General features: G+C 38.1%; 1 protein-coding gene across 1 annotated transcript; it reads left to right on the top strand.

Moving 5' to 3' along the window:
• The first annotated feature begins 77442 nt into the window (after nucleotides 1-77442).
• On the top strand, nucleotides 77443-137289 carry LOC145673414 (putative phosphatidate phosphatase). The gene is made up of 3 exons (XM_081743100.1): nucleotides 77443-77716; nucleotides 127491-127642; nucleotides 136961-137289. The coding sequence occupies exons 1-3, from the start codon at nucleotides 77653-77655 to the stop codon at nucleotides 137267-137269; spliced, it is 525 nt and encodes a 174-aa protein (XP_081599226.1). The 5' UTR covers nucleotides 77443-77652; the 3' UTR covers nucleotides 137270-137289.
• The last annotated feature ends 6890 nt before the right edge of the window (nucleotides 137290-144179 follow it).

Genomic DNA, 144179 nt, shown 5'->3' with positions numbered 1-144179 from the left:
TCAGGAGAATATGGTGGATTAGGAAAGGTTTAATACTGCAGACTTTCATGGAGAGTCTACACCATCCTTTGAGTAATAAATTGGTGTGTATTGAAGTAGAATATGAGAATACATTGTCTGCTGACTATTGCCGGATGCTTTGTACAAGTTTATGATGCCTTTCATGGGATTTAGCACTTTAAGGATCCTCAGTGATGCTTTCGCCTCAACAGAGAAGGACATGATGGACCAGCTCCACCATAGACAACCATACCAGCAACAACATTGTCTGTGGCTTGACGGATGGTTTTCGAAATCATCCTCAGCGGTTCATCACAATCCAGCCACGTGCTGATATTTTCGATTGTCGTGGCAGATTAATTTTTCATCAGAAGTGACATCCTGAATCAGGAAACCTTTGCAGTTATTCCGTACACTCAAAAAACTGCACAAGTACAAACGACAATTCCTGTTGATCAGTGTCAACTCACGTTCACCCATGAGTTTAACTTTTTTTACCTTATTGACACGGGTGTCGATTATGGAAGACTGAGAGTGCCTTGACCCTTAAAATGTTCATAAGCTCCCAGGATCTGAATATCTTTGCTTGTATATTTGACAACGAAACATATCGCAACACTTCCCACAGTTATATTACTAACCGAACAACTTCAGTTAATGCCTGATTCGTCTGCATATGCGCATTTTTCAGAGAGTTTGCTTCCCCGGTACTGCTTCTGAGAAGCTAACAGAACATACTTTTGGTCGATGACCGTGGGGCTCGTTTTTCAGGTTTATATCACTAACACGAAAATTCACAAACGAATGATGTATGGAATGTTCATTCACCATACCCGGCCCAATGATTTTCGCAGCTAGATGTGCAAAATGTTTCATTCTCAACAGGTTTTCCAACGCTAGAAGAACAAATTTAAAAGTGAGGAATCCAAAGTTTTCTCGGTCGGCACCCAGAAACACACGAGATACAGAGGAAAGAAGGATCTAGAATCATGTGAAGATAGCAATGCAAAAGACACACTGACACAGAAAGAACTTCCAAATGATTAAAGTAATCAAAATGACATTTACACAACAGTATAGTAAGCAAACATTGTACCCACAAACAATAACATCATATGTAATGCAGTGTTGGCGACTGAGCACAAAATGAAGTTTTGTTAAATGGTACGGAACACAAGTTATAACATCTAGCAAATCTAATTATGAGTAGAACGATATCTGTCAATTCGTGATGTACAGTGTTATTAACGTTTGAGGATAGGCCTATATGAATCTAGAAGAGTACATACAATACACTATTCGAACTTATTAAAACCAAAATATGAGACCACAAACAAGAATATAATCACTGAAGTACGAAAATAAGTGACGAAGCACAATGTCGAACAGGCAAAACCAAGTGGAAAATCAGGATAGTATCAAACAACACACAAAACTGAAATGATATATGCGCTTGGATTGACAATTGAGTAGTAGGCTCACACTTTTGATGCATGTAATATTGTATCATCTCACACGTTATTGGTTTTGTCTAAATTAGTGTACCGTGCCATTTAACAAAACTACGTTTTGTGCTCAGTTGGCAAGACTGCATTGCATATGATGTTATTGAGCATGTCTGTGGGAACAGTGTTTGCTTAATATACTCTTGTGTAAATGTCATTTTGATTACTTTAATCATTTTGAAGTTCTTTCTGTATCAGTGTATCTTTTGCACTGCTATCTTCACATGATTCTAGATCCCTTTTTCCGATGCATCTCCTGTGTTTCTGGGTGTCGGCCTGTAAAACTTTGGATTTCTCACTTTTCTTCACTCCTCTATCGATGATTGCGCATTGTTTGATTAGGCAACGCTACTATCAATATAAGATGTTCCCTTGTCAGTGTACTTTATTCTATAGTGTATATTGCCAATCTCAAAGTTTTATTGATAATATAACTTCTGTCTATATATATATATATATAAATTTTCTACAAGTAAATAAGAAGAGGACTTACGAAAGCGATGGTTGCTTTTTGAAAATAAATTAGTAAATAAACCATGTTCATTTTGGTATCCTTTATAAACAACGATGTTTGTTTTACAAAACAAGAGCAATAAATACGGTTTTGTATAGACACAACGTCTTTTATTTGGAAAATTCTTAAAAATCAGTGGTGTGTTCAGACTTTTGACAAAGACTGTGTACGTCTATATGAGAGGAAAAGAGTCCATCCATTTCAACGATTTTATTTTATTTATTCAGAGAGCACCAAATGTGAGGACTCTTTTAAGTTAAAGGTATGAAATTCCGTATATAGCAATTAAAAATAGACATGGGAACACGTATTTCAGCGTTTGTGCAGAATTAAGTTTCTATTGGAGAGAGGGGACATTTCTATAAAATTTAATTTCCCTTTCTTTACACAGACAGTGCCAAACATGAGAATCTGCGGAGGGATGAATTACGATATTTAGAACCTTTAAGGATAAGGGAATACTATGCCATGTTTCAAAAAGAATGATATTGAACAGTAATATAATACGGAACATGAGACATGCCGGTAAGGAAATGAGTGTTATTTGAATGGGCGTGCCCTAGAGTTTCAGAAAATCGCTGTTAAATGTCAGTCAATGCGTCTTCTCAATTTGCAGTCAGTCAGAAATACCTGTAAGATGGCGACGCTTAACAGAATGCGTTTTGTGTGCTGGAGTTTGCAGACTGAGGACTGAGTCAGTGCTTTCGATCCAGCGTGCTTTTCGTCAGCATTTTGGCATTGATCAGCCTACATTCATAAGCATTCATCGTTGGTATCGCCAATTTAAAGAGACAGGATGCTTGTGCAAAGGTAAGAGTCCAGGTCGGCCTTGCACTTCCGATAAAATGGTGGAAACAGCTATCGTCTAGATGTTCGTGCTGTTGGTGGTGGGTACATAGAGCATTTGTAATAGCATAGTTAAAACTTGAATATTTTCTGAATGTTTTCCAATTTATCATATTTTTGTAGTAGCCCTATGTTTTTATCAATACATATGGACTTTTTAAAATCAGGTTATTCTTTTTGTAACACCCTGTATTTCAGAGTTTTCGCAGAATTAAACTCCTAAGAAGATGGGAAAAGGAAAACATTTTTATATTGTTCAATTTCCTTTCTTTATTAAGAAAGTAAAGGATTCTGTATATAAGGATTTGCTTAAGTTAAACGTGTGAAATTTTGTTATATACACTTAATTAAAAGTAAGGGACTCCTGTTTCTATAATATAAATATTTCCATATATTTTATTTAGAAAGTACTGACTATGAGAATTTAAGTTGAAAGTATGAAATTCCGTATACAGACTCTCAATTGAAAATAATAGGATAAATGATACACCGCTTTCGAAAATTCAGCTCCTGAGGAAGAAAGGGGGTCGTTTCTATAATATCAATATTTGCTTAAGCTAGATATGTGAAATTTCGTATATAGACTCTTAAAGTTGTTTAACTTTTTGTGTGTAAAATGTAGAAAATTCTGTAATGTACGAGGGTTGTTCCGATTGTTCGTTGACTAAAATTCGTTATTCACACTCCGAGTCAATAGGATGATTCTATGGAATTTCTTTCCAAAATAGAACTCTTCATACTCTATACACCGATTCCAGTGATGCACTAGGTTATCAAGCTCATGCTGCAGGCCATTTTTTTTTTTTTTTTTTTTTTTTTTTTTTGATCGGTGTCAGGTAGTGGATGTAACAGCTTTCACTTCTTTGTATGTGCTAAACTTCTTTCCGTGTAAATCCTTTTAAAATGTTTGAAAAGCGCAGATTTCAGAATGCGAAGTCTGGGCTGTATGGATGATGATCTAGCTACTCCACCCCAAATTATCTAAATCTTCCATAGCAGTTCAGATCTCCTTGTGAATTGCTCGTTTTAATTGAATTTGCAAAAAGTTAGCATAATAATCTCCATTTACAATTAGGTTGCCTGGCTGGAATCCAACGTTGCAGTACTATTCCTCAGGTATCTAAAATCAAAATCAACATTAACTTTCCTAGAGAAACCAGACACCCGATTTTTTTGGGGGGGGGAGTGCGGGAAGACGGTGAATCGCTGTGTTTCCATATACTAGACCACTACTTTGATTCGGGATATGATCTAGGATTCGTCAGTGGTGGTTATTCTATTCAATAATTGAGGATACTGTTCCACTCGTTGAAAAAATGTCTGACATCATTGAACGTGACGGAACTTCAGTTCTCTCAAAGGACGTGGTACTCAGCTTCCATAAACATGAGACATCTTCAGGTGTTTCACAACAACTCCGTAACATCTTACTATACCAACATTCAGTTTAGCTCCAATTTACGAACCGATAAACGTCTGTCTTTTTTCAACAATGTCACTGTTTTTACAATGTTCTCATCGTTCACTGACTTCGGACTCATACTGCTTCTTCAACCTATGCTTGTTTGATCATCTCTCATTTCTTGGCCACATCTGAGTAGCTTAGCCCAAAGTTCAATAGCGATTCTTTGTCTGGTAATAATGCTCATTCTCATCCGCCATAGTAATACATACTGCAGTTCATGGCCGGATCCAGGATTTTCTGAGGGGTGGTGCACCAATAACTACCAATCACACTAAATCTCTTCAAAGTGACATGTGACAATATTCTTTACACCTGACAACTGTGGTACATAGAGCGGGAAGGGGGGGGGAGTGTTTTAAAGAGGGTCACAAGTGATACGCAGGAAAAAATGTTCGCTTCTACTGGCTTCTGTTTTCTCCCTAATTGACAAGTGTTACATTGTTTCGCTTAGTGAATCATTTTCCTTCAACCTTCAGAAAATCGAATTAAACTATAACTTTTACAAAGCTCTGCTTTCTTTTAAGCCCCAATCGAAACATGATGGCAGAAAGTTTCGGAAAGTCTTTCTATTTCCATTGCTAACTTCTCATTTTAGATAGTGTATATTTACAACGAAGGGGGGAGTGCACGTGCACCGGTGCATCCCCCTAAATCCGGCCCTGCTGCAGTTCGACTTTTATAATGAGCAAACAAACGACAACTGCGGGCTAAGAGAACCTATCTTCACTGCGACGAGCACGGACTCGCTTACACAGAATTGGCACAGTATTGCTATTGCCAGTCTACGAACTTCTGGAACACTTCTCGTGCATAAAGTTTCAAATGAATATTTAAAATTACATTGAATGCTATTTAAAGTTCATGTGCTGCTAAGTTCTTAACTGAATGCTAAGTACTGACGTCATTTTAAAGAAACCCATTTGCAAAAGATTTTAATAACCAGTTTGCCTGCATTGGAGAACATTACGTAAGTTGCCTGTTATATGCACGTACGCGCTATTGCTTTCCTTCCGGCGTTACATGTCAAGGTTGGAGGAATACAGATAATGGAATGGTCTTCGAGTGGGCGAACAGCTCTTGCAGTGAAAGGATCTTTCACCCCCGCAAAGGCGTTTGCAGCTTGAAAATCACATCACAAACTCGTTTATTTATTGGCGAATAACGAAGTCACTTCTCCATCTTAAAATACATAAACCGCAGATAATTGATCCTGTTATTTTATTAGCGGTGCCAAGATTTAATCATTAAATGAGTACTTACGTATGTAACTCCTCTAGATAATATCTTTATTTTGAAATTCTGATCTCAAAAGTAATAAACCATGATACTTCTCTTTGATCGATTTTAAATTTTATTTTCCCCGTAGCCTTTTGTAAAAGCATGGAACGTTATCCATCATATTCAAATAATTTCCACTCCAATAAACGATTTATTTTAAACAAATATCGTTCATTCGAATTAATTGTTGCAACAGTAATTCGAATAATCAAAGCGAGTGGAAGTAGGTTCTATTGTTCGAAATGAAATGCATTTGTGCGGTGTAGGAGTGTTCGATGCAGTGGCGTATTTATGATTTTGTTTCGGGGGGAAGTGCTCTTTGCTAACTTCACTCCTGGAAATGTGAAAATTTTGTAAGATATTTCATTTCGAGGGCTTAAGCAGGAAAGCTCCCTTAAATACGCCACTGGTTCAATGTATTCGATATCTAGATATTGTAGATAACCATATATGAATTAATATCAGTCAATTTGCAAATATTACATTGTTGTATTGATATTCTATGTTGTGATATCGTTATGTCCAGGGGTAAAAGTGAAGGGGAACGTCATTCCCCACTTCCAAAAATATCTATGGCGTCCCTCCACTTCCTAAAAATACAATAGGCAAAAATAGGCACGCGGGACGGGGTGACGTCACACGTCCCTCTACCTTTTCAGATTAAGTTTTACTCCTGGTTATATCGATATTGACATCGATGTTCATATTGAAATTTCGTAGCAAGACGCAACGCAACTGACACCCCTACTAGGAGGAAAGAATGTACACTCATGTCCAAAATGATTGTCGCATATTTATAACTGTCTTCTTGTAAGAATATAATTTGATAATAATTTTACGGGGTACTTTTAATACCGATACTAGGTGTATAATCGGGAAATGTATATGTGTGGTAAATTTCATAGGAAAATAATTACAAACACGAAAATTAGAATGAGTAAAACAAAATTTTGCTAAATGGAGAAGACTTTTTCCTTTTTGTTTTATTGTTCTTATTTTCTGCTCTTTTGACGTGAAATTTGCCACATAGCTACATGTCTTTGCCGATTATACATATACTAACATTATAAGAAATACCGGACGAATTCTTTATCAAATTATATTGCTACAACAACATATTTATAGACATGCGACAATAATTTTGGACACGAAAAGAATATTCTGTCTGCAAGAGAGAGATACAGAGATTGAGCTTTCTTACTTTGTATAGCACAGTGTAGCAGCAACGTTAGAAGTTAATTAAATCTTACGGTCTGTTGCTCATTGCACTTTTAAGAAGTCACGTGCAAGTTTACTGATTTCACATTCTGTCACCAATATCAAATTCATGTTGCTCAGGCGACGAGAATTCCTTAAGGTTTGTTCTCGTTGGGTTGTTGCATCGATAGCTCAATCCAAGGTTGCTGACCGATAGTGTGAAAAGGTTTGAGTTCGATTCTATCCTCTTTTACCATGGGACTTTTTTGTAGGATTTCCTAGGATATTATTCTAATATTTAACAACCGTTTCTTATATATATATATATATAATATATATGAGAGAGAGAGAGGGAGGAGATAGATGGATAGTTAGAAAAATATCTCTACGTACACAGCATCCTAAAACAAAGTGGTGTGACGAAATTAGGTAACACTGCGAATATGTTGGAAACTAATTATCCAAGATAGATGTTTGTCGAAAAGTATTGGAAAGACCTTAATCTAGCAATAGATCAACAATTGTTGATAATGGTATGTATGCGTTTCAAATACAGGGTGTTTCAAAATAACACAGACAACGTTTGGGAGGTGATTTCTGACACCAAGATAAGACAAAAAGTATAGACCAAACTGGTGCACAAATGCTTCCTTTCGGAGTTACAGGCTATGGAAAACATGAATAAATGAACTTTAATGGTTCATAGCTCCAAAATTAGCTCCGTAGTCGGGTTAAGACTTCACTTAGGAACTGATATGTATCCTATCCAAACATCCATGTTTCAGAATCCTGTGGCACTTCCGCAACAATTTTTATAGAGGTAGTTGGTGAGTACTTCAAATTATATTCCCGTAGCCAAACTCTCTTTATAAAAATTGTCGCGTGAGTAACTTAGGATTCTGAAACGTTGATTTTTGGATAGCGCATATGTTCGTTCCTAAGTAAAGTCTTAACCCGCCTTCGGTAACTCCCATAGTTTTGGAGCTATAAACCTTGCAATTTCATTTTTTTTTCATGTTTTCGGTAGCCTCTAACTCTGAAAGGAAGCATTTGTGCACACAGGATGCTCTATACTTTTTGTCATATCTTGGTGTCAAGAGCCATCTCCCAAACGTTGTCGATGTTTTTTTTAAACACCCTGTACAAATACCACTTACTACTACACTCATGTGATCCCAGTTCTCATTTTTGATATCTAACCATTTGAGGTTAAGAAATAATCGCTTATACCTTATTTTGAGAGATCATTGTACTTAATCTTGTAGTTGTAAGAATTTCTAAGAACAAAGCTAAATAGACTAAAACTTGCTTGTTCCTGGGTATAACTGAGTAAAATTTACTGTTATGTGTGGGCATAAGAAACGGTTTAGTGAACTCGAAACATTTTAACAACCGGTTCTAGCGAACCGGCTGAATAGCACCACTGGGATTACCAGATAGAACTGAAGGAAAGCTGGTAGACCGGCGGCAATTGTGTACTATCGTTATGTCTGACTCGGGTTGCCAATTCTTACGTTTCTCCCATAAGCTTTACCTTTTTGTTGCACGTTTTGAGTGATACGTTTTTATTTTCCCTGCAAAATAATTTCTTCGGTATTTTTTAATAAATAAAAGAAACCATGGTCCTGGACATTGTAAAAATGTTCTATACGAGTTTGTTAATGTGATTTTTCTTAATTAGAGAAAGTGCTTCCTGACCAGATGTGCATCCCGAAATTTTTGTTGAGAAGGGCCCAGGCTTTTGGGGGGCTAAGGATCCAATACTACAAGCCACTACGTCTATGTAGAATTGAACGGGTATCATTCTGCATTCGAAAAAAAAAAAAAAAAAAACGATAAGTAATTGTAAAATATTTTCACGTATATTTTCAGGAAAAAATATTAGAACTACATTGTGTTTATAAGGGAATAAGTACAGATGAAGTGTAAGATCGAATTTTCATCAGACGTTTCCCTGTTAACCATGCCGGTCCCGGCGTTCCCCACAGAGAACATAAAATATGGCGAAATTATTATTTCTTTACAATTTTAAAATCAGACTGGCAACATTGAAAACTGTTTACAGGGGATGATCATAGATGGAATGAGTTAGGAAGTTTTTTTTTTTTTTTTTTACGGGATCCGAACCCGGTAGACTCCCCCGTGTTTACGCCTCTGTTACTGACACATTGTCAAGAACGCAACCCAATGATATAACTTAGTATTAAGAGGGAAAATAAAATAGCTTACACTTTTACTTCCTATCTAGCCGGCACCTCAATTTCATGCTCAATTTTTGAAATTTCTATCGACTAACCAATAAGATATTATATTTTTATAATCGTTCACGAAAATAGTTTTGTGAGTTTAGGAATTTTCTAATATTTACGTAAGTAAATGTGCTGCCACCTAGTTTTTCCTATGTGCATTATATTTGTCTCCATCACCAACTATATCAAGCACTCGTAACCACTGGTACAAATCTCGGGGGGAGGAGGGGGACGTGTCACCTCCAATCTTGGAACTGGGGGAACTGTACCCAAAATAATCCGATTTGGAATGTTTTTTTTTTGGGGGGGGGGGGAGATATGTGTTGATTTGTGGCCGATTGTCAGAAAGGAAAGTGAGATGAAATTGATGCCCCTTCCTGTATAATATACAACAGGTTCACCTCAGAAATCAGATTCATCTACCGTAATATGAGTCTCATCCCACTAATAGACTTCCTCAAGAGAATAAGCCTTAAATCTTCCCAATGATGAAGACAACTCTGCTTCCCTGATCCTCCACAGCATTGTTTTTCAACTTCATAAATATTTTGAACATTGCTTTAAATAATAAAAAAATTAAAAAAATAGAGATTATGAGAATGGTCTTACCCGTCCTTCCCCCCTCCCCAATGTTGAAGACAGATTTGCGTTGCTGTTCGTAACCACTTACAATAATGTATTCTACACTTAATTATCCTTCATAAGCAGGGGATGAAAGTGCGGGGGAACGCTGGGGGAAGCCGCCCCCTCACCTCCAAAAAATATGTAAGGCATCCCTCCAGTTTCTAAAAAAAAAAAATACAATGGGCAAAGATAGGCAGGGGGACGGCGTGACGTCATGCCGCTATCTACCGTCCTTCTACCTTTTCAGACCCACTTTTACCCCTGCTCATAAGAATCAGTTCGTTTAATAAGATTTTTTTTTTTTTTTTTTTTTTTTTTTTTTGTAAAAGTACCGGTTGCCAACTTAAAGAACAAGATCCAAGAGTGTGTTGCTAAAAAGATTCTGCATCAGGTCAGATGATGGATTCAACGATTACATTCTAACACTTCACTCCAAAGTGCTAGGGAGTTGAAGTGACAATAAGGTTGTTTCACAATTTAATACACTTGAGCAATTGTGTTGAATCAACATAATCATTTTTTATTGTGTAGCTAACATATTGCAAAATAGAACATAATGATTTCACAATAAATATAGATCTTTTATTTCTTCTACCATATCAGTATCTTATAAAGAATTGGAATGTCTTATTCAAATTTCATTTAAAATGAAACGTATTCTATCGAATATGACGAGAGTATTATTTTGTAGATTATTATTCTTGGTAAACTACATTGTTTACTTTTATCTTTACAGAGTATTTGCAGATAGGTCAAATCAATTTGAAGTACTTAACTTATCCTATTGTAAATACCATTTTAAAATAAATGAAGATAAATGTAAATGTCATAATCGTGAAATTACAAGCTAATGAATCATTCTTGGGTTTGCTAACGCCTTTTAATAGTAAGATTAAGTAAATTTGTCCCGAAAGAAAATTAATTTCCTTTTCCGATAAGCTGCTTACATGAAGATTACAACGTCTTACGTAAAATGATGTTTTAAAATGTAATCCAAAAATGAAAGTAACTCTCTTTTTATTCTAATCGTTGAACTTTAATTTAAGAGCTTAATAGTTTATCCGTTCATACAAACATTGGAAGTTAGATAAGCATAAGCATTGATAAGCATAACTACTCATGCATCCATCAATAGAAGGAACCAAATCAATTTTTCTCTAAAATATTTATGTTTCTTAATGTCTATCCCAGTGCCGTGCCGTGTAAAATCAGCGCCCGGGGCAACAGGCCCCCGTACGTATGAGTGAGGTCGACAGACCAGCCGCGAAGAGCCACCATAGTTGACGTAAAGCGGAAGATTTTTCAAAAATAAACCCTGCTTTTCCTTCATTTTGAGCACCTTTTATTACTTTTTTCCTTCCATTTTATATATGTGCACATACATTTTCCTAATACAAGTAACACTTTTCCTCTCTTTTTTCTTTCCTTCTTTTCTTTTTCCTCCCAAATTTTGCGCCCCTTACTTCGGCGCTTGGGGCCGTTGCCCCGCTCGCCCTCCCTAAGGCACGGTAACTGAGCTATCCAGATTAAGAATTTGATTGTTTCCAAATTCCCAGTATATGTAATTTTTCAGTACAAGTGTTTTCTGTATATTGCAGTATATTATTATTATTACAAGTAGTATGGGTATCATTGAAATGTCAGCTAAATTAAAGGAGACAGTAATGATGAGAAATGAATGAGATGGTGGAGTGAAGAAAGTAGGAGGAAACGGGAGAACCCCGAGGAAACCCGCGCACACGGTGTTTTTCCACCATAAAGTTCACTTGGCGCGAGCTGGGATCGAACCAGGTCCCCCATGCACCAGAGATGAACGCTCGACCACTGAGCCACTGCGGCCCATGGATATCACTGTTAGAAGAAATTAAACAATAATACAATCTGCTACGTAACATACTTTACTTAATATGGTATATTTCAAATATACACGGTGATTATAAATTCAATTACCTATTTTAAATTTAGATTATCCTAGAAACTAGCATCGGCTCTAGATGGTGTATAATACTGTTTACTAATGTGAGGTTTACCATTTATGATTTCAGAAGTCGATCCAGTGAAAATCGCAAAATGGCTGGTGTATACAGCGTAGAAGATAGAGCTAAGATTGCCGCCAGGTATAGATTGGCCACCGGGGACCGACTGAATGGCCTGCACGGACCCCCGATCTAAACTAGTCGCCATTTATGTTTACATACAACTAGCACCGGTGGTGATGGGTGACTGAAACTGTGCAGTTGTCAATTCCATGTATTAAAATAATCGGCCACTCGTCATTCCTTTATGACAGACGAAACTCCAGAAATATCGACCTTGTAGAGGTGGCTTTGTAAGCTTAATTTCTGCTCCCCCTGGTATATATCACCTTACATTTATGTCGCGTATTCATTAACTTCTCTAAAATAGTGTAGGTTTACTACATAATATGTCTATACTATTATACAAAAAGAGTAGGAACTACTCATTCATCATCGCCCAGGTCACGCTACTATAGGTTTAAAAGTCACATTTAGTTTGGACACAATTTTGTCACGAAAAAAGAAGTTAAAAATTATTTATGAAAACTCGTATCCTAAAGAGGGTAAAGAGAGACTGACTTTTCTTTTTCTTCTTTCTTTCTTTCTTTCTTCTTTTTCTTTTTGGTCAAAAATGAAGTATCTGACGAGTCCTTGAAGTTTGAAAATTAAAATCGGCATATAAATTTCCCATAAAAAATAACTAAACACATGTTTCAGAGCTTTTTTTTTTTTTTTCCTTTTTCAAAATTCTGGAGCTAAAGAAGAATACGTTGGTAATATTTACAGTATCATTTCTATTTATATTTACCACTAGTTATTCAGAAAAAATGTCAAATGTAAGGGTTCGCTTAAGTTGGAGGTAAGAAAAAAATGGTATTTAAACTCTTAATCACAAATAATGGGATACATATTTCAGCATTTTCGGAAGTCCTGTTCCTAAGAGGGAACAAGAGCCAAGTTATATAATATTTCAATTTTTTACTTTTCATCCAGAGAATGCAAATGTTGATGTGAAATTCGACTTTTAAATTTTTAACTACTACTACTATTACTACTACTACTACTACTACTACTACTACTACTACTACTAATAATAATAATAATAATAATAATAATAATAATAATAATAATAATAATAATAATAATAATAATAATAATAATAATAATAATAACAATAATAATAATAATAATAATAATAATAATAATAATAATAATAATAATATAAAAAGTGTTCCAGAGTTCTCAAAAATTCCATTTTTAAGGAAGAAAAGGGAAAACAGCTTTTCTAATATTAAAATTTGTATTATTTATTCAGAAAAGTCCAAATGTAAGGATTCACTTAAGTTTAAAGTGTTTTTATAGCGTTTTCGCAAACCACGTTCAATGGGGACGGAAGGAAATTTATATATTCTTTCCTCGTCATTCAAACTGACATTGTCTACTTTATCATCAGGGGAAAGTGACTGAATCGTTAACAATAAACTTTAGAATACGGTTATTAATACTCTTGGGACTTGTATTCTTTCATGTTACTTTCACTGAAATGTGTATCTTAAGAGGAAGAGTTGAATTAAATAATTGCGTCAAAAATATAATGCCACATGCCTTCCGTGTTAGGGAGATAAAACTGGGTATATACACTCTTTATTAAAACTAAGTGGTTATGTGGGAGACCCGGGTTCGATTCCCGGAGGGAGCTCATGTGGTTCGGATTCTATGTTAATCAGTAGGTCCACGTCTCATATAGTCTCGCTGCTGAAAGGGACGCTTAACAAAAATAAACTCAACTCAAATAAGTGCTCACGTCGTCACGTGTGCCAGTCTTTAAGAAAATTCCGCTTCGAACGGGGAAGAGTGTGGCAATTTCTATATTTTCGATGTTGTCTAATCATCACGGACTGTAGCCTACTATTTGTAACGGAACATAGTACGAGCCTCAAGCCATTTTTTTGTCATTACTTTCATGACAACGATTAATGTAACGGGGGAGAAGTTCAGAATGTCAGCTAGAAATATATTAGCATTAGGAATTAGATATCTGGGCTTTCGGCATCTATGACTATGTTAACTAGGGATGGCCAATTCCGGAATTTTTACTTTCCGGAATCCGGAAAGTAAAATCGGAAAATTCCGGAATTCGGAAAAATTCCGGATTTCGGAAAAAATCCGGAATTCGGAAAAATTCCGGATTTCGGAAAAAATCCGGAATTCGGAAAAATTCCGGATTTCGGAAAAATTCCGGAATTCGGAAAAATTCCGGATTTCGGAAAAATTCCGGAATTCGGAAAAATTCCGGATTTCGGAAAAATTCCGGAATTTAGAAAAATTCCGGAATTCGGAAAAATTCCGGAATTTAGAAAAAATCCGGAATTCGGAAAAATTCCGGAATTCGGAAAAATTCCGGAATTCGGAAAAAATCCGGATTTCGGAAAATTCCGGAATTCGGAAAAATTCCGGAATTCGGAAAAATTCCGGATTTCGGAAAAATTCCGGATTTCGGAAAAAATCCGGAATTCGGAAAAATTCCGGAATTCGGAAAAATTCCGGAATTCGGAAAAATTCCGGAATTCGGAAAAAATCCGGATTTCGGAAAAAATCTGGATTTCGGAAAAATTCCGGAATTCGGAAAAATTATTTTTTCTTTTTGTAATCCTAAGAATTTTGTTCAAACGCAAACGAACAAATTTCCTTTTTGTAATCCTAAGAATGTATGATGCAAGTTAAGCTGAAACTTACATCCTAAAGTATACACTACTCAATCTTCCCATGGTTAATGAGATGTAGTCCAAAAGTACGATGTACTCCTAATATTTAATATTTGTTTTACTGTGATATTGTCCAGAGGTAAGACATATATCACACTGAGATAAACAACTTGACATAATGAAGATGTTATCATACGTAGTTTTCCAGAAAATCGTGAGAAACTAATTTTTGTGAAGTTAAAATATGCGTCGCTTGTTGCCAGTGGGATGCAATTGATAACTTTTATGCTGGAATAGTCTTATTATTATTATTATTATTATTATTATTATTATTATTATTATTATTATTATTATTATTATTATTATTATTAATCGTTTATGTACTGTAAAAGAAAAATGTGAACCGTTAAGTAGTAGATTTTATCTGTTGTTTTTTGATATCTTCTAACAGTAATAACAAACTGCTTGTAAATACGCAATGATTATCAAGGACAATGGCATATTAATGTAAGGACTACTCTGCAGACTAGCAATAAACAATAACAGATAAACAATAGTTGCAAAAAAAAAAAAAGTAACTAACTTGAGCACGTCAGAATGTTCGCGAGAATATAGGGACGCATTGAGACTAGCAAAGAGCGTGCTATTATCATTACTCAAAGGGCCGTACGATGGAGGCATTAATGTTAATGGCACTAATGAGCACTTACTTGCTCTAACGGTTAACCTCATTTTTGAGATGATTCTTAGAAGTGGGCGTGTTGGCATGCAGTTAGAAGACCTATATCCATTATTTAAAAAGCACACGTTATCTGTGAAGTACTAACGATTTGCGTCACTATCGAACACTAACGTAGCACTAGCGACGTTTAAAGTCGAAATGGAGTCTGACATAAGTGGCTTGTCAACTTCACGGACATTATATTTTCCTTGAATGAGAGAATTTTGCGCCCAGGAAATTTGCGCCCTACCACAAAAATAGGAAAAAATGCGCTCGCAATATATTTGCACTGGGATGTTTGCGCCCTACCCCAAAAAGAGGGGAAAATGCGCCGGCTACATATTTGCACTGGGATGTTAGCGCCCTACAATTCAACTTATTTTTGTATTGTGTAAAGTAACTTCCACTCACACTTGAACTAGGCTTGCCTATCATCGTCTCAGTGAGTTACTCCATCCGTTATAATATTCCGAACAAATGAAAAAAGTACAATTTTAGTTCACTAAAGGGCAATCCATACAAATACAATTTTTCATTATACTACAAAATTTACAAAAAAGTATAAATGACTGATATATAATTATTAATATAATCAAAGAGTATAATTTAATCTACAAAAGGCTGTTTGGCTCTACCCAGATATCTCTGTTCACAATCCTTGCGAGTTGTTTGGCTTTTCAGGACACAAAATATAGAAAAGAAAATGTAAAGTGAATGTAAAATCAGTTCAGTAATATTATCAAGAAAACTATGTACAGTGTGTTTACTTGCTGGAATTCAAACACACAATTGCGTTCAGTCGTTCTTTCAGAAAAAAATTTTCCGGGGGGAACACTTAGTATTCCGGAGGGGGGTCACTGCTGGTACTATTCTATTTATTATTATATTATAGACGTATTATTTTGGTCTCCTCCGAGGGAGCACTCTGAGAGCTCTGGGGAGGCCAGTGTTCCCCCAAAATCATCTCTGGAAGAAGCAGTGATTGCGTTGATCCGTTGTGTTCTTTTGGCTTATATTGAAGTTTATTCTCCCCTTATATAGCCACAATGAAAATAAATCACAAATAGCATGGTTGTGGGGGGAGGATTGTTTATGCTGTAATGTCAGCCCCTCCGAGCAAATGCGTAAGCTCCAATAGGTTCTTTTATTTCGCAGGGCTCAACTTTCCGGTGGAGGTACATTGCAGGTGCAATTTTCCCTGTTCTTGAGGTAGGGCGCAAATTTCCCAGACGCAAAATTCTCGACACCGTTCGAATGACCTCGGAAAACTATATCTTTTTCAATACTTTTTTATATTCTTTTACTCGAGATTTCTTCATAGCTTCTTATTAAAATACTTACTAATATATCCTCATTTTATTGTCCTAACCAATCAATATGGGTATGTTGTCAGTAAAATATTTAGATTGATCGAGCCTCTGGTGTGTAACCACAGTATTTCATATCATCCCCCCATTAGAAATCTTGGCTAAACGAACCAATATATGTTGCCAATAAAATAGTTTAGAATGATTGAGCCCCTGGTAAATAACCACAGTATTTCGTGACAGACCCCCTCCCCTTCCTATTACCATATTCTAGCTACATGCCTGACTCAGCTAATTCTCTACATTCTTTACCAAGCACACATTTTCTAAAGCGGAAAATGCTCTCTAAATACCTAAGCTCATTATTTTCAGCAGATGCACAAATTGGGTAACATTCTATCTACATGAATGTTATATATATGTCGATTACTGGAAACCGCTTCTCGCTATCTATTACCATATTTACTATATAATGATTAACGTTAAAACCGGAAATGGTTGATTTGTACCGCTTCCGGTTTGAATATTACATTCATCAGGGAACTCGATTCTTAACTATTGACTCTGTACATCATGGCCAAAATTGATTGGTAATCCATCAGATAGTTCTTGAGACTGTTTGCTTCACTGACGGACAGAATGAATATATGGCTATAGAGTTTTGATAAACTAAATTCGTTAATGAGTGATGATGGAACAAATATAAGAAAGGTAGGCCTTCCACCGGGAAAATTTTCGAACACAAAATTAGCCATCGAAAACCCACATGTCCTGGGTTAGAATGCCATAGATGAAAACTCTACCACTGAGTCATCAATCACCCGCTTATTAGTTTTATTAATTATTATATTAATATAAATTAATGAATGCCTGCTTATGTTAATTATTGAACAATTACATTGCACACTTCGTAAAGTAAAAAATTATAAATTTGTATTTACTGTACATACAGTGAGCGCAGAAAGTGTTCGTACACCTATGCTATTGAAACGAGAATGTTTGCGAAAAAGAAACAGAAAATTTAAGAAGTGTAATAACACACACAATATGAATAATGAAAACTAAGCTTTATGAATATATCAATAAAGAACCACAAAGACAAGTTTAATGGTCAGAAAGTAAATAAATTCCGTAGAAAGTGTATAGAGTAGACGCAAAAAAGTGATCGTACACCTGACGTACGAATACGAAACAAAGATACCACAACTGGGGTTCACTAGTATTCACCTGAGTATACACCTTTGTATAGCATGACGAGTAACAGAATGAGTTTAGTTGTGAATAGAAGTGAAAAAACTGCACGGTGGGCTGTCAAAGTGGGAAGCAACCGAACAGAAACAAATGAGGAGACAAGAAAAGTAATTATTAAATTGCATAAGAAGGGTAAGTCTTTGAGAAAGATAGCAAACCTTGCAGACAGGCCTCGTTCAACAGTACAAACAATAATTGCGATGTATAATGTTTCTATCACTGTGCGAAAAAAAAAAAAAAAAAAAAAAACTGGAAGACCAAGAGTGTTGAGTGAACAAGATAAACGTTACATTATTAGGGAAAGAAAAAAGGTTCCAAAAAATAGTGCTGTGCAATTGGCAACGGATCTGGAAACACGCGGTGTTAAAGTATCAGCCAGTACAGTGCGGAATATTTGCAAGGTATCATGGTCGGATAGCCAGGAAAATGTTCTGGGTGAACAAGACGAATCGTATAAAGAGACTAAAGTTTGAAAAAGAGTATAAAGATAAGGGATCAGGCTTCTTTCTGGAATAGGGTCATATTTTCGGACGAAAGTAAATTTAACTTTATCGAGTCCAATGGGAGGCGTATTGTATGGCGCAAGGTGAATACAGAGATGAATCCTCAAAATCTCGTCCCTAAAGTAAGACACGGAGGAGGGTCCGTGCTCGTCTGGGCTTGTATGAGTGCTTCAGGAGTGGGTCGTCTCCACCTTATCGATGGAGTGATGATCCACAAAGTGTATATTAACATATTAAAGGAAAATTTCCATACTAGTGCGCAGAAGATGGTTCTTGAAAACAATTTATTGTTCAGCAAGACAACGACTCCAAACATACAGCGGAAAATACTCGATTGTGGCTACTCTATAATACCTTGAAACAGCTTCGCACACCTCCCCAATCCCCAGATATGAACCCCATAGAATATCTATGGTCTGTTCTGGAGACAACAATCAGAAGGCACAGCTTCTCTACTCAGGGCCGGCGCTAGCAATTTTGACGCCTTGGGCGGTGCTTTCACATGCCGCCCCTTTAATCCGCAAACCTTATTTTGACAGATAACGTTCAAGTGTCATTTAAAAACATGTATAAAATGGAAAAGTAAACAAAAAAAAAAAAAAAAAAGAACTACCTTTCTGGAATGTTCACGTAATATTTAAACGACTCTATACTGACACAATATTCAGTATGCTCGATTTCGCTGTATATCTGTAATATAGAGCAGCGCATACAGAAAATAAAATTTTAAAAATATACTTTAATCATGACTAAGAATTTTAATTTTTAGGCTTATTTTATATCAAAAGGCGTTTTCAACAGAGTATGGAGCAAGAAGATAATACAGTAAATCAGATATTATGGTAAATGTAAGTGATTAGCTTAAGCCTTATAATGTACTAAAACACAATAGACATACATAAATTTAACATACCTTAATTGAAAGAAACTTTTCTTGCTTTGATATGAGCAAATTTCTTTATCACATCACGTAGTCCAATGTTTTAGCCAATTTGTGTTCTATTGATATCGTCGCTAGACCACTCAAGCGTGTTTCAGACATAGAAGAGTGTAGATAGTTTCTAATAAACTTAAATTTCCAAAAACTTCTTTCTCCACTTGCCACTGTTACAGGCAAGATTAACAAAATTCTACGTGCAATACTAACATTGGGAGCAAAGTCATGTTCCTAATATTTTTTTTTTTTTTTTTTTTTTTTGAACTTTCACAGGCTTAATTATAGTGGATAACACTTTCAGTTTGTCTTTCAAATCACTGGGGTTAATATCTTTCAATTCTTCGTGTGTTAAAATGGTAAGTTTAGTACACTTTTCAGACAAAAAAATCAGGTGGTAGGCTATATCTTTACGATTATTTATATCGCAAAGAAAATTGAAATACTCGCTGTGATGTTTAAGTTGCTCAAATCTTTCTCTTAAAAGCTAACACAATCACTTCTAGAACTTTGTAATAAAAATCGATCTTGTATCTTGTTTGTGGCTGTTTTCAGTAGCTTCATCCTCTGCCTCGTACTGAAACAGTCTCTTCTTTCGACTTCGAGCTTGCACTGTATTACGTATCAGTGGATCACCCGTATCTAATGCTGATGCCAAGTCCATCGTATCAACTAAGTAAGATTTAAACTTTGCATAATTTCTGCTCCTCTCAAAGTACCCAGATATATTTTCAAGAAATCCTACTGCATCCAACACATGAGAATCAATGCTTTAAAGTCATATCAGACAACGAGTGAGTAAAGGAAAGAAAAGTAACTCAGCTGGTTTGCTATACACAGAGCATCGTGGACGACCATTCTATCGGTTCTATTGTCATTACTTATTTGAAGTAAGGCATCATAAACTTCCTATATTTGATAACTGAGTCAGAGCATCAATTCGGCTCTCCCACCTTGTGGTGGATTATGATTTTAAAGTGAGACTACTAATATGTTCCTTTAGTATGGCCTAACGTTGAACTGACGCAGAAAAAAAGTCATAAACTTTTTTTTAGCTATACAAAAAATGAGACATTTCTCAAGAAATAATACGCTGTACGATTTACTATATTCGGAATGAACAATTTGTAAACTGGTCAAAAACTCGCTATTAGAACCTAAATGTCTCTAGATGCTACCAGGGGCGGATCCAGGGGGGCGATCGGGCGATCGCCCCCCCCCCAGAAGAGGAAACTTTTTTATTTTATATATAAATAAAATATATAGTTTATTTTTTGACGCTCTTAAAAGTAGCTCTAAGTAGCAGTATTACAACCCACCGCCCCCCCAGAAGTCCGTCCTGGATCCGCCCCTGGATGCTACAGGCTAGAACGGCCTGTCTCAAGTGGGAGTGTACCTTTTGCATACTTGGAGCGGAGCGTTAGAACATTATTGAATAGAAAAAAATATAAAAAGACACCGTGATAATCTTATGCACTCTAGCTCAAAATCCTATCTACACTGCTGCAAGGGAAATATTGAACGAGATACCTGTGTAGTAGTTTGATAATTGAAAACGAGGAGGAATGCTCTGAATTTCCTGAGAGAGTATTTTCTTGAATGTGAGTAAAGTAAGTTCAATTACATTCTCAGGTTAACAACAATCTTATTTTTCCATGTGAGCCTATTACGAAGCATTATATTTTGATAGTATTCTTTTCTTTTTCAAATTTTGCCGCCCATTAGACTTGCCGCTCTGGGCGGTGGCACGGCTCGACCCTCTCTCGCGCCGGCCCTGTCTCTACTAAAGAAGGCCTAAGAAAAGCTATTCAAGAAGAATGGGACATAATCAGTCCCGAAGCTACAGAACTACGAACTACTACAGGTGAAATCAATGCCACGAAGACTACAATCATTAACGCACAGGGTAATCCCACAAAATATCAAATAAGGTAATATACTTTATAAGCACTAATTCAAGCATAAGTGTACGGTGACATTTTGCGTTTACAAAAAAGGAATTCTCTCTTTTCTTCTGAACAAAACAGTGATTGTGTTTGTTTGGCCTTTCTCTTGTATATAGAAATAAAATGTATGAATGTGTAGTCTTAATTCTGGTTATATATATATTTTCCACCTCCCGTTCTCATGCTAGCTGTTTTCAATATAAAGTATGCACGGTGTACGAACACTTTCTGCGCTCACTGTAGGTATGTTGACAATAAGCGAATGTTATTAGAATATTTGTTGAGATTTCTTTTCCTCCACTGCCTTTCGCCTGGTTAAAAAGTAGTTTGCAGTGCTTTGGAGCAGCTGCAGGTGGGAACGCGATAATGTTTGAGACATACCGGCGACTTTTTTGTGTGTGAAAATAAGACCTTCTTTATAAAACAGTAAATAACTGCAGTAGCAATTGTCTACGTAAGTGATAAAGACATATCCAACTACAAGAAACTAATACAGTATATATATTCATTATTGTGTTTTTCTTTTAACAGCTACTAGCTAGGGATGGCCAATTCCAGAATTTTTACTTTCCGGAATCCGGAAAGTAAAATCGGAAAAATTCCGGATTTCGGAAAAATTCCGATTTTTTCTAAATTCCGGATTTTTTCCGAAATCCGGAATTTTTCCGAATTCCGGAATTTTTCCGAAATCCGGAATTTTTCCGAATTCCGGAATTTTTCTGGATTCCGGAATTTTTCCGAATTCCGGATTTTTTCCGAAATCCGGAATTTTTCTGAATTCCGGAATTTTTCCGAATTCCGGATTTTTTCCGAATTCCGGAATTTTTCCGAATTCCGGATTTTTTCCGAATTCCGGAATTTTTCCGAAATCCGGAATTTTTCCGAAATCCGGAATTTTTCCGAATTCCGGAATTTTTCCGAATTCCGGAATTTTTCCGAATTCCGGAAAGTAAATTTTCCGATTCCGGAAAACAAAATTTCCGGAATCCGGATTCCGGAAAATTTTGGCCATCCCTAATGTTAACCCGTTACGTATGAGTGATGACGTCCCTCGGTGAGCAGACTATCCGAGGAAAGAGAAGGAAGGATTGGGACAAGAAGGAAGCGGTCTAGGACTTGTATGTTAAGTACCATCCCAGCATTTGTCTGGTGTGAATGAAGAAAACCTGTCAGGATGGCTGGCCTGAAAAAGTTTTTACGCATTTTCAACCGAGTGTCCCCACCGGGAATCCAACCCAGAACCGCTCGCACAAAGCCGGGAGTGTTAGCGACTAAAGCTAAAAGTAGAATCTCATGAGTCTCTCCAATTAGGGAAATATAATTCGATGTCTAAATCCCTTAATAAATATATGTTCATACGCAGTGGCGTATTTACGATTTTGTTTCGGGAGGGGCTTTGCTAACTTTCGGGGGGGCTTTGCCTGGAAATGTGAAAATTCTGCAAGATATTTCATTTACTTTACTATACTAAGTGAGATTTCGGGGGGGGGGGGGCTTAAACCCGGAAGCCACCCCCCTAAATACGCCACTGTTCATACGTTTCCAAAGTATTTTCTGAAATTCCGCCTCTAAAAGAGTCAATTTCTAAGATATTTAAATTTCTCATTTTGTATTCATAAATTGGTAAAAGTGATGAAACTTTTGACCCACTTAAAATACATTTTTGAACAGAGCCCTTCGGTCGGACTGTATTTTTATCAATTACTTAACGGAGGAAGGGGTTTGAATTTTGAGTTCTTCGAATAATGGCTGCACGGTCTAGAATGCGTTTTGAACGTAGCACTTGAGTCAAGCTGATTTTTTTTATTTTACTGTGGTTTAAAATACGCATCGTAAGGAGAAGGGGGTTCAAATACACCTTTCAAATATTTACCATAAACCTGTGCTTTCCATGCGGAAAGCGGGTATATTAGCAATATCTATTAGTGATAAAAGCTTGCTATTAACAATTGCCATTGTACACATATAGCCTCGCTGTTGAAAAGAACGGTAAACTCTAATTGCCATTATTAATATGTATTACGTCTTAAAGGATAAAGTAAAGTATAAGGAGTGGCTTATCGTGGTTTGATTCATCAAGGACTCTTCATTATGACACCAGTAAGACGACGATTGAAAGTAAGGATAAATGAGATATGGCTCAAATGATCATTAACTCTGACTCTTCATTTTCTGTTTAACTAATATATTATCCAAAGATAAGATCAGTTGAAACATCACATCGAGCTTAACAAAATGTCATGCTTAAGTGTTTAAGAGGAAGTTCTGATGCGTAGTTTTCGAGAAAATCGCTAAAAGCGAATTTTTGTGGGACTAAAAAGTAAGTCGTTAGTCGCCAAAAATAACTTATAGTTCTGCTGGAACAGATTGTTTCTAGCTATGTTTAGGTGCACTGTTAATAAACATAAAAGAACTATGTATAATATCAGATCATGGCTTCTAGCAGTAATAACCGACACTCCTCGCAGTGACACAATACTCCTAACAATGATACAAACACTCCTAGCCGTGACGCAAGTGCTCCTAACAGTGATACAAACACTCCTAGCCGTGACACAAATACTTCTAACAGTGATACAAACACTCCTAGCCGTGATACACATACTGCTAACAGTGATACAAACACTCCTAGCCGTGATACACATACTCCTAACAGTAATACAAACACTCCTAGCCGTGATACACATACTCCTAACAATGATACAAACACTCCTAGCCGTGACACACATACTCCTAAGAGTGATACAAACACTCCTAGCTGTGACACAAATACTCCTAAACAGTGATACAAACACTCCTAGCCGTGATACACATACTCCTAACAGTGATACAAACACTCCTAGCCGTGATACACATACTCCTAACAGTGATACAAACACTCCTAGCCGTGACACAAATACTCCTAACAGTGATACAAACACTCCTAGCCGTGACACAAATACTCCTAACAGTGATACAAACACTCCTAGCCGTGATACACATACTCCTAACAATGATGCAAACACTCCTAGCCGTGACACAAATACTCCTAACAGTGATACAAACACTCCTAGCCGTGATACACATACTCCTAACAGTGATACAAACACTCCTAGCCGTGACACACATACTCCTAACAGTGATACAAACACTCCTAGCCGTGACACACATACTGCTAACAGTGATACAAACACTCCTAGCCGTGATACACATACTCCTAACAATAATACAAACACTCCTAGCCGTGATACACATACAGTAGAGCGTCGATTATCCGAACGTCGGTCAACCGAACGACCGCTTAACCGAACTGTGTACTCGCTCGCACCTGTTACTCTCCCACCCTACCGTCCATCATTCCCCTCACTCCCAAACCAAGTTTCCCACAGTAGTCGCCGCACTGAGCCACCGCTGGCGGAACATTGCTTTTAATAGGGCCTTCATAAGGCGCTGCTGACCGGCCAAGCCGCCAGTCGCTGTGTTTCAACAATCAACACACTTCTTTTTATGAATAAATTTATTGTACAGTACTTCTTTTTGGCAAATAAACATGTACAGTTCGATTATCCGAACAAACCAGTTTTCCGAACAACCATGTCCCCTAATTACTTCGGATAATCGACGCTCTACTGTACTCCTAACAATGATACAAACACTCCTAGCCGTGACACAAATATTCCTAACAGTGATACAAACACTCCTAGCCGTGATACACATACTCCTAACAGTGATACAAACACTCCTAGCTGTGACACAAATACTCCTAGCCGTGATACACATACTCCTAACAGTGATACAACACTCCTAGCCGTGATACACATATTCCTAACAATGGTACAAACACTCCTAGCCGTGGCACAAATACTCCTAACAGTGATACAAACACTCCTAGCCGTGATACACATACTCCTAACAATGATACAAACACTCCCAGCCGTGACACAAATACTCCTAACAGTGATACAAACACTCCTAGCCGTGATACACATACTCCTAACAGTGATACAAACACTCCTAGCCGTGACACAAACACTCCTAACAGTGATACAAACACTCGTAGCCGTGACACACATACTCCTAACAGTGATACAAACACTCCTAGCCGTGATACACATACTCCTAACAGTGATACAAACACTCCTAGCCGTGACACAAATACTCCTAACAGTGATACAAACACTCCTAGCCGTGACACAAATACTCCTAACAGTGATACAAACACTCCTAGCCGTGACACAAATACTCCTAACAATGATGCAAACACTCCTAGCCGTGACACAAATACTCCTAACAGTGATACAAACACTCCTAGCCGTGATACACATACTCCTAACAGTGATACAAACACTCCTAGCCGTGACACACATACTCCTAAGAGTGATACAAACACTCCTAGCCGTGACACACATACTGCTAACAGTGATACAAACACTCCTAGCCGTGATACACATACTCCTAACAATAATACAAACACTCCTAGCCGTGATACACATACAGTAGAGCGTCGATTATCCGAACGTCGGTCAACCGAACGACCGCTTAACCGAACTGTGTACTCGCTCGCACCTGTTACTCTCCCACCCTACCGTCCATCATTCCCCTCACTCCCAAACCAAGTTTCCCACAGTAGTCGCCGCACTGAGCCACCGCTGGCGGAACATTGCTTTTAATAGGGCCTTCATAAGGCGCTGCTGACCGGCCAAGCCGCCAGTCGCTGTGTTTCAACAATCAACACACTTCTTTTTATGAATAAATTTATTGTACAGTACTTCTTTTTGGCAAATAAACATGTACAGTTCGATTATCCGAACAAACCAGTTTTCCGAACAACCATGTCCCCTAATTACTTCGGATAATCGACGCTCTACTGTACTCCTAACAATGATACAAACACTCCTAGCCGTGACACAAATATTCCTAACAGTGATACAAACACTTCTAGCCCTGATACACATACTCCTAACAGTGATACAAACACTCCTAGCTGTGACACAAATACTCCTAGCCGTGATACACATACTCCTAACAGTGATACAACACTCCTAGCCGTGATACACATATTCCTAACAATGATACAAACACTCCCAGCCGTGACACAAATACTCCTAACAGTGATACAAACACTCCTAGCCGTGATACACATACTCCTAACAGTGATACAAACACTCCTAGCCGTGATACACATACTCCTAACAGTGATACAAACACTCCTAGCCGTGACACAAACACACCTAACAGTGATACAAACACTCCCAGCCGTGACACAAATACTCCTAACAGTGATACAAACACTCCTAGCCGTGATACACATACTCCTAACAGTGATACAAACACTCCTAGCCGTGACACAAACACTCCTAACAGTGATACAAACACTCGTAGCCGTGACACACATACTCCTAACAAAGATACAAACACTCCTAGCCGTGACACACATACTCTTAACAATGATACAAAAATTCCTATACGTGACACACACACTACTAACAATGATACATTTTTGCATTTTTTGTTGGTTCAGTTTAGGTTAGATTATATTACATTAGGTTAGGTTAACTTTGTATTGGCTCCCAGTTCCAAAACTATCTCAAATCCATAATAGGCACCATTTCGATTAGTTCAAAAGTACATAATGTAAAATGCAATATATGATACATATATTAAAAATATGTCAATATAAATGCCTATATAGTGTGCTTAAAGCAATAAATCATTTGAACAATTTCAGAATAACAAAACTGAAAAAATAAATATATACTATGGAACACATAAACTTTAAATGACATTAACAAGGAAGAATAACATATCTCCTGGGAGGTAGTATCTGTAAGGAAAGCTTCTGTAGCGGACCACACATGGAATAGACGCTATTTATGTTTTAATTAATCGATCACAAAAATTACTGCTGATCTGTGTAGAAGTAAGAAATTAGATACTTTGCAGTGTGTTTTTTCTGCAATTACAGCACTTGAATTTCTGAGTTGTACTACAGTATTACATTTTTTTAAAATTCTGAATCGCGAGATGATATGTCAATGATGATGAAAATGAGATGAAATCTTTAAGTTTTACGTTCCACGATTAGGCTAAAGAAGACGGTGATGATAAGAAATGAATGAAATGGTGAAATGAAGAAAGTGGGAGGAAACAGGAGAACCCCGAGAAAACCCATAAGCACGGTGTTTGTCCACAGCAAAGTCCATACGTAGCGAGCTGGGATCGAACCAGGGACCGCAAGTACCGGAGCTGAACGCTATACCACTGAGCTACTGCAACCCCTTAAGTTACCCACCCAACACAAGTACATACTGATCATGTGTAAAGAATGTTCCTCGAGGTACATTGGAATGTACATGATAGGTACGTGAATAGAGCAATCATGTGAAATACACATGTAAGGAATAAGGTTACTTCCGCCCAAAAGTACGTGCATGACACATACCGAGGAATGTATCTATTATGTGTATATCACGTACCGTGTATGTACTTGACACATTTACTTGGCATTGGCATGTGCCAGGAATGTACTAGGCATGTCAGTAATGTTCCTTAGGGCAGTGCTATGCAACTGGGGGTGCGAGTACTTAAATACTAAAACCTTAACGCTCCATTTTTACGTTCGAATTTAGAAGCTTGTACTTTTCAAAAAAGCCAAGCAACTAACTCTGAAAATATATGCCCTCCTCCGGCATCTATGTGGCAATTTAACTATCTATTAAAATACTACAGTAACATTTACGAGCGACCGAGCTCTAACCTATAATCTTAGCATTCAAACCTTTGATTTACGGTTATTTGTGATTTCACGTTTATAACAAAGACAAATATTTTTAAAAGAGTGTAGTTTAAATAAATTACTGAAATAAATATTTTTCACAAAGTTTATCCTTTTAAATTATTGTTCAAAGGCCTTTGCCTTTAGTAAGCCTTCTCCGAAATACATGCAAACGAATTGTGCTGCCATCTTTGGAGCTCTTTTAAAATACACATATATGTTTCTCGACAATGAGATCTCAGAAACTACAGGCTCTAGAAAGATGACGTTTTCACTGATCGATTGCAAATGTCATGTAGATTGTCCAGTTCTAATTGAATATTTAAAAAACATGGGCACTATTTCTTTAGTACATTTTTACGGGTACATTGGAAGTGTTGAAATTTCAAAAAAATAAAATAAAACATCACATCCTAATCATTACACATTCCAACACCACACTGTTGTATATAGCGGTTGTATATGTCTCCGGCATTTGTTTCATAACCAAATAATAATGGAAAAGGAAGGATAACCATTTCTCCAGTCTAAGATGAACTTTTTTGGGGAGTGTTTTTCCCAATAAGCACCATATATAGAACTGACAATATATTAATTTTGTATGTAATGTATTTGCTTATTACATATTGCATGCAAGAAGAAAGAAAACACTGGTCGTACATGAATTAGAAACTCCAACCGGAAGTAGGCTCAAATCTTGCAAACGGTGTGAGATATTCAGAAAAATAATCGAAAAATCCCCCTTTATGATACCCCTTGGCTATTTTTAAATCAATACGTCTTTAACTTGTGTCTGTAAAGAGACATGTACAGATGTTGTAAGGAATGATAAGGCGATATATGCTCATATGCGAATAATGCGCTGTGTAGAGAGCGCAGGTTCAGCTAGTTCCTTGCAAAAATTCTTCAATCGAAGATTTATAATCGCCACTGATTTTCAATTTTGTCGATATTATCTTCAAATTCCACAGAAGGTGAAAGAAGAAGCTAAATCAGTAAAAGATGTTTCACCGGTTTCAAGCTTATTGCCACTGAAAAGCGACATTTCCTGAAGGATGTCTATATTATCAGGCTGAATTTCTTTAAGGAGTTAGTTTATACTTAAACTTACGTCTTCCCGAAAATTTTATTTAACGTCTAGTTGTAACGTACAGGTTTTGAACTAATTCTCTGCTGTGTAACGTCACAATATAACCATCAATGCTAATTTTATGAGGACAATTCTGCCAGTGGGGTTTAGAATGTTACAACCTAGAGAACGCATCAAACGTCAGAAAATTGCAAAATGACACACACAATATATTACAATGTGGCTAAACTCAGAAAGTGGCTATAGAAGTGAAAAGCATATGGCTAAAATGCCACTATTGGCTCTTTGGAAATTATGTGACTAACGACGTTCTCAAAATGGCCAGATCTCGTCACAAAGTGGCTAAATTGGCAACCCTAGTCGCAATACGAAGCAACTTACGCACAACCATGCCATGGTACATGGGGTATGTGCCATTCACATTCCTCACATTCCAGTGAAGCATGTAAAAGTACCTTTCAAGTGTCAGAAATTCCTCGAAAGGCACGTACCTAGCGACACGTGCTATGCATATGAAATGTACATTTTTCAAGTACCAGGTACGTAAACGGTACATATGGAACTTAAATGGCACGTTCCTAGAATGTACCTGGTTGGGTGGGTAATGATGATGCGGGCCTCTAACAAGCAAGTGTATTTTTTTTGGATAATCACAAAATGGAGTTTAAAACTCCTAATTATTTGGTACGTTATTTTAAAAAGGTAAATTCTCTATTTATGGAGCCATCGCACAGTAAGTACTCGATATTCAACAACATTAATACGTTTTAAAGAAAATTCCATGGATGAAGCATATAAAATTCCATAGATTTCATGGAGCTGAACAAAATGATAAGGATGACTACAACTCCTCATGCGTACTTTTTGGGAAATCGATAAAAACAACTTTCTTTTTTTCGTAAAATAAAAATGTATACTATACGATAATCACGTCACCTATTAAGATTAACCTAACCCTAAAATCAGGAGCGCAGCCATGCGAGGGATGCTACGGGTCCAGAGGAAAGTGTTTATACTTACATTTATTTCTTGTCTCTTGTATTTTTACTTTATTTGTGTTTTGTATTTTTTTTTAAATCTTTTCTCGTTTTGTCTTTGCAGTTTGCTTATTTTACTTTCTTGCCAGCTTATTACAGAATAATGGTAGGGCTATTGTATTAAAAATATTAGGTTAATAAGGCAATTGTAGGATTCTAATCCTCTATGCCTTTTACAAATACATAAACAAATAAACATCGTAACTCGACATACATTTATACAATTTCTTGATGATACTATAAGCCTGCCTGTTTGGCAGAGAAATGGTTGATGTACACTCAAGACATGATGTTACACATACTCTGTTTTCTTTCTTTCCTTTCGGGGGGCACGCTGGCTGAGTCGTATAGCGCTTACTTCTGGTGCGTGGGCCTCTGGTTCGATCCTCGGCCAGGTAAGTTTGTGAAAATGAAATCTTTGGGTCTTATGCAGAGTCGTTTTGACGTCTGATTAAGGCAATACTACGAGATTGACTAACAGATGGTTATCAAAAGTGTATTCAGAGTCTCTGATGAGGACGTAATAATCGACGGAGTTCATAACATGTGACTAATTAATCTAGAGCAGAGGGTATCACTTAGCCACGGTTTAGCTTGCGCGACACATTTCGGATTTCGTATGTCATGTATTTCCAATTTTACAGATTACGCATGCGCACATCTCTTTTCCGTGGTTGCCACATTTATTTTTCTCACCGATGCATTGGGGTTCTATAAGTTAATCATACCCAAATCATCGTTTTAGTTCTACTCAAAGTAGACTCTGAATACCAAAAAGTGCACCTTCCTTAGTACAGATTTAGTATTCTTACTAACTAATATGTGACTAACCCTCGATTAATGAATTCTCTCTGAATACCTTCATTTAAGTTTTAAGTCCCATGGTTATGGCGGTTAGGCTAAAGGAGACGGTGATGATGAGAGATAAATGAAATGGTGGAAGGAAGAAAGTGGAAGGAAACGGGAGAACCCCGAGAAAACCCACGAGCACGGTGGTTGTCCACCACAAAGTCCACACGGCGCGAGCTGGGATCGAACCAGAGACCCCAAGCACCGGAGGTGAATGCTCTACCACTGAGCCACTGCGCCACCCCGGATAAGTTTGTGGTAAAGAAGATCGTTTCCGTCGATTTCCTCGGGGTACTCCGATTTCCTTCCACATTCTCATTCCACCATTTTTTCTATCATCATTTGCTTGCCTTAATCATACGCCTTCCTTAATCTAAAGTTCATAATCGTGGGACGTTTAATTGAAAGAAAGGTTTCATTTCTTACAAAACAACCTAGATTTATCATTTTTTCTGAGGACATCTGTAGCATTACTTAAAAATTACTTTCGTTTTTTGGGGAATAGTACAATAACTCCACTTTAATACAGTATGTACTGGAGCCCCTTCTCTAACTTTGGACCCCTCCAAACAAAAAAATAAAGAAAAAAAAGAAAGAAATTTCTGGGTGCGCGCCTGCCTGAAATACACACTAATCAAGCATTTCATATGAAACTAGCAAGAGGACAGCATAGTACGGTTGTTCATGAAATGTAGCCCGAACTTATGATCTACTCTTAAAGTTCAATTTTTGTTAACTATGATAGATATACAGTATATCAGCTGATAGATCACATTGAGATGAACATAATGACGCGATTGGAAGTAAATACACATGCGTAGTTTTCGAGAAAATCGACAGAAACGAATTTTTATGGCGTTAGAAAGTATGTCACCAGTTTGCCATACTGTTCAATGCCAATCAGATACAGTTGATAGTTGTTTATTGTGCTAGAATATTTTTTTATTATTATTAATTTATATACTGGATGAGAAAAAATATAAACCGTTTAGTAACAGATTGTAGGCCTATCTAATGTTCTTTAATTTTTCCTACCAGTGAGGCCCATACTACTTGTTATCAGGGGTAAAAGTGCAACTCAAAAGGTAAGGGGACGCATGACGTCACGCCGTCTCCCATGCCTATCATTGCCCATTGTAATTTCGTAGGAAGTGGGGGACGCCCTATATATTTTCTGGAAGTGGGGAACTGCGTTTTCCGCGTTCCCCCTCACTCTTACATCTGCTTGTAATAGACGAATAATAATAATAATAATAATAATAATAATAATAATAATAATAATAATAATAATAATAATAATAATAATAATAATAATATAGAAATAATTAATAGTAGCCTGTCCCATAGCTAATCCATTTAAGCTACAGATCTTTAAAAATTTGTAAGAAATTATATTGAGCAAGTTGATTTTATTATCTACGACTTACAAATCTCTCATCCATTAACTAATGCACCTTGTTTGAGATAAATTGCTGAACGTACGTATGTATCATGTTTTCTTGTGCCATGATATCTCCTGTACGTTATCTGCTAAAAATCCTATGCTTAGCTAATCACTCACGTCATCAATCACCCCTCGCGGGTTTCTCCCACTCACTGTCAAATAGCTACGGAATGAAATGGCACGTGACGTTGTGTATGTTGATAAACTACTACCCAATTGCATTACACCTTTCCCTAGTTTACAATGAACTCAGCGTGCAGCGTTGCCAATTGCATGAATAGTTTGCTTGAAATGCCATATTTTAGATGAACAATACTGACTCGAGCTTAATATTTTTCTTCTCTTCAACCATCTTTGTCATGTTCTTTTTATTATTATTATTATTTCTAAATCGTATTTACGGATATCAGACCTGATGATTCGTCTACAAAAACAAAGTCTGTCTCCTAATAGTCCTGTATTCTTTGTTGTACGAGTACAATTTAGTCGGACACCCTGTGGCTTAAGAAACTCAAAAGTTCATCTCTGTTGGAAGAAAGTAGGTAATTTTAGCAGTAGGCAACGACAATCAATGTTTATTCACCGGTATATACACAATGGTGATGACAGAATTCAGTGATGTATTCAGAATGCGGTATCGTAAAGGGAGTGTTCAAGTTCATAAGTACAATCATATCCAAAATTATTGTTGCATGTCTATGTTGTTGTAGGAATATAATTTGATAACGAATTCGCCTGGTATTTCTTATAATGTTAGTGTGTGTATAATCGGCAATGACATGTATGTGGCAAATTTCATGTCAAAAGAGCAGTAAATAAAAACAATAAAACGAAAATAAAACTTTCTTGTCCATTTAGTAAGATTTTGTTTTACTCATTCTAATTTTCGTATTTGTAATTCTTTTCCTATGAAATTTACCACAAATATGCATTTCCCGATTATACACATAGTATCATTACTCTGCAAAATCATTATCAAATTATATTCTTGCAAGAATACAGTTATAGATATGCGACAATCATTTTGGACATGAGTGTACATATAATTTCAGATGTTTGTATACATATATTATTATGGTAAATGTTTGTTTTTGAAGCGGGTTTTCTCAAGGGGGTTAAACCCACCCAACCAGGTACATTCTAGGAACGTGCCATTTAAGTTCCATATGTACCGTTTACGTACCTGGTACTTGAAAAATGTACATTTCATATGCATAGCACGTGTCGCTAGGTACGTGCCTTTCGAGGAATTTCTGACACTTGAAAAGTACTTTTACATGCTTCACTGGAATGTGAGGAATGTGAATGGCACATACCCCATGTACCATGGCATGGTTGTGCGTAAGTTGCTTCGTATTGCGACTAGGGTTGCCAATTTAGCCACTTTGTGACGAGATCTGGCCATTTAGTCACATAATTTCCAAAGAGCCAATAGTGGCTTTTTAGCCATATGCTTTTCACTTCTATAGCCACTTTCTGAGTTTAGCCACATTGTAATATATTGTGTGTGTCATTTTGCAATTTTCTGACGTTTGATGCGTTCTCTAGGTTGTAACATTCTAAACCCCGCTGGCAGAATTGTCCTCATAAAATTAGCATTGATGGTTATATTGTGACGTTACACAGCAGAGAATTAGTTCAAAACCTGTACGTTAAAACTAGACGTTAAATAAAATTTTCGGGAAGACGTAAGTTTAAGTATAAACTAACTCCTTAAAGAAATTCAGCCTGATAATATAGACATCCTTCAGGAAATGGTTATCCTTCCTTTTCCATTATTATTTGGCTATGAAACAAATGCCGGAGACATATACAACCGCTATATACAACAGTGTGGTGTTGGAATGTGTAATGATTAGGATGTGATGTTTTATTTTATGTTTTTGAACGTTCAACACTTCCAATGTACCCGTAAAAATGTACTAAAGAAATAGTGCCCATGTTTTTTAAATATTCAATTAGAACTGGACAATCTACATGACATTTGCAATCGATCAGTGAAAACGTCATCTTTCTAGAGCCTGTAGTTTCTGAGATCTCATTGTCGAGAAACATATATGTGTATTTTAAAAGAGCTCCAAAGATGGCAGCACAATTCATTTGCATGTATTTCGGAGAAGGCTTACTAAAGGCAAAGGCCTTTGAACAATAATTTAAAAGGATAAACTTTGTGAAAAATATTTCTTTCAGTAATTTATTTACACTACACTCTTTTAAAAATATTTGTCTTTGTTATAAACGTGAAATCACAAATAACCGTAAATCAAAGGTTTGAATGCTAAGATTATAGGTTAGAGCTCGGTCGCTCGTAAATGTTACTGTAGTATTTTAATAGATAGTTAAATTGCCACACAGATGCCGGAGGAGGGCATATATTTTCAGAGTTCGTTGCTTGGCTTTTTTTAAAAGTACAAGCTTCTAAATTCGAACGTACAAATGAAGCGTTAAGGTTTTAGTATTTAAGTACTCGTACCCCCAGTTGCATAGCACTGCCCTAAGGAACATTACTGACATGCCTAGTACATTCCTGGCACATGCCAATGCCAAGTAAATGTGTCAAGCACATACACGGTACGTGATGTACACATAATAGATACATTCCTCGGTATGTGTCATGCACGTACTTTTGGGCGGAAGTAACCTTATTCCTTACATGTGTATTTCACATGATTGCTCTATTCACGTACCTATCATGTACATTCCAATGTACCTCGAGGAACATTCTTTACACATGATCAGTATGTACTTGTGTTGGGTGGGAAACAGGTAAAACCTCCCCTTGCGTACGCCAGTGGTAGAACTAACAAGTAAACTGTTCCGTGGGTAAGATTACTTTGCATTATGTTTGATCTTGGTGGTGTCCTATTCCCATCTTATACACGCACATTTTAATTTAACATCGCTACAATTTTCAGATTGTGGAGTCGGAATTTGTACTCTGATCGACTAATCCAGCTTATTTGGAAGCGAGCTGTTGTGATGGGGAAGGGCCTGTTCTGTAGGAAATAATTTTGCGCCATGGTTTGTTCAGGTGTCAACTGCAAGAATTTGTCCTGGTCTAATTTGGAGCCCACATAAATAATAGTTTCCATCCTTATTAACCTTGGTGTTTTACAAAGATGAAAATAAAATCGATTAAACAATGTAATCCAATCCAGTATTTAGAATCACTTGGAGACAATTTTCACTAACGTGTTGAGCTGCTTTCAATTTGTTTCTCCATATTACCATTATTCTCTAGAATAGTCTCCTAAGTAGAATGACAAATAAACACATCGGGCGGTATTCAGAGAGAATAAGTTAATCGTGGGTTTGTCTCGGACTAGTTAATGGCATACTAGATCTTTACTAAGGAAGGTGCACTTTTTTGGAATTCATAGGCATTTGGAAGGCCTAATATAATGTGACCGAGTTGACACAGATAAAGCGCCAGTGTTCTTTACTCCCGATAACTCTGATACATAGAACGGAAGAGGATTTAGTATTTTATAGACAGTCGCAAGTGATATGCAGAAAAATAATGTTCTCTTTCCCTGTCTTCTGTTTTCTTGCCTGCTTGACAAACGTATTGTTTCGCTTGGTGAATATTTTTCCTTCAACCTTCAAAAATCGACTTAAACTATTACTTTTGCAAAGCTCTGCTTTCTCTTAAGCCTCAAACGGAAATATAATGGCAGAAAGTTTCGGTAACTGTTGCTAGCTTCTCATTTTAGATAGTGTATAGATAGTGAATAGTTAGATAGTGTTGCTAGCTTCTCATTTTAGATTAAAACGAAAGGGGGGTGCACGTACACCGGTGCACCCCCTAAATCCGGCCCTGTGTATAGATAGATACGAGGAGCACTACGAAAGTTTTGAGATACGCATTGTTGTGGCACAGTATTTGACTTTCAACAATTACGTTCGGTAGTGGTATCCAGAGCGAAGAAGCGAAGCAACTTTCAACTCGCCTCGCTTATCGGCGTGGCCGTATCGCCTTCACTTGTTAATTGATGTGAGCAGTATTCGGTAGGGATGGCCAGAACCGGTTCTTGGTGGAACCGGTTTTCGGGTCTGAACGGATCCGGTTCTAGAAGATCCGGTTCCGGAACCGGTTTTTCGGATCCAGATCTGGAACCGATTTTTCGGATCCAGGTCTAGAACCGGTTCTTCGGATCCAGGTCTGGAACCGGTTCTAAAAACAGAACCGGTTCCTCGCGGAACCGGTTCCGCTGGAACCGAAACTTTGTTACCATCCCTACCTAAACGCGAGCTGCTGGCAAGCTGTGAACAGTATGCTAGATGAAATAGTGGAAGCGACAGGCAGGCCCCCAGGCGGCGGCAGCTTGTCTCATTTGGCTAAATAAACTGGGTAACTGGCAGACTCATTGGCTAAACAGGCAAACTGGCCAACTCATTTGGCTAAACACCCACTGGTGAACCAAATTCTTTTTCTGGGGGCACAAGCGGGTCTGGGCGGGGAAGGCACAAGCGCATGGTCCTCTTTGCATTATTTTTGAAGGTGAACTTTGTGCCTCCTTTACGGGTCTTTGGAGGCTTTCGGATCTAGGTCTGGAACCGGTCCCTAAGATCCGGTTCTGGAACCGGGTTTTCAGATCCAGATCTGGAACCGGTTCTGAAAACCGGATCTCCGAGAACCGGTTCCGCCGGAACCGGAACTTTCTGGCTATCCCTAGTATTCGGCTGTCTAGAATGGAGCTCGAAAGGGAACATTTTCGGGCAATGATCCTTTACGAGTTCAAAAGTGGTTTGAACGAGACACAAAGCCTTGACCGTTTGCAGGGGGCATTTGGGGACCTTGCTCCTTCCCGTGCTACAATTTTTCGGTAGTTTGGTGAATTCAGAAGAGGCCAGACATCGCTTAAAGATGAAGAAAGAGCTGGATGTCCGGCAACAGCTGTGTCACATGAAAACATTGCCGCTGTGGAACAAATGATTCGAGAAAATCCTCGAACAACTTTCAAGGACATTGAATCTACAGTGAACATTGGATCGTCAGCAGTAACAAAAATTGTTCACGATCATCTTCGGCTCAGGAAGGTTTCATCTCGTTGGGTGCTTCACACTTTGACTGAACAGCAGAAGCGCATGCGTGTGGAATGGTGTGAAGAAACGTTTGCAAGATTTGATGGAGGCAATTCTCGACACGTTTCTGCCATTGTTACTGTTGATGAGACTTGGATCTATTAATTTGTCCCTGAAAATAAACGCCAGTCTACAGTTTGGATCTTTCCAGACGAAAATTTACCCACGAAAGTGAAGCGACTGAGAAGTGTGTGGAAGAAGATGGTCGCAACATTCTTCTCCAAATCTGGCCATGTTGCAACTGTTCCACTTGAAGAACAAAGGACTGTTACTGCTCAGTGGTACACCACTGTTTGCCTAACAAAAGTGTTCCAGAAGCTTCGGGAACGGCGTCCAAGAACTGGATTGCGTTGGATCCTGCTTCATCATGACAACGCGTCCGCACACACGGCCAACATCACAATTCAGTTTTTAGAATCTACGGAGGTTAAACTTATGACTCATCCGCCGTATAGCCCTGACCTGGCTCCGTGTGATTTTTTTTCTGTTCCCCGGGATCAAAAATCGCATTCGTGGAAAGAGATTTTGCAGCCCTGAAGAAGCTGTAGTGGCTTACGAGAATGAACTTTCAACACTTGAAGAAAAAGACTGGTAACATTGCTTCCAAAAGTGGTTTTCGTGGATGCAAAAGTGTGTACAGTGTAATGGTGAATACTTTGAGAAAATGTATGTTGTAGCGTCCGCAAATATCATTCAATATCTGCCCCCCCCCTCCATTTTTTCTTTCCTTTGCATTTCATTGCAACAGAATTCGCGTCTCATTCACTTCTTTTAAACTCCGAATTCTGTTGGGAAGTTTCGCTGTTATTTTCCTAGCTTGAAGCCAGACATCCTGTCTGCCTTCAAGTCTCGCATTTGAGTTCCCCCTTTCTGACCTGTAGGTCAAGAGCAGTTAAGATAAACATTCTCCCCTTTTTGGTTCTATACAGAAGCCTGGTTCTTTATCTATATTGATGTAGTCTTTTAACAAGTTAGATTATTATTATTATTAGTGGTAGAATACTGTTAAGAAAACCCATATAGTTTTGTGTATCTTTTAAATGTCATTTTCTGTTTCTAAAAGAAGATTCTTTTTCGTTCTTCGAAACATTAAATATATATGTATGTCTTTGGTTGAAAACAAATAGATAAACTGTCGAAGGGCCTTGAGTTCATTATGTATAAAACCTTTCAAGTTTATTACTTGAAACATTTTATGTTTAGTATATGTTTTATAGTTTAAGATACTGTTTGTACAATTCTCTGTAAATTTAAATGTAAAATCATTCTTCCAGAGAAGGGGCTCACACACATAAACCCAAGGACTACACATCACACGCACACGCATGCGCACACACAAAATCTTATCTTTTGCCTGGCTCCGCCCAAGGCACCTTGTTCTAGCCAATCTAGATGTTAATGGCATGGCTTGTTCCAATAGCTAGTATCTCCGCCCCTCAGAGTGGAACTCTTCCGAGCTCCTATGCACCCGAAACCGTGTGCAAAACCAATAATCTTTCTTTTCAGGATACTGGTCCCCCTCGGGCTCCGCCCTAGGTACTTTTTAGATCTCCACGCATGCTCAACCTCTGACCTTACGGTCTTGGTGCAACGTTTGCACACGTTACTATTTTGCACACAGACCGTAAATTGGTGCCGGTTGCACCCCCGATCGAGGCCCTTAAAAACGCGTGTTTTGGGCTCTCTCATCGGACAACGTCCCTCTCCTGAACCCCTCAGAGACGTGCGGCCTACGAGGAGTACGCAATTCGTTAGGTACGTCTCAGTTCAGGAACTTATCACGAAGAAGTCTCTAGTTGTCCAACCCTCTGCCTTCCAACCTCTCTGCCTCCACGGAGGCCTGCCTACTCACTCTCTTGGTTACCTACCTCACTCTCTTGGTTTACCCAGTACTTGGCAATCTGTTTCTGAAAGCTCGATGGCTCAGCCAGGGTTCTCCTATAATTGCTGGTCGGCTTAGGAAACTGACGGTCAAAGTACTACCCTACCTAATCCTCACGGTAACTTGGCAATCTGTTTCTGAAAGCAAGACGGTTCAGCCAGGGTTCTCCCATAATTGCTGGTCTGCTTAGGAAACTGACGGCTAAAGTTACCTCCTTCCGAACTTGGCAATCTACTTCCGCAAGTTTCGCTTCAGCCCGGACTCGCTCCAGAAACTGCTGACAAGCTTAGGAAGTTGACGGCTAAAGTTCTGTCGCACCCCTATTTGATGTGTGTTTTGACAGACTCTAAGTTTATTGCTTAGCTGGCTAAACATACGGGTAATCAAATAGTTACACCCTGTTTGATGTCTGTTCGCAGACCGGTAGATCAAACGGTAAATCCTTACACCTTCCTTGTTTGATGTCTGTTCGCAGACCGGTAGATCAAACGGTAACCTTAATTCCTTCTGGTAACCAACTTTGTTTGATGTCTGCTTAGCAGACCGGTAGATCAAACGGTAACCTTTACACCTACCCTGTTTGATGTCTGTTCGCAGACCGGTAGATCAAACGGTAACCTGTTCCTAACCTCTGGTAGCCTACCCTATTTGATGTCTGTTCTGCAGACCATTAGATCAAATAGTATACCTCTTACCTACCTACCCACTAGGACTGATTCGTGCCCTCCCAGTCTAGTGCAGTTTTGTTTTATTTGTGAATCCGTGAAGTTATTTAGTGAGTTTATTTTTTGAGTGAGAACTATCTTTGGAACACCGCCACGTAAGTTAAACTCTTTTATAAATATACACAGTACTTACACTATCGCCCCGGCTCTGGTTCTTGTAATTTGCTTAGAGCCAATAAACTGCAGGCTTACTGCAAGGAACATATTTGTCGAGTTTTGTTTCAAGAGATATCCCAAAGGATTGTTTGGTTATCAAACCTTAATCAGGATAACGATTCCATTGTTTCCACTAGAAGTTAAGTCTTGGCCCAGGCCAACGCTACCGTGTAATACTAAGATTCTTCAGACTGTTTTGTTAGCTGAGTTCCTGTTTCCAGTATAACTTTGCCGCTCGAGTTATAGTTGGTGTTTTGCAGAAACTTTGGTTGACTAATTAGAAGTATTTTGGTAAATTACAAAACTCTCTTGTGTGGGTGCCGGTCTACGCAAACGCATACCGCCGGCCCGCCACAATGTGTTAAAATGATTTTAAGTATGTAAGTTATTTCACATCTCAAAACTTTCGTAGTGACCTTCGTAGATAGATAGATTGATATATACCATGGTACATGACACTCCAGCTTGCTTGGTCAACGCATACCATTGAAATACGAAAAGAAGACGATAAGTACATTTTCCAATTCGAGACAACACGAGAAATTTCTCGAGTATCGAAACATTGTTCTAGTGTTACACGATTCGTAGTAAAAAAAAAGAAAGAAAAAGAAAAAGAAAAAAGAAAGAAAAAGAAAACTATAAATTGATGAAGTGATTTTGTACGAACATAATGAACAGCATTTTTCAACGTTTAGAGATACACCGCATCATAAATACAATATATTCCAATAATAAATATGATTTAATTGTTGTTATATCACTTCCTTTTTTTTAAGGGTAACGCCCTATTTTTTTTGCTAGCCGTAGCTAGCACCCACCCAAAGGGTTACGCCCTTTATTTGGGAAGCGGAGTTTATAGGAACTGCAGGTGTAGGTTAATTGTCGTGAGGCAAAAGAGATTTTATTAACTTTATTAAATTCAAGTTCTTTCAATTGAAAGGACATTATGGCCGTTAACCATAATCATAAGGACAGGAAAACATGAATAAGTGTGAGCAATTCAACAGGAGAGCGTGAGAGCAGAACAGTGTGGAGAAATGGAACAATGAGGTGCACTTGACATCACGACACAACACAGAGTGTTAGAGAGACGAATGAATGTTATCTTCTGTCCAGGGGCTACTCTGGACGTAATGGAGACGAGTGGAGCCCTGTTAGTGCGGTGAAATCATTGTGCAACATAAGATGGAATGATATATGGTGGGGGGATTGCAATGAGGAAGTCTTCAAGAAGTTGAAAGTCGGGACTACTTGGTGGGAGAACGTGGTGGTACAGAGTAAACAGCAGAGAGAGTGGAGAATGTCGGAGAATGGTTTTAGGTTTGCGAAGAGTGGCTTCGTGGTGCATAGCATCAAAAAGCAATGGATGGTGATTCTGGAATCGCTTCGTTACGTACCGGAGTCGGAGGTCTTCTAGGTGATATAGGAGGTGTGGGAAAGGTGTTCTCTCATATAAGTCGCGTGTAGGGCTTGGCAATTTAATTCTAAAGGCAAGGCGTAGGGCATGGCGCTCAAGAATTTGTAACCTGCGGTAATATGACTCTGGAGCTGATAGCCAGGCTGTAAAGCCATAAGTCAAAACAGGGCGTAAAAAAGCCTTGTAGGTGTTTAGAAGTATGTTAGGTTTCAGGCCCCAGGTAGTCCCAGTTAGGCGTCGCAGTAAGTTCAGACGGTTGGTCGCTTTAAGAGCAATACTCTTGAGATGAGCAGACCATTTCAGATGAGAGTCGAAGATAATGCCCAGATATGTGACTGTGGGACTAACAGAAAGTGGGGTACCTGCAATCTCAATACTGAGATTGGAAGGATTGCGATGAACCCGACTGCGTTTACCTGGTGGTAGGAAGATAATGGCTTGGGTTTTATTGGTGTTAAGTTTGAGGCGCCATGTATCACACCATTGAATGAAAGCATCAACGGCGGATTGAAGGAGGCGATTGATGTTTTGAATAGTATTTGCCGTTGCCAGAAAAGCCGTATCATCCGCATATTGAAATAGACTGACGTTCGTAGGAAGAGCAGGAAAGTCAGCAACATACAGTAGATAAAGAAGCGGGGACAGAGCCGAGCCTTGAGGAACACCAGAATGGATAAACACCGGGTGTGAGAGAGCAGTATTGATGGAAACATATGTCAGGCGACCGGAGAGAAAATGGTAGATGAACCGAATGTAACATATTGGAAGGCGGAAAGAAAAGAGTTTGTATAGAAGACCTAAGTGCCAGACTTTATCGAACGCCTTTTCTAAATCGAAAAGGACAAGACAGGAAGGCTTAGATTGGTTAAATTGAGCAGTAATGTACGTGGTCAGGCGGAGAAGTTGATCGTTAATACTGAAGTTTGGACGGAATCCAGCCTGATGAAGAGGAATAAGGTTGTGAGCGGTGAGATGGATGTGCAAGCGTGAGACAAGAATTCGTTCTAGTATCTTGCTGAAAACAAGGGTGAGTTGTATTGGGCGGTAGGAAGACACAGAGGGAGCTGGTTTGTTCGGTTTTAGGAACATTAATGTTTTTGATGTTTTCCAATCGGTAGGGATAAATCCAGTACGGAGAATGAATGTGAAAATAAGAGACAGAAGATAATGGAGAATGTACGGCCCTTCTTTGATATGACGGTAGGTAATAGTATCTAGCCCTGGAGCAGTGTTACGCTTACGAGCTATAATGGTGGTAATTTCTGCGACAGTGATAGGAGCTGTTAAAGGTGAATCGTCGGGTAGATGTTGTTCGGTATGAGGTTGGAGTGATGGTGTGTTGAGATTCAGCCGAGCTGTAGGATGACGACGAGCTGTAAGGGCAGGTTCAAGAGGCGTGAATACCCCTTGCAGCTGGTCAGCAAAAGCATTGGCTTTTTCCTCGTCAGTGTGTAAGGGCGTATCATTAAGGAGGAGCGGATAAGAAGTACGAGAGGTTTGACCAGTGAGCTGGTGAAATCGTTTCCAGTACTTAGTTGGGTGGGCTGTATCGGAGAGATTATTACAAGTTTTGATCCAGTTTCTGGTCTTATAGGCAAGAATATAGTTATGGACTGCTCTTGAGTATTGGCGATGTTGCCGAAGCGATTCCAGATTACCTGTGTGAGTAAAATCTCGATAGAACTGGCGGGAACGGCGTATTAAAGGTAAATACTGAGGCGGTAGCTTAGGTCTGTAGGAAGTTACTGTAGTCTGGGGTATGGATTGAGCGGATGCCTGATGTATACTGTCGGTGATGGTATGTAAGGCATCGTAGAGTTCTGCCTCTGTAGTAGGGGCTGATACAGACGTGAGTTTATTAGAAAGGCACTCCTTGTACTTAGGCCAATTAGCACGGTCAAAACGAGCTACTGAACGGGGAGGAGCAGTTGGAGGTGGTTGAATAGGTCTCTGTTGTTGAAGAGTGAGTTTTATAGGGACATGATCACTCCCCAGCGGATCAAGGACAGTCAAGGTAAGCTTGCAAAGAAGGTTGGGTGAAGTTACGACAATATCAGGAGTTGTGTTGGATGCCGGTCTTGTCGGTTTAGGGATATGATGAAAGAAACCCTTCGTGCGGGTCTGAAGATAGTTGCGAAAAGTAAGTTTTTGGTGATCTGTGCGACTGTGGTAGTTAATATCGGCCATGATAATGTAGCTGCGAAAGTTGTCTGATATATACTGAAAAAAACTGAGAGGAATAGGTTGGCCGGGTCGTATATAGATGGTGGCTACCGTGATGCAGCAATGTTTGAAATATAAGGTGGAAATAATATGTTCAGGCAGCGTTAGGTCTCCGGTAGCATGTAGCCGATGAGAGATAGTTGATGGAAAGCCAATTGCGACACCGCCACTAGCACGGCGGGCTGGAACGGCATTGTCGTGGCGGACAAGATGATAAGATGGAATTTTACAGGATATTTTCGGTGAGAGGAATGTCTCATTAAGTAGAAAGCAATGTATGTGTTCCTCAAGGAGCAGCTGTTCAAACAAAGGCCTGTTTTTCTGGAGAGAACGAATGTTCAGAAATAAACAGTGAACTGCCATAATGAAGAGTAAGGAAATTAGACGGAGCAGAAAGTTATACTGCAGATTCATATACAGTAGAATGGAAGTGTGCGAAGTTGTTGGAGTATGTGCCCGTAAAATTGACATGCAGGATGGTTTTTGCGGCTAGTTGCACTTGTTGAAGAATATGTTGACGAAGGAAGGGATGTATGTTCTGCAATGTGACAGTAAGAAATGCCAAAAACTTGTCAATGGTAATCGGTTGATTTGCAGAAGTAGGGGGTGGTGTAGCAGAATCGGCGTTATGGATGCGTATAGGAACAATAAGCTCTGGTTTAAGTATCTCGGCAGCAGGTTTGGCCTTACATTTATAACTGTAGGTAGGATGCTGATCTGGGCAAGCTGAGCATTGCGGTGGATTAGTAAGGTTGGTGCACGACTTAGTCGAATGTGGGCCGGCACAGTACCCACATTTGAAAGGGTTCCTGCAGTCGATGGTATGATGCGAGTTATAGGATTGGCATCGCTCACAACGCATTGGAAGTGGAGGTGGTGAGCGGGATGGTTCTACTCGATGCCGTTTTAAGTATATAAAAGCACCGTTACTAAGGAGATCATCCACGGTCTCTTGGTTATTTGTTAGAACACGGACCATGTAGGTTGGTCCGGATATGTTCTTAATGCGAATGCATTTAATGATAGAATGACCCTCCATGTTGAGTTCCTCAGCGATCTCAGCATCAGTGTATTGTGGATCAACTCCTCGGATAACTACAGAGAGAGCCGGAGGCTTGCGAGGAGGTGGAGGCTGCTTCGCTTGTTGAGAGGTAAGCTTTTGAAGGTTTGCCGATTTGCCAAATATCTCAAAAGAGTAAGTATTGCGAAGTGTGGTTGCCATGTTTGGATCTGTGGATCGGATGATAATACCATTCTTGGTGGGTATGAGCTGCTTGACATCCGACCGTGGCACGTACTTAAGTAAACGTAAATAGATCTGTTTCAAATCATGGTATTTGGCGTCGTAGTTTGTTAGGAGAAAAGAATGAACGATAGGTTTAGCTGATGATGTATTGGCAGTGATCTCGGTATCCATATTGCTAGATGCTGAGGAAGACTCACTCAAAGTATGATGGCGTTTCGTTGGAGGTGTCATTTGTAATGCAGCAGCAAAACTAGCTTTTGCAGATTGACCCGTTGGACCGCTCGGTTCTGACTCTTGGCGGGCTTTGCGCTTATCAAGCTTTGCCGCCGTCAGAGAGGGGCCCTGTACAACAACAGAAGGTAATCCAGAATGACCGGGGCCTTGTCCAGATGCCATAGCAGGGGTCGTCTAGGTTACAGGTTTGAAGACCACCCGTTTGAATAGTGGTCTAGGTGGGCCAAAGATGCTATCAACCTGCGTAGATATCTGATGAGTTGGGCTAGATTAGTCTCTCAACCGATACACACAGAGATCAAGATTCAGTGACCAGGATAGAGGATAGGAAATTGCAAAACTCGTCACTATGCTCTAGTGGCGCTTCAGAGCAGAGCAAAGCTAAGCTCTGGGAAAGTATGTCGTCACTTCCTTTTTTTTTTGTGGTACGGGAATAGGGTAACATTGAAAGTTTTATTCATCTTATTGCTTTATCTTTATAAAATAAGTTCCTACTCCCAGCCAGTAGAGGGTTACGCCCTCTCTTTGGCATAGGTTACGATACGTATTGGTGTTGCTAATACAAGTACAATAGATGGTCTAAGTGCAATTTGGTTACACGGGGAGTTAATCTTTATTTTATTCAGGTTCTATTTTATTTGATCATGGTAAAAAAGAAAAGTAGAAGAAGTAAATGAAAAGAGGAACATGAAGTGCACTGTCTCAACACAACACAGATGTGATAGTGTACCAGATGAATGCTATGTTCTGTCCAAGTTTGGACGTGATGAAGACCAACGGTGCCCTGGTAAGACATAAGGTTGTTATTGTGCAGAGGATGAAGGGGCTATGTAATGAGGAACGACGGATGATGAAAAAGCTGCAACTGCGTCTAAATCCGGATGATCTGGAGGTAGGGTATAGCGGTAAAGTGCAAAGAGTAGCGACAAAGGTGTATCCTGTAATTTGCGAGGTGGATTGAACGGGATGTCTGCTTGCATTGTGGTGAGGAGTAACGGATGCCGGGACTCGAATCGGTTAATAATATACTTCGTCCGTAAAGCTTCAAGATGGAACAGAAGATGTGGAAAAGGCATAATGTCGTAAAGATCTTGAGTAGGACTAGGAAGTTTTATTCTGTAGGCTATTCGTATGGCATGTCGTTCTAGTATCTTCAGTTTTTCATAATGACGCTGGAGTGCGGCTATCCATGCAGTGAATCCGTAGGTCAGGACTGGTCGTAAGAAAACTTTGTAGGTATTAAGAATGGTATTTGCTCGTGGTCCCCAAGTAGTACCCGTGAGGCGTTTGAGGAGGTTAATCCTGTTATATGCTTTCTGTATTACATTCTGAAGGTGAGGGCGCCAAGTGAGGTGGTGGTCAAAAATAATTCCCAGATACGTTACATGTTTAGCTGGATGAACCCGCATGTTATCTACTTGGATATTCAGTAGTGAAGGATTTCGATGTACCCGTGATCTGCGTTTTGGCGGGAGAAAGACTATTGCTTGTGTTTTATCTGGGTTGAGTTTCAGACGCCACTTCGTACACCAGGTGAGAAAAGTTTGAATTGCTGCATTAATTTCAGTACTTATACGGTGAATAGTCCGGCCTAATGTAAGAAATGCAGTATCGTCTGCATACTGAAAGATGTGTGTGTTTGGCGGCAATGGTGGCATATCTGCTACATAGAGAAGATACAGCAAAGGTGATAAGGCAGACCCTTGTGGTACTCCAGAAAGAATAAATATCGGGTGCGAGAGAGTGTCATTAAGAGCAACATAAGCAATACGGTTGTGCAGAAAATTATAGATAAACCTGATATATGATATGGGAAGTGTCAGACGGATAAGTTTATATATGAGAGCTGCATGCCATACCTTATCGAATGCCTTTTCCAGGTCGAAGAGCACTAGACAAGATGGAAATTGTGTATTAAACTGATTGGTAATAATATTAGACAGACGAAGTAACTGATCATTGATACTAAAACCGGGGCGGAAACCGCCTGATGCAGAGGGATTATATTACGTTCTGTTAGATAAGAATGAAGGCGTCGAACAAGGATTCTTTCAAGAATTTTGCAATACACAGAAGTAAGTTGAATGGGCCGGTAAGAAGAGACAGTATTTGGTGGTTTGTGTGGTTTTAGGAACATCAGTGTTTTGGAAGTCTTCCACTCACAAGGAACAAAGCCTGTCCGCAGGATGAATGTATAAATGAGAGAAAGAAGGTAAAGCAGGTGATAAGGCGCTTCTTTAATATGGCGATAAGTAATCCCATCGAAACCAGGTGCAGTATTTTTCTTGTTCTGGACAGTTCGAGTTATATCCGTTACTGTAATTGGTTTTGTAAGAGCAGTCTTGTGCGGGAAAGTGTGAGAGATGTCAGGTTGAAGACAAAAGGTGTCAAAATTAAGTTTCTCAACCGGATGAAGACGCTGAGAGTATGCAGGTGGTAACGGGGTAAAGATTCCCTGGAGATACGTTGCAAAAGCGTCGGCTTTATCCTTGTCACCTTGTAGTGGGGAATCTTTATCTATTAACGGATATGAAGTACGAGTGGATTGTCCTGTGAGCTGACGGAAGCGCTTCCAGTATTGTGTTGGATGAGCTGTTTCGGCTAAGGAATTACAGGCTTTTATCCAGTTGCGTAATTTATAAGCTTTAAGGTAATTGGAGACGGTGCGTTGAAGTTGACGATGATGACGAAGAGCTTCTTCGTTTCTGGTACGGATATATTCTTTGTAAAGGGCTCTGGAACGTCGTATGAGAGGTAAGTATTGCGGAGGTAACGGAGGACGGCTTGGAGAAGTAAGCTTGGTAGTAGGGATGTGTTTATTCCCGGCATTTTGAAGTGCTGTGTTGATAGTATCTAGTGTAGTATAAAGTGCTTCTTCGGTTTCTGGACTAGGAGTTTCCGCCAACGCAGTAGCTATATCAGTTCTATAAGCTTCCCAGTTTGCTTTATCGAAACGCAGGATACGTCGAGCAGTATGACTGGATAGGGTTTGAGAAGATTTTAAACATGTGATTGTTAACTTGATTGGTAAATGATCGCTACCCAGATTCCCCAGAACTGTAACATTACAGCGATTATGAAGGGAGGCAGAGGTAATCACAATGTCTGGGGTGGTTTGTGAGATGGGTCGTGTGTGCGCTGGAAGTTGATGAATGATGCCTGTCGTGTTTGTTTCAATGAAGTTAATGAACTGTTGTTTCTCTCGCTCTGGCCGACTATGAATGTTAATATCTGCCATAATGATATAGTTACGGAAGTTATTGGAGATATAATGAAAGAAGTTAAGTGGGATAGGGTGACCTGGACGTATATAGATGGTTGCAAGAGTGACATACAGTTGGCGAAAATACGTCGTGACTATAAGGTATTCCGGAAGTCGAAATGTGAGGAAATGTTGTCGGATGGCAAGAGTAACAGGATAGCCAATAGCTACGCCGCCATTTGCGCGTTGTGCTGGAACAGTGTTATCGTGACGTAGAAGTTGATACTGTGGTATCTTACAGCTTTGCTTGGATGTAAGATACGTTTCATTCAATAGGAATGCGTTAGCTTTTTCTTCAAGAAGAAGATGCTCGAACAAAAGCTTGTGCGTTAGTAGCGATCGGATATTAAGAAATATAAACACAAGTTCCATGATCACTTTATGCTTAGACTGCTGTTTCGAGGGGGGCAGCGTGGAAATAAACAGATTGTCCGGTGTATGTAGCATTGAAGTTAATATGAAAAACATTTCTGGCAGCATATTGAATTTGTTGAAGAACATGTGGCCTATCAAAGGGATGTATGTTTTGAAGGGCGATGGTTATGAAGGAGAGTAGCTGAGCTACAGTTACAGTTTGTTGCGTTTGTGTAGGAGGCATTTGAGTTTGCTGTGTTGTATGAAGCCGAACTGGAACAACTAGACTTGGTTTTGTGGTGTCAGGTGCTGGGCGTGATTTACATTTAAAGCTGTATGTCGGATGACTCTCAGGACAGGCAGAGCAAACAGGTGGCGTTTTTAGATTTGTACACTGATTAGTAGCATGGGGACCAGAGCAATAACCACATTTCGAAGCTCTCTTACAATTAGCTGTAGTATGGTCGTTATATGTTTGACACCTCTCACATCGAATCGGTAAGGGTTGTGCAGTTGGAGAAGGTTCTACACGGTGGCGTTTCTTAAAGATGTATGCGCCGTTGGAAAGTAGTGTGTCAATCGCATCTTGCGAATTCGTTAGGACTCTCACCATGTAAGTTGGGCCTTGGTTATTGCGAATACGCATGCACTTATGGATGTCAATGCCTTCGAGCTTCAGTTCTTCCTCTATTTCGCCGTCTTGGATGATAGGGTCGACGCCACGGATAACTACAGATAAGAAAGGTGCTTTCCTGGGCGGCGGAGGTTGTTTAGCAGTTGGTGGTTGCAGCTTTTCAAGCTTGGCTTGCTTGCCGAAAATCTCGTAAGAGAACTTATTGCGAATGATGGTTGCAAATCGAGGATCAGTAGATCGAATAATAATGCCATTCCGAGTTTTGATAATTTCCGATACAGCTTCCCTTCGAAGATATTTAGTGATCTGCTGGAGCAGAAGTTTTGGATTTTCGAATTTAGTATCATAGTTGGTGAGTTTGAATGGATACCACTTCGGTTTCAGAGTAGACTCAAGGGTTGGGAAGTCCTGATCGATATCGCTATGGTTGTCATCGGTGTCTCGATTTGTGTGATGGCGTTTTGATGGAGGTGTACCTGGTTGCACAAAAGTATCGCACACAAGTGGTGATCGAGAACGCGAGCGTACCGAACACGATTCGGTGTTGCAGGAAGAATTTGATGCAGTAGAATTTCTTCTGCGAGCTTTGCGTTTCTCACTAGCGGGTGGATCGAGAACCTGAGCAGGTAACCCTGGGTGGTGTCCCGTGGCCATCATAGGAAGGACCTATTTCTTTGCAGTGAAAGAGTAAGTAGAAAATATATTCTTTAGCCGGTAGAGATGCCAAGGTCGTCAACTGATTTTCGGTAGCTCTACCTCCGAAGAGGAGAGAATAAAATAAATCGAAAAGCCAAAGAAATAGCAAGGTCGTCAACTTATGATCAATTACGCCTGTTTACCTCCGTGGAGGCTTATAATCAATTCGACGGTTGTTTCCTAAACCCCAAAGAGGCAAGTAATCCAACCGTATAAACGAAGATCGCGAATAAAATCAACAATTGGGGATGGAAATACTAAAGGACTTGCTTATTTTTCTCCGCCAGCTACGGATACCCTATTTTTTTACCTGGTTAGAGATTCCAGGTGGCCAGTTCGTCACTTCCTTCGTGGACCTCTCTCCTAATCCATAAAGATTCTTACAACTTCTAGACGAAATTAAGAAGAAAACAATTTTGTGTATAAATTTACAAAATAAGGCACAAAAAATTCGAAGCGAGGCGAGAAAAGCTTATTTCTCGTCGCGTGGACGACACTATCTATCATGAAGATAGTTTTGTGAGCGTCTGAATTTTCTGACATGTATATAAATGGAAGTGCTGCCATCTGTTGTCCCTTTGCTCGTTATGTCCTTGCTAGTCGCAGATGATATTTTGTTTCTCGTAACCACTTATAAATAATTTGTCTCACTTTATTATGCCTCAAAAGAGTCAACTCCGTTTAATAAGGAAGATTACAGTGGAGTCCTGCTATTCCGAACTAATTTGGGACCGAACCCTGTTCGGATTATGTGATTATTCGGATTAGCCGGAATAATAGTAAAATCGCGGTTTGAAGCGGGTAAACGGGTCTATTGTGTTGTAATACATAGCGTATAGTATTTCAAATCATGTTTTCTGAGTATATTTTCACTCATACTAAACTTATAAGTTTCAATATTGTACAGTACATACTGTATTCTATTTAAAACTTTGTGTAATTGTTTGTAATGAGTAGTAAGTTCTAAATACTGGTTTTAAAGAATAAAGAAACTGTATTTAACTAAAGTTTACTTTGTTTTCTACGAAAACATGCAGCGATTTTCATCCTTTTAGTCATTAATTTCCTAAAACTGTGTATTTTTGCCACAAAAAATAAATAAATAAATAAATAAATAAATAAAATAAAATTTTCCTCTCGGACCAGTTCGGTTGAGTTGAATTGATTTTGAGTTTACGTCCCGTTCAGCAGCGAGGTTATATGAGACGTGGACCTACTGATTAACGTGGAATCCGAACCGCGTGCAGTGGTGGTGCAAGGAGTTTCAAAATGAACGGGAAAATGTCCACGATAATGAACGATAGATCCGATCTCGTTCCTTGCTGACATCAGACCATTACGCGTGTTGTTGAATGGTGAAAGCGTATCGATATGTTTTATCTGAAGGATAATCCGAGAGTGTCCAGACTTTGCCTCCAATGATTGACATCTTTTAATCTATTGAAGAATTTGGTGGCAGGACAGAAGTTCACGAGCGACACCGAAGCGCAGAGTTCACAGTTGATTCCATGATCAGACGGGCGCCTTGTACGCAGCGGGCTTGGAGAATTTCGTGATACAGTGGGGCAAGTTCCTTATGTGGTGGTTTTCTTGAAGAATACACAGAGATGCGTCGAATATTATGCATATAGTACATTTCTTTTATGGTTTGTAATCTGGAATAAATCAGTAGGCGCAAAGACATTTCGATTTTTAATAGTAGACTATTTATAGCAAATGCAAATCATAACCATTGTATATTCTGTATATCGCTTACGACTTTGGAACTCAGAGGAAGCAAATGAACATTAAATACTGGCGGAAATACGTCATATTCATTATCAATCAACTTTTACTATACAAGTCACGCCATCATTTACCGGGATCGTGATCGGGATGTAGACAAGCGATCAGGAAAATCCGTTTGAATTGTAGTTTTCAGTGTGTGAATTAACGGGGAAGATGCGAGGGAAATTCCCTTCTGTTAGCCTAATCTCTCTTCTGATTATCATTTGAAGAATATGTTCTTTCCCTCTGCTATCCTGGTTTTACTTGCTGAAATATCGTAATCTTCCTTTTTTTTTTTTCTTTCTTTCTTGCAATATTTTTCCTCGTATGATTAAAACAGATTTCTTAACCTTCAAGATAGTTACACTAGTTCATAAAATGTATTCGTGGTGTGCTTTTTGTTTTAATTCTTGGACAGTTTTAGAAAGCAGTGAATATTTTATGAACGAATTTTGACATTGAACAAGAATCTTTAAAATATAGTGACATTGAACTCACATACAAGATTCTACCTTATTTGATCTTCTTATGTTACTTTTATGAAACCTAAAACTAGGTCGCTTCATTCAATACTGGCAATCGAAGGAACGGGAAGGGGGGATTCCTTCATACAATCAGCAATGTTGTCTCTATTTTGTTCTACATTCAATGAGTTACCACTTTCGTCAACTCGAAATAAACATTGCTAACTAAACCACTTCCGCTCCGTTCCGTTCCGGTGGACAACATAGTGTCTGTGGGTTTTCTCGGGGTGGTCCCATTTCCTCCCACTTTCTCATTCCACTTATTCTTCCATCGTCATTCATTTGCTTTAATCATCATTTCCCTTATCCTAAAGGACACAATTGTAGGACGTTAAAGATTTCATGTCTATCACTTCCAGGTTAAATAGGGGTTAATGGAGGAGATTAAGCCTATTGTTTGGATGTTGAATCAATTAAAAAAAAAAAACTTCTGGCCAGGGCCGGATTTAGGGAGGTGCAAAGGTGCACGTGCAACCCCCCCCCCTTCGTTGTAAATATACACTATCTAAAACGAGAAGCTTGCAGTGAAAATACCAACACTTTCTGAATTTTTCTGCCATTATTTTTCCGTTTAGGGCTTAAAAGAATGCAGAGCTTTGCAAAAGCAATAGCTTAAGTCGATTTTCAAATGGCTGAAGGGAAAGGATGCATCAAGCAAAATAATATAGCATTTGTCAAGTACGTTGGAAAACCAAAGCCAGGAGGAGAGAAGAACAGTTTTTTTTTTTTTCCTGCATAACCTTGCGACCCTCTTTACAGCGGCGTAGCGAGCATTACAAGATTGTGGGGGAGAGGGGGGAAGGAACTTCAAATTGCCAAGTATTGATAAAAAAAAAAAAAAAAAAAGCCAAGTGTTTCGAAACTCGTAGTCTCATTTTTACCAACCCTGTGGAAAACTTTACAACAACCTTCGTGCCACTCCATGCTCCATCTGAGATACTAATGCGAATACCCTCCGGTTTCGAGTCCAATTTCACACCTCAACTCAGGATCATTATCATCACCCAAAATGCATAACTATTAATTTGACAACTCATGGCTGGTTTAGGTAATCTCCGCCAGCCAATCCTCACGAGAAGTGCGCAGAGCTTTTTTCTTCTGTTTTCCAGTCTCCTCCCACTTCGATTTCATAATTTCGCACTCTGATGAAAAGAATTAAATACCGGCAAAAAAATACTAATATACAGGATGTTTCAAAACAACACCAACAACGTTTGGGAGGTGATTCCTGACACCAAGATAAGACGAAAAGTATAGACAAACCTAAGTGTACAAATGTTTTCTTTCGGAGTTATAGGCTGTCGAAAACATGAAAAAATGAACTTTAAAGATCCATTGCTCTAATACTATGAGATCTACCGTAGTCGGGTCAAGACTTCACTTAGGAACTAATATGTGCGCTATTCAAAAATAAGTGTTTCACAATCCTAACGTACTCACGCAACAATTTTTATAGAGGTAGTTTGGCTATGGGCATATAATTTGAAGTACTCACGAACTACCTCTATAAAAATTGTTGCGGAAGTGCCACAGGATTCTGAAACATGGATATTTAGATAGGGCACATATTAATTCCTAAACGAAGTCTTGACCCGACTACGGAAGGTCCCATAGTTTTGGAACTACAGACCTTTAAAGTTCATTTTTTCATGTATTCGGCAGCCTATAACTCCGAAAGGAAGTATTTGTGCACCCAAGTTGGTCTATACGCTACATACGTGACATACAATGGTTACGTAATGCTTTGATTTGTAAATACTATAAAGAAAACAAGAATTGTCATTTTTGTTTAACTTTCCGAAAGAAGCAACTAGGGGATTAAAAATAAGGTAGAAAAAGCTACACATTTGTATGAAAATGAAGTGAAACACACACCGGCCTACGCTTTTATCCAGCAGACGTATTGTTTCCCCCCTCCCCCCCAAAAAATGTGACTTTTGGAATCATGTACTTAGGTTCACAGCGGAAGCGATAAGATGACTTGACTCATCCATTGTAGCTTGCTCCATCAAACAACCCCTCCAGAAAACTACTGTGCCCCCAGTGCTATAACGTGGAAAATCAGTGCCCGGGGCGAGAGTGTACGACGGCGCCCCCGTACATATGAATGAGATGACCAGACGAGCTGCGAAGCGCCACCATGATCTAAATTTTCAAAAATAAACTCTGCTTTTCCTTGATTTTGAGCACTTTTTATTACTTTTTTCCTTCCATTTTATATATTTTCCTAACATGAGTAACATTATAGAAAAACTTCCTAACGCAGAAAGAGTATTTAAGTACATATTAGTAATATTCCAAAGTAATGTCTTCTTTCTTTCTTTTTATTCCATTCTCTTTTCTTCTTTCCTCCTCAATTTTGCGCCCCCTTTACTTCTTCTTCCCGCCCCGCTCGCCCTCCCCTTACGCAAAACACTGGTAATACCATTCCCAAAACACACTTTTGTTCAGTTCTCCCTACTCGAAAAGCCCTGTAAATAGAAAGTCTTACTGCAAAACAGAACTGAAATAAGTAGGAATGGGCACGAGTCGAGCTAAAACTCGACTCGACTCGAGTCGAGTCAAAGCTAATTTTCTCGAGTCCAGTTACTGTTTTGAGGTCAAGTTTCGTGTCGAGTCGAGTTAGATAAATGACTCGCTCGTTCAGCTCGCTTTGAAATCATGGCCTGACTAGACTGGAAAACGAAAACTATGAGAAACGTAAGCAGTAATGTGGAATACTTTTAGTGTTGCTCACGACAGGGATGCATCTCGTCTCGTAATTCTAGTGCATCTTGTGGGGTACTTTTATTGTATCTCGTGTTGTCTTAATAACTAGACAATACATTTTTATAACGAGACAGCCTGAAATGTTGTGAGGACCAATATAAGTATGTAGTTCTTACCATGAAGGCTGAGGCACGGTCGAATTTTTTTAGCCCAAGCAGAAGCCCAACCCAGGTAGTGATGTCAACTGGCTCGAGCCGGCTTGATTGGGATAAGCTATCGGCTCGGTCGAGCAAGCCACCGACTCGGCTCAATTGAACCGATGGCTCGAGAATGCTCCGTTGGGATGAGCCCTGACTCGGCTCATATGAGCCATCGGCTCGAGCCAGTTTTGTTGAAATTAGTCTATCGGCTTGGTTCGACTTAGCTCAACTGAGTCGATGGCTCGAACCGGCTCAGTTTGGTGAGCAATCAGCTCAGTTCGGTTCGGCTCGGATGAGCCTCGGTTCGAGCCAGCTAAGTTGGGTGAGCTGTTGCCTCGGGTCACTTCTCGGTTCGGCTCGATAGTGAATGAGCTGTGAGACGAACTGCTCGAGCCGTTGACAAGACGTAAATACGGGCCGAGCAGTTTTGAACATGTTTGACCGGCGCCCTATTATTTTTAACAATTTTTGGCTTGAGCACGAATATTTGCTCCTCCGAAAGTCAAACCCAGAACCTCATGACCGATGTCCTTGCCTCCTAAAGACTTCTCGATGACCGAGATCGACAGTCAACTAATTTTCAGTAGTAGTAAAATTAATTTCTAAGTATTATTTCTGACACCTTTAATATGCTGAAACTACTATATCACTTGAAAGCAACACAGACAGATTTTCTGAAACTGACCTACGTCGTTAGCTCCAGGCAAGGGCGTTCATCAGGGAGGACAAGGTGGGGCGCTTGCTTCCCCTAGAGGAAATTGTACTTCAGAATATCGAAATTCCAATAGAATTTTTACATCAGTTACAGCAAAATTTGAAACTATTTTGAAACATCGCTTATACTTGCTCCCCCTTGGAAACCACAAGATGGGCACCCTTGTCTACAGGTTTCGCGGAGATGTTTACGTAGAATCAACGAAATCTTTACAATCTATGAAGAGAGAAAGAAAACAGACTTTGCTGTCATCTACTGTCATTGCGCATTCCACCCGTTTCTTTATCTCCGGGGACAACCGGAAGTTAACGCACGTGACCAGCAGGGGGCAGAGAATGAAATAAACCTGCCTGGTTAGCCTTCTAACTGCTGTTCTGCGCTGTTGCAAATAGTAGCTAATATCTTAAACAGCATTTAAATGGAAAAAATAATTTGTAATTAGCGCGCTCTAATATTACGCTAGCAAGAAAAAGTAAAAGTGAACATGCAATATTGATACTAACAAACATTTGGACGAATTTTGAAATCTATAAAATAAATAGTTTTCATGATATTTTGGAAAGAAATATGCCATGTTATTATATAGGGAAATCCCATTGCATTTCGAGTGTTGGACACAGCCTTAAGATGATAATAATAATAATAATAATAATAATAATAATAATAATAATAATAATAATAATAATAATAATAATAATATGTTGTTGTTGTTGTTGTTGTTGTTGTATCATTGATAATTATATTGTCTATGTAGGATACTTGAAGAAAGTACTTGCAACTAAAATACACAGAAGGTTTAGCTCGAATTGGCTCGTTTTCTATTGATTCGACTCGAAACCCGATCCGAATTCGAGTCGAGTTGGAGGAAAATTTTCGAGCTGAGTTCTCGAGTTGAGCTCAAAGATGTCTGTTTCGAGTCGAATCGAGTTTCAAAGAAAACTCGCTCGAAGTCGCTCGTGCCCATCCCTAGAAATAAGCTATTGCTGTCCTCTATATTAATATGATCACCTTTTGTTTCAAAGCGAAAGGTACACACAAAGCAGACACGGTTACACAATATATTCACTCTGGTATCAAAATCTACTTCGCTTTGACATTTTATTATTAAAAAAAAAAAGCTCTTAAATTTGTCAAAATGTTTATACTAACATATCACTGCCTTGTTCCTGTTTTATTAAATAATATCAATTCTTATTAATCTCCACAATCTGCCTGTTGTCTTATATACGCTCTTGTATCAAATGCTTTTGCGTCCAACGTACCTGCCACTGAAACGCCTTTTCTGTCTTTGCTTTAATTTTGCACGCCACCTCAATTCCACTTTTGTCACTGGTACAATTTCTCGATTTTTCATTAAAGATTCTTCAAAATGTTTAGGAATATCAAATGAACAAAAGTGAAGTGTGATCACTTGCAATAAGTAAAGAAGCTTTAAACGAAAATGAAATGAAATCTTTGAGTTTTACGTCCCACGGTAGCTTTAAACGAATATATCAATTTATTTCAAGATAGGAATTTACACAAAATTTATGCCAAGTCTATAAAAAGAACTGATAATAATTTATAGCAACTGGGTAGCTAACAAAATGTTAAACCAAATAAGTCAATTGAAGAAAACGGCATTCTTCAAAATGCCAACTAGGTATTTTGATTTCCCAACTCGCCAAGAAATTGGTAACTTTGGAGGGGAGACTCCCCCTTACACCCCCTTTAACGATGCCCCTGCCTCTTTAAAATACTTAGGGGCGCGGTGGTTCAGTGGCAGAGCGTTCACCTCCGGTGCTTGTGGTCCCTGGTTCGATCCCAGCTCGCGCCGTGTTTACTTTGTGGTGGACAAACACCGTGCTCGTGGGTTTCCTCGGGGTTCTCCCTTTCCTCCCACTTTCATCATTCCACTGTTTCATTCATTTCTCATCATCACCGTCTCCTTTAGCCTAACCGGCATAATCGTGGGACGTAAAACTTAAAGTTTCATTTTAAAATATTATACTTTTCTCAGTTCTATGCCTCAGTGTTGTCAGGGATAAAGAACATTGTCAGATGTCACTTTGAAGAGTTTCGGTGTGATTGTTATTTTGGTAGTTGCTGGTGCAACCCCCTCAAACAATCCTGGATCCGGCCCTGCTTCTGGCTATTTCTTAGCGTTCTTGCCGTTCGAACAAACGAACGGACGGATACACAAATGTAAGACTTAAGATATATATATATCCATAACATAATTTGAAAGTGTAACCAATGATAATAACCATAAAGACATAGAAAGAAAATGTTAATCAATCTCATAAAAAAAATCTTTATTTCTGGTTTTATGTAAGCACTTACCTAGAAATAAAACAAATAAGTTTATGAATCCCAGTAAATTTGGGAGTCTGAGAGCCTTGCCACTCAAGATAATTTGTATTCTCAAATATGCATTTTAACATATAAAACAAAATAAATTGCCTTCAAGATTGTGATCACAGATGGCTATCCTGCGCCGCTGGCAAATCTAGGTCATTCATTGGTAAAATTGCAGGTGGCAGGAGAGTTGTCAATGATGCCAACTAGGATAGATTATTCTGAATTTACAAAGACCAACTGAAGGTCAATCGTGTGAAACAAGGAAACCTTCACGGAATCTTTGGACAAGGAAATTTCACACAACGTAAGTAGAGATGCAAGGATTAGAAAAATAAACATGTTAAAAACGTGACTTTTTTCCCCTGAGAAATTTTGCACTTTTTAAACTCGTTAGTCGCATTGTTTTCGGTTTGTTTCAATCAAAGTTATTATTATTATTATTATTATTATTATTATTATTATTATTATTATTATTATTATTATTATTATTATTATTATTATTATTATTTTTAACGCACTAGCGAATGGCTCTTCCACCCACTACCCCTTTGACTCAACTTTTCCAATATGTCAGTTAGGATAATGGTCTTAATGAATGTTTGTGTTTCTCTTTGTATGCGATTGTATCTACTTGGCTACTAGAAGTGGTAATAGCGTTTTAGTAATGTTGGTTGCAGTGTATTATCTCAACAACTTTTGTTTCGTTGAATCTATTTCATTTCAATGAGTTATCTGTTCGTCTTTCCCATTGATTTATGACTGAAGGGCGGGATTCTTTTAATTTAAATATGCTTTTTCTAATGTTCAACAAGTTGAAATTTGTATTTGATCAGGGGCGGACTGGCCCACCCTGCTACCCTGCAAATGCAGGTTGGCCCCCCCCAAACAAGTGGACCCCCTCCACCAATTTTAAAAAGATGTGCTTAATTAAACCTACCAGCATCAAAAATATGCCAGGGTAACTCCCGCAAACTTGTGTTTTGCATAAAAAAGACGTAAAGTTAAACTTTCATGAACAGACCTTATTCTTCTTCACGTTTAACGACTTGAAAAGGTTCCGTCTATGAGACAATCAGGCCCTAAAACATTGCGGGGTTTGCGATACAGCAGCTGTTAAAAACGAGCACGTTAACTACTATTTTTTTTTAAATATAAGAAACACAGTAGATTTCAGGCTGTTATTGAATTTGGATACCATTGCCTTCTCTGGTCCTTTTACAAGCCGGCGAGTGGCGATGTTTTAAAGGAACAATAGTTTTTCAGTACGGTAAAGCGAAAAGAAATTAGTCGCCACTATCAACGATTGTTTTATACAAACCTCAAACAATTACTATGAAGTTGCTGCCCTCGGCTCGTGTTTTATTTGTATATTACATCGAAGAGCAAATCCGATAGTAGGAATTCATGGAACACCAGTTACGTGTCGTTTGTCGTGGAAGACAGATGTGGTTGTATCAGAATGGATGATAGGAGTGATTGTAAGATTACTGTAAAGAAAAAAAATATAAAAGTGGTGCTAAAAAGCGAGAACACAAACGAAGATGTGATTTACAAAAAGCTGCATCTGACCCAAAACAACGTAGGCTATTTGAATCTGTGAAGCTCCAAGAAACAAATGAACGTGATGCGACTCATTCGAGTACTGCAGGACAGTTGCCAGGTATTTTTTTTTTTTTTTGCTTTTTTTTTTGTTTTGTTTTGTTTTTCTGTCTAAGGTGTTTATAAATTATAATGTATATACCACGTCTTTGGATGATTTCAGTCAATTGTAGCTTATCTTTTATGGCTATTTTTACTTGAAATTGCACAACTTTAACAGGCGAACACGAAATTAACTGAACTGTTTGCTGCCGCGCAGTGCTTTCAAACGGATCAGATCAGGCTTTCATAGGTCAGGGGTCGAGTCAAGCCTGTTTGAGACACGGGCTTGGTTGGGTCACCTACGCTAGGGTCAGGGCTGCTCTAGCCACGGGTCGGCTCGGGTCAACTTTCTTATGCGCCGTTTCGGTTAAATCCTTCTCGGGTCGAGAGGGTCGGGTCGAGTTGAACGTCGACCCGACCCGACTCATGACCCGAATAATGACTCGGGTCAGGTTTTCTAAAACATGACACTCATTTGTTTAAATAAATGGTTTAAATTCATTACATAAAAAAACAATAGCACTATATAAATAACTGAAAGCACCAATTCCGGTATTGTGTGTGTTTACAATAAAAAATGATAATGCCAATTACACACTGTATGAGTTACTATTAAAATGTTCCTACTTCAGATTTTTTGTAATTAATGTTTTGCTTTTGTATGAATATATGGGATACTATTTATGAGTTGGAAGATGGACTTTTATATGTAATACATATGAAGAATGCCAAGTACATTTTTTTTTACATTTTTATACAGTGGGCCCTCATTTCAGTTTAGCAGGGTGGGCCCTATGGTTGCCAGTCCGCCCCTGTATTTTTTAATGAAAATTTGAACAATTCAGGTGAATTCGGAGACTTCGGAGATGATTGTACCATCGATAGTCTAGTGATGGTGGTGGGGGACGTGAAGAAATCTCTGAAACGAAAAAAATAAAGAAATCTTTCAGTTTAACGTCCCACGATTATACCCTTTGGGCTAGGGGAGACGGATGGTTAAAAACAAGTGAATGATGATGGAAGAATCGGTGGAATGAGAGAGTGGGAGGAAACGGAGTACTGAGAGAGAATTCACGGGCAGGGACGTTGCTCACTACAAAAACTTACTTGATCGGGGATCGAATCAGGGACCCCACACACCAGAGATAAGTATTCTACCACTGGGCTACCGTGCTCCTCCAAAACGAAAAACATAACATATAAAGAAGTGATCCAAACCACACTTCAATTGCGTTGGTAGAGACAAAATAACAATATGGCAAATTATGCCTCGTTAAGTGAATACTCAAAACTGCCTCAGAACATAATGATAAAATTCTTGTGGTGAAAGGTATTTCCAAACAAAGCAAGACTCCATTGGATTGTTGGAAAAACTTCTTTACTAATGAAATACTCCAGAATATGGCTCTCTATATGAATCAGTAGTACACGAAGAGTTTCACAAGAGAGCGTGATGCAACTGATATCGATTTGAGTGAAATCAAGATCTCCAATGGCAGTGTCGTAACTAAAGGTTTGGGGGCCTCCCCGCAGACAGCATGGAGTGGGCCCCTTCTCTACATCCCACTTCACGATTTGGGGCCCCCTGATGGCTTGATCCCCCCTCCCCCGCAATGCGGTGTCTGCGGGGCTCTTATTTACGCCTCTGTCTAACGGATTAGTTTGTCTGGTAGGATTATTACGTTCAAACAGATTGAAGCTGAGAGATTTTTGAGCAGATTATGTTGAAAAATTTAGATTATGAGCTTTCGGAGAATTCGATTTCTCATGCGATGCCTTAGGTTTGAGGACCGAAGGAGGCGTAATGAAAGACGAGTAATTGTTTTCTTCTATTGCAACTTACGAGACACGTTCGGAATGTAACGTCCGATTGGTCATTGTGCGTGAAGTAGTATTAGCATTGTTATCATCCTTGCACAAACGTACCTGGTAGCAAGGTTACTAGAAGGAAAATCAGTCTGCATGAAGCCGTGGTAGAGTGAAGGTTGTTTGATCACTAGTTCCATTTTTGTAGCGACTCAAAATATGTGCTGCAATAGTAAATCCTGTCAAGTCGAAGGTACGAGCTGTTATACGTTTTCTTACGGCAGCAGCTATTCATTGGAAACTTTGTGCCGTGTACGGACCAAGTGTGATGAGTGAAGGAGTTCTTCGTGAATGTTTGTCCACAAATATTCATGACGAAGAGAGGATTGGCAAATCATCATTGGTCACTGATGAACTTGTTCAGAAAATTGATGGAAAAGTTCGTGAAAATAGACGTTTTACAATCTAGGAGCTTGCCGATTAATTTCCACAAATTTCCAGGACTGTCTTATATTACGTAGTGACACAGAGGTTCGGCTACAGGAAGTACTGTAGCTCAAGGCACAGACAGGGAATTTTTATGCTGATGGAATTTTTAAACTAGTGTAGAGATATGATAACTGCTTGAATGTTTATGGAATCTAGAAATAGAGCAAAAAAGCAGTCTTCAGATGTATATCACAAATTCTTATTTACTTCGGTGTTTCGTTTATTAGCCAATCGGAGGTTACTTTCCGAACTGCCCTTGTATAAAGCAAATGGAATCGAGCGATAAATGAAAATTCTTCGATTTGCAAACATATTTTTTTTTTTTTTTTTTTTTTTTTTTTTTTTTTTTTGTGGAAGAGTACTGTAGTTACAAAAAGCGAACGAAGCGCTTAGTGATCAGATCACCTACAAACACCTGTTATTCCGATTGTCTAATTACGTAGGGCTACCTTGTTTCAGAACAAAGGTTTCCATTTTTGAACCAAAAAAACACTTACGAAATGCAGAAAAGAACAAAGTCCTAATAAAAAACAGTATTCTAGACTAAAAATAATTTATGAATGTTTTGAAATAGGATTAAAAATAAAGCATTGCATAAATGGACAAAAATATTGTTCTAGAATATCATTTTGACACGTTGCTACTCTTATTATAATAAATAAATAAAGTATATCTCACTGATTTTACATTAATTTAAATGAAGAAAACTCATCCATTAAATGTATACCTTAGAACTATTTGAAACAAATCACTGAATTTTATCCTTAAAATATGAGAACAAGTAAATACTAATTATGAAAAGGAATAAGAAAATCAAGTCTATCAATTAGATACGTTATGATGAACATTACGCGTCCTAGTGTTGCGAAATGGAGGGTTGAAAATGTTATTTTGGGAGATGCACTTTCACTATTGAGTCTAGAAGGTAGGTGAAAAAGTGATCACTTGAGTGCACACACTAAAATACTGCATTGTTAACAGGTTGACTGCAATGGGACTCAAAACTGAGTCTCAAGTACTGTAATTCATGATAGTAGCGTACGAAGGAATTTATTTCGGGAGGGGTCCAAACTCAATATGAGGGTATTTTATATTAAAATTTCTAAATTGTCTCTAAAATTAGGCTAAATTTACACACAAGTCGAAATTTCAGGGGAGTGGCGGATGGTCCGGACCCCCCAAGACCGTCCCTCATTCATGAGGCCATGATAACCTCACCTTTTGTGTCTCACCTCACTAGCTGTTTCAAGCCTAACACCCGTATATGGGTTTCACTTGTTACTTGTTAAAATGGTAAAAAAAAAAAAAAAAAAAAAAATCTTTAGCTCCAGAATGTTACACGATACTCGTAGCTTGGCCCTATAAAACAACTGGCACTTATAACAATGGCGTCAAAATGGACACACCATGTTGATTCATTTTCGCACTTTTTTATTACTTGGTCCCACAGAATGTTACACACAATTTGGCCTTGGCAGTCAAACTAAGTATGCAGTAAAAGTTGTTAAGGAACTGTGAAAGAGGAGAAGCTACAAATTATAACATGGATATGACATCATTTATGTTGGACGAGTATTGAGAGGATAGACAAGATCTTGCTCTTGAAGGGAGCGACATCGGTAAAAATTTAAATTGTACAGTAGAGTACCTAAAACTCGGCACTCGATAATCCGGAAGTCCGGATAATTCAGCCACATCCTGGCAGTTCGGATAAAATGACATTACACATTTTTTTTAAAAAAAGGAACTAGTTTTTGCAAAGTCGGCTATAGTGCTGCCAAAATGCCTTGATCCGTGGCAAAAACGCGAACTAAATTCACACCCACGCGTTGAGCCAATAAGGGTGCAGCCAATAAGGGTTACTAAGCGAGAGAGCCTTGCAGCCGTGCGAGTGGAATTTCTTCAGCCGATAGCAGCGCTCGGAACGGAAGACTAGGTGTCAAGTCAATGTGGTATGTATATCTTTAGTTGATTTTCAATATAGACAGTTTTATGTATAGTAAAGGTTCTATGCCTTCATAAAGTAGGTACTTTTCCTTTGTTTAAGGGTAATTGGGCAGTTTATACTATATTGTATTCTCAAGCAACCAATACACACAAGTACAGTACTGTATTTTGTGAGAAAACATTCGTACTCACTCTTTTTTAACGCCATTCCCGATAAACCCGCCATTTTCACAAGCTTGGCTATCATTCAGTCCATATTAGGCCGAGTTTTCGGGACTCCATTGTTTGCTACAATTTAAAAGAGGAAAATTGAGGAAATTTTATCTAATTTACTAATTCTAATTCATTAGGCACTCTTTAAACCAGCACATTCGGGATCATAACCATATTGGGTTATCGTAAAGGTCAATATAGTTTTAACAGGAGTACCAAAGATAAATCATTCTAGATAATAATACAAGTGATTTCAACATTCGCAAACATAATAGATGTAACGTCATAGAAGCCAGGATATACTGTAGTGGAATGAAAACTCGCAATCACGATAAACACTAACTAGGGAAGTACATGAAGTGGTACGCGGGGATTTGCATGTGTTATATATCGTTGGAAAGGTCACACCGAGTATACTTCTCATGTGAAATATCTCGCTTGAATGAGGCCTGTAGGAGGCGTGGCGACCATTTAAAGATCCGAACAAGGCTCGCTCTGGAACACCAGAAAACGTGAATAAAATAAGAAGGTATGACGTAATTGTTTTGAGACGTGGTGTATATATAGGTTTGAAGGGTAGCTGAATACGAATCTGACATCAAATGTTTACAATTCAAAATGGCGGATCCAACATGGCGGAAAAATTACAAAGAAACATGCTATGAATCTGAAATCAGGTATATGGAGATATTCGACGTCGCTGTGTATGAATCGGATGCTAAAAGTATAAAATTCAATATGATGGGCAAAACGTAAAACACTGCTGGAACTGAAAGCAGGTACGTAGAGGTTTTCGTGGTCGTGGTATACGAATTCAATGTTTAGTGCAAAATGCAATATGACGCATCTACTATGGTGGAGAAAAGGTGCAAAAGTACAGAATGGACGTATGAGTATCGAGACGAGCCTGGGATTTCGATTTGGAAAAGCACACATGATCGAAATTACTCTCGGTATCAGCATCATCCCTACTACGGAGAGTGGACATTTATCATACATATTTCTCACAAGTTTACACGACATAATGTGAAACCGGAAAGACAGTTATTGAAGCATAACGATATTTTAAACGGTTACTTTTCACTGTCATTGTTCGAATCTTCAGATGGTGTATGAAAATAATTGCAACATACCCTTCAGAGGCCATTCAATCGAGATATTACAGATATGAAAAGTACTCGATGCAGCTTTTCAACGATATATAACACATGCCGATCCCTGCATATCTCTCCGGCGGTGGGGGAGGAAGTTGGTAGTAAAATAATTATTGCCTATGATTGCAATCTGTTCATATCATAAAACTTTCATGTGCACTACAAAACCTGCCTTACATTCTGTGCCTCAATTTTGGCATGATTGTATAGCAAAACACGTTCCTTGTTTATTGTAAAACATCATCTACTTGCCCCCTTATGCACTATAGTTATTTTTCTATTTCATGTGTAAGAATAACATATACCGTTCTGTACATAACTTTTTTTGTATTTTTCGTCCGCCACATTCGATCCGTCATATTGCATTTTGCACTTTTAACATTGAATTCGTATACCGCGACCGCTAAAACCTCTACCTACCTGCTTTCAGTTCCACCAGTGTTTTACGTTTTGTCCGCCATATTGAATTTTACACTCTTAGCATCCGATTCATACACAGCGAAATTGAATATCTCCATACACCTGATTTCAGATTCATAGCATGTTTCTTTGTAATTTATCCGCCATTTTGATTTGTAAACATTTGATGTCAGATTCGTATTCAGCCACCTTTCAAACCTATATATACCACGTCTCAAAACAATTACGTCATACCTTCTTATTTTATTCACATTTTCTGGTGTTCCAGAGCGATCCTTGTTCTGATCTCTAAATGGTCACCACGCCCCCTACAGGCCTCATCCAAGCGAGATATTTCACATGTGGAGTATACTCGGAAATTCCTTGGTGCCTTTTTAAAGTCGGTTCCTGTCACCATGGCATGGCGCGTCCTCAGGTTGCGGATCAAGGAGAAGGCCTCTAGATATAGACGGTAGTTGCGAATATACTGAATAAGCAGTCGCGGACAGCCGACTAGTCTAGGAGTGGTCCTCCAGCTTGGGAGTTTGGGTAAGGCTAACAACCTCATCCTGTATATCTATCTATCTATCTATCTATCTATCTATCTATCTATCTATCTATCTATCTATCTATCTATCTATATATATATATATATATAAAAGCATTGTTCAGAAATATTCACAAAAGCCTCGGACAAGGACTGATAACTTGGCACGACCTCAGCAAAAGAAAATGGACACGAGATTTGGAACATGGAATATTAGAAGTCTTTATAGGGCATGAGCGTTAAAATCCGTAACGAGTGAGTTAGAGAAATACAGGATGGACGTAGTAGGAGTTCAGGAAGTTAGGTGGGAAGGAAATGGATCTATGAATTCCGGAAATTTTACGTTCTTTTACTGGGAAGGAAATAAAAATCACCAGTTAGGAACAGGGTTTTTCGTTCATAAACGAATATTATCAGCAATTAAACGGGTTGAATTTGTTACTGACAGACTTTCTTTTATTACTCTTAAGGGACAGTGGTGCGATATTATTGTTTTAAATGTACATGCCCCAACTGAAGATAAGGATGACGATATAAAAGACAGTTTTTACGAAGAAGTGGAACGGATATTTGACCAACTCCCGCGATACCGTATGAAAATTCTATTAGGGGATTTCAATGCGAAGGTAGGACGAGAGGATATTTTCAAACCGATTATAGGGAACGAAAGTCTGCATAAGGAAAGTAATGACAACGGTGTTAGACTCGTGAACTTTGCAACATCCAAAAACCTAATCGTGAAGAGTACAAAATTCCCACATCGCGACGTTCATAAATACACTTGGGCATCAACAGACGGAAAAACACATAATCAAATTGATCACGTTTTAGTAGATAGAAGAAGGCAATCTAGCATAATTGATGCCCGGTCGTTTAGAGGGGCTGATTGTGACACTGATCACTACCTGGTAGCAGCGATAATACGAGAGAGGTTATCGTTGAATAAAGGTAATATTCATTGTCAGAAAACGGAGAGATTTAATTTAAAGAAATTAGAAGAGAGCCAGGTAAGAGAGGAATACCAGATTGAAGTTTCGAATAGATTCTCGGCTTTAGAAGATTCGGAGTGCACTAGTGTTGAGGATACCTGGATTGAAATTAGAGATAGCATTAAAATTTCAGCAAAAGAAAAATTGGGACACGCGGAAATACGTAGGAACAAACCATGGTTCGACCAGGAATGCATAAAACTAGCAGAGAAGAGAAAACATGCAAAATTACGCTAGTTACAAAATCCGAATGAAATAACTACACAAAATTTCGCAGATATCAGGCGGAAAACTTCCAAAACTTTTAGAACAAAGAAACGCGATTTTCTGAAAGCTAAAATTAAGGAACTTGATGATAATAGTAAAAATAGAAACACCCGGGACATGTATAAGGGGATCAGCGAATTTAAGAAAGGCTATCAACCTCTTGCTTATATATTAAAGAAATCTGACGGTACAGTTCTCACTTAGACACGGATAGCATCTTAAATAGATGGAAAGATTTCTTTGACGATTTGCTTAACACGCAACCAAAAACTAGTGTGGGTGGAGAAAAGGAGATGGACACTGCAGAACCGTATTTTCCAGAACCAACCGAATAGAATTAAAATCTGCTATAAAGAAATTAAAGAAACACAAATCTCCGGGTGTAGATGAAATTCCGGCTGAGTTAATTTTAGCTGGAGGCGAAAAATTGTGGAACAAGATACACAAACTCATTCTCCTTATCTGGAACAAGGAAGAATTGCCACAAGAGTGGAAAGAATCAATCATTGTTCCAATTCACAAGAAAGGCGACAAAACTGACTGTAATAATTATCGAGGGATTTCTCTTCTGTCAACATCCTATAAAATCCTTTCAAATATTCTATTAGCAAGATTGACCACATACGCAGATGAAATTATTGGAGATTATCAGTGCGGATTTAGACGAAATCGATCAACTATCGACCAAATATTTACCATTCGTCAAATACTCGAAAAAAGTGGGAATACAATACCCCGGTACATCAATTATTTATTGATTTTAGAAAGGCGTACGACTTGGTTAGGAGAGAAACATTATACAATGTTCTTACAGAACTTGGAATACCGAGAAAGCTAATTATATTAATTAAGATATGTTTAAATGAATCCCAAAGTAAAGTCCGGGTAGGAAAATTTTTCTCCACGAGCTTTCACGTCGAAAATGGCCTGAAACAAGGAGATGCGCTATCGCCATTATTATTTAACTTCGTTCTGGAATACGCTATAAGGAAAAATAAAGATAGCAACCAGGGCCTACAGTTGAACGGTATTCACCAGGTTATGGCATATGCTGATGATGTAAATCTAATAGGGGATGATAGGAGAACAATAGAAAGAAATGCACACGTCTTATTAAACGCTTGCAGGGACATGGGTTCAGAAGTAAATGCAGAGAAAACAAATTACATGGATGTGCGTCGGGACCGGAATACAGCAAATTATGGATGCGTTAAAATATTAAATAATACTTTTGATAAAGTGGATACTTTCAAATATCTAGGATCAATATTAACAGAGGAAAGTCATATTCACGGAGAAATTAAATGTCGACTAAAAGCAGGGAATTCGTGTTACTATTCGGTTCAAAATCTCTTGTCGTCGCGAATTCTGTCGAGGAATTTGAAGCTTAAAATATACAAAACGATAATCATGCCTGTTGTTCTGTATGGTTGCGAAAAATGGTCCCTTACTCTGAGGGAAGAACATAGACTGAAGGTATTTGAGAACAAGATCCTGAGACGAATATTCGGACCCAAGAGGAACGGGAGTGGGGAATGGCGGAAACTTCGTAACGAGGAACTACATAATTTATACGGTTTACCCAACATTATTAGGGTCGTGAAGTCTAGGAGGCTTAGGTGGGCGGGTCATGTAGCTAGAATGGAAGAAAGTAGAAACGCTTTCAAAGTCTTGACTGGAAGACCAATCGGAAAACGACCATTAGGAAGACCTAGGCGCAGATGGGAGGACAATATTAAGATGGATCTCGCAGAGATTGGAATACAAAGTAGAAACTGGATGCAGTTAGCTAAGGATAGAAGTAAATGGAGAGCTTTTGTAAACGCGGCATTGAACCTCCGGGTTCCATAGGCCATAGAGTTAGTTAGTTAGTAGTAAACTCGGTGTGACCTTTCCAACGATATATAACACATGCAGATCCCCGCGTACCACTTCATGTACTTCCCTAGTAAGCGAACGAAAACACACGGACAATGCAGCGGCCCGACTGGTGATGAAGGTCAGCAAATGATTAAATCCGTCAGAAAAATACGCAATTTGGTCGATAATGCCGGATTACAGATTGTACGTAACCATGGGATAACGGATTGAAGAGCGCTTACTGTACAGGCTGTCTCAAAAGTCCCCTGACATAGGGCAACTCTTATTATTAGAGTTGCAACAAAATGTAAGAGGGAAAAAACATCTCCAAATATGATGCTTTCAATTTAAAGTGGAGGATTTTTTTTTTTTTTTTTTTTAAGTCGGACGACCCGTTTGGGCTCTACACTCTTTATGCACCCAATGTTAAATGAAAATGCAACATTGCCATTTACCTAGATCCACACAACATTAAGTGAATGAAGTTACTGCTTGAAATGGGAGCTGGCCATCGACATGTTAGCTTAAAAGGAAGTAACTTCATTCACTTTGTTTGTGGGTCCACGTAAATTGCAACGTTGCATTTTCATTTAACATTAGGTGCATAAAGAGTGTACAGCCCAAACGGCTCGTCCGATTTAAAAAGTTCCTTCACTTTAGATTGAAAACATCATATTTGGAGATGTTTTTTCCTCCTATATTTTGTTGTAACTCTGATAATAACAGAGCTACCCTATGTCAGGGGACTTTCTGAGATACCCTGTATATAGCTTTCTGAAGCTAAACGAAACTTTCTTCCCTTAGATTGTAGCGATGAAATTTAGATTTTTGCCGGTGTGACTTCCCCCAAAAGCCAATATTGCAGTGGCATAAATAAATATTTTTCATTGTCCAGGCTAAAGCGATGATCCCAAAGGGGGAGTCTGAACATTCATAAAACATTCGAATGATCCTGGATCATTGCCCTGGATTGAATGTGGATATTAGCAGAGAGAGGGGCAAAAGTAGATCTGAAAAGGTATGGGGACACGTGACGTCATGCCATTCCCCGTGCCTATTTTTCCCATTTGTAATTTTATTAGGAAATGGAGGGTCGCCCTAGTTATTTTTTGGAAGTGGGGGACGACGGACGTCTCGTTGCCCCTCGATTTTACCCCCACCAGAGATATATTGTATCATAGAAATAAGAGGTTTACATATAATAATAATAATAATAATAATAATAATAATAATAATAATAATAATAATAATAATAATAATAATAATAATAATAAAGAATGACGTAAACCAGTGAAATAATCGGATAATATTATTAAACATATTCACGTAGTTTAATTTCTTGTAAGATACTTGTATACCAGGGGCGCCCGAACAAAATTTTCTAGAGGGGGGCCCATTCCATAGTTGCTATATTACGTCTGATATTTAATATACTGGTTAGCTATAGCAAGAATATATTTTCGTGAGCCGGGGGGTTCGGGCCCCACTCCTTTTGGGCGCCCATGTCGTATACGCTAATCTATTTATAAATTTCCTGATTAAACACAAGCATTACTATATATCATAATACCCTGTCTTTTATCTTGTGACCAGTGACGACGCCAGAGGGGGGGGCAAGAGGGGCGAGGCCCCCCCCTAGTAGCTACTTCTGCCCCCCTGACTGCCACGTAGACTGCTCCCCCCAGACTCCTACAATCTTTAAACTTTCTACATGTAGTATTTTATATGAGTATCATAACCAATCTCATCGTCAAATTGTAGTCTACTTTCCATGCATTTACTGTGTGGCAGATTAGTCGTCAACCTTTCTTCTTTGAGCGTCTGGGTATGCACTAGAGACCTGCACGGGCCGAATTTTTCTGCCAGAGCCCAATCCAGCCCGAACGTACCTAGGCCCGGCCCAGCCCGGGCCCGAAAAGTTTTGGAGATTTTCGGCCCGAGCCCGGCCCGGCCCGATAAGTTTTTCAAAACTCTTGGCCCAAGCCCGACCCGGGCCCGATAAATTTTAAAAGTTTTTGGTCCGACCCCGGCCCGACAAATTTAAAAAAATAGCTCGGGCCCGAATCTTTCTCAAAATTTAGTACTAAATTTGACCTAACCCCCAGAAATTTTTCTAAACTTTGGTTCACAACCTGACGCTTGCCTTCTGAATGGTACCATTGCCTGCTAGAACTTTGCCTGTCATCGAGAGAACAAAAACTCCATTCTCTGTACAACAATCTAACTTAATTGATTTTTAGCATAAAGTGAAGATGGCAATATTGTTTAGCGACAGGCAAAACATTCCCACCCCTTCTTGTCAAAATTTTGGGTACAGTGAAAGTCAGGGTCAGAGCTCAATTTACCGCATAATGCCTGCAATCCTCTATAGTGAAAGTGGAGCCGATAAACAACACAAACTGTAAATAGCTATTGCATTCTGTGTAACATTTTTCACGGATACACTTCTTCAACGTTTGGCTTTATTCCAATTATCGTTTAACGAAGGTCAATAATTATTAAAGAATTCCAATTGATCGGCCCAACCCGGTCCGACCTGAAGAGAAATCAGTGTCGGCCCGCCCAAGCCCGGCCCGGCCCAAAGAAATAACAGAGTCGGCCCGCGGGCCGGGCCGGGCCGGATCCGGCCCGTGCAGGTCTCTAGTATGCACGCATATTTCTGTTTTCTAATTTAGCGCCTTTTGAGGTAAATTTTAGTTATACTTCTTTCTTATGATTTTTAATTATCGTGCCTAGCGAACGACACTAGATTTGGTCGACTTGTTTTCTTCTCATTGGATCAACTTTGATTGGAAACAAAAGAAAGGTAAAACCAGTTACGTAACTTGTTTGTATTTATCCAGGTTTGAGGTTTTCAGTTTCATATTTTATTTAAAGGTTCTATACTTTTTTCTGAAACATTATTCTCGGCTTTCAACATTCAGAGGATGTGTTTATAATAGCTTAGTTTGCAACTACCAGAGCTTAATTGTTTGAAGGGGATTAAAAGAACTGTGTTTTCCTTTCCTGGAAATGATAATAATAAATTTATGGAATTAAATTGATTCCCAATAAAACGTATTGTCAGATCTTTAGTTAGTAATTGGTATATACTAACGTATTGTATAACATATTGTGCTGATCTTTAGTTAGTAATTGGTATATACTAGTGCTCAGGCCCGTAGCCAGCCCGAAAATGTAGGGGGGGACCAGTGGAAGTTAGGGGGGGACGATCCAAAAATATTAGTTCATCCCATATTATAGTTCATTTGCAAACCTACCGTAAAAATTTTAGAGGGGGCCAGAAAAAGTTTAAGGGGGCCCGGTACCCCTAGATCCCCCCTGGATACGGGCCTGCTAGTGCTCCCTTACTTATTTTGTTTCAAAGTACTGACGTGACGTCTACCATATTGACTAGGAACTGCTGAAAAATTCGTAGTCCAGCCCAGAAGGAGTGCACGTGGAATGGTGAAGTTTCACTTCTACACTTCCCCCGAGAGTCAATATACTACCTTGTACAGTACTCCAGTTTTTGCAGAAAAGTTAAAAAATCTGAAGATTTCCTCGCACCTCTGTTCGTAGCACAGGGGTGTAGCCAAGGGGAGCCCATCGGGGCCAGGCCCCCCCAAATGGTTTCTTCCCCCCCCAAATGACCAGGTTTTAAAACATCATAGTAAAATTATCTCGCTTCATTCATTTAAAAGTAACAAAGTTTATTGACAGTTAATAATTTACGGTAAAATAGTATGGAGAAATATTGTTTTTCCATACCGATCGAAAAATAGTATAGTATCTCTTCCCTATACCGATCGAAAAATAGGATACTTTTTTGTGACAGCAGATTACACAATTTACTGCGATTTATATTTGACAGTTTGAAGACAAACGTTTTAACAAGGTAAAACAAATACAGCCATAAAACAAAGGTACTAAACTGATTTGTAAATACAGTATATTTTTATATGCTTTAACAAATGTTTTAAAAGACATAGAGGATGGGAAATTTGGTGAGAAACAATGCTTTTATTCAGTTTGGATTTCATTCGCTCTCTCTATTATTTCTACTCAGTGTAATAAAATAATTATGTTTTTTTAGTCATGAATAATAAATAAATATTTTTGTCAGGAAACCATAAAGAAATTAAGTGAAATTTCAGAGAAAATCAATCTTGTGTAGATAGGTTCTATTTACAAGGTCTTAAATTTAAATATGAAGGTAACCAAGAAAAGTTTTGTTGCTTTTTCACCCACCACCTTCGAACGTCGATATGTCACCTAACCTGGAAGATCAAATCGATGACCTTCTGAAAACGTTCTGGAAGGCCATGCAATCCATCGCGGTAGAACTTGGTGGGCCGTGAAACGAAGAAAGTATCAGGTGCATTTTGGACTTTTACTAGGGATTTGAACTGGCGTCCTCTAAGGTGATTGTCCAACGAAAGGAACAGGTGATAATCGGACGGTGCAATACCCGGGGAATATAGTGGTTGCAATATTGTTTCCCATCGAAGGCGGAAAATGGTGTCCTGAGTCATCCTAGCCACGTAGGACTTAGCGTTGTCCCGTAAACGAGGACCCATTTGCAATTCAGAAGTGATGGCTCCAGAGTTTTGAGTTTTTGTTGAGCACAGCTCAACTGCTGACACTACACAGTTGTATTGATACTCTGATCAGCTGGTAGCAGTTCCCGATGCACGATGCACCAAACACACAGAAGGACCTTCTTCTGGTACAGTGCTGCTTTCGGCTGTTTTAAAATCGGTTCATGGGATTCTAACTAATGATGACGGCGCCGTGGAGCTTCGTACAGGATACACTTTTTATCACATGTCAACGCCCTGTCCAGAAATGGCTCCGAAACAGTAAATAAACATAGGCGACTGCCGCGTTGCCTTCTGGCCCGAAGTCAAAATATGAGAGACCCATCGACCCAACTTGTAGCGCTTCCCAAGTTGATGGATATGCTGCCGAATGGTTTCTCCAAACACTGAATTGTAGTCGAGGTTCCTCTTTGTACATGTGTTGGTCTTCTGGCACGTGGTGTTTTCGGGTGTTTCGTCATCATCCTTTAAACTTGTTAAACCATCGCTGCAATGTCCGCGTCATTACGACACTCTCACCAAAGGCCTGGCATATCTTCTGTCCCGCTACAGCGGCGTTTGACCTCCATTTGAACTCGTTCAGCATACATGTTCTTATGACGCTCTGTGGATGTCCCATGTTCCCTCTGTCTTTACGCAAGTTCACGGTGTGTCTGAATTGCCACAACCAAATAGTATGTTGGATATACCCACACCAACAACTGACGTTCGTCTTATCTCCACTCGCATTCAGCTTACGGTGTGAGGTCCAATTGAACACAGACCTCCACGAAAAGGGACAGAACTTTCTTGGTTACCTTTATAGTTATGCACAAAGTATAGCGTTTGGTCCCGGGCAATAGTTCTTGATTAAGCATAATAAAAATTATCTTGAATATAATTTATGGATAATAATAATAATAATAATAATAATAATAATAATAATAATAATAATAATAATAATAATAATAATAATAATAATAATAATAATAATAATAATAATCTAAGATAGTGTTTTTAGTCTTCCAGAAGGAAACAAAAATTTTCCTTTATTTCAGGTCTCCAAAACACTAGCAGCAACACTATTTTTTTGCTTTGTACATTGTAGCTGCCCCCCCTAAAAATGACGGGCCCCCCTACCCAAATCTGCTGGCTACACCCCTGTCGTAGCACTACCCATATCAGATCTAAAATAACGTCCTTTCAAGTGTTATTTAAGTTTGGGAAGTAAGTACACGTAATAGACGGAGCTAAATCTGCGGAATAAGAATGATGATCTAGATATTGAAATCCTAGATTATGCAATGTCAGCTGTGTTCGCAGGGGCTTGATGGACAGATGTATTCTCCTGAAGGAACAGAATTCCTTTCTTTTCATTTTCCGTGGCGTTGAACTTTGAATTTTTCTTTCAGTTTTGTAAGTAATGTAGAGTTTCTGGATTCAATTTCTGACCGTTGCGGAGGTAGTCTATGAGTACGACTCCAAACTTATCCCAGAAGAATGTTTCAAACAGTTTCTCAACCTACTTCTGTGTCTTGAACTTCTTGGGGTGGGGGAGAAATGAGTGGTACTACTCCATTGATTGTTGTTTCGTTTCAGGATCATAGTGGTACAACCATATTTCATCTATGGTTATTATTCGTGAGCGAAATTGATCAGCATTACAGTCAAATTGGAAGAAGACTTCTCTTAATGCCGCCACTGTTTCATTCTCCTGACAGATTTTTTGAGAACCCATTATGCCGAGAACTTACGCATACCCAAGCCATTCTGAATTATGCTATCGACGAGTTCCAAAGAAATGCTCAGAATCTCTGACACAAGTTTTGCTGAGAAGGTAAAAACTGAGAAAACGGGGTGCAGCCAGACATCAGACAATAATAAGTATATCGTGAGTTTACTATACACTTTAAAAATCATATAAATAATAGCTTAAATTTTTTTTGTCACTAAAAAACTGGGGTGGCCTAGGCTCTCTGGCCCCGGGCTATATCCACCACTGGCTGAAATGCTGCAATTTTCAAGAATAAAGTCACAAATTGCATCCATGATTTCGGGAAGAGTCGTTGCTTTTAATCATCCTGGATGTAAAGCATAAGTTGTTGAGAAATCGCCACGTTTATACTAAGCCATTTACTTCTTCACCACTGTATATAACGGAGGAGAGTCCCGTGGTGTTTTACTGATTTCCTAATTAATTTACTTTGGTGACTTTCCTTGGTGGAACAAAAATGTTATAACAGTTAGGATCTGGATGTTCGTGAAGTTCGCTGTTTGAGCACACATAATCACTTCAGAGGCTTGAGAAACAGTAAGAATTTCATTATTAATATGAAAATTTGTATTTGTACATACAGAGATATGTTTTTGTAAACTACGGTTTCATTTTTCTACCTAGTACCTACACTCCTTCTGGATTGCACTACGACATTTTCAGCAGCTCCTCGTAAATTTCTCTCTCTCTCTCTCTCTCTCTCTCTCTCTATATATATATATATATATATATATATATATATATATACAGTGGCGTATTTAGGGGGGCTTCCGGGCTTAAGCCCCCCCGAAATCTTACTTACTATAGTAAAGTATATGAAATATCTTGCAGAATTTTCATATTTTCAGGCAAAGCCCTCCCCGAAAGTTAGCAAAGCCCCTCCCGAAACAAAATCGTAAATACGCCACTGTATATATATATATATATATATATATATATATATATATAGAGAGAGAGAGAGAGAGAGACGTAGCATATAGTACTAGAGGAATGCGTTACTTGTAGCATACGCGAAAGTAATTCAATTTATGTTTAGGCTTCAAAAGTTTCATTGAAAAATATTCCATGTGCAGACGTTACTTATTTGTTAGTTACACATTTTACTTGAAATAAGTTTAATTTATAATCATATAGGTTTAATATAAAAACAGCAACGAAATACACAATGTAATGTAAAATAAGTCAAACGTAATAAATGTCTTTTTTGGTATGGCAAATGTGTCTGCCCCTCCTTTGACCCCCTAAGAACTTCAAGCTGGCGTCGTCACTGCTTGTGACTCTCTTGTATACCCGCGACGAGAAACCATGTGGAAGAGAAAGAATATAACATTATTATTCTTACGAACTGTGTTTTCTTTGAAATACAAATATCTTCTATGATAAGTAAGGTTGCAGCGGTTGGCAACAATGGATCAATCAGAAACAGCATTGAGGTTTCATAGCAGTTTGTTGGAGTGCAGTCGGGAGCAGGAGGGATGAAAGAAGAGGGAAAGTAGCGTGGCTCTGACCGGGTTTGTGTGGCTTTGAAGAGGTGTGTTGTGTTTGAATGTAGTGCGGAGTGTCTTTTGCAGCAAAACATTGTGAAAATAATAAAAGAAAACATGGATAGATCAACCAGTTACACAATTAGAAGAATATGCTTGGATGTAATTTTATTGGGATGCGGTAAGTTTAATTGATTTATGCTTACGGAAAGGAATGGTTTAGTGTTTAGAAGCCAAATTGACAAAAACTTGGGAGGGTATTGTACTATAGTTGCAGTACTAATTTTGGATGCACTACTTACCAACACACAGAATGAGGGTATGGGCTATCGAGTCGACGAGGTAAATTCCAACATCGGTAAATAAGTGGGTGTAGTTGGACGTAGCAGTGCAAAACAAGTGGCTATGATTTTTTTAAAATTAAAAAAAAAAAACAAAAAAACATTATTGTTGTCAACAATCCGTGGTTCTTCCTAATTAGTAATAGTTCACGGAGAAATAGAACACCGAGTACTTTTTCTTAATGTGTTACCACGATGTTTTTTTTTTAACGTTTTCTATGGTCTTGTACTATCAACTATAATGATTTTTATGCTTAAAATATTTATTATATCAAGTTACAGTACGGTACAAACAAATAGGTACCTTTAGTAAATTTTTCAATAATTCTGTAATATGTATTGTATATTACCGGTGTGAGAAGGATTATCGTTCAAGGAACGATTATTGTTCATGATGAAAAACTCATAAAATCACGTCTTAAAATTATTGCAAGGGGGAATTTCCTGTTTTGTGATTTGGCCTTGTACTGAAAAGTTTAAGAAGCAAGATGAATGAAATATGAAGGTGTTCATGATATTCTTTCTTTCTTCTTCACCATTATCGGTGTAATTAAAAAGCATCAGCTTACGCCAAGTATGCTAAAAATGCGATTAATTTGAAAAGTTTGTATTGTTTTTGTAACTGTTGTTCATGACATTTGAAACATAACTTACCTAAATTCTTATATGTTATGAGCAGTATAATTGTTAGTGGGCACCAATTGTTTTAAAACGCAGGCCATGAGTTTAAAATTGAGAAAAAAAAGCTAAAGGCTATGTAACGCTGTTTCGGTTCCTGGTTGCCGGCCAACGTAATTAGGTTAAAAAGCTCATTGGGTACGTTGACATGCAAATTCTTCTTTGCATCATGAGGAACGTTCTCTCAATGTGTGTGTTTGGTTCATGTTCGTTCATTGACCAAGGTTAGGTTTATTTTTGATGTTAGTTTAACATTGTTTTGGATGAATTTCGGGAAAAGTATTTGAAACATTTTGGTCAACTAACAACTAATAGGCTATTTTGTATAAAAAGTTAAGTATACTTTTGAAGTACTAGAAAGTTTCAAGCAGGATCTGTAAACTCTTGAAGGAAGGACCCAGATATTTAAAGGTGTTTAATATATATAGAGTTATATATATGGTTAGGGGTAGGAGCGATCCTTAATAGAGAGGACACAATATAATCGTCGACTTTATTCTGAGAATCATTTCAAAATATTAAAATGTAGTAGAGGACGGTTTTATGCATTCTCAAGGGCATGACACACATGTTAATAAAGCTATAAAGGTCAAGGACGTTATTTATTTTTCCTTCTGCTATATAAATTCATGTTATGTTAATGGCATGCACAAACACGCGACTTCGTGGATTCAAGGCTTCGTGTGTAATGGATCGATATACCCACCCACATAAGAAAATCTATGTGAACTTTAAAAGTTTACAACAGGAACCTAGGAGAGTCATAGCGACCTTCAACTTGCTAGTGTCAGTTGAAGAGTTTGAGAAGTACTGTAATTAAAAAGAACATTCTTTTCATATCTCAATTCTTTTATAATCTGTTTTATCTTCTGTAAAAACCGAATACTTTAGGGCGGACCTATCATGTGTTAACCTGAAGGTAGTTTTACTTTGGAGGCCAGAGATATGGAAGTGGGCGTGGTTATGACATAAAGTGCTTATTTTCTGGTTTGATTTGGGCATTACAAGAGCCATGATTAAAATTAAAAATTCAATTAGGGTTTTTTTCAGGATACATGGAAAAAAGTAAGTTGTTGTTAGTTATAAGAATCAGTTTGGTTAGGTGTAAAACAGCCCCATGGACTGGAGAGCTGCATTCTGACCAACCCCCTGAAACTTTCATTTGTTTGTTATGTTCAAGAAATATGTACTGAACAGGTTCCTATAGCTTACTTCATTGTAAACAAATTAAGTTCAGATTTGGTTGTGCTACGGAATAGAGAATCGAAATTAAAATATTCTGTCAATTGCATACTTCAAACCTTTAACTAGACAACGCTGTGATTTTTTTTTTTTAATTTAACGTCCCATGTTATGCACTGAGGCTAAGGGAGATGCTGATAGTAATAATGAATAAAATCGTAGAATGAAGGGAGTAGAAGGAAACGGGATAACCCACCCCATGAGAATCCACTCACACGGTGTTTGTCCAGCACAAATCTCACTTGCGCGAACTGGAATCGAACTAGAGCATCCAAACACCAGGAGTGAGCGCTCTACCACTGGGCCACCGCACTATAAGTGGAAAGTCCTGATTCTGAGTCTCTACAAGCTCCACTGCTCCGATTCGTAATTACCAGTTTCACATCCCTTTTTGAACTACAGGGGATAGGAACTGGCTAGCTCAACTCTAGTTGCGTGAAGTTAACTGATTAGAGCACTCAGAAGAATAATGGATCATCCAATCCAAACGAGATTGGTGATATGTGGAGAGCTTGAGGTAGGGAGAGTAATATGTAAATGAAAGAAATGCTTTCTCTACTCCAACCCTTGCGTACAGCAATGTCTGAAAGTTTTATTTCATTACAGCAAATTTTATGGACTATTTCTCCTGTCCTCTTTTGTATATGTGAATAGATAAAGTTTAATCTTTGTTTTTTAATCGTAGTGTAGATAGCTATGGATACTGCGAATAATAATCTCAGTTCTTCTAGGCAAAACCCAGAACCGAAAATCTGGCGGAAACTTTTTCTGGCGCCAATCGGTAGGTTTGAGAAAGCTGATGCTCAAATAGAGGTACGCCGGAATCCCACACTTCCTTTCGTACACAAACGACAAATTTTTGTTGCACAACAGTGCATGAACGATGCACTGACAATTCACACCATTTTGGCACCAGTCGATTTTACTGGGGGAGGGGGACTGTCGCTTAACCCTTTTGGCATATTTAAGTTGAATTTTAGGTTTTCAGAGAAACAGCTACTATTTATTATAGGATCATCACCTCATTCTCTTCAGAATAAATTAACCTTTCAAACTCTATCATTCGCATGTCCGTATCTTGTCTGAAAAGGGGATTTTTTCTAAAAAAAATTCCCTTTTTCAAAAGTTTAAGCCCCTCAGGACCGGCCCTGTGTTAACGTACAGAACTCGAAATCACTTGAAAAATACCAAGTGGTGTACGCAAGGCGTGTGCAAAGTATGAATCAGATATCTTGAAAGTTAAGAAGGGGGAAAATACCAGCGTGCGATGAATATCTTAAAGATAAATCAGAAATGAAAAAGAAAAAATCAACTACTGTCTATGCCAGTATTTTGGTTCGTACCTCATTCTCTTCAGAATAAAGTAACCTTCCAAACGGTCATGTCCGTATCATATACCTGAAAAGGGAAATTCGAGGAAAATGGGGAACCTTCTTTCTTTGTGTAAGTCTGTTTTTATATATAGGGTGGATTTTAAACTGAAGTCCAGTGCTTTTAAACTCAAGGTAAACAACGATAAAAAAAATTGTAGAGGAGGAGGAGGAGGAACGAAGCCATAACACGTGTGCTCTGTCTGATGATCGTGTGAATAGCAAATATATGTGTTCTTGGATCCCATGGAACATTTTAGACTGCATTTACGAGAGAACAAATTAGGAAAGCACGTTCGTGGCTAACCGGTTAGCGTACGCGCCTTTGGCGTGGACAACCCGGGTTCGATTCCCGGCGGGAGCTCATGTGGTTCGCATTCCACGTTAATCAGTAGGTACAGTCTCATATAGCCTCGGTGCTGAAAGATACGTTAAACTCAAAATCAACTAAACAAGAAGAGAATAAGCCTTTTACGTTGTACCCTTGAAGGCCAAATAGATGACGTCATGATCCTCACCAACTTGACGAGCTCCTTCTCAAAATACATGTGACCTGTTTCACATTGCGTGTACGACTGAACAATGAAAATCCAGCAGTAATAGATTTAGGTATCATATAGGTGTTTTAAAACAATACACACGTATGGTATATACAGGGTGTTTCGAAACAACACCGACAACGTTTGGAAGGTGATTCCTGACACCAAGATGCGACGAAAAGACCAACCTGGATGCACAAATGCTTCCTTTCGGAGAATTCCGGATTTCGGAAAAAAATTACGGAATTTTGCCCAATTCCGAAATTTTTTTCCGATTCTGGAGAATTTTCGCCATCTCTAGTACTAGCGCTACTCACAGAGTAAAATGTATCTGTTGTATAATAATGATGCATTTGTACAAAATCTTTATCTTATGAAATCATTTGACGTTGTTTATATAATATAGAAATGTTTGAGATATTGTACTATACTGTGTAATACGCGCTTACTACATTTTATTCTTCTTATTATTATTATACATTTTTTTCTTTTGTGGATTATTGTTCAATCTGGGAGGATCACAAAGATATACATTGAGAAGCCCAGTTTAAAAGCGCTGGAATTATTGAATTTCTAGGAAGCATCTCGATATTCCATGATACACTCGTCATTATCGTGATTGAAGTACACGTGAGATCAAGTGAACGTTCCATTACGAAAGAAAGACAATGGATGTATTTTTTTTTTTCTTTCTTGAAAAATCTTTCCCTTGTGTAGTAAATTATGATCATAGACACATTTTGGTATGACGTTTTTTACATCGCATTTTTGTGATTTTGTGTAGCAAATTGCAACACCATATTTTTAGTCGCTCTACAAGTTGTTTGATACTGTTAGTCGGAAAAAGTCACTGAAGTGAAACATGACATGTGTCGTTGCCGGTTTGACGCAATAAATCAAATTGGCGGAAATAACACGGCTTCCTTTGTGTTATCTACTTACATTCTTGGTCTACTGAGGTCTCGTTTTCACGATCTTCGTTACAATTCTCATTCACGTATGTATCTCACGTAAGTGACGCATCCCGTCCGTCTCAGTCTAAATAATGTACTTCTTAGTTATATTTTTCTCGTATTGGAGAAATATTTTGTTGTAGCCTTTTTACTCATGAATGAGAATTTCGGAGTAATATTTCCAAGGAAATACTGCATACTTCCTCGATGTATACAAGTGTATACGAAGGAGGGTTTGCACTAAATATTTTCAGAAGTCTGTTCGTCTCGCTCGTGTAATTTATTCGTGATCCGAAACTACTTTGAAGGCCACGGGGCTCAGTGTAGCACTCTTATCTTATGCTAGGGCGGGGGCCACGGTAACTCAGTGCTAGAGCACTTATCTGTATTACATGAGTTCCTAGTTCGATCCCCGGCCATGTAAGTTTGTGGTGGACATCTTTCCGTGGGTTTTCTCGGAGTACTCCCATTTCCTTCTACAATATCATTCCACTAATTCTTCCATCATCATTCGCTTGCTTTAATCATCGTCTCCCTTAGCCGAAAGGGCATAATGAAGATAAAATGGAATCTTTTACGTCCCACAGTTATGCCGGTTACGCTAAAGGAAACAATGGTGGAATGAAGAAAGTGGGAGAACCCCATGAAAATCCACGCACACGGTGTTCGTCCACCACAAAGTTCACTTGGTGCGAACTGGGATCGAACCATAGACCTTGTGCACTAGAGGTGAATACTCTACTACTGAGCCACCGCGGCCCATGAAAAAGCATAATCATAGGACGTTAAACTGAGAGGTTCAATTTCATTTTCTTTGATGCTAGGGGTTCCTGGTTCGATCCCAGACCAAGCGAATTTACAGAGGGCAGCATCGTGTTCGTGGGTTTTCTCGGTATTCTCCCGTTCCCTTACTTATTCTACCAATTATTTCATGATCATTCATTTCATTAAACGTCTGTCTTATTCAGCCTAAGAACATATTTGTGATATGAGTATTGCGTAAAGTTGAGGGATTTCATTTGTAAAGCTCATGTGAGATTGGGGAGTGTATATTTTTTTCTCCATTCATCAGTCCACTTGTTTTTGTTGGTACCAAGTATTTACCTTTTATACATTTTTAAAATGCTTATTCTTGTTTTGAACTCTAAAATTGTTTTGCACCGAAGGGGTTGGAAAGAAATGTGTATTGTTTAAAACAGCTAATTAGATCTTCCTATTATAACACGAAATTACGTTAAATCGCTGCGTTCTGAAGATAAATGAAAACTATAGCAAAGAGAAAGAGCTTATGATTGACGCACTTGTTAAACTATTAAAATGAGTCATTTCGAAGTGGATGCTCTATTGTTGTCTGCCGCTCGTACTCTCGGCTAACCATGTACAGCGAGCAAGAAGACGTGAAACCTAGCGAAGACTGTTGCGAGGCAAAGAAGACGTAGTCAATATAGTTTTCATATGCTGTATTCGTTGATTCGTAACTAATCATACACTGCCTATAGTTCTTTCATTCTACGTAACTCATTCCTTTTCACTCTTTGGTGAAACTGTTCTTTGTTTTTTCTGTCCTGGGGCCACATTCCGTAACGGTTCGCATCAATACAAAACTGAATCTGCGTTTTAGTTTGCGGTAATAGGCACGACAGTGCACAATTAAACTTTTTTTTTTTTTTTTTTTTTTTTTTTTTTTAATGTTTTGTGTTGCGTTACGCTTCGTAACTTTTGGGAAGGCTGATGGGGAATAAGGATCCTGGCCCAAATCATAGAAGTCCGCTCGTTCGTCATGCATTGCTCGCTTGGAAATGTCCTGTGCTAGGGCACTGGTTCTCAATTGGTGTGCCGCAAGGCTTTTGGAAAAGTTTACGTTGAATGTGAAAAATTACATATGCGAGGGCGGGGCGAAAAGTTCTCGGCCTGACAATGAAAAACTGCGAATTTTAGTTCAAAAATGGTTTTATTTTTCGGCATAATCTCCCTTAACTTCAATACACTTAGTACAGCGTTTCTGCAGCATCAGTATTCCTTTCCGGAAGTGAGAGTCTGGAAGGTTGTGAAAATCGTCATCCACGACCCTCTGAACTTGTGCATTCGATGTGAAGCGCTTCCCAGAAAGAAATTTTTTCAAGTGTGGGAACAGATAAAGTCCGATGGTGCCAAATCAGAATATGTGGGATGGCCGAGCAAACCGTGCCCCAAATCCCACAATTTTCCCATTGCCAATGCACCCTTGTGCAAAGGTCCATTGTCCTGGTGAAGATGATTTTCTTCTTCAAGCCAGGCCTCTCCTCGCGAATTTTGGCATCCAGCTAGTCAAGAAGATTGGAGTAATATTCATCTGTAATTGTTCTCCATTTTGCAAGGTAATCAATTAACAGGATCCCCTTTTTGTGTGTAGGATTATAAGTGAGTTATAGTAAAATATGAAGTGATGAATTTTATTCGCAGAAGAGTAACAAGCAACATACATGACTAAATTGCAATAAAAACCATCAACTCATCTGATTTGTGAAAATCAACAGCGATATTATCAGTGTAATAATTTAAGTAAGTCATCATCGATGAGATCATAGCTAGCCGAGGCGCTGGAACTGGATGCACCATCGTTGGATTGTGGATTGATTTTGTTTATGTAGCCTGACATTGTCCGAATTTTCAGTAGTACTTCTTTCGGCAGGTCATAGTTCTTATAAATACTTCTTATTTCTCGTATATCCGCACCAAACATCATGATTGCATTGCGAGTTTTCAAGCTCTTTAGATACCCTATTTGTTTCCTGTAATAAACAAAATTTATCTCTGTGTCTTGAAGAACCGAACAGTTTACTAAATTTGTATTGGAAAACTTTCATTCTTGCAATGAAATATGAAAATTAAAATAATTAAAAAGTAGCAAATAATAGAGCCATTACGGGAAGGACATTGATATTCTGAGTCGATGAATATTTTTTAATAGTTGTAAGTCTGTGGGTGGGGAAAGAGAAGAAGAATGAGAAATTGTTTGTTGCGTAATTAAATACCCTATGACTAGAAAAATCAATTAATACGATGATATGTAATGACAAATAGGCTATTTAAAAAAAAAACTTCATTTTGAAAGAAAAAGAATTTTTACATTTAATTTAACGGCTAATAAAAATGGCAAAAGAGTTTCATAAAATAAGCTATATTTGAGGCTATAAACAATTCGTAAATTTGTATGGCTAAATGCATCTCAAAATAGGCTAGATTTAGCCAATAGGCTAAATTGGCATTACTGAAGTTGGCACTTATACGAACAACTGAAAAGTATCCTCAGGCAAGAACAATAAAATTTTGCTGATTGGAGTGCCATCTCTGGGTCAGACCGAGAACTTTTCACCGCGCCCTCGTATGCAGTTCAGTTTAAACTTGAAGAAACGAAAAAAAAAAAAAAAAATCACAGGCATAAAATACTTATTTTTCTGAGATATTTAACACTATTAGTTATTGAGGAATTTGAAGCTGCATCCGAAGCAGTCTACCATGGGTACACTGAATAAATGAAGCTGTGCCGTGATGGAAGAAAAGAGTTGAAAACCACTGTACCTACTAGGGTAATGTTTAATAACGAAAGTGTTTAGTAAAGAGATTAATAAAAACATCTCCGTAATAAGTACATCGAATTCTCGTGCATTTACAATCGAATTCGGTTCCGATTGTAAACCGGTCAAGTGGTAATCTCCTATTATAGCCGCAGGTGGGAGGGAAAAATATAAGATGGATCTCGCAGAGATAAGAGTACGAAGTAGACACTGGATTCAGAGCTTTTGTGAACGTGGCATTGGACTTGCAGGTGGCATAGGCTATAGTTAATTAATTATTACTTGAACTAAATAGCCTATATTATCATTTTATATAATAAAGCTTACTTTTTACGACATAACAATCACGTAAGTAGATTTGAAGAAGATATCATTAAAATTTCATTTCATTCCGAAGTAAACATAAAAGAAATTCCTGATACAGGGCGTTTCAAAACAACACCGACAACGTTTGGGAGATGGTTCCTGACACCAAGATGAAAAAAAATATAGACCAACCTTGGTGCACAAATGCTTCCTTTCGGAGTTAGAGGCTGCTGAAATCATGAAAAACTGAACTTTAAAGGCCCATAGCTCCAAAACTATGGGATCTACCGTAGCCGGGTCAAAACTTCACTTAGGAACAAATATGTGCGCTATCCAAAATTACATGTTTCAAAATCCTGTGGTACTCATGCAACAATTTTTATAGAGGCAGTTTGGCTAAGGGCATATAATGTGAAGTACTCACCAACTACCTCTATAAAGAGGGATAATATAGAAAAAAGCACAGAAAAGATAAACAAAAATGTTGGTAAAGCTATGATAAATATAGATGAACTTGCTGACGAAGTTGTTGTTGCTAAAACATTTTGGAAGGCAAGAGAAAAGGAAGAAAACGACAAAAAGCTATCGAGTGAAGAAAAATAGATGCAATCCTTCAGCCATGCTAAGCAAAATGACATCGCAATGTGCAATTTTCAGCTGATAGTTAAGTACATCTTTTGCCTTCCCAGTATAACTCCAGTCGAGTTTTTTCGTTGATGAATAACGCTTGGACAGATAACAGAAGTTTGCATGAGTCAACAGTATGAGCATTGCTGCTGTGTAAAATACATTTTGGACTTACTTGCATTGAATTGCGTAACAAAATAAAAACAAAAAAGGACATATTGAGAGACGTGCAGTCAAGTGAAAAAATGAGTGGTTTAGAGAACAATCTTAATAGCACTGCTCTATTGCATGTCTGTAGCCGACAGACAGTCTGCTGCGAGCTTGTTTGAATTCGGCTAAATAGCTGGTAAGCTCTTTGGAATTAGCTTTAATTGGAGATCATATTGTATAAATATACCCTATATTGTAATAGAAAAAATAGCAATGTAATAAACATTGTGGTGTATTTTAATCCACCCCTTTTAGTGTCCCGGTTAGTCAAAAAAAAAAAAAAAATGTCAAACCTGTTGATAAGAAAGGTCATCTATCTAATGTTATCGCAGAATCCAAGCTTATAAGAAAAGTTTGTAACATTCAAATAGAAGCTACATATGATTCTTAAAGAACATCATCTAGGAAGGAAAAAATCTTACAAAAGCCGCATCGTGATTTTCTTACGCTAAGTTTGTGTATTGTACGATTGTTTCTGAGAAATATCTATTTTATGTGCCATCAATATAAGATTTTATCCAGTTTCACAGTCTGTTGCCCGCATTCACTCCCGCGAAGAAAAATAAAGGGATTCACTGCATTTCAGTTTGTGGATAGTCTGTCGATAAGGCTCAACTATTAACATCAAAAGCGTTAGAACACTATTCATACTCGCAGTAAATTATGTCATCCGCTATAACTGACGTATTACATATACTTTCGATGAACTTTGAAGCTTGCATTTACACTTCTCCAAGATTATCACATATATCCAAGGGCACCCATCAGGGGGGGGACAAGGTGGGGCGCTCGCCCCCCTAGAGGAAATCGTACTTCGTAATATCGAAAACCCAATAGAATTTTTACATTAGTTACAACAAAATTTGAAACTATATTTGAAATGTCGCTTATACTTGCCCCCCCCCCTTGGAAACCACAAAATGGGCGCCTTTGCATATATATCCAAGCTAAAATTTCTATAATCTGCTTTTAGCGTGTTTTTGTAGAATTGTGATGGCAATAGTAGGAGCTTTCCATTCTGACACTACAAGTAATTACGCTATTGAAACTTATTCGTTGTCATATATCTTTCAAGTGAAAGATTTTCAATTTCATTGCACATCTATTATTTAATTGCGTCATATCTAATCCAGGGCTTAAAAGAAGTTGCTTACTTAACATGCACTTATTTCATTCTACCGCTAAATTGTGACGATTTCAGCTTCAATTTTGACATTTAATTGTGACTGATTTCTAAAAATTAAGTGAGGTAAGTAAAAAAGAAAACAAACAAACAAACAAACAAAAAAAAACTTTCCATTAAAGCTAGATACAAAGAAAAACTATTGAGAAATTAGTTGACAGAAGGAACGATCGTATTTGTCATCCAGTGTAACAATTAGTGCGCGTAACCCCGTGTTTGATTTTCGGTGTTGACCTAACATCGTGAGGTAGTTGGGGAGTTACCCGAAAATGAATAAAACCTAATTTCTATTTTAACGCCCCACGATTATGCACCGCGATTAAGAGAGACTATGTGATGATAATGAATGAACTAGTGAGATGAAGAAAGTGGAAGAAGATGGGAGAACCCCGAGAAATCCCATGCACGCGCTGTTTCTCCGCCACAAATTCCACTTGGCGCGAGCTGGGATCGAACGAGGGACTCCATGCACAAGAGATGAGCGCTCTACCGCTCAACCATCACGGACCCTAGGAAATAGCTCTAGTGGCTAGACGTCTTTGGATATTTTTTTAAAAATCGATATGATGGATGCAAGGAGCACTGGGTTCGATTCCATCTCGAACTGTACATCCATGTTTCGTAGGCCTCAGTGCGGAAAAGGGGCGCTAAATCTCAAGTAAACAGACCGATGTTAGTTATGAAGTCCTACTTAGGTCTACGCGCAACAGATAATGACACTGCAAGGTGCTGAGATCATGTATGACCTAGCCACTAGCCAGTTATAGTTCTGCATCAGAGGTCAATACCTTTCAATTTAGGTATCTATGCAATTTCTTTACAATGCTGGATTAATACCAAAGGGTCTGCGTGTGTTGAATGGGAATCGAAACTTGGAACGCGCTTACCAACACCATACACGCTAACCATTTGTCTGTTCAGAATTTCTTTAACACTTTCAGCCCCATGTGTATCTTTTTGATACACAGTGAAGGTTTACTGATGGACCACGTGTATCAAATAGATACACATTGGCTGACAGTGTTCATAGCAAACTGTAGTCTGGTCCCGGGATGAAATTTACTCAAATAGGGTTGGGGCTGAAAGTGTTAATTGTAGTACGAGGAAAATTGAATGCTATGATATGAGGTGTGACAATTAACGAGACTGTCCACCTCCTGTCGCACTGGATCTTAGGGGGAGGTAGCTAATGATGTGGTGTTTACCTTGGACCTTCATGAGCAGCTACTGTTTGTTTCATGATTCTGAAGGCTTTTCTCTTCTTTACAGGCTTGCATGAAGTGAACAGTGTTTTGTAGTAATGCTGGAATCAGGGTGAACAGTAAAGTTGAGCAGCGCATTAATATCAAATTTCTGGTGAAATTAAACAAAACACCGACGGAATGTTGTGCAATGTTAAACGAGGTGTGTGGTGATAATGCTAGGTCACGTGCGCGACGCCCTTTGAGTTCAAGAACGGACGAAAATGTTCAAAAAATTAATGAACTTGTGCGGAAAGAGAGGCGTCTGAGCGTTCGGATGATCGCAGACATGACGAACATTAACAAAGAGACAGTAGGACAAATTTTGCATGACAATTTAAACATGACAAAAGTTTGTGCAAAAAATGTCCCGAAAAGCCTCTCTCAGGAACAGGAAGACATTCGAGAGACCATTTGCTGTGACGTCATGGAACGATTTAAAGCAGAACCAGACCTGCTAACGCGTGTCATCACATGTAATGAAACATGGATTTTTCAGTATGACCACGAGACTAAGCGTCATCCATTCACTGGAAGACTCCCACATCACCGAGAATGAAAAAAAGCACGAATAAGCAAGTCCGAAGTGAAGGCTCATTATTTTTCGATATCAGGGGTATCATCAGGACTGAATGGGTGCCTCAGGGTCAAACGGTGAATCAGACCTACTGCAAAGAAGTCCTAATCAAGCTGAGGGAAAGAATAAGGAAGAAGAGACCGGATTTGTGGAAGAACGATGCATGGATCCTCTACCAAGACAATGCGTCTACCCACAATGCCATTTCTGTGAAGCAGTTTTTAGCAGTCAAGCGCATTCCTGTGCTCGACCATCCTCCGTATTCCCCAGTCCTGGCTCTCTGTGACTTTTATCTATTCCCAAAAGTGAAAAGTGCATTGAAGGGAATACATTTTCAGTCTGTGGAAGAGGTGAAACGAAAAACGGCAGAGTTGTTGAACAGTGTGACATCTGATGACCTACAGCATTGCTTTGAACAATTGAAGGCACGTATCCAGCGGTGTACAGATAGGGGAGGACAGTATATTGAAGGGGATAACAGTCAATTGTAACTTTCTTTGCAATACATCACATTTATGACACCAGTCTCGTTATTGGGGGCGTTCACCTCCGGTGTTTGGGGTCCCTGGTTCGATCCCAGCTCGCGCCGTGTGGACTTTGTGGTTGACAAACACCGTGCTCGTGGGTTTTCTCGGGGTTCTCCCGTTTCCTCCCACTCTTCATTCTACCATTTCACTCATTTCTCATCATCACCGTCTCCTTTAGCCTAACCGGCATACCATGGAACGTAAAACTTAAAGATTTCATTTCATTTTTTCAGTCTCGTTATTTAATTGCCACACTTCGTATAGTGCTGTTAAAATTATTCGGATAATAAATACCTATTCGAACAATCGGTCGAATAATGAGTACTTATTCGAACAGTTATTCGGATAATGAATATGTATTCGAACAATCAGTCGAATAATGAGTACTTATTCGAACAGTTATTCGGATAATGAATATGTATTCGAACAACTACTCGGATAAAAAATAATTATATGAAATATTCGCAGACTACACGTTCCGATCACATATTAGGTTGCCTATGCTAGTATACACGTGTATTCTAAAATCGGGTGCTTATTTCGTTATTCAACCCCTGTATACTTAACTACGATAAGAACTGCTTGAATTTTCCCATATGACAAGATAATACCGGCAAGACGAACAAACCTGAGGCACTGGAGAGACCTTTGGGAGTATGTCAGACACGCGCCAGTCTTACGTATGAAACATGTGGAAGTATCATGTTTATTGGGTAAGGATGTCATAGATCGAATCATTAATCTGTTGAAAGTGAGCCAAATGATGCTTGCGGTCACTTAATTCAATACGCGTGCTAGTAACTGGTTTATTTCGTTCTTTCTGCCGTCGCGTCGTTAGGCCAGTTGTCATGCGTGCTCATTGAAGTTTTCCGACTTGATATCAATAATTGAGAAAGAATCCGTCTCTTCGAGGTATTTTCTCATTAAAAAAAAAAAAGATGCATATATATTTTTGAGTAAAGAACTTGAAGTTGATATGGGGGTAATCATAATCGTGATGCTCGCTGAGTTGCTTTGCTTGGCATTTACTACCGATCTTGACTTCTGTAATATCGGTGAAAATGAAACTATTGAGAATATGCAGGGCCGCAGCCAGTCACAAATTGAAGAGGGGGCTTTGAGTTTGACGTTCCATGATTATGCTCTTAAGGCTAAAGGAGACGATGATTAAAGCAAGTCAATGATGTTAAAAGAATTGGTGGAATAAGAAAATGGGAAGAAACGGGAGTACCCCGAGAAAACCCACGGACAGGATGTTGTCCACCACAAACACTTGGTCGGGGATCGAACCCGGGACTCTACATACCAGAGGTAAGCACTCTACCACTTGGGTACCGTGTCCTCCCACTAGATGAGCATAAACTAAAAAATACTAAAACGCTCTATATTAACAGTTACTTACTCGGCTCTTGCATGTCTATTAACCTGGTTCTTATTATATCCTTTCTCTAGCTTCCTACTACTACTAATATAATAATAATAATAATAATAATAATAGTAATAGTAATAATAATAATAATACGAACATTTAATTTTGTCTTCTAACCTTTTGAGTTTTCGTACATTTTTTAAAACATCAAATATCATTAAACTATTCTTTCCTTAACTGGAAACGTTAATGTGGAGATCTTAACAATATTAATTTAATGCTCGTGAAATACAGCTAGCTTAGATTAAGTACAATATTCTTTACCATTTGAAACTACTAATACGTATATAAATTGTTTGAATAAATATCCGAGAAATCTAGTAAAATGCACAGGCTATTTAAGAAAAATAACTTACGGAACACTGATCTAAATTTTCTCGTTCTTATTTATGAAACTAAATTGAATCATGGTATATGAAATATGAACAAATATATAATAGGCATTTTCAGAAGACTTACTGTTAGAAGAAAACTCACCCTCAAGACTAGAATACTCCTTGTTGATTTTACCCTTCAAATAAAATGCGCCATAGAGTTGTTAGTTTATTTGTGAAATACGAGCAAAATCGCCTGCGTAATTAACAAAATTGTTTGAAGAAAACTCGCTCGAAGAATAAACTGCCCCTTGTGTAAATTTTCAGAAGAAACACCTTACGCCAAATTAAAGTGTTTATGAAATATGAACAAAAATCGGCTAAGAAGTTCTTGAACCCCCCCCCCTTACACACAAAAAAAATCCCTCTAAGAATAAAGTACACTTTGTGCACGGAAGAAACGGCTTACGTCACATTATGGAAAATATTTATGAAATGATTAAGTTAATGAATCCATTTTATTTACTAAATGAATAATGCTAATGAATGTATTTTATTTATGAAGTGTGAACAAAACGGTCAGGGTCATTTTAGAGGAAATAATTCGATAAAATCTCATCCGCAAGAAAAACATCCGTTTTCGGAATTTTTCAGCAGAAATGGCTTACGTTACGATATAGGGTAATTAATGAAATATTTATTTATGAAATATGGACAAAATCGCGTGCGACGTATTCAAGGAAGTCATTCGAAATAAATACTCATCGCCGAGAGTAAACTACCAGCTGTGTAATTTTTAAGGAGCAATGAATTATGCCGAATTGTACGACTGGTAATGAAATATTTATGCAATAAAACAAAATCGTCTACTGCAAGGGCACTGTTTTAGATTTTTCCAATGAAAACAATTTTTTATCGTATTTCAGTGATCTCCAACTGATGTTTCGCGCAGTCTCATAGAGTGTGGCGCCAAATTTTCTCATGAATCATTTAATAATTAGATAAAATCAATTTTGAGTCAGATTGTATCAGTCAATGCCTTCAAGTGTAACAAGTTTCAGTACTACGAGGGATAATCGAAAAAAGCAAGTTCCAAACACTATTATGGCTTATGTGTGAAACATAGTTGGAAGATCAACATACCTGACAATAGAGGATACTTAACACTAGTCGTCGATATAATATCTTTTATCGTTGAAGTACTTGTCCCAAAGGTAGATGAGGTTTTCCACTCTCGTTGCACAGGAATCCAAGTCAGGTTCTCGGAGCAATAGGGAAGGAACAGTTTTCATCATATGTCAAATGGCCAACCATTTTCTGCTTTAGAGCAGGACGTTTGTGTCTTTTCCAAACGTACTACCATTTTAAATGTCTGCTTCGTGGGTATGCATGGTCAGAAACCGAAGTCATCAAACCTGCAACAGGTCAAACATGTTATTCATCTACAAATAAATTTTCGTTAAGTTACAGTGAAGAACACAAAAGTTACGTGCTTTAAAGCCTTTTTTTCCTGATGATTCCTTGTAGTACTTTATAGAAACTTAGTCTTATACTATTGTCATTTATATTGTTGTTACTACAAAGTCAAACAAATGTGTCATGGTATTATGGCCGTTCAGTAAAGTGTGCCGTCAATCATAAAAGGTTGAGAACCATTTCCACATTATAAAGCATCCAAAATTAAATTAAATTCGTGTATTTTTTGGACACTATAATACAGAATTGTTATTGTCTCAATAGAATTTTATATCAATTTTTAAGTTTAAATTCTGTCTGGATACGTTGAATGGTGACACTCGCGATAGTATATACGAACAGACGTATGAATGACGAGCGAGACAGACAACCAAAATCCCTTTTTTCTTCTTGTATGGGCCATGAAACATGTAAATTCATTGAAATGTTGAAGTCAATTATTATCACGATCATCATAGTTTTTTGTTTTTTTTTTTGGTCTACTATCGCACGAAAGTAGAAATACCCATAAGTAATATAGCATATAAGAGAATATCGGACGTACAAAATAATATGTAAGAACTCCAGTGCTATTTATTTTACGAAAAGTAAGGAGAGCACAATATTAGGTATAAAATCTTCCAGAAATCGTCGATTCTTGTTCATATCAATCTCCGCAGGTACAATGCAGTTGCATTGGAGAATGTGTTTTTTACTAAAATAATCATCTTCCAAAGTTTTGCAAATTTGTAGTTCCGTGTCCAAGTAGCACCGATTAAATCTGAAACTCAATAATTTCCATGCGCGTATCCTCTACCAACGCAGTCGTGAAAGAATACATTTTCCCTGTTTCTTCTCATTGAGTTGTCAATCTGTTTTCACTTGCTAGATTCTAGACTCTGCTCAGATACAAAAGAACAATCTAGCTTCAATCGGAATTTACGGGTCTTCACATTTATTTCTATTTTTCCTTCCATCAGTCTTTTCTAAGGCCACGTGTTTTGCGCCATTCTAAACCATCATTACCATCTTTGTTTCATTTCCTATACTTTTCTAATGGTGTAATTGAGGTATTACCAAGAAATACATGTAAAAATTTCGTTGTTCTTCCTATCAGTCGTTCTAGCTGTTTTCTACATTTCGTAATCTAGTATTTTCTTAAAAGAATTAGAATGAATTTAAAATAAAGCATCTCTTAGAAATTGTATTTTTGTTCTATCAATCTGGTTCATAATGACGCATTGTGTCAGGGGGACAATAAAAATATAAGAGAGCCAGACTCTCTAACCCCCGTTGGCTGTGGGCATGAGAATGTGTAGAAAGAATAAAACTACTCAGAACAGAAATGTCCAAACTCGCGAACACTCGGGCTCAAAATATTTATTTATTTATTGAACAAATTCCCAGATACAGCATATCTTTGCCATTTTACACAGGGACTTGCTAACAAAAGAAAGAAAAAAAAAACAAGACAACAATAACAACAACATAGAAAAAAGAGTGTAAAAGTAAAACTATTCCGTCAAAACTCGTTTAATTGCTCTATCAAACACTGGGTAGCTCGAAAAAATGTCCACGTCAGTTGTTACTTGATTATAACAGTTTGGTATTCTATAAAAAAGAGACCTCTGTATAACAGCCAACCTAGGACGGGCAAGATGGAATAGGTGGGTATTCCGGGTGATGCGGGAAGGGACACGTAAGGATAGTTCCTGAAGTAATATTTCCGATCTTAAGCTTCCATTAACTATTTTATGTAGATATTTCAGGTCAGAGATAATTCTGCGTACTTCAGGAGTCTGAATATTAAGATGTCGCAAGAGCTCCTTCTTAGATAATATTCGAAGTGCAGGAACACGAAAACGGACTATAGCGATGAAGAAATTGAGAACAGAATCAAGTCTGGAGAGATGTGTAGGTGCTGCCATGGCCCATATGGGAGAGCAGTATTCGATCTTGGGCGCTATTAAAGTCTTATAAAAAGTTGCTAATGAAGAAACAGTGCGTAGTTCGGTGAATCGATAAAGAAGTCCCAACATGCGCATGAATTCTTTAGTATTGAGGAGATGTGGTCAGAGAAGGTGAGTTTTGAATCAAAGATGACACCAAGGTCGTTATGACTAGCAGAATGTGTGATAGGGGAATTGTTGATATGGTATGTGGAGGGGAAAGGGGACTTTTTCAAAGTAATAGTAATACTGTCACATTTCTTACTGTTGAGTTTCAAGTGCCACATTTCACACCAGCCTGTAAGGTAATTTATGTCTTCCTGTAGAGCAATTGTGTCATGGAGACACGATATTTCTCTGTATAACTTACAATCGTCAGCAAAAAGCAGAAGGCCACTAGGTTGAGCTGATAAGTGCGTGTAGAGATCATCCATATACAGGACAAACAGCAGAGGCCCAAGTACACTCCCCTGAGGCACCCCTGAGATCACGGGTTGGGGGTTAGAAGTCGCCCCTGAAAGAACAACTCTCTGTTTACGGTCCTTCAAGTAGCTTGTGATTAGAGAGAGAAATTTGCCATGTACATTAAATCTATTGGAGAGTTTATGAAGAAGATGAATGTGACTGACAGAATCAAAGGCCTTCGAGAGATCAAAGTAGATAACATCTAATTGAGTATTGTTATTCATACATTTGACTGCACAGGAAAGAAGAGTACTAAGTTTGAGAGACTTGAGCTTTTCGGTAGAAAGCCGTGCTGAGAACTATGGATGTAAGGTGAGGTGAATTTAAGTAGCCTGTCTTTGATTATTTTTTCGCAGATAATTGATATTACAGAAAGAAGAGATATTGGCCTATAGGAGGATACATGATCTTTAAGTCCTGATTTGTATATTGGGGTCACGTGAGCTAGTTTCCAACTGGTGGGATAATACCCTTCCTTGAAGCACCTATTGAATAAGATAGATAGAGGAACCGCAATAACTGAAGCAGTTTTGTTGAGAAAGAGAGGACTAATTTTATCGGGTCCAAGTGATCTATGTGGAGATAACGATAGCAAGAGAGCCAGAACTTCGCCCGGGGTGGTAGAGAGAATGGATAAGGTGTCCGAACAGATGGGGTGGAGAGGGGGGAGATGGGTTGTAGAGGGAAGGGAAGTAAATGTTTTGCAGAAGTAGTTATTGAAGAGGTCTGGTCTTTGATCATCACTCGCTACAGTATTTTCATCTTGAACTGTTGCCGGTATGCCCGGAGATTTTGTTCTAGATTTAATTACAGACCAAAAGACTTTAGGGTTACTAACAGTAAAATCACCAATTGAGTCCATGTATTCAAAGTATTTACGCCGCTGTACCTTCTTGGCAAGACTTCTAATTCTAGCAAAGTTTTTGTATGTGTAGTCACTCGGATGTGATTTCCATAAAGTCCAGGCAAGCTTTTTGTTTTTAAGAAGTTCACGAAGTTCATTGTCGTACCAGACCGGAAACCTGTTCGATTTTGATGCTTTCACCGGCACAAAGTCCTTTATGGCTGAGTGGACAACAGATGTAAATAAGTCCACAGCGTCGTCAACAGTTCCTACCTCTAACAAACACCAAGGAAACAGTTCAATAGCCCGGCAGATGTCACCCCAGGGGGCTTTCTTCCAAAGAAGTTGTGACCTACTTTTGAGGGGCTGGTTTGTAGTAGTGGAGGGGAGGAAATCGAAAGAAACATCCAAGGAATCGTGATCCGAGGGAAAAAGATTTCTGCATGGGACAACACAACGAGGTTCTAAGTTAGAGAGAATATAGTCAAGATTGCTATTATTGCGGGTATTATGCATATTATGTTGACCTAGACCAAGTCCATGAATAAAATTGTCCATGAAATAACTGTCGTTTCCATCTTTAGCGACGCCATGCTTCCATCCGTCCTGCCACGTGATGGAAAGGTTGAAATCACCCAATAGGATGACGTCACCGTGTGACAACGCATGTAACAGTGAGTCATGGCAAGCTTCTAAGATGTGCTGGGGGGTGTTCTTGTGCGGCCTATAGAAGCACCCAATAAACACAGAACGACGCTTTGGAATAAATACTTCCACCCAAATAAGTTCACAATCCCGTTCGAGATCCAGTCTTCTCTTGCTCTTCCACTTATTATTTACACAAATCATCACTCCACCTCCACGAGTTATGCGGTCTTTACGATAAATGGTGAAATTATTAGAAAAGCTAATTTCACTGTCGTTCACTGATTCATTCAGCCACGATTCAGTCACTGCGAAACAATCCAGTTCCCTTATCTCACCTAGGTTCAATGAGCACTCAAGTAATTTGTTTTTAATGCTACGGGCATTTTGATAATATATATTGAAAGCACTGGTGTACTATGGACAGGGTGGGCCAGGGTTTACGTGAATATCACCACAAAGGAGGAGAAAACAAACGAGAATGAGGCACTGTTTTTTTGCTTTTGACTCAAACCTTGGCACAAAATCACTGGTAGTTCCTCCGTCACTGCTAGCAGTACCAGAGAGAGCACATGGCGGCCCTCTTGGTATGAAGGCAGCAGCAATAAAATGAAATGATCTTCCACTACACTTCAGTCCATGTTTCATTGGCAATGCTTCACTTGGGAAAGTCACAGCACCGATACTACATGAAGACAGTAGAGCACGCACATAAACACTACACACAACCACCAAAAAAAGGTAAACAATAAGATCACCACTTTGCATCGACTTCGAGCTTGACGCCATCTTGCATGCATATAACATGAGCGTCAATGAGGCTAATTGGGAATGTGGCCTCTTCCTGAATCTCGTGGACAACGCTCATCTCACATTGTCTTAGATCTCAAACATTAGCTTAGTTACATGATTCATAGTATTAAAAAAGACCTATAAATTGATAAATTAATTGTATGAACACCAGGGTTGGCTGGTTTAAACCAGCTGTTTTTTTTTAAAAAAACAACTGGTTTAAACCAAAAAACAAAAAATGTTCGTAAAAGTGTAAGTGTTCGTAAAATTTTGATGAACACACATTTGTGGGTTATCACGTTTCACTCCCATATGTTATTCGTATTATATTCAGACCTAAATTCCCCATTCAGTACTCAAAGAGATTATGCTACAAAAGCAACTTTTGTTCTTTTTATAACATTATGAATGTTTCTTTTCCAAAGAAAAATTCTAAATATTGTTTCGTTTTAATAATGTTTACTGTTGGTAAAATACATCGAAGTGCCGTACTTTTGGGGGGAAGAGGGTCATACAAAACCCCACCAGAGGCATTTATTGAAATCAGAAGTGTCTTTGGTATTTATTTATGTATAAATGGGTCAGAACCATACTGGATTCAAATAATTCCTATCTTTATTCACTTTTCTTACTGATATGCAAATTAAGTCGTTGTATTTCTTAAACTTGGACTTAAAAAAGTTGTAGTAAAATAACTTGGACTAAATTAGTTCTTCTGTACTCTACAGTATTTTGACATTGTCCATATGTAATTCTGTATAATGGTTTCACTTGTGCAACTGTTTATTTTTTTTGTCCTTGTGAAATGGCTCTTGACAATTATATTAACAAGTATGTAAAAGTCAGTACAATGTATTTTTATCAGGAGTCCTTCGTGAGTGAGTCGGGAGACCAGTCAATCCTGGTTTCGAGTTCAAATAGAGGAAAATTTCTCTCGGAAATGTGAGCCAAGAAGCGATTTGGATTTCACTTTAAGCTTATGTAAGCCCTTCCAGCGTAACCCGATTGTTGTATAATAACACCAAGGCGAAACAAACTTATTTCTGTCAATATGTGATATAAATATATAGAGCAAATTATGTAAACCAAAAAAACCTGGTTTAAACCAAAAAAACCTGTTTTTTTGGTTTTTTAAATAAAAACCATGGTTTTTGCCAACCCTGATGAACACTGAAAAGCATTTATCAACGTATTAACAGGGGCGTCATTTGGGGAAGGCAGAAGGCAATTGCCCACTCTGAATTTTTAGAAACACGTAATCACGCAGTTTGGCGATGTTGTCTCGGTTCGCGCACTTGAAGGTTGACCGGAACGGAGCTGATCTTCAATAGTAATTTACCCCCTTTTAAACTGAGCAAATGTTTCATACGCGTGCGATTTACTGAGAGCATGTTCTTTGTAAGCTGTTTATCTCATCACAACCATTTCTGCTCCATTCTTGCCGAGTAAAACACAAAACTTCACAGCCATACGTTATTTGTTAGAATGTGTCATTTTTTGTGTCACAGGTGCACTAGAGACAGAGAGAACTGAAAAAAAAACTCATCGTTGTCGGTTGACACCACTTGGCTTATTGACTTGGGAGAGGTCCTCCTACAGCGCCCTAGCGGCGCAACCTTGTACTACAAATATATGATGCGCAGGAAGACAATTCCGGACATTTTGGGGTTCCCTTATATATATAGTATAACTTAATGTAACAAACGTCGGGTGATGATTCCTCACACCGAGTTAAGAAAAAAGGTTCCTATAAACATATTGAGGATATTGTCAGAGTTAGCGAGGGTCGAAAGCGTTGGAACAGTAATTTCGATTCGGTGGATATTGACGTGCAGAAAGACGCAAACATATGTTCCTCGGGAACATCACAGGTGCTATTCAAAGTGCCCGCCATGGAGAGCAATGCATACATGACAACGCCAGATCATGGATTGGCGAACCCGTTCGAAGATACCTGGATAATGGCGAACAATTGCACAGGGTTGTGGATACGCTGTTCCAAGTCGTTGACAGGAGTAGCATACATTACTGTTTTAATGTGTCTTCACAGATAAAATTTCAGTGGATTCAGATCCGGAGACCGGGCAGGCTAATGCACTGGACAGCCACGCCCGATCCAACTTCTTGGAAAGTTGTTCAACCACCGGCGAACATTCACACTGAAGTGCATGTAAGCCTTATCGTGAATGTACCACACGTTCCGGCGAATCGGTAGGGTAACATTTTTCAGTTATTAGGGCAGTGTATCCTGCCTGAAGGTCAAATGCTGTTTTCCATTCAGTCTTCGGGGTAGAACGTATGGGCTAATCAGTTGATCATGAACAGTACCACACCATACATTGAGTGCAAATTGGTGTTGTTGATGAGTGACAACCATATCGTGGGGATATGCATCTGTGTGTTATGCATGTTTACGATACCATCTTTTCCAAACGTGATCTCTTCAGTGAACAGTACTGATGCCTGAAACAGCATGATGGTAGTGGTCTGTTGAATGAACCACTGATAGAATACAAGAATACATCACGTAGTTGGAAATCCGTTTGTCAGTTCTTGTACTCTTTGCAGGTGGTATGGGTGCAATGCATTTTCCTGTAACGCACGCCACACAGTCGTGTGACTAACATGCATTTCACGGATAAGTTCCCTCGCTGTCGTACCTGGCTCATTGTCCATAGTTTCTAAAATATGTTCGCCCATAGCAAATGTTCGTACATGACAGGGTCGACCAGCATCCACATAGGCAAGTAATACGGTCTCTGTTTCACAAACCCGCCGATAAATTGTCAACATCCTGTATAATGGTTAGCGTCTGATAGGAAAAAATCTCCTGGTAGTCGTATTGCTTGATACCCATTGCCATCTGCACGACCATACATGTAAAATATATCGATGTGTTCGTGGTTTGAACAACGCACCACCAGTGATGCTATTTTGAGGGAAATTTCCCACGGCTTAGGGAGATTTAGCAAATATTTTTTAAGGAGGGGAAGGAGGTATATTTTAGGAATATGAGATAAAATGTAGGGAAATTTCAAGGTTGAGGAAATTTAGCTTTCCAACAAATGTTATGTTACAAAGTACTGTGGCAGTATGACGAAAGACGATAGAAATCTTTCTGGAATCCCACAAAGTGACAATTTTTACTCCCACAAGCCTTCCGCGGCCTGGTTTGAGGATGTCACTACACAAGATAACATTGAAGTAATAAGAAGTCAAAAACACAAAGGTACAAGAGTCGTTCAAGGTTGACCAGAACTTTTATTTCTTCTGAGGAAACAGCACAAGAAACACCAAACTCTGTCAGCTTTTCAAAGCATTCTCCGTGCGCGTCGAGGCACCGTTGCCATCGGTGTGGCAACTCGCTGATTTCTTTGGTGTAGAAAGAACTTGGTTGTTGTCTTAGCCACTGGAGGACATCGTTCCGCAGTGCTTTATCTGTCGTGAATTTCTTCCCTCCCAGATGGTCTTTAAGGGGTGCAAACAAATGATAATCACTGGGGACTAAATCTGGACTGTAGGGGGGATTGGCAGAACTTTCCAGCGCATTTCGGCTGTTCACAGACCGTCATGCGTGTCCATTTCTGATCAAATGTCAGTTGGCGGGGAACCCACCTTGCACAGATTTTGTGAAAGCGTAAGTGATCGTAAATGATTGTCTCAACATCTCGGCAGCAATATCCCGCACTGTTACTCGCCGGTTCTCAAGAATCTTTTGCTCAACACGTGCGATATTCACTGGTGTGACTGCAGTCATTTGAATGTCCATGCGCTTCATTTGTCACCAGCTCCCATCCTTCGCGAGACTGTTCACACCATTCGTACACACTTGTCCGTGACATAGTTTGTTCACCATCCTGTGCTCGCAATCTTCTGAAAATCTCAGCTGGTTTAACTTTCTCCTTCACCAGAAATTTTATTACACACCGCTCCACAGCCACAGACACACTTATTGCCGCCATGTTCGCTGCAGCTGCTGCGTATGCGCCAAATACATCATGCCAAGCGCTAGTTACTCGAGAAGGAATACATTACGGCCAGTCCGGTAGCTAGCCCAAAAATGTAGGGGGGCGGTAAAAGTTAGAGGGGTCTGATTCAACCATATTCATCACCATATTATAGCTCATTTGCAAGGCTATCGTGAAAATTTTACGGGGACAGTAAAAATTTAGAGGGGCCCGGCTCCCCTAGAAGCCCGTGGATACGGGCCTGATTACGTCACCCGCATTTCATCATGATCCGACTATTAATCGATTCTTTACGTACGAAAATCCCGGTCAACCTCGAACGACCCTTGTATATTGTGGAGATATAAACACATAGATACGGAATAATGCTCTCTCTAAACAATTTATATATATACTGAACGAAAATGAGGGACATTTTATCTTACAAGGAAATTTTTGAGGATTCCTGAGGGGAATTTTTAATTTGAGGACCTAGCATTACTGACCACATTTTAGTCGAGCACTGCCACCTATCCTATTCGACACTCGCAGCACAGTGACCGTACTTCTGTACTATAGCATCGTGAAAACAGGCCCACATTTATGTGTGAACCGAGCAACTACGTGATGAACACCACCGTTAGACTATTTAGACTGCCATTTCCAAGCTTATTGGTTTTCGATATTCACCGCTTCGAACTTAGTTCCACGCTTTTGGCCCTCGCTAATTCTGTCAATATGCCCAGTATGCTATATGTTCATAGAAACTTCTTTGCTTGTCTTGGTGTCAGGAATCACCTCCTGACGTTTTTTTTACATTACTTAAATTACCGCCTGTTTATTATAAGTTCTCTTCTAAAGAATCGATAGAACATTCTAATAAAATTATTCCTTACTTAAGAAACGCTGATATAAAATGTTTCAGGACAGTTGTTTGTAATTGTATAAAATGTGAACACATTATTTTCTTTGTTGCTATAGATACATGTAATTGCGTCTTACATTCTCTATTATGTAGATTGTGCAATAATGTCTTCATCGTGTGAGTATCTTAAATGTTTTTTCGTTATTGATTATCTTAAATAAATGTGAAATGTATTTTCTTATTCATGTCGCACAATGACTTGCATGTTCGCTTACCGTGTGCATAATTTTCAGTTCGATTTGTACAAAGGCTGACGATTTTAAGTGGCATTAGAGTGTGATGAAGTGGCCAGTAATGAATCACTGTTGGACGCGCGAGAAGATATGGTTGGCCAGAACTTTTCACAGCTGTGGTTTAGTTGACCGATGAGGCGTTATTGTAAAATGGTGACTGAGTTGTAAGCTCTGACCTTTGAAGAGAAATGTGTAAAGTTCAATCCCACGCCTTGTGAGCTTGTCGTAGACAACATCGTGTCCGTGGTTCCACTTTCATTCACATTTTCATCCCATTAGTTCTTTCATAATCATTCACATCCATTAAATATCGGTTTCAGGGTGTCTATCGGTCACGAAAGTCATGAAAAAGTCACGAAATCAGAAAACGGTCATGAAAGTCAAGAAAAAGTCACGAAATTTAGCTTTTGGGTCACGATTTTTTTTATCTGTACAAATATAAGCACAGACTGGAAAATTTTGTTGTGTAAAACGTCAAAATTCACCACCAAAAATGTCTGTGGTCGGCTTTTGACGTTATCAAATTGCAAACAAAGCACGCTTCTATCATGTGCATGAAAATTCGGCCTAATTCGCACCCAAATTCGCTCTTGAGAATGTTACAAAATTGTATGGTTAGGTAAAGAAAAGGTCACGAAAAAGTCACGAAATTTCATTTTGGAATTTTAGTAGACACCCTGTGTTTCTTTTAGCCTAAAGGGCATAATCGTGGGACGGTAACTATATTTCTCATTGTTTATTCTGATCCTTAGTTTCTTTTGTTTCAGAGCCGCGGTGGCTTAGTGGTAGAGCTTTCACTTCTGGCGCATGGGGTCCTTGTTTGATCCCAGCTCGCGCCAAGTGAACTTTGTGCTGGGTTTTCTCGGGGTTCTCCCGTTTCCTCGCACTTTCTTCATTCCTCCGTTTCATTCATTTCTCATCATCACAGTCTCCTTCAGTCTAGCCGGCATGAGTTGTAAGACATAAATATTTTTTTGTTTCTTTTTCTTTGTAGAGAGCATAGTCCTAGTATTGACATTGGCTATCAGCATTTAAAATTTGTACATTGGAATTTAGGAGAGACTTGAATGATCAGGATAGTTAAATTTAATGTTTATGTAATCAATAGGTGTATTATTTTTTCAAAAAGATAAATTCGCCAATAACTGTAAATGGATTGTATTACTACGTTTAACCAAGGTCGCCGATTTCTCTGTAACTTTGGGAAGGAGGGCATTCAAATGCAGAAAGCTTATATGAGGATTTTAAAACAAATTGAATTCAAATTATGCAAAATATTATATATTCATAAATACAATGCAGGGGCCCACATGAGCTTTGGGGAGGTTGCCACCTCCCAGGATCTGCGCCCTTGTGTTTAACGTAATTTAATGTTACTTTATTGTTTTAATATTATGACTATTTTGCACAACTTACTATAGCAGGGCGTAAATTTTCAAAGTCAGACGCATACGCCAATTCAAAAATAATGGTCGCCTGTATCTCTCACGTACAAATTGTAAGAGAGTATCTCCCTCCCCCCTCCACGTCCTTTAGTTTGACAAAGAAAGAGAGTGTATCAGGACATTTCAAAACCAGACAATTAGATTGAGGATAATCGATTTTGAATTGGACAATTCATATACTGTATTCTACATGTTAAAAAATATATTACCTTAAGACTTCACGTTTGTGTAATGCCCTCTCTCTCTTTCTGCACTGAAGTACCAGTTATCGATTGCAGTTTTCGGATCAGAGTCCTTAAATGAAGGGCCATTGATAGAAATTGTCAGCAAATCATGTAGTGTGTCAGTCTGGCGTGAATTCCTGTAGGTAGTCATAACTCTGTTGAGACTGCTGACACCTCTCTCACATGAAAGCAGTGCTCACAGGTAAAACTGCACAAAATGTGACAATTGGAAGCAAATTTGGGAATCTCGTAATGAAGTCTTCGATTAAGGGTGGGAAAGGGACAGATTACAACGTTGTGAAGACTTCACATTCCGTGGTTTCTTTCACTCAGTAACAATTATTTTCGTGGAAAACAGAAACTGCACAGCCCTGTGAGTTTAGGCCGAAATTATTCCTACTGAACACTGGTCGCCAGCTCTAAACTTCTAGTCGCCAATGGCGACCGAAAATTTTGCGCCCTGTACTATAGGATAAATCGACGAAATAAGGACATAAAAAAAAACAAAAAAAAAAAACTGCTAGCTGCTAATTAAGGTAATGAAAGAAACAGAAAACAGTCCCTTCATTGTTATCTTCCAGTAATAATATTCAGGTCTTTATTTTTATATATCCAGAGTAGCCAAAGTAATAGGACATTAAGAGCCCTCTTTTCCCTGACGAGTACGGGCAATTTTAACTTCTACGTACATGTGTGTAGTTCGACGTACATATGTAGGTTTTTTTTTTTTTTTTTTTTTTTTTAATGTAGTGTTGGGAATTCTGTAAGCGTCGACCATCTTGTGAGAGAACATATGAACAGTTTCAGCTCGAACGTTTTATAATTTGTTTCCTACTGTCATCTATCGGGTTATCACATACCCGCACAATACATTTCCGAAAGACTCAGATTTTGAGAAAAAGTGGGAAACATTTTTTTGTTGTCGCAAAGCGGTAATTGTTCCATGATGTTATCCTAATCTTTTTGCCGTCCCCCCCCCCCCTTCAGCGTTCTTTCCCATATTGTTACTCTCTCGTCTAATAGTGTTTTCCGAGACATTATGCCTACAGAAAATCCAAATGGAATGGATATATTTATTATCGGAACTCTATTTTGATATGCGAAAAACTATAGCACATATGTTTTCTTTCTATTCTACGCAAACTAGGGAAAGTATAGTGGTAGTTTTCCGTTGCTTTCTTCCCCGCAGTATCCCAGCCCATAAGGTCATTCTGATAAGCCCTGAGACTACTCTGTAATGTCGAAGTTATTGTACTAGCCACTATGGTTTCTGCTAATGTGGCTACTGAAAGAAATGCTTATTTCTCCCAAGAGATTTGTCGTCTTAACCAGTGGTCGAAGTGAGACGGTATGCGATGGTATGCCATACCGCCTCTGGTTTTTCAGTGATCAAGGCAATATTTAAATAACCGGTATGTTGAGTCAAAATCGTAATAAAACATACCGCCTCTGCTTTTTTTCCACTTCGAACACTGGTCTTAACCAGTGTTTCTTCCAGCTCCCCCGGAATACTACATGTGTCCCCCGGATCATTTTTGCTGAAAGAACGACTGGTCTTAACTGTTCCACTTAGACCAATTCGGTAGGGATGGGTTCTGGTAATGAACGACCACGTATGTAGCTCAAAATTGCATTGTAGCATACGTGCAATCCTTTTAACTTAAATGTGTCGGTGCCCAAAATTTCGCACCGTGTTAAAATGTTAAATGTTGTGAATGATTCTGTCGTAGGATGAACGTATAGAAATAATACTGCTGTGTAGACGCGGAGGTTACTCACATAAACTTGACAGAGAGTTCAGTTTGCACCATTCCAAACGGTAATCAGTAACCTGCACCATCGTGGAGTGATTCATTGAGAAATTCAAAAGTACGGGCTTTATTGCAGGTTTGCCAGGGTGAAAAATTTGCGATTTCGTCTACAAACATTATATGGGACGAAACGGATAGCCAGGGGTGTTGCCAAGGGGGGGCCATCGGGGCCGGGCCCCCCAAATGGTTTCCTGCCCCCCCCCAAATGGCCAACTTTTAAAACATCATAGTAAAATTATCTTGCTTCATTCATTTAAAAGTAACAAAGTTTATTGACAATTAATAATTTATGGTAAAATAGTATGGAGAAATATTGTTTTTCTATACCGATCGAAAAATAGTATACTATCTCTTCCTTATACCGATCGAAAAATAGGATACTTTTTGTGACAGCAGATTACACAATTTACTGCAATTTATATTTGACAGTTTGAAGACAAACGTTTTAACAAGGTATTACAAATACAGCCATAAAACAAAGTACTAAACTGATTTGTAACTACAGTATATTTTTATATGCTTTAACAAGTGTTTTAAAAGACATAGAGGATGGAAAATTTGATGAGAAACCATGCTTTTATTCAATTTGGATTTCATTCTCTCTCTCTTTCATTTCTACCCAGTGTAATAAAATAATTATGTTTTTTTTAGTCACGAATAATAAATAAGTATATTTGTCAGAAACCGTAAAGAAATTAAGTGAAATTTCAAAAAAATCAATCTTGTGTAGATAGGTTCTGTATACAAGATCTTAAATTTAAATATAAAGGTAACCAAGATACGTTTTGTTGCTTTTTCACCCACCACCTTCGAACATCGATATGTCACCTAACCTGGAAGATGAAAAATAGTCCCCATCAGCATCGACGACCTTCTGAAAACGTTTTGGAAGGCCATGGAATCATCGCGGTAGAACTTGGTGGGCCGTGAAACGAAGAAAGTATCAGGTGCATTTTGGACTTTTACTAGGGATTTGAAATGGCGTCCTCTAATGTGATTGTCCAAAGAATGGAACAGATGATAATCGGACGGTGCAATACGCGGGGAATATAGTGGTTGCAATATTGTTTCCCATCCAAGGCGAAAAATTGTCCTGAGTCATCCTAGCCACGTGGGACTTAGCGTTGTCCCGTAAACGAGGACACATTTGCAATTCAGAAGTGATGGCTCCAGAGTTTTGAGTTTTTGTTGAGCACAGCTCAACTGCTGACATTACACAGTTGCATTGATACTCTGACCAGCTGGTAGCAGTTCCCGATGCACGATGCACCAAACACACAGAAGGGCCTTCTTCTGGTGCAGTGTTGGTTTCGGTTGTTTTGAAATCTGTTCATGGGATACTAACCAATGATGACGACGCCGTGGAGCTTCGTATAGGACACTTTTTATCACATGTTAACGCCCTGTCCAAAAATGGCTCCGAAACAGTAAATAAACACAGGCGACTGCTGCGTTGCCTTCTGGCCCGGAGTCAAAATATGAGAGACCCATCGACCCAACTTGTAGTGCTTCACAAGTTGATGGATGTGCTGCCGAATGGTTTCTCCACACACTGAATTGTAGTCCCAATTCCTCTTTGTACATGCGTTGGTCTTCTGGCACGTGGTGTTTTCGGGTGTTTCGTCATCGTCCTTAAACTTGTTAAACCATCGCTGCAATGTCCGCGTCATCACGACACCCTCACCAAAGGCCTGGCATATGTTCTGTCCCGCTACAACGGCGTTTGACCTCCATTTGAACTCGTTCAGCATACATGCTCCTATGACGCTCTGTGGAAGTCCCATGTTCCCTCTGTCTTTACGCAAGTTCACGGTGTGTCTGAATTTCCACAATCAGGTAGTATGTTGGATATACCGACAACAACAACTGACTTTCGCCTTATCTCCACTCGAATTCAACTCACGATGTGAGGTCCAATTGAACACAGACCTCCACGAAAACGGACAGAACTTTCTTGGTTACCTTTATAGTTATGCACAAAAGTATAGCGTTTGGTCCCGGGCAGTAGTTCTTGATTAAGCATAATAAAAACTATATTGAATATAATTTACTGATAATAATAATAATAATAATAATAATAATAATAATAATAAGCTAAAATAGTGTTTTTAGTTTTGCAGACTAGCAGCAACACATTTTTTTGGCTTTGTACATTGTAGCTGGTCCCCCCTCAAAAACGACGGGCCCCCCTACACAAACCTGCTGGCTACACCCCTGCGGATAGCGCATTAAACAAATACTGCGATTTTTCAGTGGTGCGGAACTTGTCGAAGACCTGAGAAGTTTCGAATTTTGAGTAAACTAGTAAAGCGTGTAGACACAAACATTTTCGGACGCTCTTCAGCTACTACATGAAGCTAAGCATCGTATAGTATATCGTCGGCGGCAATTCAAAACCTGCTATGTGCATTTTGCAGGAGAAGCGAAAAACAGTATCCTGGTTAGCTTTTTGGCTTTATAAAAGTGATGTTATAAGTAATATTTGATGCTGCACGTAACTGGTACCTTCTCAAGTAACTTGAGAAGGTACCAGTTACGTGCAGCATCAAATATTACTTATAACATCACTTTTATAAAGCCAAAAAGCTAACCAGGATACTGTTTTTCGCTTCTCCTGCAAAATGCACATAGCAGGTTTTGAATTGCCGCCGACGATATATTTTTCGACTTCTAAAGCTGTCAGTTTTACATCTTTAAGTTTTTCTATGTATGGAGGATATTGCAGGATTAATAATTGGTTGGATGTTTTTATACAATAATTTTATAATGGATTAAAAATAATACCTAATTTTAGGTAAATCATTCTGGAGTAATTATGAAAGATATTTGGTTGTTTTCTTTTTAAGTTCAGTTTGGATAGATAATTTTCAATTGTTAATAGTTCAAAATTTTAATACAATCCTGTACCTCAGAAAATTAAAGTGGTTAGCGTAGGATGGCTTCTGGTTTAAAATGCTAATTCAGGTTTTAATGAAGTACCAACGCACTGGATAGTCTAAACCTATACCAATGAGTGAGTTTTAGATTTGGTTATACTTATAATTTCTTAATAAATACTGTGCGATATTCAACGCAATACTACAATAGAATACAAGAAGAATTAAATTAAACTTCGGAAAGAAATCGATGTAAACTGATTGAGAAAAGTACTGTAGATAACATGGCAGTTCGTAGTCATTTATTACCATTCAGACAAAGGCTCGTAAAGGCTGTTCCACATAATTGAGTTTACTGCTTGCAATTATAGTACAGCTTATACCAAAGGCTAACAGAGAGGTGGACTTTAATTGCTTGCGATTAGGTTGATTATGAGCTGTTTGTCTACAGTGTTGTGTTGAACTTGTGAATGCCTTGTTACTATCGGTGATTAATGTAAATTTCTTATTATACTTATGTATGACTTAGAAATTAGAGGCGTAGATGAGATTTAGGTAAGCGTGGAAATGTAACTGTATAACTCAGATCACTGGTATATGCTCGTACATCAATGTTTACATATAATATAAAAGTTGTAAAATGTTCCTAGATTATTATGGTTGAATTCTACAACAGATATCGTATGTACAGGGTGTATCAGAAGTTCAGGGTCATAGGCCAACTTCGCTATGAATAAAAATACGAAAAAAAGGAATGAGAGGGAGGTTGTTAGAAATAATTGGTTTCCAATAAAAGATGGTGGATTTCAGTCGAAAATAGTGGGAATTTTCCAACCCCAAAGCTGCTTGAACGCCACACTTGTAAGGTGCCGTATGCTAAATGAAAAAGCAACCGTGCTAGTTCAGTACTTTATTCTTTGGGGCCTTCACCTCTCCAACAGTACAGTATTGTTGGCAGGGGTAAAAGGATCTGGAAAGGGAGACGTATAACGTTACGTCGTCCCTCCTGCTTTGCCCATTGTAATTTTTTAGAAGTGGGAGGACGCCACAGATATTATTTGGAAGTGGGGTAACGGCGTTCTCCCGCGTTCCCCGTCACTTTTACCCCTGATTGTTGGGAAACGGTTCGAGGTGTTCTAGGTTCCCTCACCTAACAATATGCACGTCCTCCGTGTCGTTTCTGCGTGCTCTTTCGTTCCGTTCGAACAGTGGCGTATATTTGTTTGACGACTTCGGCTCCCACTGAGCTTCATAATACGTTATTATTATTATTAGTAGTATAACAATAAATGTTTTGGAGTGCATGACTTTACTGCACATGTTTCTGGGCAGTAATTGTGTAGTTCCGTTACTTATATCCCTTAAATCGAGGATGGGGAACCTTTTTTGTTTTGAAGACCATAGTCCAGTAAAGATAGGATTGAGAAAGGTACAAATTAGTAACAAGCTGAAAATTGGTATGGAAGTAGGGGGATGTGTCAGGAATAACATACTAAAAATCCCCTAAAATCCCACTGTAGCTTTTCCCGTAATTTTGAAAAATGTCCGCCATCTGTACACAACGACAAGGAATTTATGGGAATCGTCACCCTTTACATTTATTACTCTATGTTCGGGCCATTCTGCCCTCTGTTTGTTTCATAAAATTAAGAAGAAAAAGAAGGCTTATGTTTTTTCAGTGTTTGAGCCTATTGTGAGCATTTCCAAAACTTGGAACAAAATATATGTTTTATGTAGTGTCAGTTTTGCTGTAGAGATGTCTCTGCAGGTCAATATGATTTCTATTTGTAGTATCTTACTCTGGCGGTCTCTTGTCTTTCTTTTCAAAAACACCGTTAGGCCACCTCCCGCATCTTTTGTCAGTGTTGTGTTGTGCTTTCCTGCAAAAGCCTCGTGTGCGGGATCTTCAGTGTTTGTGTGTTGTATTTGCTTATTCTAATACTTATTAATTCCAACAACTATACAAATTTATACAGTCCAAAATTCCAGATGCAAAATAAATTGTTATTGTTTTCAGTAACTCATTATCTGTTTAATTAAATGCGCAAGACAATAAACTATTGTTTGGTCGGCGTATACATGGTCCTCCGAACCGGATTACTAGTGCCTATGTGAACTGTTGCTGTGAACAATAATAGACTAGTGATTGAGTGTTTTTTTTTCTTACGAATCTAGTGCAGTGTTTTAGAGATGGAGCCGCTAAAAATTAAGAAAATAGCATTAAAGTCAAAAATTACGCGCGAAGAAAAAGCCATCACAGAGTTGGACGCTACCGCAACGGCAGCCATCTTGGTGCATCAGGCGAAGGTCAGTGAACTCCAGCAGGAGTGTTCAAAGCTGCTGGATGATATTTCGGCGGTGGCAGGAGACGAGGAGTTCGAAAAAGAAGAAGAAGAAGAGTTAGCGGAAATGGACAAGAGAATAGTCCAGATGTGTGTTCAATTGATGGATTTTCAGTTGCAGGGAAGTAAAGGAGCTCAGCCTTCGTCTTCGTCTGAAAGGCAACCTGCTAGTGACGTAAGACTACCTCAGTTTCAGTTGCCAGTGTTTTCGGGAAACCTCCATGAGTGGTTATCGTTTCACGATTTATTTGTGGCTTCAGTACACAATAACATAAATCTCTCAGGTGCTCAAAAGTTGCAGTACCTCAAAACATCCTTGAAAGGGGAACCAGCACAACTCCTTCAAGCGATGCAAACCACGAACAGCAACTACAAAGAGGCGTGGGACATTTTAAACGCACGTTATCACAATAAGAGGGAAATAGTGAACGCGACAATTAAGCGCTTAGTTACGCAACCCGTAATACAACAAGAATCGCCAGCCGCCCTACGTAAGTTAATTGATACTACAATGGAGTGCACGCGGTCCCTCAAGGTGCTCGAGCAACCAGTCGAACACTGGGATGTTATCTTGGTTTATCATATCACGGATAAACTGGACAGTGAAAGTCGTAGACAGTGGGAACTTTCATTGAAAACAAATGAACAGCCATCATTTGAGCAGCTCGCAGAGTTCCTCGATAACAGAGCCCGCGCGCTCGCAGTGTCTGCCGGCGGGAAAACGCGCGTTGCCGGAAGTAGTGAGCAAATGAAGAATCGCGACAAAAAACAAACCTCCTCCCATGTTACCACCAGTGAACGTGGTCAAACATTATGTGATGTATGCAGTGCAATCCACCCCCTCTACAAATGTGCGGAGTTCACAAAACTCGAAGTGTCGGATCGTGTCAGCCTAGTGAAAGAGAAAAAACTGTGTTTTAATTGTCTTCGGAAATCGTGTAGAAAGGATACGTGCGCATCTAGTACGTGTCGCAAGTGCGCTAAAAAACATCATACTCTCTTGCACTACGAGAGAGCTGAGTCACCAGTGCGTGAATCAAATATCACGGCCCATGTTGCAGCGGACGCAAGTGTACCACAGGTGTTATTATGTACTGCCATCGTGAAAGTAAGAGGAAATAATGGTGTGTATTACCCCTTCAGAGCGATGCTAGATTGCGCGAGTGAATCTAGTTTCGTCACCGAGAACTGTGTACAAAAGCTGGGTCTCAAGAAAAAGAAATCCAGTATTGTGATTTCCGGGATTACAGGAGCAGGAGTGACGACAGCAAGTGCAATGGTGGACTTAGTTTCAGTCATTCGGGGGAACAAGTGAAACTTTTGAAACTCGTGCTGTGGTGGTTCAGAAAGTTACATCTGATCTACCCAAACAAAAGTGTCCTAGTGCTACAAACTGGTCTCATTTAGAGGGCCTAAGATTAGCAGATCCCACTTTCAACGTAGTGAACCCCATTGACATTCTGTTGGGAGCGGACGTGTTTCCATCACTTATGTTGAGCGGGAAGTGTATGGGGCCACCCGGGACGCCTGTCGCATTAGAAACTAGTCTCGGCTGGGTGCTATCTGGCAATATAGGTCCGACAAGTGGGAAGCTAACGGTGATGTCACATCGAGTTTCCTGCGAGATCGATGAAGCTCTTCGCCAGTTTTGGGAGTTAGAAGAGCTCCCACTTACAAAACACCTGTCAAAAGAAGAAAGGAGCTGTGAAGAACACTTCGTAGCTACACACCACCGTGACGAGCACGGAAGTTATGTGGTGCGACTACCTTTCAGGGGTAACACAGCCCCATTAGGCAGATCACGTGAAATCGCAGTGAAGAGACTATTAAATACCGAACGGAAGTTAGCTAGACAACCCTCCCTGCAACAACAATATCGTGATTTCATGAGGGAATATATTCAGTTAGGGCATATGGAACTCATTCCCTCAAGCGAGAGAAATGTTCCAGTTGAAACTAGTTGTTACCTACCACATCATGCTGTTTTGAAGCCCACCAGCTCCACTACGAAGGTGCGAGTGGTCTTCGATGGGAGTGCAAGAACAACTTCGGGTGTATCTCTGAATCAGAAGCTCATGGTGGGGCCAAAATTGCAGGACGATATTTTCCCGATTCTTGTTCGTTTTCGTGAGCATCGTGTTCCCTTATGTGCGGATATTGCAAAAATGTACCGGGCAGTGTTAGTGCACAAGGACGACGTCGACTTCCAAAGAATTGTGTGGAGAGATTCTCCAAGTGCTCCAATCGAAGACTACCGTTTGTTAACAGTGACGTACGGTACTGCATCTGCTAGCTTCTTGGCAACCAGATGCTTGCTCCAGGTAGTTGAAGAAGAAGGGGAGAAGTATCCTTTAGCAGCGAAGGCGGTGAGAAGAGATTTTTTCATGGATGACTTCCTCGGAGGTGCAGCTAGTGTGAGCGAAGCAATTGAGCTACAACAACAGCTGATTTAACTTTTACGAGAAGGAGGCTTCGAACTTCGAAAGTGGCTATCTAGCGAACCGGAAGTGCTCCAGGCTGTTCCTCCCCATATGCGTGAAATTGACCTACAATTCAACTTTGACACCGATAACAACATCAAGACCCTCGGAGTACAGTGGTCACCTGTTAGCGACGAGTTTGGGTTCAACGTAGTGCCTCCCTCTCCCCCAGCAGTGTGGACAAAACGAAAAGTGTTGTCAGATTGCCAAGATTTTCGATCCCCTTGGCCTTCTCTCCCCAGTAACCATCAGGGCCAAGATGATGTTACAATCATTGTGGAAGGAAAGCCTCGGTTGGGACGACCCCCTCCCCTTTGAAACAAGTGCAGCCTGGCAAGAGTACTGCGATGAGTTGTTTGTGCTCCGTGAAGTGAAGGTCGAACGATGCATTGTGCCCTCTGACGCCGTCAGCTGTCAATTAATAGGCTTCTCTGATGCTAGTGAGCGGGCCTATTCTGCAGTCGCCTATTTACGAGCAGAACGTCTTAACGGTCATGTCGACGTGAGACTCATCGCTGCAAAAACCAAAGTTGCTCCCATCAAAACAGTTTCCCTACCCCGATTGGAACTGTGCGCCGCATTGTTGCTGGCCAAATTGTTAAAAACAGTTGCAAGTGCCATCAGTGTAAACGTTCAGGATACAAGGGCTTTCACTGACTCCACTGTTGTGTTGGCCTGGTTAGCCCAGTCACCTGACAAGTGGAAAACTCGTTTCAAATCGGGTAGCGAAAATACAAGGAATTTTGCCTTCGTCACAATGGTCACATACCAAGAGTGAAGATAATGCAGCTGATTGTGCGTCAAGGGGGTTAAAGCCCAGCGAGCTCTTAGAACATCCCCTGTGGTGGAGCGGTCCAGAGTGGTTGCGCGAAGCAATGTTGCCAGAGCCTCCATATCCTCTCGCTGACTTTACTACAGAAGTGGAAGAAAAGAAAAAATGTATCACCGTTATGTGTGTGCAGTCTGAAAATGACATTGTGAACCGTTTCTCCTTCCTAGTGAGATTGAAGCGTGTAGTGGGTTTGTGTCGCAGGTTTGTTTACAACTGCAGGAATCCGGTGCAGAAACGCCAGGGGGCACTTACATCGAAAGAAATGGAAGAGAGCCTTTTGTGTTTGGTAAAGGAGGTGCAGAAAAGAGAATTTCACACCGAAATCCAGTGCTTAGTGGATGAAGAGCCCATTCCCAATAAGAATAATATTTTATGCTTGTCTCCCTTCATTGACGAAAATGGCATCTTGCGTGTGGGGGGGAGATTACAAAACGCCGACATTTCTGTGGATAGAAGGCATCCCGTGCTGTTGCCCAATAAGCATAAATTAACGGAACTTCTGATCAATCACGAGCATTTAAACACTTTCCACGGTGGCCCTCAATTAGTGTTATCTACGCTACGGCAACATTTCTGGATTGTGGGTGCAAGAAATCTAGTGAGGAAGATAATCCGGAAGTGTGTAAAATGTTGTCGGTTTGAAGGAAGAACAGAGACGCAACTAATGGGTTCCCTGCCCCCCTCTCGCGTAAACTCAAGCCGATGCTTTTCCCACACAGGTGTGGATTATGCAGGGCCGGTGCTACTCAAAGCCAGCCGGGGGCGCAGCCGTTTGAGGTTTAAGGCATACATCTGTCTTTTTGTGTGTTTTTCCACTAAGGCTATACACCTAGAATTAGTAGCGGATGCAAGCACTACTTCCTTTCTCGCTGCTCTAAGGCGTTTTGTGGCTCGTCGGGGCGTACCTAGTGACATCTACAGCGATTGTGGGCGTAACTTTGTAGGAGCTAGCAAAGAGCTAAAGGAATTGTTAAGAGTGAGTGTTCACACGGCCAAAAATGAAGAAACTGCTGCCTACCTCAGCAAACAAGGAATATCTTGGCATTTTAACCCCCCGTCCGCACCTCATTTTGGTGGGATTTGGGAAGCAAATATACGTAGAGTAAAGCATCATTTCAAGCGCATCGTGGGAGAGGTGGCGTTGAGCTTTGAGGAAATGTATACCATGCTAGTTCAAATTGAAGCAATTCTGAACTCCCGCCCCCTCACTCCTCTCTCGGATGACCCCAACGATCTGGCCGCTCTTACACCTGCTCATTTCCTTGTGGGAGAATCATTACTTTCTATCCCGGATAAGGATTTCACTTCATCCCAGCTCTCTCATCTGAAAAAGTGGCAATTGGTGCAGCAGTTGTCGCAGCATTTTTGGCGCCGTTGGTCCCAAGAATATTTGTGCAGTCTCCAGTCAAGAACGAAGTGGCGGAAAAACCGAGACAATATCAAGATTGGTGACATGGTTATTTTGAAGGAATCCCATCTGCCTCCCCAGCAATGGAGATTAGGGCGTGTTCAGTGCATATTTCCAGGAAATGATGGCTTAGTGCGAGCAGTTACTGTAAAGACTGCCTTCGGGGAGTTGAAGCGCCCCATTGCGAAGCTGGTTCAATTGCCTTTCAATACTTCAAAGTAAAGTGAAGTCATGCAAAACGCTACAACCTCGCTCATCAAGCAGGTCTTATCATTGCATATGAATATTTGTCTTGTGTTTGTTTTTTTTTTAATTATTACGCATTATTATTATTATGTTGTAGTGTATTTCCGGTGTGACACTCGATCATTCGTTGTGTGCGTGTGTTATTTGAAACTAGAGCGTTTCAAGGTGGGGGCTATGTTCGGGCCATTCTGCCCTCTTTTTGTTTCATAAAATTAAGAAGAAAAAGAAGACTTATGTTTTTTCAGTGTTTGAGCCTATTGTGAGCATTTCCAAAACTTGGAACAAAATATATGTTTTATGTAGTGTCAGTTTTGCTGTAGAGATGTCTCTGCAGGTCAATATGATTTCTATTTGTAGTATCTTACTCTGGCGGTCTTTTGTCTTTCTTTTCAAAAATACCGTTAGGCCGCCTCCCGCATCTTTTGTCAGTGTTGTGTTGTGCTTTCCTGCAAAAGCCTCGTGTGTGGGATCTTCAGTGTTTGTGTGTTGTATTTGCTTATTCTAATACTTATTAATACCAACAACTATACAAATTTATACAGTCCAAAATTCCAGATGCAAAATAAATTGTTATTGTTTTCAGTAACTCATTATCTCTTTAATTAAATGCGCAAGACAATAAACTATTGTTTGGTCGGCGTATACACTCTAGTCATCGTTCTAATTGTCAGAAAGCCATGAATCATATATGGTTGGAAAGCTTGAAAGACAGAAAATCTAAGTAAATAACATATATGCCCATCGTGTTAAATTTCTAGAAGAAGAGGAAGAAGAAAACAACTTTTTTTATTAAAAAAAGATATATTTTCAGAAATCAGAATCTTAAAAAACGTAAATTCGTACGAGGTAACACTCAGTGGCGTAACTAAAGGCTTGGAGGCCCCACCGCAGACAGCGAGGAATGGGGCCCCGTCTCTACATCCCACTTCACGATTTGGGGCCCTCTGATGGCTTGGGTCCCCTGCAATGCGGGGTCTGTGGGACAGTTATTTACGCCCCTGGTAACACTTATACTAATCAAGCCCAATTTGTGGAAGAAGCGCAAAACCCAAAATTTCGGGACAAAACGTGATTTTCGCATAAATTCTTTAAAACTTGCAACACTGACAATTATCGTATGTTAACAAAACTCAGCCACCGTTTTCACTATCATTATTATTAATTTACTTTTAAAATGGCATACGTTTTTCCCAATGGAGTAAGATTTTATGATACATAGTTTTACATCACTTAAACATAGCACAAAAAATATTTATTGACAGCATTAGAAAGTAGCAGAAATTGGTAGTCTCCTTTCTATAGGATAATCGTAATTCACACACTTAAAATCACTCTCAACTACAATAGTCATTTGAGTGTATTTTTTTAAATGTCTTGTTTATAACTAGACATAAATCCAGCTTCTGTAGGATGTAACATGGATAATTCTCAAGTGGTTGAAGACAGCAACTTTCCCGAATTGGAATGGATTTATGCAGCTGGTGACAAGCAACAACCATAAGTACCAAACATATCAAGTAGTGATTCAACCTTTCATCAATCTTCAGCCAATAAGCATGGATGCTGTATACTCGGCGCTTATGTTTGCCAGTAAAGAATGTGCAGGAAATAAGCAAAAAAGCGTGCTTAGTCACGTTGGATCAACCTTTGTACTCTAAAGCATGTGAAATTGTAGCAGCATGTAGAAATTCTGGTGAATTACCGTCAGTGGTTGTTAGACTTGGGGGTTATCCACACTATAATGTCATTTATGGAAACAGTTGCATATATAATGAAAGGTAGTGACATTGAAGAACTTTGGTCTTGTGTGTATGCTAGTAACTCCATGCCACAGATGAAGTCAGGCCTTTCTTATTGCTCATGGTTTTCAAGCTCATTTTTTTTTTTTTTTTTTTAACACAGTGAGCAATTGCAATATATACTGTATATGTAATGAATCAGACGCCACTGAGGAGTTCGTGCGTCAATTACGAGATGTTTGTATTCCTCTGATGACTGAAGAAGATATCGATACTAATGTAGTTGTTCAACATTCAAACATACTCAATCAAGATTACAAATGACCTGAAGTTATTCATTGACGCTGCTGCAGAAACAAGCCGTATCTCTAAGTTATTCGCTCTGTACTTTCAGCCTGTAGAAATTATGCGTCTTTTAATTCGAAAGAACTGGAGACTTGAATCTTCATCTTCACTGCATATGAGAAATCTTACCATACTTCTATGCAGCTGGGCATCTTTTGTACGCCAAATAGGCACATCTGTACTTACAAGAAATGTTGCGGTTAGAGGATGAAATTGATCTTCATGTGTTCCAGCTATTTACAGGAGACGGTTACTTCACTATTCGTAGAAAAGATATATTTTGGAGTGGTACATGGTCTGATATGACGATGGAGCAGGTTTTAGCGAGAGCAATGAAGAGCAGTGGCGGACTGACTCATGGAAGAGGCATGACTGAAAAGATAATATCTAGGTGTGTGTCAAGTGTGCCAGCAGCGTGCCACTTACGAGAATGTCTTGAAAAATTATTAAACAAAGATAGGCATGAACTTCACACTGGTCGGCATGTGGACCTGTACCAAAGCAATCAATCGCGTGATATATTACATCTAAAGAAATGCTTGCTTTGGTTTTTCCAACATTCTCCATTCCCTTCATATCCGAAGCTCGCGTCCCTAAGCTCTGGCATGGTAGGTAATGAAATGGTCAACTGATAAATCTAAGGAAAACGGATTGGCTGCTATGGAAGGAATGTTTGGACAGACTTTTGGAAATGTGAAACTTAAAAAGATAAAGTCATCCCACTATCCGTAATGCACAATGTAGTGCGTATCCGTGATGAGCTACTGGCTGTAAACACCATATTTTAACTGAATCATATGAGTAGAAATCCGAAAAAGAACTCCAACAGTGTTTTGCTTACGATCTTGCACCCTATTCACTTTCTCTCTTCACAGAAATGTCCATGAGAAAAACGGAAAAGTCCGCTTTGTACGACATGTTTGAATATCGGACAAATTTTAAAACTCAAATTGAAAAAAACTGTGTACGTTATAGATGGAGGCTTGCTTCTACATCATGTTGTTTGGCCACAACATGGAACATACCTTGACGTGCACAACTCTTACGTGTCCTATGTACTCACAAACTCAGGAACGAAAGCAACAATTATTTTTTCTATGGGTATTGCACTCAAAACTGTACAAAAGCAGCTGAGCGGGAGCAACGTGAGTTAAAGGTTCAATCAGCTTTGGTGTTATTCACAAATAAAACCGCATTAACAAAAAAAGATAAATTCTTAGGTAATTCCAAAAATAAGGATTGTTTCGCCCGTGAGTTGATGGTTCATCTGACACAAGCTGGAATTCAAACCCAGCAAGCAAGAAGTAATGCTGACGCACTTATAGCTAAAACTGCAGGAGCCAAGTCTTTAAATCCTTGTAGACACGTCGTAGTAATTGGTGAGGATGTTGACATTTTAATCATTTTATTTGAACAGGTAATAATCAGTACGACATCACATTTCGAAAGCTTGGACGTGGACAAGACGTGAGTAAAGAATTTAGTACTAAGAAGTTGTAAGATACACAGAAAAATATACTAACTGTTTTGCTCAGTTACCATGTTTTAACTGGATGCGACACATCATGAGGTTTGTATCGACAGGGAAAGAAAAAGCCATTGCGATTACTTCAAAAACGGGAAGATTTATGCCGATCACTTGATATTTTGAACCATGATAATGCTAGTGTACAATCTATAAAGCTGGCACATCATTTCTACTACTACGAATCTCCAGCAATAGTAACCTTACTGGATGAATTCCAGTATCATTCATACATCCTTGCAGTAAGTCGCTCCCCATACAGAACGAAATACAATTGGCAAAATTGCCACCCACCAGTGATGCTACGAAACACCATATCATCAGGTTCAATTGTACCATGAAAATGATTTGCGAGCGACTGAATATGGATGGACAATATTAGGAGGTATTTTCGTACCAGCAAGAATGACCAAGAACCCGCTCCGTGTAATATCATGTAACTGTAAAAAGGGCTGTGAAAGTATGTACGGTTCTCGGAAAGCAGGAGTTGTGTGCTCTAATTTATGTCAGTGTCGAGGAATTGGATCTATGAATGCAAAACCAAATGATGAAGACCATAGACATGAACGAGATAATGATAACCTCATTGATTTCTAATAAAATAAGTCCGAATGAACTAATTACAAAAATGTTCTTAAAGTGCATACTAACGTCTAATGTAAATACTAAGTTGATTTGAAGAATACTAGGAGGAAAACTGCATTCTAGTTATAAACAAGAAATTTTTAGGAAATAACATTCAAATGACTATTGTAGTTGAGAGTGATTTTAAGTGTGAATTACGATTTTCCTATGAATAGGAGACTACCAATTTCTGCTAATTTCTAATGCTGTCAATAAATAATTGTTGTCCTATATTTAATTGATGTAAAACTATGTGTCATAAAAGCTTACTCCATTGGGAAAAACGTGCGCGATTTTAGAAGTAAATTAATAATGATGATAGTGAAAACGGTGGCTGAGTTTTGTTAACATACGATAATTGTTAGTGTTGTAAGTTGTAAAGAATTTGTGCGAAAATTACGTTTTGTCCCGAAATTTTGGGTTTTGCGCTTCTTCCACAATTGGGCTTGATTAGTATGTTACCTCGTTCGAATTTACGTTTCTTAAGATTTCCAATGATATATAACTCTTAGTCCTATGTGATAAAAGAAGGTGACTAGAACCGTGAAAGTTTACGTCACCTTATGCACTTTCGCACAAAGAGGTCAGAGAGTAACATTAGTTATATTTTTTCTCGGCTTGTACTGCACCGATTTGTGTCATTGTTGGCTATGATTGAGATAAATATCAAGGACATCTGTTGGTGTTGTTTCATTAGTGTGCAATAACTGTCAGTGTGGCAAACCTCTCATGATTTCTGAAAATATATCTTTTTAAAATAAAAAAGCTGTTTTCTTCTTCCTCTTCTTCTAGAAATTTAGCACGATGGGCATATATGTTATTTACTTAGATTTTCTGTCTTTCACGCTTTCCAACCATATAGGATTCATGGCTTTGTGATAATTAGAACGGTGGCTAGAGTAATAAGCATAAAGGGTGACGATTTCCATAAATTCCTTGTCGTCGTGTACAGATGGCGGACATTTTTCAAAATTACGGGAAAAGCTACAGTGGGATTTTAGGGGACTTTTAGTATGTTATTCCTGACACATCCCCCTACTTCCATACCAATTTTCAGCTTGTTACTAATTTGTTCCTTTCTTGGCAGAAAAATGGGCTATCTTTACTGGACTAACATTGATAATCTCCATTTCCCAAGAAGATGCATATCTATGATAGTTTTGAACATACATAGTTTTTGTTATTTTACAGTTATTAGGTAACAATTTGCTTAAAATGTATAAATCTAAAACACATTAAATTATGAAGAAAGAACATTCATCATTCATTTACTTTTTCGTAAGTGTATTAGAATATATTTAATTTCCTTATATAATAATAGGCTTCGGGAAGTCCGCTGGTTTCCCACTACTGCTCTAAATAAACCTTTCTGTTTTCATTATCATGCAAACTAAGTTTTCGTCTTCAAAATTATATTGTTAATGACAATATCAGTTCCTTTACTTTCGAGTCAAATATTAAAAGTTTGACTTATGAAGAATCGTAAAAGAAAAAAAATCATTTTGAATGAATTCAAACTATGATCGTTCGGGTTCGTACTCGGCTGTCTTAACTATTAGACCACCCACGACTACTTCGCTCTGAATACGTTGTTATTGATTGTGTGTCCTCACTTGGAACCTTCTATGATATTTTTCTGTTTCGTAGATTCTTTCCTATTACTCTTATATTGTCATCACTCATCTACACTATACATTATTTGTATTTACAACTTCTGTTCTTTTACACAATGACTTCCACTTCACAAAACTATAGCTTTGTCTAATTTAATTCTCATATTCTCCACATTAGTCGGTGTAGGGATATCAGACTCGCAAATATGTATACATTTACTTGTTTGACAGACAGTAGACATTCAATAGGTTATTTATTCTGTGTAGAAATTTCTGTGACTTATTTCATTCTCAGATCGAGTTTGGGGCCGTGACAAGGCGTATCCCTACATGGATATAAATAGCTGTGGTAAAATAATAACCTCAGTATCATGGAAATCTCAAAAGATTTTGTAAGTAAGTACAGTGAATCGTCCATAATGTGGACGAACTTTTTTCTCCTGGCAAAAATATTTGTACCGTACTATTACGGGAGAGAACCCATCCTTTTACGGACACTTTGATACGGACAGTGTTCTTTTACAACCAACGCTTTAGTAACCTCTTTGTAAAGACAAGATTATTCTTAGCTAATCGTATTTAGCACAGAAAATACTTTCTGCAATTTGAAAATGTTTCTTCATTTGATCAAGCAGTTCAACCAAACTTCGATCCAGAAACTAGGATTACATGGCAGACAACTATTACAGACCTTCCTTCAAGAAATCTATAAACTGTCATAGTTGACTGGTTGGTTCTATCTCCATCTTCCGTACCTAATAATAATATTGCATGTTGTTATTGAGTTACTTTTGCTTTTAACAGGGTTGTGAAAACCCAATTAAAAAAAAAAAAAAAAAAAAAACAGCCCAGTGGGCTTTATTCGGTAATATTGGGTTTTATTAAATTTTGTACGTATATTTAAAGCCATATTCCTACTTAATATACCTTTTAAGCATATATGTTCTACTGTACACACGAAACTATGGAATTCCCTTGTGAGTCTGCGGTAGTTCACGTCTAGCGCGGGTTCCTAGTTCGATCTCAGCTTCTACTAAGTGTGTTTTGTGGTAGACAAATATCGTGTGCATAGGTTTCTCGGGCTGGTTTCGTCATACCACTATTTTATCCATATAATTACAGTCTCCCTTAGCCGTGGTACATAATCATGAGACATTGAACTAAACTTAGAAATAACAAATAATAATAATAATAATAATAATAATAATAATAATAATAATAATAATAATAATAATAATAATAATGCACAAGGAATCCATGAAGTCCCATACGCGTTTCGTGAGACACACTTTGCACCATTGACACTCGCTTATATTTTGATTTCTAGTAAGAAGGAAGTACACAATTTTCTAGAGTAACAAAGAGGTCAATAGTTTTACGTAATACAGAAAGGAATAAAATCCCCTCTTACACTTATGGTTCAAATCACTGAGCCAGCCGTCCTGAATTTCAATTAAACACGCGGGGCAAATACTGGGATAGTACCTCAAGTTCAGGAGCCAGAGATAAAAAATGACTATTGAATGAATGTGGTTTTTCTAGATTTTTTTTAAAGAACTGAAATGTTGGAAATGATTTTTTTTTTCTCATTTTCAGTTGTCAGTTTGGTTTCTTACGATATATTTTACGATTAAAGGAGTTTTGTAGCATACAATAATTGTACTGTTTCACATACTCCATCAGATACGCAAGAAGAATTAGGGAGTTCCACGATCTGATTGCCGTTAGTGTTGAGAAGATAGAGGTATATCTTTAGTAATTTCCTTTTTCAAGTGAAGCGTTCTCGATTTCTGATTAACTGACACAGGGACAAAGATATTTTATATCTTTATATTAATACCCAAATATATAACAAAAACAAAGGAAATATGGCTGCACTATTTTTGATTCCATACTAGCTGAAGTGCCCGTTCTTTGTACGGAGAAAATTAGGCTCAAGGAAAATGTTTGAACCTCGTCTGCCCCTTAGGATACGCATATCAATGAAAGTGTAGTAAGATATTCTATTTCTGGCATGAATTTTTAACCCCTTTTCCCCTTAGGAAAGTTACCTTCCCCTTCCCTTACGCCCTTTAAGGAAAGTTACATAATAATATCCCAGCTTGAGGTAGGTACTAAATATCTTTTAAAACTCATTTCAAACTGTTCAAGCATTTCCGGTGACGCGATCACAAACAATAGACAACATCGCTTTCAATGTTAACAAAGGAATCATCGAAAATCACCCCCTCCCCTTAAAACAGAAATTTTCAGAAACACTACAACACACCAGCTTATTTTTAATTAAAAGTTTACCTAACTTGACGAGCTCATGACACCTTCTTCTTCTTCTTCTTCTTCTTCTTCTTTTTTTTTTTTTTTACATGAATTTTGAATTTCATCTACTCCTTCTTCTAGGATGCGCCCTTGAATCAAAGTAATATAAAAATCCTAGCTCTGAGTAGGAACTAACTACTTTATGTTCAAAAATTTATTTCAAACTTCTTAACCATTTCTCGTGTGATGCGATCAGAAACAATAGGTAAAATCGCTTTCAAATTATAGAAAATGCTTTCCTTTCCCACTTAAAATGGAAACTCTCAAAAGTACTGGAACACGGGTCCACTTACTTTTAGTGGTAAGTTTACATAAAAAATGTCATCTTCCTAACTTGACAGAATCGAGATATACTAAGATTTTCGCGTAGATTTTGACCATCCCCTCTCCTCATTTTAATCAAAGTAACCTGATTAAACATCTAGTTGGAAGTACGTGATAGCTGCATCCAAAAATTCATTCCAAAACGTTTAACCGGTTTCCTGTGTTGCACGGACAAACAAAATTCTTTTCATTTTTATATAATAGATTACAGTTGAACAGTATTACAGCGAATTTGATCGAGCGCAAATAAAATTCGTTTCGAATGATTCCCAAACCTTTTTTGTTTTCAATGGTGTTCTGTTCTGTTCTGGTTGTAAATACATATATTAAGCCAATTTTGAATCTAGGCTTACACTAAGAAGTACGATTAAAAGAAAGTAATTATAATCATATTACGAGTAATATTTCAATCCAAGTTTTGTGGTGGGCTTTTTTGAGTTTTATTGTGGGTTTTACCCAATAAAACCCACTGGGGAATTTTGGGCTGGGGAAAATTCCAACAACCCTGGTTTTAAATGAAACCAGTAAGTAAGTTAAGGCCAGTCTAAAGTCATAAAATATAGTGCTGTCAGAAAGAAGTACAATTTTTCACTCGTAGTGGGGATAGTTTTCAGTTTCACGAAACTACGAAAGTAGATGACAGTCTTGTACCCAAGTTATTAAGACATTATTTGTACTTGAAACTAAAATTAGCACAAAAGCATTATATTTTGCATTACACATCCATACAAATACATCCCAAGTGATACTTTTGTTTCCTTACAGAGGAGGATTTCCCTATAATTCCCAGTACTTCGAACACTGAGAACAGTAGCTATATTCTAAGAATAGCTCACATTTACGTTTGTAACTAATGCGTTTACTGTATCATGCATACGCTGCCACACGAGCTGTGAGTAATCTAAATTTATGCAACATTTCTTTAACGAACACAGTGGCGGATCTAGAAGGGAAGAACTGCGGGGGAGGGGGGGCAGCAAGAACCCAAACTATGATAGGTATAGTATAAACGTACTACAAACTTACAAAAATATATAAGTAATAGCTTAGATTATTTTTGTCACTCAAAAATTGGGGGACCTAGGTCCCCCCGGCCCCGGGCTAGATCCGCCACTGAATGGACACTTCTCATTTAAGGACAAATAGATTTATTATGGTAAAATATCTTAATTAGAACACTACATCTCTTATTCTGCCGCAACGATGCAAGAATATTATCATGCATCGATCAGCATTGATGGTCGCACCTCTGTCCTGTATTTCCATAAACATAGATATACTGTTTCGGAAGAATTGCGTCATTTGAACAGATATCACCAAATTTCTTTTATGTCTCTTGTAAATTAATTGTTTACACTCAGGTACTAGATCTATGTAAAGGGATTGCAATAATTCCGTAGCTGTATATACATTTATGTTACATATTAATTATATGTTTTTTTTTTTCTCTTTTCAGTGGGATTTCCTATTTTATTTTTTTACTTATTTGGTGAACCATATAAAAGAGGCTTTTACTGTGATGATGAATCAATTCGATATCCCTACAAGGATTCTACAATTACGAATACAGTTCTGTATATAGTTGGACTTTTCCTACCTATAGTTACTGTAAGTAATTCAGTTTACTTTTATTTTCTTTTAGATTGTGATTAGTGAGATTCGTAATACTTGGATAAAGTGGTTTTATTTAAATGATCTGTACACGGAGCTGTTTCAATCTGACCATTTTGTTGTCGGAAATATTCGTAAAATTTGATTACAAATAGCATTTGTGTTTATAGTTATGCTAGAAGTTGGCTTTCAGTCGCAAAATACTACCAAGAAATGCTTACTGTAAAGTAAAGATTATAAAAGATGTATGTTGTATCACAGTAGGTAAATATATATATATATATATATATATATATATATATATATATATATATATATATATATATATATATATATATACTTAAAATGCATGATCGCTCTGCGTCAGGGTGGAAAAAATTCATGATTTTTTTTAATAATTTTTGTTGATTTTTTGGATTTAAATCGATTTTTTTATTTAATCTTTCTCCTCGTATAATACAAGTCGCAAACTGAAGAAAAAACATTAGGGATTAGTAATAAATGCTAATTATGCCGTTTAAAGTGAAATTATTGGAGTTGAAGTAATCCCCAATCGTTAACCTATTTCAGTCCCAAAGAATGTTTCTTGAAAAAGTACAGCAACGTTTATCAATATAGCACTTTTTTTTTTTTCACAAGAGTTACCGATATTTGGCAGGGGCATATTTTAAAAAGTTGGAACTAGCTTGCGGCACGAAATATATATAAAATACTTAAATTTCGCCAAAAGTTATACAATCTAAAAAAAAAAAAAGTTTCGGAAAGAAGATCGGATCTCTCTAAATACGACCCTATTATCTGAGAACAAACAAACAGACGCGCACACAAAAGAATTTCCGTCTTAAATGTGGAATGATGATTTCTCCGATGGAATAGTTACGATTTACAAATCCTATGTTACGATATACAAATCCTATGTTACGGGAAGAAAACAGGATTGCTCCGTTACCCGTTCAAAACAGGATTTTCCCTAATCATTCTCTTCATGAAACTTCCTACTGTGCTGTACACAGTGGTGCTATTCAGCCAGTTCGCACCGGTTCGCTAGAACCGGTTGTTAAAATATTTCGAGTTCGCAGAACCGTTTGTTATACCCAGACGTAAACACACACACGCATGAACTAACCAAGAGTGAAAGAAAGAAGCCAAACAAATTAGTGAAAACACCTCTGTAGTTTTTCCGCTCGCTTGTATTGGGAAAGCAAACAACTTTGCATTGTTTCAATTCAATGGGCAGACAGAAATTTGAATGGACAGATAGAAACTTCAATATGAATTCCGGGATTTTGTTCGGGATATTGAGATCTGTGTGTAATGAATGTGATAAGTATCTAAGGAGTCACCAACATATTATGTAACACGGCAAAGGAGGAGAGGGGGTTGGACCTTCCGTTACGAAGTATGACACGAGGGAGGAGGGGTTACCCTCTTTGTTAGGTAACGTGTTTTTTCTGTGATCTTTATTTTTATTCTCAGGTTTATATACAATTATTAAAACAAATAATTTTATTCACTTATTTTCATTTTCATAAATAAATATTTATGTTTTGGAAAATTAAGAACATGCAGAAGGGATTTAAAGGTGCTACTAGACACCAGCATGACTGGTGACGAACCCTGCGGTGTTACAACACAATAAAGCCCTATTTTGTGGCTATCGGTGCAATGCATTTACGGTACATGCTTTTCTGGAGTTAGTTGTTAGAGATCGTTACTACCGCTTAAAAATGACCTCGCGTTTTCACTCGTATTGCTATTGCTGAGAATAGATTTAAAACTTTTGATTTGAATTATTACCCACTCTATTCTTCCAAGGGGTTTCGCATGTGAAACAGAAGAAACTCTTTTCGTGAAATAATATTTTCCGCGACAGAACGATCCAAGCAAAATATGACGTTCAAAACCGAATTTGTCGAATATTCATCTCATCCTAATTTTTTTATCTTTAGATTTGAATTTTCCAAGGGAAATGGAGCTTATTCGCATTTTGGCACTGATTTAGGACAAGAAGAATTTGAAAAGGTGGGGGGGGGGGTAAACTGAAGTCCAAAGAAGATGTCCGAAAGCTTGTTCACAAACGAGATGTCCCTGTTCCACGTGTGCAGCCACGTCGAATCTGTGATCTACAGGAAAGAGAACTTCTTTTTATCGTCGATTTTGGGAAACTTCAAATACAGGAAACATCCTGGATTCTAGAAAATAGCTAGATCGTGTTTCACCTGTATCTCCCTGCAACACTTCCTCCTTGCCAATCATCGGTGACAACAGGTTAGGTCGATCTCCTTGCGAAAACGGCAGTATGGGATTTCGAAGAATTAAGACTAGTTAATTAAACAACCCTATGGGGTTAAAATATTATTACGGTACTACCATTTTCTAATACTTTGATTTGTGGCGAAAAAAATACAAATATATTCAAAATACAAGTATTTTGTAATGAAAAGGTCTGCCTTTATTATATTTTTTATTGCGATAACCCCCCAAAAAAGCAAAATTGGTGAAAAACAAAAATGAAAATACGTTACGTAACAAAGGGGGAGGGGTTGAGCCTTGCATTACGAAGTGTCATAAGGGATAAAGAGGGGTACGTGTGCTACCTAACTGCAATATGTTTTTGAGTGACTCCAATGTCTTGATTAGTTCTCGAGATATATACCATCGAAGCAATGTGTACGGAATAGAACGCTCTTTTCATCGATATCTCGATCGATTGCTTGTCATGACCAACACTATCATTCCTAAAAATATGACACTTTCCTGGTGGGGCACCATATATATATATATATATATATAGAGAGAGAGAGAGAGAGAGAGAGAAACGGTTGTTAAAAGATTAGAATAGCACCACTGGCTGTACATACATTTGAGTCTCATTGTATTATGCATTATCTTCCATAATTGAAATAACAAAACAGACGGGATTTTACTTATTTTCACTTTCAATTAATTTATTTCTGAATTTAATTTAAATCAACGATTTTTATTAAAAAACTCAAGTGATTTAAATCAATCGACTTTGCTCTGCATGCTATTTTACTTATCTTCGATTTCCTTATAGCAGTCGTTAATTTAAAGACAAACTACTTAGACCTAGCACAATGTCTAAGGGTATTTCAACAAGCAACTTCTATTTATATTCGTATTTCCGTAACAATGTTGGTTCCCTCTACTAGACAATCTTTCCATTATTACTGTTCTATCCGAATAATAAACATCAAAAAGCGTCAGTCTGAGCGTCACATCAACTCCAATAATAACGGTCACGCTAATAGATGTCGCTACTTGGGCTGTTGGATACCTGCTTGACGTTAATGTATATCCCTGCGTGCATTATCGGGTATTAAACACAGGCATTTGGTCGATTTAGAAATTTTAGTTTAATAGCAATTAAAACAATACTTCATTTTACATATCAACTTTGACTGTCCTTCCGTTTTACGCTGTATAAGCAATGGCGGTGCTAGGCTCATAATAGTGGGAATCAAGAGGGGAGGCAATAAACATTTTGGAAAGGCAAGCCAACCACACTTATTTTGCTTTAAATATTATTATTATCGTTGTATATTATTATTATTATTATTATTATTATTATTATTATTATTATTATTATTATTATTATTAACCGGTTGTACATAGAAAAATGGGTTGAAGGGGGGGGGGAGAAAAAAATATTGGGATGGCGGTCGCCCTTCCTCGCCCCCTGTATCGCCGCCACTATGTATAAGAAAAGGACACCTGGAACAATTTTAACCAAACATGATACACGTTACTTACAATCTGGAAAAGAATAATGCGAGCATAAAACTTCCTCTAGCATATCTATGGGGAGTGGGAGGGGTGATATGAAAATGATCAAACATGACCGATATTAGTGTTGAATCCATAGCTTTCAGGGTTGCTGAGATGAATAGTGACACTACCCATGTCATTTGTCCACATTTAGTCCCCATTAACACCCGTATGAGAGTGAGAAGGAGTTGACATGTAAAAATAAAAAAAAAAGTCGAAAGCTACCAATATTAGTGTCAAATCCATAGTTCTCGATGTCCTTGAGATGAAAATTACACTCCCAATACCGTTCAAGTTAAAACTATACTTTAGAAGTGTACTTTATATTTTTCAAGCATTTTTTCTTTTCTTTAACAAATTTAAACACGGATATAACTTGGGTCTTTTTCCTTCTTTGTTGTTTTCTATAGATGTGCCGCTGCTGATAAAATATTTCGGAGTTTTCTTTACATCGGAAGTGATAAGTAATGTTCTTTCTTCCTCCAAATCTATGTATTTACGCGATAAGAACGTACGAAATAAACTGTAAGAACAATAAAGCGATAAAATGAAAGTACAAAAGAACGAAACATAACTATAACATTTCCTACGTTACGTTTGAAGTAATTGATTGCAAATTGAGTTTGAATTTTTGGTTATTTGATGAATAATTTAATTATTTGTAACCAGACAGACACCATTTCATTTTTGTAAGTATCTTTGTTAGAGGAACATAACTATTTAGTTGTAAAGCTTATTAATCGAGTCTGTATCATTACTGAGTAAATTTAATGAAGAAAGAGTAATGGTTCTGGTTCCTTCTTAGAATAATAATAATAAAAAAAGTATTAGTATTTTCCTTAAAATATGATCGGTAATTTTAAAACTGATTGATTTTACGGGGACAAGCTTTGCTGATAAAACACAGAAAATAAATAAGTAAATTATTAATATAATTATTTTTTGTACTATAAACATCTCTTGGGCAAAAATACACCGTTTTGTAAAAGTCAATCGATATATAATTCGATACAGTATGTAAAAAAAATTGAACTAATATTAGCAATGAAATTATATAAGTGTCAACTAAACAAGTTTAGGCCCTTATCAGAATATTAAAATATACAAATTCATTAAATCCAAAAATTAAATTAAGATTGAAATGAGAATAGTCAGTTTTCTAAAATACAATTTTAGAAACAACATAATTAAAGTTTCATTTGAAAGAAGTGTAGCACAGTGACTAATGCTTTCGCGCTTGGTGCTAGCGGTCCCGGAATCGATTTCCAGCAGGGACACTTGGTCGAAAAAGTGTAACAGCTTTTTCAGGCTAACCATCCTGAGTGAGGTTTCTCCTGGGGTTTCCTCATTCTCACTAGGCAAATTCTGGGATGACTTAATATACAGGTCCTAAGCCGCTTTCTTCCCCGGATAGTGTGTTCGGCGAGGGACATCATTCCTTATACGTGCCGGGCTTCAGGCCGTAGTTATCAATAATGCCCAGAAATGTGCGTAAAAAAAAATAAAAATAAAATGTTAGTCAAACTTCTGCAAGTTTTGTGCCTACCAAGCTAAACTATATTATTTATCATATTAATTAAATATACCAAAGACAAGTAAACTTTAAGATTAAGGATTTGCAAGTCTTTGCTTGTCATAAAGTTCTTCTTCTTCTAGTACTACTACTACTACTACTGCTACTATAATAATAATAATAATAATAATAATAATAATAATAATGTTTAAATGTTTATTAGGGACAAACAGCTACAGCCACAAAGTACCCCCAAGAAAAAATATACAAATATAGGGCGCTTACATTTAAACATAACATAAAAATGAAACATGCATAAAAGCATGCAATGGATATTACAGATAAACATACAATGAAAATCATAATGAAAAAACAAATAAACATAATTATCATCCCAAGTACATCTCAAACAAAGTACACCCAGTCATGAGACTAAAATAATAATATATTGATATGATTATACAATAGGGAAAAAGTATATAACATATTAAAAAGGAACATACATATAAAGTTACAAATGAAAATACATGAAAATCATAAAAGAATATAAGCATAATTTTCAAATCAATTAACACCTTAATTAAAATACACTCACTCAAAAGACAAAGAATACAAAATAAGCATATGGCATGTAAAACTCATAACCAAGATAAAAATAAAGAAAAAAAAAGTGTAGTATCCAAAAAAGAAGCAAGGATAAAAGAGAAAAAGATGATAGGAAAAGAGAAAGAAAGTTGAAAGAGAGAGCAAGAAAAACAACCTAAAAATCGTTAAAAAAACTTTAAAAAATTCTCAAATGGCATCTTACAAGTTGAGAAAAAAATATATATATCCTTTAGAATTTTAATTAATTGTGAACGGATTTTAACAAAATTACTTTGAAAGATATCTACAGCATAGTAATACTTATTGGCTGTATCTATAGTTTTATAAATTGAACATTTCAGGGTAGGAACATTCGAAACAAAAGGTACAAAATTTCTAACATTGCGATATGGAATTCTCATGGACCATAGACCATCAATAGAAAAGACACCTTGAAGAATATTATGAAAGAAACTCAAATCAAAAATACACCGCCTGTCAGTTAGAGGTGACAAATAAAGTTCTTTAGATATACAAGACAGACTCATATCTTTGAAGTTTTTAAACTTCCATCGTAACCAAGCCAAAAAATTGTTTTGAACAGATTCTATAGTATTTACAAAATACTTAGTTTCACTATTCCAAATAACAATGCCGTACTCCAAATGGGATCGCACATTGCAAATGTACAAAGTCTTACAGGTGTTGACATTCGAAAAATTACGGCATAGACATTTTAACATAGCTAAGTTCTTCCTAGCCTTAGAAGTTATTACCTGTAAATGCTTGTTGAATAATAACTTGTTATCTAAAATTATTCCTAAATTCTTGGCATAGACTCCAAAATCGATTCTCTGTTTACCGACTGTGTAATTATACAAAAGATCAGTTTTTCTTGAGAAAGTTATACCTTTAGTTTTGGTAATATTCAAAGGCAAAAAATTGTTTTCAGACCACTTGACCACTAATTCAATATTATCTTATAGGGTTACTTGATCTTGAAAGGTTTTAATTTCTTTAAAAATTTTTATGTCATCTGCATACATCAGATATCTACAATTTAACTTCTCAGGTAGGTCATTTACATATAACAAAAACAACAATGGACCAAGATTAGAGCCTTGAGGCACACCAGATGTTATATTATGAATAGAAGACATACAGCTGTTATACCTTACTTTGAATTTCCTATTATTTAAGTACGAATTTAGCCACTTTATTATTTGATTCGATAATTTGTACTTATATAACTTACGCATTAATAAGTGATGAGGTAATTTGTCAAAAGGTTTGGCAAAATCAAAGTAAATAACATCTGTCTGACCAGCCGATCGAATAACAGAAAACAAACTATGAACAAAGCATGCCAAATTTGTAATAACTGATTTACCATTTATAAACCCATGTTGATTTATGTCCAACTGATCACGTACAGCATTATACAAATAGTTGTACATTATTTTTTCAAAAATTTTAGGAATAACATTTATTATAGAAATTGGTCTATAATCATTTATTTTGTCACCTTTAGTCTTAGGTATTGGTGTTACGGCTACAATTTTTCAGGTTTCAGGATAAATATTTTCATTTAAACTCCAATTGAACAAAGATGCTAACACTGGTGGGATTACGTCAGCTACACCTTTTATAATAAAAACAGGTATTCCATCTATACCTGACGCAGATTTAGTCTTTAAGGATTTCATAGTATCTCTTACATTTCTAGTTGTAATAGGATGTATTTTCGTTTCACAGAAAGTGTGTGATGATGATGAATAATTATTTGTATTGCTAATATTTGAAAATGTCTGGTAGTCTGATGCGAAGTACTCTGCAAATAAATTTGCCAACGATTCGCAGTTGGTAACCAAAGAATCATTTACTACAATTCCAGTTGCAGTCTTATTTTTACCCTTAGATACATATCTCCAAAATTTCTCAGGATTGCTTTTTAATTGATTTTCCATTTTAATATAGTGAATACGTTTGCCATCTTTTAATTGAGTCTTAAAAGCCTTGCGGTAATTGTTTTTCCCTACATCATAAAACCTACCTTTAACACTGTGGACCAAAGACCAAATTTACACCCAAAATGGAAAACGTCTCATGTATATTAACTTCATAATAAAACTTAATGTTATTATTTGTCTGTATTTTTATCCAGTGATATAATTTAAAGAACTCTACTGTTCCTTTTATCTGTCACGATATAGGCTACGTTGAAAGATCTTATTACCAAGAACTCGCATATCTAGTAATGCAATATTAAATACATAGAAACCAGGCACATAGCCAGGATTTCGTAATGGGGGGAGTCCGGGACGAAATACTGTGGTTATCACACGAGGGGCTTGATCATTCTAAACTGACAACTTATATTTGTTCGTTTAGCCAGGATTTCGTAATGGAAGGGTTGGGGGTGAATAAATACTGTGGTTACACACCAGGGGCTCGATCAGTGTAAACTATTTTACTGGCATCATACCGATATTGATTTGTTAGGACAATAAAATGAGGATATGTTGGCCAGTATTTTAATAACAAAATATGAAGAATTCTCGAGTAAAATATTTTAAAATATTGAAAAATATATAGTATTCCTAAGTCACTCGAATTCGATTCTATTTGTCTTCTTTCTTCTTTTTCTTATCTTCGTTTAACGCCGTCAAGGATAGAAACGAGATCTCTTTTGGCAGTAAAGACATCCTGTAAAATGGATGTGTTGCTGCGAAATTGAAAATTTCTTTAACAAGTGTAACTGGAATCTATGTTGCCAAGCTCATATTAATTTCTACGTGAGAGTCTTTCTGATCGAACCCATTTATCGATCGTCATTTCTAGTCCATAGGATTAGCATGGAGCTAGATGGAATTCGGAATGCTCCGTTACAATAATATCCATTTTTAACTTGAACCCCCCCCCCTTCCCCGCTTCCTCCACACAAAGCTCCTCATAAGAAAGAGTAACAAAACGCTTGCTGTGGCTTTTTATTTTTAACGATGATTTATTCTTTTTCTCGTTTCTTTTGTTTCATCCTTAATTTGTTTTCATTTCTGGTTTCGAAGGGAGGGTCGGTATCCCCCGGACCCACCTCTTGGCTACGTGCCTGATAGAAACTATAAGATCTTTACGAGAAAACAAAATGTAATTACTAGGAAAAACTCATAACTGGTGTGTATTTCTGCATATTTATTATTGAGTTATTAGATATGCGAGTTGTTGGTATAATATCTTGCAACGTACATCGTGGTAGATGAAGGGAGCAATAGACCTTCTGAAATTATATCACTGGATAAATATACTGGCAAAATAATAATAAATCAAATTAAGATGTTCGTTGTCTTAACATTAGGACATATTATACATTTTATTTATTGAAGAGGGTTAAATTGTGTGTAGTACTAATTGTCAATTCTTTGTTTTCTTAGATGGTGATAACAGAATACTGCCATTGCCGACAAACGTCTCAACGAGAAGAAGTGAGACTTGCAGGTTTTGCTGTTCCTCCGTGGATGTGGAGATGTTACAGAGAAATTGGGGTGTTTGGCTTCGGAGCAGCTTGTTCGCAGCTAACGACAGACATTGCCAAATACACGATAGGTCGATTGAGACCTCATTTTATATCTGTTTGTAAACCAAATGTAGATTGTAGTAGCAGTGACTTACTTCATAAATATATTGAAGATTTTACTTGTACTGGAACAGCGGATGCACATCGAATGAAAGAAGCTAGGTAAGCCTTCTACATTATCACTTACTTTATCACTAGCACAGGAGATCTAGTTGTCAGATTTTCGTACAGTGTTTTAGTGCTATTAAAATAATCGAGAGAAACGTCACGATATTACGTTAGAGATGAGCCGCCATAATTTAGCTTAAATATCGGTACAATACTCACCTACCTAGCTCCTATAGATGTAGTTATCAGATTGCAAATACAGTATGATATAGTAGGGCAAAAACTAGCGTGTTTACTCGTGTAATAGTCGACACTATGATACAGTAGGGCAAAAACTACCGCGTAATAGTCGCACCTTTTGTACCAATTTTTAATGTGAAAATCCAACAGACTACGTATTACACGAGAAAATCTGCCGTTCAATTATCGCTATTATCAAAACACTTTTGAATTTTGATGCATACAGCATTGTGTCAACATAAAATGGAGGATGGAAGTAGGTTACTTGATCTCTATTGACAGATGGGTCACGATATTACGTGTCAGTAAACACGAAAACTTCTTTTGCTCGGATTCGCGCAAGGTAAACAATTTCGAAGGAAATCTCATTCACAAGGACAAAAATTCCGTAGACTGCGACTTTTATGCGGGGAAACTTTTTGGCGAATATTTTTACTTCAAACTTAAGGTGCGACTATAATGCGAAACGACAAGTACGCGACTAAACACGATATTTAAAATGATTGTCATATACTTTAAGAAAGAAAACAGATTAAATGTTTCTATAGTCTCATTGTTTGGTTGATTTCCTATGATTTAATGAGTAAATATTCATACTATGGATTAACCCTAGAAAGACTGTGCTCGCATCTGTTACGTGAAGGACCAAGGGGGAGTCAAATTTGCCCGCGCTGGTTTTAAGTAGCTTTCAGAGTATATTTGTTCAATTTGAGTTCACGTGTTTAACTAAATTTCAAAAAATAAACTTTTTCAAGGAATAGTGCTTTTTATTTGTTAAAAAAAAACTAAATACAGTGCGTAAAACTCCTTAAATATTATACAGATTTCTTATAATACTATGCAGAAAACTAGTGCTGTAAACTAACACTCGACAATTTCTACGAAAGCCTAAGTGTTTATTTAAAGGAGAATACTAACATTTTAAAACAGTAATACAAGTTTGATATAAAAAAAGAAGTGAAAGGAATTTTGGCAAAACTAAGATGGATAGCACCTATGACCAAGTGGGTGTTGGGAGGCGCGGTGGCTCAGTGGTAGAGCGTTCACCTCCGGTGCTTGGGATTCCTGGTTTGGTCCCAGTTCGCGCCGTGTGGACTTTGTGGTGGACAAACACCGTGCTCGTGGGTTTTTTCGGGGTTCTCCCGTTTCCTTCCACTTTCTCCATTCTACCATTTCATATATTTCTCATCATCACCGTCTCGTTTAGCCGGGCATAGTAGTGGGACGTAAAACTGAAAGATTTTATTTCATTTCCAGGTGGGTGTCAAATCGACCCGCATAACATGAATTATTATTTTTAAAAAACAATGCAGTATATTTCAGTTGAAAAGAAGCGAAAATGAACCTTCCATCAAAAGGAACAATTCCAAAAAACAGAATCCTGAATACGTATTAATTCATATAAACTAAATAAAAAAGAACTCACGGGCAAAATTGACTCCCCTCCCCCTGGTCTTTCTAGGGTTAATTGGTACTTTCAATATTATCGGCAGATGAATTTAAAGCAATAGCGTACGCAGAATTTCTTCAAGAAAGAGATGTCATTATAGTATCATTTCAGAATATTTGGATGTCTTAATATTGTACTTAAAATAAATATATATATATATATATATATATATATATATATATATATATATATATATATATATATATATATATATATATATATATATATATATATATATATATAATATCTTAAGTGGAGAGCCTAAACCCGGAAACCCTCTCCCCCATTGCATATGCCATTTATTGAAGGAAATGTATGTTTTGCGATATGATTATTGATTGGAGGATTACTTTAATGTCTTGTTGTGATAATTATCAACACAATACGAGGTAAATGTAAAAATATAAAGCCGATTGCTTAGTTCCTCTCCGTGAAGATATCGTTCCAATGGGGAAGATTAGAATTTTTATATTGATAGGTGATGGTATTAAGTGATTATACTGTAAGTATTGTAGGCCCGTAATGGATTTGAGTTGTTAAGATATATTTGTTAAAACTGATCACAATGATTTGCATAATGGGTTATTGAAATTATTATTATTATTATTATTATTATTATTATTATTATTATTATTATTATTATTATTATTATTATTATTATTATTATTATTATTATTATTATTATTATTATTATTATTATAGGATAAATACTGTTTTCTTTCGAAAGTAAATATATTAGTAATATGAAACCAATTATCCATGATCATCCGGTAACTTCCGCAAGACAAACATTACAGTGTGAAGGAAGAAAAAGTGAGTCAATAAGTTTATATTAACGATATGTACGCTCGCTACATAGTTAAGTATCTCAAGGAAGAAAATCATCATGTGTAAGATCATGTTATTGAATAAGTTCTCACGTACTTCTGTATATACAATATGTCTGGTATTGCACTTCCCAAGTTAACACACTAGCGCTTCTTGAGGAGTAGCAGGAACGCAGTACGCGCGCAAGTGGGGATGACACTTTCCTAGTGTTCATTTTGGTGCTTTCCGTTCTGCCTAATTTTTCGAGATTGGGAATTTTATGCAGGGAGGACAGTGGCGGAGCCAAACGAGGGCCAGGGGAGCCAGGCCCCCTTGCTAAAATTCTTGGCCCCCCTAGTGCTCCCCCCCACAGTGATACTACTATAGGTCAACAAACGGTTAGTTTTTTAGTGGCCACAAGTGAAACTACTACCAAAATATCTCTCGACAACAGAGTTACCAACTGCAGAATGCTGTATATTACAATAGTCTGCGTTCCGAGAAAAAATAGTTCCAGGCTCGTTTTTGTTTGTAGTACAGCGAGATCTAATTCATCGAAATCTGTAAGGTGCATGCATTGACCTCATCACCGGAATGTTCCTTTTAACCTCTGTCTCTTATCTGGTTATATCCTTTGTTTTCGACAAAGAACCAGAAAAAAAGAAGCAAAATCAGTCGGCATTCTCATTTGCTTCGATGTTGAAAGTCATACTAAAGTATGAAATGCTTACTTACAAATAGCATACACTGCAGTAAAACATTACACTTGTGTTGGACGAAAGAAGTCTTCGTACATAGCTTATTATAATTCGTACACTAAGTAATTAACTTCCATTGATTATGGCGACATATAACAAATGCATAACATCCATTAAATAATTTATTATTATTATTATTATTATTATTATTATTATTATTATTATTATTATCATCTTAATATCGAGCCGTCTTGTTTAATATACAGTAAAAGAAGAGAGCAAAAGTTTTTACTATTTCTGTCAATCTCTCTATTGTTCGTATCCCAATCGTTTGAGAAAATTAAGATACTGAATACTACCAACACCTACTATTTGCTACTGATACCGGTTCTCACTCTCGACTACCTTGTGGTCTTGTCTTTAATACGTCTAGTTTCCTAATGCTCTTGGCCGTTGACGACTCTGTAGAAACCTTCTGCTGCGACGTTAACAAGCAATACTAGTGACCTCCAAGGTAAAACGAGCCAGCACTTTGTGGACCTGTACTACTAACTAAAGACAGGGGAAATATAGTAAAATTAAGTGATTCTTTGTAAATAAATCGTTCAGAAGCATTTTCTTTTAAAAGATTTAACTGTATATTAATCCCAAAAATGCTACTACTGGAGAAATTCCGAAGTTTATCACAGAACTAGTGCTACAATCTCCTGATTACTAACCATGAGGTAACATACCGAGATGATTAAACTTGGTTGCGGCAGTAATGCTATTTTGTCTGAAAGTGGTAGTTACTTCCGTGACCAGGTTGTATAATTTCGTTGTCTGATGTTTAGTAATCAGAGAGATATCAGGAGTTTATGAGACTGGTCCACAGATATTTCATTCAGTAAGTTCAGTCAGTGAACACCCAATTTTATCGCAGATTTATATTTGTTCTTCGTCAAAATATGTATTTCTGAGAAAATTAAGCCGTAAGCATTTCTGAAAAAAATTACATTGAAGGAATTATGCAGAGCAGTAAGTCAATGGTGACATGAATTTTCAACAGGATATACTAATTAATACCTCTCCTTTAATCTAATCTCATAACTAACAATATTAATTTAGCATCAACTACAGGATAGTAACGTTAAGTTACTTCAACATTTGAATTTATTTTAAGGCTTTGAAACATCCGAGGCTCAGGGCATAGAAATGAGGGAAATAAGTCAATTGAGTCATAAACATTTTCCTTGTGACACCGAGGAAGAATCTTGGTAAACTCCTCAGTTGAAATATTTATCCACGAGGGATCGATCACACCATCTCCCGAATCTTAAGTCGATGTTGTACCGCTGATCTTTGGTCATTCGGTGTGGGTGTGAAGTGTTTGTGTATTTGAATTCACGTCAAATTCTAAAAACTAGAGAAACAAATGAACAGACGAAGGTAAACAAACGAAAGAAAGGAAGAAAAAGGCGCCGTATATTTCTTTCGCTGAAAGGAGTTCCGATTGAAATGTCTAACACTGTTTCATATCAGGAAAAGGAACACACATTTCCTCTTTTTGCTTCAAAGTGTATTCACGTTATCATTTTAATAAAGTAAAGTCAAATTCATTACTCAGTTTTATAGTTCAAGAGTAAAAAGAACCAAAAATAATTGAACTACAACCAGACCAAAACAAGAGGCTGCAACCAGGGCAGTTGCCCCGGACGCCAGCAAACTGATCTGTGTTTTAATTGGTGTAGATGTAGATGAAGGGGATGCTAATTGTCTAACTTCGTCACTGATTAAGCTACCATACTTTTAGAGCGTGAAATCGGAATTTTAAATATACATGACGATTACAGGCAATTTACTTTAAAGTGAAATTTAAGTTTCAAGAGCAAGGCTCAAAATTTGAAGTCGGCCGAGACGGCAAATCAGTGTCCTGTTGGAGTTCAGATCTTGATCCTGTGCGACGTTTGTCTTTTAAGAATATTTGTCCTTGTCCATCACATTATTATTATTATTATTATTATTATTATTATTATTATTATTATTATTATTATTATTATTATTATTATTATTATTATTATTATTATTATTATTATTATTATAGTTTATCTACCAAACAACTATTTATACAGGGTGGCCCAAAAGTAGGTATACAGTTCCGTACTGATCAATTGATTGTTTTTCATATCATTTCTTATCGTTATTCATCAGGTCGACATAGCTTCTCTATTATTAATATCTTTTTACTTATATCTTAAGTTCGGAACAGCCGAAGCAAGTAAACCTATAAGCTAGAATGTTATACTTGATCAATGCAAGGGTGTTTACCTACTTTTGGGTCACATATTATGCGATATTAAAACAGATCTGGAACTTATTTACTTCCATCATTCCATCCGGCAAATTAGTGTGATCTGTACAAGAGAGAATATTTTCGGGCTGCTAAAATTTAGATGACCGATGCCATGCTACAACTTTGAGCTTCGCATTATCTCAAGTAGATGCAGACATGTCGGAAGGTTTGATTCTTCTAGATTCACTAGTTCAAACGCTGTCAAAAATGAGATATGGTGAATATGACTCTAAACGAACAACATTCAAACAAATTTATCAAGAATGTGGAGATGTGCAAAGAAAACGGTCTTGAATTCCAGAGCCGGAAACAGATAGGCTATAGGGGATCCTCGTAAAAACGAACTAGACATTTGCCATCGAAATAACACAAATGAATGAGGCACTACTATCGCCAATAACATGCTCTCAGGATGACAGACAACGCATTTCTCTTCATCCCTGGATTGATGATTCCTAGAATGTTCTTCGGCATGTGGCTCGTTGTTTGTAAGATCTTAAAAACCCTGCTTTCTATCTGTATTTCACTAAGTGTATTTTTTGACCTATTCAAACTGGCATATGAATCCCTACTTCCTTACTTTCCCTACTCTACTGGTAGTAAAACTCCACAAACAAACAATGCCCTGATTGATTATATATATAATATATATAATATATATATATATTTAATACTCTGCATTTAGCGCGTGCGTGTTCGAGATCCTACCTATTTATTGCCAAGTGCGTAGTCGGATTCCCAGCTTGAACGGTTAATATCAAACCAAACAGCAGCAGTCTTCAGGATGTAAGTGACTAGTACCATCAGTTCATTCGTAGGGCTCGTTTGAGAAATACAGTCGTAAAACCCGGTGCACTAGTCAGCCATCGCCAATTACTGGACTCATCAGTACAGTATGAGAAACGCGTTTTTCTGTATTCATGGGAACATGCTGTTGGTGATGCGAGTAACTGAAGGACAACATATACGAAAGTTAGGTTACACAAAAATACTGAAAGCTCAATAGACGAAGGGGAAATCTGTTAGAATATTTATGCCTCTCTTAACACATGTTGATGTCAACGACTACATCGAGCAGATTGATTGGACGAAATGCAGGGTGTCATCTCTCCAATGATGGAAAGTTTAACAACAGAAAATATTTTATTATTTGTACAAAATAAAATTCTGAGTTTAAATTTATGAACTTCCTGAGTCACACTCCAAAGTGTATAGGTGTATTGAACTTGTGACAAAGTCCGCCGGAGGAGTATGCGGACAAGTTAACAGAGATTGCTATAATGGAGCAACATCGCATCTTAGATTAGATCGGAAATCGGATTTCAAACTGACACCCTTGATTGATAATGGTGAAATATCGTAATTTAAGATGTCCTGAATGGTTGGATAATTGGTAGGCCGTGAATAAAGCTAAAATTGCTGCCATCTGCACGTGGTGAGA

The sequence above is a fragment of the Thermobia domestica genome, chromosome 16 (genome assembly GCF_964235325.1).
Source record: "Thermobia domestica chromosome 16, izTheDome1.hap1.1, whole genome shotgun sequence".
NCBI lineage: Eukaryota > Metazoa > Arthropoda > Insecta > Zygentoma > Lepismatidae > Thermobia > Thermobia domestica.
This window is presented reverse-complemented; position numbering and strand designations above follow the sequence as displayed.

Bases quoted from the DNA above. Each gene is read 5' to 3' on its own strand.
- LOC145673414 (XM_081743100.1), top strand. From the start codon at position 77,653: ATGGATAGATCAACCAGTTACACAATTAGAAGAATATGCTTGGATGTA. The intron at 77,717-127,490 runs GTAAGTTTAATT...TTCTCTTTTCAG, and splicing joins TGTAATTTTATTGGGATGCG to TGGGATTTCCTATTTTATTT. The intron at 127,643-136,960 runs GTAAGTAATTCA...TTGTTTTCTTAG, and splicing joins TTTTCCTACCTATAGTTACT to ATGGTGATAACAGAATACTG.